Source organism: Anoplopoma fimbria, chromosome 3 (assembly GCF_027596085.1).
Source record: "Anoplopoma fimbria isolate UVic2021 breed Golden Eagle Sablefish chromosome 3, Afim_UVic_2022, whole genome shotgun sequence".
In the NCBI taxonomy this organism is placed as follows: Eukaryota; Metazoa; Chordata; class Actinopteri; order Perciformes; family Anoplopomatidae; genus Anoplopoma; species Anoplopoma fimbria.
Genome location: NC_072451.1, coordinates 19,071,673 through 19,194,253, shown reverse-complemented (window position 1 = coordinate 19,194,253; position 122,581 = coordinate 19,071,673). Strand labels below are relative to the sequence as shown.

The following is a 122,581-nucleotide window of genomic DNA, read 5'->3' as shown; positions in this document are numbered from 1 at the left end:
AACTGAACTAAAGTGTGTTGTGCTAAAGTTAGCAGACCAATAAAGAAGTAAAACATGAATGAATACAATTGTGTTGCCCTAAAGTGAGTATAATGTTATGGAAAATTGACCATTGGAGAAGTTAGTTGTTTGGTGGGTGATGGTTCATTGAGCGATAGCCAGAAGGAGCTTTAACGGTTTGTACTGGATTCATTTCCCTGTCTGGATTTAACTGAACCCTGACATCTTACTGCACAGCTGACATGCTGTACAAGACTTTAAGTTAGTACTCATTCAATTATGCAATCCAGATTGAATGCCTCCAAATGCTTTAGGAAGCACATGAGTTAATACATGGGGAGGTCTTTGACACTGGTGCACTCCAGGAGTCAATATCTCAGGAGATCCATACTGTGTTTCCAAAGGCCTGGAGGTACTGTGTCTGCTTCTCTGACCTTTAAGGTGCTTCCTGTCTGGCTGACCTGCATTGATCTGGCCTGGAGGAGAGTTGCAGCACCGAGCCCGTCAGAGATTGAGCTGTGGGTGGTCAATGTGTCCGTATAAGTGTGTGAATGCATGCATACTTCTGTGTTCTGTATGTGTGCGCAGTGTGGAGACACTTGGTCCAATGCTGACAGTTACCTTTGGGCATGTAGCAGCCAGTGAGTGGCTAAAAAAGTATTTAAGGTCATGACATTAACACACGCAGTATGCAATCACACTTTCTCGCAATAGCAAGGCTCCCTAATGAATCAACAGACTGCAAGAGGTGTAAATCTGAACACGCTAAGAATAGTCTGTATTGAGCAGTAAAACACTGATCATTACAGGAGATTTCAGTTGTTTTGAATGTCATCTCCCTTGTTTACATTTGTCAGTAATCTTATTATCCACATCCCCTGCCTCAATACATCTTTCACAAAATTGTAAAGCAAATTTTAAATCAAATTTATTTCAGGAGTTACTACTGCATTCAATTTCTTGGAATTTTGCAAATGTTTTACACTGGAAAAAGATCTGCAGACTTCATTAAACTTGCAAGAATGCTTGTGTCAAATCTGGCTTATGGAGAATTGCATTACATTCATAATTAACTTCTATTCTTGGATTTGAGAAGTCTCATTGTTCACCACATTATTGGTATCTAGATCTTATCTTAGTATCTTTTCATTTTACGGGATGGATGGATGGATGGATTAATTATCATGTTTATTTTAGAACAGACAGAACAAGGGATGGCCACAGATAATTTCACTTGTCTGCACAGCACATGAACTCGTTTGATTTGACTTGAGCATCTTTAGAATCAAGTGAGAAACTAATGTTGTTTTTTTGTTCAAATTTCCATTTGGGAGTCAAGAGGTTAGTCAGCCACCAATTTAGTTTTTACCGCACTATTTAGCGAATTTCTCCTTCCTTCTTAGCACTTACGAAAGGAGCCAACATCAACAGCTGCTTACTTTACTTTATTTACTGCTATATACATAGCAGTATATAAAGTAATCATAAATGACTCCACCTTTTACCAGCTTCTAAATTAAGATGATTTATACATTTATAAATCAATGATATATTATACATTGTACCATTTAAATGGGCCATTCTGCCTTATGAGTCATTTTACTTTTGGTACTTTAGGTAGCTTTAAATAGTTGATGCTAATCATTTCTTTGACTTAATATTTTGAATGCACTATTTTTATTTGTAACAGTATTTGTACATAATGGTACTTCTTCTGCCGTGGTCTGAAGGTAACCAAGTGAACAATATCTATTTATGTGATTAAAGCTCTGACAAAGAGTTACAGTGAATTAAAATAAGTACGGTAGTGCAGGAAATGAGAAATAACCTCAGCCATATAGTCCTTTTTAGAGGACAATGAAAAAACATTTTTTGGCAGAAAAGCCTTGTTGCACTCAAGTCTATAATTTAAAGTGACGTCAGTTTAAATCATAGTGCCGTGCTACTTCATGTTAGATGCCATTCAGTATTCCCTTTTGGTTGCAGAGAAGTCTCTTGAGCAAATTTACAAAGCTGTTATCCTGAGAACACAAATACGTACAACACTGACTTAATGAAAACAATATTTTTATTTAGATTATGTATAACTTCTTATTTACACAAATTAATGTTTATTAAAGTTTTCTACTGCTGTCTGTATAAATGGACCATTTATACAGACTAGAGAAAAGGAGAATGGGATGTTGTGCAGATACAAAATACACAGTTATACAGTTACAGTACAGTAAATAAATACTATTAGGATAGCCAACATTCATGCACGAGAGCTGTTATCCTTAGGTTTACAGAACGTACTGCACTGAATAAGGCATACAAACTGTTGCTGAAGTTACAAAAAAAGCTAATATCTCAAAGTACTAAGTTAAAGGCAACCAGTTTTGCTGTTTGCTGAAATTCTTTGACCTAGTACTTTAAGACATCCTATGACCTGGATGACTGAGAATCTTCATAGACACAAGAAAGCCAAGTACAGTTACTATACAGGTGTGTTATGGTTCACCACATTTGTCATTGTCTTGTACAAGGTCAAGTGCAAAATCTTTTGAAAGGAAACGTACAATGATAAATTGGAAACTAAATGAAGGAAATAAAAGGCAGGAATAAATTAGCAGATGATGATGAATAAATGGCAAGGAAAGAATGGAAACAAAACGAACAATTAGTGAACACGGTCAAAATATGACTACATTAGGGCCATCAATAATTCTAATACTGAATGAGAAAACCATTATTAATATGAAGCTTTCATTTTAGAGAGAAAAGGAACTGTAAAATGTAAAATTCAGTTGCTCAGTGTTTCTAAAATTGCTAAGTAAAAGTGCTATTATTAAATTGAAAATGTGTTACCTGCAATATGTTTCATAATGAACATTTAAATGTGTTTCCATTTTGTGCGTCCATTTATTAATCTCTGCCAGGAGGATCATGTGATTGGTAGCATAGACGCACATGCTACCAATGGCTAATCTTGCATTTTGCCCATTCGTGTCTCGACGGCAAATTGTGAGTTTTATTCATTCAACACTGGTTGTTACAGACACATCTGGCAGAATGCATTCTACTTAATAAAGTTTTTTTTTAGCGAAACTGGTATTATTCCACATGGAGAAGATCAAAATGAGTTACCTTTTCATAAGACAGTAGCAAATTGCAAGATGTCGGTAAATAAATGAGTAATAAATGCTCGAAACTAATAGGGGAAGTGACATAAATAAATAAATAAATAAATAAATAAATAAATAAATAAATAAATAAATACATTAATTAGAACATTCAGATGCAACCATCTTTTTTTCCATGTTTTCATATTTTCACTTGTACAGTATGTTCCACGGCTTATGAGTCGTCCTCAGTTTTGATGATGTGGAAAAGTGTAACATTAAAAAGGACCTGGTGGCCGTTGTTCCAGCCGTAGAGCGCGCGGTCCCTGGCATTGTAGTCCAACATAGACATGTGGAAGTACTGGTTATGAAAGGGAATGTCTGTATACTCGTATGTGGAGGTTTTAGTGGAGTAAGCATAGTACACCTTGGCACCGGTCAGGTGGGAGTTGGTGATGTAGAGCGTCCCACAGATCATAAAAGATTCGCCAGCATTCCTCTTTGAGTATTCTGTGTTCCATGTGTTGAGGATCTGGAGCGTGTCGGGGTTCAGCTGGCTGATGACTATGTTCCCAGCGTTTTGGTTGGTGGCGTACACCGCCCACAGGCCCAGCTCGTCCGCCATCAGGTCGATGTCAGAGAAGCCTCCCCACGTGTAGGGGTAAACGTTATGGAAGCCTGCTGACTCTAGAGCCCTCTGGGTGACCACGCGGCCCGTCTCGAAGCTGTACCTCACTATGATGTTGCTCTGCATCTTGTTGTAGTACAGAGAGCCGTTGTACACCACATGGTCGGTTCCAGCCCATTTGAAAGGCAGGTTGTAGGTTCTTGACTCGACTCCTGCCACAAAATCAGCTATGGATTTATACTCTTTTACTATCTTGTTGTTGGTGTAGCTGTCCATGTACCACACCTGAGGACAAACAAGTACAGACAATGTTCCTGTAAAAATAATAACCACCTGTAAAACAAAAAAGTACAGGCAATGGGGCTTTTACTAAAAAAAGATTAAAGAACACAGGAGCTCCATAAAAGTGGAAATAAAAAGACCCAGATATTCGTTGTAGGCCAGGAGTTCACTGACTTAGTTTGGTATTGATATGGTCGAATTGGGACCAAGGGAGAGCAATTTAGCTATCCTAGGAAACCGAAAGAGGCTCTTTGGATTTATAATCTCAGAATACTGCATGCGAATGAAGTTTTTATAGTTGTTCTATAACAGATAGTTTTGTATTTTTTATTTCTTTAATTTTGTAGTTGTTTTAATATTTGCTAAGTGGTTTAAGATCTGCTGTGGAGTTTTTGACCATTAGTCAATAAGTTTGATCGAGCAATGTTTCGAAAAACAACTGTTCTGTTTATGTGTGTCTAATTGTGGATATTTTTTCTCTGTATATGTTCACGTTCAAACCGTCAGGTGCATAAGTCACATTCCTGCTTCATGCCATTACACTGAACGACAAGTGTCAGCAAAGGCAGAAGAAGACAGCTAGTTAGAGTTGGTGAGAAACCAGAGATATCGACAAATAATAAAAAAAAAACATAAAAAATGTTCTAAGCAAGGAAAACAGTTAAGAACCTTTACTTTGTAGAGCAGACTGTAAGCAATGTTATACCTTACCAATTAAAGGCTTTTCCCTTTGTGTTTAACTTGAAGAGCAACATGACCCTGATTACCAGAGTAAACATTCCGCCTCTCTGTCTTTTGCATTAAGAAAATGGTTTTGCAAATGAGGAGGGAAATGCATTGACATGTTGGTTTAAGTCTCAGGGATACACACAATTTAGGTTGGCAAGTAACACTGAGTTATTTCTTTTCATGAAACCTCCACAGGGTAATGCTCTCTCCTCTTTCTCTGAATATATTCTGCTTGCGTGGTGTTTTTTTATTTTTAAATATCTAGATTTAAGGTGCAGCATCCTTCAAAACCTGGCCATTAATGTGTCTAGTACTCAGTAGATAATTGACAAAGTACGTAAAGGCTGTACTTTTACCCCTTCTGGTAAACAAGCTGATGAATGCCCTGTGCCAAAGCGCATATAGAGAATGAAGTGTTGAGTTAGTTTCCACATTAATTTAAAAGAATGCCCAAAATGTCCAGAGAGAGACATCAACATTTATGTTTGATCCCAGCAGTTAAAGTGTACAAAAAAGTTTTAGTGAGTATGATATTGCAATTCAACAATGTCTCTCCCCAGTGAACAACAGGAGGGAAGCAGTTGTATGTAAATAATTAAATCGCCCCTGCAATCCTTCAAAGGCTCGCAACATACAGCAAAGACCATTAACTGGGCTCACCCTGTTGTTTTTGGGAGACGCCTCTGGGTCAGTCATCCAGGCTCCAAATCTGGTCCCTGAAGTTTTCACAGTCAGCGGCCCAGTGATCTTCATTAGCTTGCCACATGCTGTGGACACATCACAGAGCTTTGGTCACATATAGCACAAACTGCTACGGCTCCACATGACAAAACTACAGGCAATGTTATGATGGTTATACTGGAATAAATACAATCTGTGGCTAACAGATAAACAAAAATGTTCCAGATCTGGACTGTTTGTGCTCAGCATATCGACTCTGCCACACCGCTTTTCTCTGCTAAAAAGCTGCCAAAAAACAACAACTAGAAAAGAAACGTGTCAGAGCTGGGTGACCATTTATCCCACATAGTTAAATATTTTAAGTAGCTGCACTTAATTCATATTGCCAGACACTTTCATTGTACTAAATGACAGTAGGCTATCAAGTTCCCTATTAAGTATTTAACCGCTATTTTACCAATCAATCAAAGTGTCACGCCCTTTGAATGCTGAGGTAATCATCTCGAGCTCAAGCAGATTTCCAGCCACATCCCATTATCATTCACATGTTTGCTATTCTCGTTGACACTTTGACAGGCTTCATCAGTGTTGATAACATTGGAGTGTAGCTGCTCTGAAGGCAGAATTGGATGAGGACACACTGTGCTTTAGGGCTGTCAAAATTGGCCAAAGAAAAAAACATTTGAATATTCATTCTTAAACACACATGGGGGTTATAAATAATATTGTTTGCGCATTATGTCCATGGCATCGTGTCCTAACTGGACTCAAGCGACGCAACACCTTTTCTGGGCGCCATGCCGCTTTAATCTGAACTTTTGGTCGGACCTCCTCTTCCTATTTACTCCTGTTGCTCGCTTTGAAAGTGCCACAATGGACGAAGAACAGCTGATTGGTGAAGTTAAAATGAGGAGTTATCTGTATAATATCCCTTATTTTCGGTGGAAGGGAAATCAAATAAATTAAATTAATTGATCAATACATCGACCTGCAAACACTGTTGATTTGAGAACTATATGGGTTCAGTAAATGTCTGCCTTGGGGAGGCAGGTTTAGCCAGTCGCTGTCCACTCATCTCCCGTGGAGCTGCGGCTGACAGACAGGCAGAGACGTTTACCAGAAACTGAGTTAGTGTGGATTGTATGACAGAACGCTTACGTGCTGCTCACATCTCGCTTCCAGTGGGGATTCCCAGTAAAACGTTACGTTACATGTCCTTTTAAAATAATGAAAGTGACGTTGTTTGTCTCCTGTCATGCGGTACATTTAGTGTTCGTGAGCCAGACAGTTACAATAGTGCTGATGTTGAGGTTTTTTTTTCACAATTGTTTATTCGTTTTCAGAATTGAATATCCGTTTTTTGGCTCAGCAGCACTGCCCGCTATTATCAATCAAATGTATGTACTTAGGGTTATATTTCCTCAACACTCGCCTTGGTGCTTTTACTGTCGCAGGGTTTCCACCCTCAGGCACTTTTTCGTTTCAAAACCCGATCCATTTTGTGTCACTGAATCCCAAGCAACATTAGTTAACGGTGGAAAAACACATTTGTCTCTACCTGATGATGTGTCATGAGTGGCCAAGGGATACTCAGATGTAACTGGTCATTGAAGTTATGGATTTTAATGTAGTTGTAAAAAAAAAAAATCCAAGCTTTGTAAATTACCAAATAATTCAATTTTTGATTTAATGAAAACATTTGGCATTACCTTTGCGGCCAATTAGATGGCCCATGAGTGAGTAAAGTTAAAGTGAAGCAAAGGAACTACAGCTTCAGTTCCAAACTAATCTTAGCAATCAGGATTTTGTACTGAATAAGCCTGGATTGCACTAGATTTATTTAGCAGCACAAAGCTTCCTGATGCGACCACGTTTTACTTCTAGCATGGGAATTTGTTCTTTGAGGAATTCTCAACATGATTTCTGCCTCAGTAGCAGTTCTACTGTCCCCTGCTCTGTATCTAAAATGCCTATCTGCTGATAGCTGCAAGAAATGTGCTTATGATTCCTCTGCCATCAAATAATCTGGGCTCACCATGTTTGATTCTGCTTGTTCTGGTATGGACTTACTGAGTTTGCTCATGCAGTTGCGGAGCCGATTTTCCAGGTTTAAGACCCTTTGTTGCAGCTCCTCGTAGTCGTAGGCTCCCATTTCCTCCTGGATGCCCATCAACACGCCAGACAGGTTCCTGATCTCCTCTTTGAACTGGGAGATGAGCTTGGCATCTGTCTTGTATTGCTCCAGGACAGGGATCAGCGGTTGCAGGGTCTCCATCTTTCCCTTTAGCTCCTAGAAAACAGCAAAAATAAACCACTGCAAAGTACCTGTTTTAGCAAATTTCTCAATACAGAAAGACAGTTCAGTTTGTTTGCAACGCAGCTGTTTCAGGGGAGTTTTACGGTACAAGGTTCAACATCTTTAACCAAGGCAGAACATATGATTCAAGAAAACTGAAGCACATTTTCTCCTCCCTTTTGTTTCGCTTGTTTTCACTTGTTTAAGAAATTATGATTCTGAGACTCGATAGCTAGACATGGGCAGATTATTTGGAACTGTGATATTCTACTGAGTCTCTGTATAGTAGTGGGTAAATCCTCTGTTTTTCACAAAATGCAGAGTCTTCTTACTGATTTGTTATTCCAAAAAACATTGCTGATTCAGAGAGCACTGTAAAATTAGATTTTTTGGCACATAAATTAAAAATTAAAACTAATTTGTAATAATTTGAGAAAGATTGTCTGTATCAAAAGTTTATCTTGAGAGATAAAAAAGATGGAGAAACTCTAGTAAGACCCAAGCAAATTTCACTGATGAATGATAATAATCATTATAGTAATTACTCTATTATTGTATTAAATGTCAGGGGCAATTATGCAATGTCAAATTAAATTGTAATCCTCTCTCTTTTCTAAAAAAATACAAAGTTCTTCTCCATGAGAAGTATCAGTTTGGGCGATTCATGCCTTGGTATTATTTGGTGTCGGATTCAAAACTTGATGTATTGACCATTTTTTCTAACTTTTTATTTTACAGTGGTGTTCAGAAGTTCACAGAAAGAGGCAGCAGCATGTAAAACATAATGCAACAGATGAGTTTATGTAAGTGAAAAGTAAAAAGTAAATTACTCTAATTTCTATATGCTGTTTTTTAAGTTTAAAACAAATTGTTAAAGAACATGCTTCATTTAACCATCGGGATCTTGTAACTCTCTCTGATAAGAGTTTTAGGAAGCCATGCTGAATGTTTTCCTCACAGCCTGTCTAACTTTTAAGACCATTTTGTCCTTTTCCGGGCAGTGGTAGACATGTATTGATCTAGTCCAGTATTAAAGTTAATTTATTCAGATGCTTATGAGGTATCTTTAGAGGATATCTTTTCACAGCCTCTCCTGTGATGTTTCTCACAAAGTTAGACCTCAAACAGAAATATACCTGAAAGTTTTTGTTGACGAGCGTCTTCCTGTCCGATTCGATCTGTCGAAACTTTGACCGCAGTCCTTTGATCTGGCTCTCCATCCTCATGATATACTGAAAGTCCCTCTGCGTCCGCAGGTTCAGCACCTCGATTGACTGTGACATGTTCTGCACCTTTTGAAAAGAATGAGACAGTGCAGCATTGATTTTTCCATCCACTGCAAGATTAAAATGTCCTCCATGTTCAGCTGTTCAGTAGCCTGCCATGCTCTAACTTCCCAAGGAACAAATCAACATTTTAACCTCCAACGGGATTGTCTTTGAACCATCCATGTGTGAACTGAATAGAGCTCTGAAAGGATTTTACATGGACACATAACTGTTACAACTGTTTTCTCTCAGTTTTCAAACATATATTCCACTTTATCAGTTAAAATTGCCTGTTTTTAAAGCATCATGTAAAAACTATTGAATCTGCTGGGTTGATAACACGTTTCAGAGTAGATATTTGACACAGAAACTTAAAAGTGTCTCCTTTGTTAGACAAAAGCTCAGTGGGTTTTTGGGGCATGTGAACAAGAAGAAATGTGGTCCTGTCTCTCTTTTCTCTTTGGCTCTAATTTTAACCAGCCAACATTGCTGGAGCACATCGCTAGCAAAGTGGTACAACACACTCATACATTGTGCTCTGCATACTTTTCTGGCTCTGGTAGAGGGATCCTGAAATGGCCTCACTGAAGCCCTGAGGCAGCTTAGTACATTAGTATCAAAGGCCCCGGTGAATGACAGAAAACACCCTTTGGCATACAACATTAAAATGTAGGCTAGACCATTGTTTCCTTATACTGCATAGTGGTTGAGGAACGTGCAATTTGTGTGTTTGTACATAACGGATAAAAAACACTATTTAATCTTGAATTAAAAGTCGTGTTTCTACTTCAATTCACAATGTTGGTTATTCAGAGCTACATTTGTGTTATAAATTCAAAATGCAGATTTAAAAAAAGGAAATTCTGCTGGATAGGAAAGAATAATAAAAACTCGCTAAAGGCTGATTTTTCTGATGAAGGTCCACTCTCTGTCAGAAATAAAGTTCCAAATCAAAAGCTTAAAGTCTGATAATAATCAACCAATAGCCTTCAATGGATGTTTGCGAAGAAATGGGAACATTCCCGTTCTGTTTGGGGGGGATGGAGAGCAGCCATTCAGCTGATGTCCTCCATTTAATATATGCAGAAGTGGAATACAGTGTTATGGACCTGGCTGGAGCAATATCTCTGAGGATTAGGGCAACAAAGAAGCATGAAAAAACGATTGAAATAAATGTGATGTGTCATATGAATTTAGGTGTGCTGGATGCTTACAGTTAATGTGTGTTTTTAAAGAGTGTGTGTGCATTGTCGCAGAAACAGAAATGTTTGTGGCCATGTGCACATACCTTCTCCAGGAGCTGGCGGAGCTGTCTGCCTTTGGCATCTCTGGAGCACAGATTCTGTTCAGGTGCCACCACTGTGCAGATACAACGCCCATCTGCATCTTGAGCTGAGCTGTACACCTGCCACCCCTCTTTTGGCCTGATGGTCTGCATGCAGAAACACAGGTACAGTTGTAAATGCACAGCATATACATCTACAGGCAGACACACTAAAGAACCCTTATGCTACAACTATCAAGAAATGACGGCACACAGCTGTAAAGTTTTCTTATTTTTCCTCATGGGTCATCCATTCTTCTGCCTTATGCCCACAAAGCTTTAACAACAACCGATTCCACTCACTTATAAGAAGTCTGGGCTTTGTAGGAATACATTGCTTTTGTTTTAATAAATCCCTCCACAGTATATGGTCGCCAGTGACTTTCCTATTCAACAATAAACAGCGTTTCCTGGCCTTGATTAATAACCCAAGTGTGGAAATTCCTCTGTTTCTCCTTACTAGGCCTTAACTGAAAGTCCTGCTGGGAGACTCAGATAAACCTGATTTGTGGGAGCTATTCCCACTCTTTATTACATTCAATATGTTCCAAAGCACTAGAGTAAAAAAAGCCTTAAGAAAATAAAGTTATGCATCATCAGCCAATGCAGCATTATTTTTTTAATGCAGCACCATCGACAAATGTGTACACAGTAAAAACTAGTTCCCTTTCAAATATTGATCAAAGTGTCCCGAAGTGCTGGAAAAGTTGATAGCTATCAAACACATAAACAGCATCAGTATTATTTGAGCAATATTGTTAGCATGGGAAATTAACACTGCCTCCAGCCAAATATTGGCACCCTTTGACTGCGGATTGTAAATTTGTCTGCACTACCAGCGTCTTTGGCAGACGACCAACCATTATTTGGATTTTGTTCCGCATTCTAAAATTCAATCTGGCTGGAGAATAACATGTGAAACTCGAACTTTGGCCTCAGCGAGCCTTTGAAGCTTGTGGATAGAAAAAGAGGAGTGCCTTGTTTTCATAGTGCAGGCTTCCTTTTCCTTCTCACATCCATCCTTACCTGTCAACCTGAGTAGTTTAAAGAGGGTTTGGTCTCAGCCATGAAACATCATGGCCCCTCTGAGCAGGCAAAGATGTCACGCCAAGGAGAAAAGCTATGACTTTGAATCATTTTCACTTCGTAGTTATACTGTACTACTGCCATAGAAAAGTCCTGTGTTTTAAGAATGAAATGGCTGATCAAACCTTGGATTGGTCATTTGCATTGTGTGTTATTAATATTTTATACAAATTTTGGTTTAAACAACAATAGATGTGCCACATCTTTTTTGCTTTCTTATCTTGAAGTCAGAAAATAATACAAAAATACCTCCTGTACTATTAATCTCCCGAGTTTTCATTCTTTCTACCTGCGCAATTCTCTTATGTTACCATTATCAGATTGTAAGAAAATTGTTTCAGGTATTATCAAAACACTACAGGCCCCATCTTTGTACCCCTTGCTATTGGTTGCTAATAAAGTTTATGATCTTGGGAGTTAAAGCTCATTCTACTGATACCCTAATGCTATATTGGACCTTATATGATTGTTGGATAAAAGGCACGAAGGTAGAATATCACAGTCTCATCATTACAGTCTTATTTTTGACATTATGTGCCACCTCTGAACTCATGCTCAACAATAGTGATATTGCATTGAAATATCTGGAGGTCATGCGTGGTAAATTGAAGTAGTGTGAGAGAAACTGGATTGCTTGGTGCACCATGACTGTAGCTGCAATCTGCATGTCATAGCATCATAGCTGGATGGAATAAAAGAGGGGGAAAAGAGATCACCCTAAGCTCTTCTTTTTTTTTCTTACTTTGCTTTGAAAGGCTCCTAAAAAGAAGCCAGTTTCCCTATTATGTTAGAACAGTCTTTCTGCACTGTCTCTTGAATGACGCACATCTTTCCCCCCCTCTTCTCATGCTCACATTTCCTCATATCAAAATTAATCTGTAGCTCAGCCAAGCCAGATGCGCTCTCCAACTCTGCACAAAGAGTTTTTTCTCTCATAATTCAGACAGCTGGTTCTTCTTTATTTTTTCCGTTCATTTAGACTTCCTGACAGATCTCTATTCAGTTGTCAGTAACCTGTTATCGTTTCCTGTTTTAGTCAACAAATGAGAAACATACATTTTGCACACCACTTACAATCATGGCAAGTTGATATAGTATGCGAGGACACTGCTTTGCAATCAAGACACTGGCACAGGGATTGTACTCTGCATGGGTGGGAAGAACCTAATAGACCATTGTTCTCGTCCAAATGGCTTGGTGATCTACAAGCTGCTCTTTCTAATGTGTTATGATGTTCCCAAATGCATTCCCATTTTGTAAAGTAATGGGTACATTTCTCTATAAAGCCTTGCATTTAAAAAAAATAAAATAGGGAAAGGTAGCACAAAGAAATACATGACATGAGACGACAAACAACATTTCAGTTAAAGTAAGTCGATGCCTGTATCAAGATGTTTAGTGCAGCTTCCTCTGTCTGGGAGGGGATTTAGATATAATTCACAGCAGCAATATGTTTTATTTATTTATTTATTTAGTGTTTACAATAATTGAACTCTCCCTTAAAAGTGAGTTATATGCCTGGCAGCACTCCAGGGTCAATATCAATGCTATTTGGTTGATGTAGGCAATAAACATCAGTGCTTTTCCTCTACCACCACTTTATTTCAATCTTCATTATTTCAGATAATTTTTTTTATCCCAAACATGTTTGGCATTTTACTGTAAATCGTTGCAAATGGAATCCATACAGGCTACAACGAAGCATGCCAAACATGCCAAAAATGCCAGGATCCTGAAATGACTCATTTTCTCTGCTGTTGGTCATTCCCCAACCACTGTGTAATGCTCCACCCTAATTATTCAACGGAACTTTAAAACAAGGAGTTTCCACGGCCATTATCAGCTCGTGTTGAAGTTCTTTTTTTCTTTTTTTGAGAGAGAGAAAAACGTGAAGGCAGTGAACTCACCACTGAAGGGCAGTATCCGATCAGCAGCAGAAACAGGAGCGGGTTCAGGACCACGGACAGCGACCGCATTCTGTCGGGTGCGTCGATGGGTTTTTTCCGCCTAAACCTTCCTCCGCGACGGGCACTAGAGTTTACGCGCAGGTTTTCCGCCCGTAGGCTTACGCCACCTCGTCCACTACGCGCTGGTGGAAAAACACTGCTTCCTAGGGAGGAGGAGGAGACATCCAAACACTCGTCCCCGTTACGCGTGCCATGTGGGCAGCGGGGAGAAACCTCAATACTGCAAGAAAGGGAAAAAGTTTGTGGGCATGCATGCAGCGAAAATCCCCAGCAGCGTTTAGGTCACAGGGACCTTTCTTCACGGATATGACATCATCCAGCTGCCTCTCTCTTGACTTTTAATGAATCCAGCGTGTGTTTGTGTGTGTGTGTGTGTGTGTGTGTGTGTGTGTGTGTGTGTGTGTGTGCGTGTGTGTGTGTGTGTGTGCGTGAGGAGGAACCACTGGCAGCTGTGCGGTGACAAAAGTTGCAGCTGGCAGTATTCACCAGACAAGAGGAGAGAGAGTGTGTGTGAGAGAGAGAGAGAGAGAGAGAGATAGAGAGACGGAGAGAAAGAGCGCGAGAGGATAATATGATAGCAATGCGCAAAATAGCAGAATTAACTTTTATATGGTAAGGATTACTATTGTTTCATTTTAGTGAACTACTTTCAGTTCGCAGAAATGACCCCAACATTTTTTTTCAAGCCTACTACATGTAATGGTAGGCCTAATTGGAAGCCCATTTATGCCAAAAAAATGAATGAATGAACATTTTTTAAATATGATGGACCAAAAAACATGGAGTCAAATTAAGATAATAAGTCACTCAAACCAATTGAAGTTGAACCCACCAAGCAACAGGAGCTCTGATTGGATATGTGTTAATAAGAGTCTGGCCAATCAGAGATCCTACTTCTTCTTTGTGGGTAAGACTTCATTTCTGACTTTTAGGCAGCAGGCTGATCTTAAAATTGAAACAATCATGAAATGGCGGGCAGACAAAAGTCAATGAAATAACAAAAATAGGTACAATTTTAAATTAACTTTGTGATCTCATTATTTATTTATTTTATTAATAGACAACTTTTGGAAACTCTATTTTTCTAATATAAGTAGAAAATTAGCTTTTTGTATATCTGGCCCCCCAAAGACCTTGTTGCTTTAGTGGAACTGCTCTATTACAGTAAGGTCTCCGGATAATCCAGGGTAAGAGGGGGATTGTGTCTGGAAATAATGAGTTTGCGGTTCATTTTTTAAATTAGAATTTTCAATGCTGTGACCACAAAATCCTTTTTGTATTTTGAATGAACCAACCATTTAAACAGGGGAAACACTCCTCGTCACTAAGACCTCATTTCCTGATAGGAATTTAAAATCTGTCATAGGACTGAAACAAATGACATCAAGGTTTCTGTGGCATAGTGCTGTTATTATGTTCCTCTCCAGCCAAAGCCATTAGTCACATACTCTCATATGTCACAATATTTTCAGTGCTTAAAATAATTGAGACAAGGTATTAAATAATGCGTGAAATGCTCATTATGCATGCAAATAGAGTTCACAGTTTATGGAGTGGGAAAATTCACAGCTGTTTATTCAGCTTTGGTGCTCGAGCTATTTTAATTCAGTGAAGATCTACAATAAGAGACCAATGGCAATTTTTTGACTGAACATAAACTTTCAGACGTTTTCCTGTTTTTGAAGTAAATTCAAATTGAAAAGTGCTTCAAGCTGCTTTTGTTTGACATGTATCTTATTTCTCACAGTTTTCCCACAGGTGTTCGAGAATGTTTTCTGCAGCATTTGAAGAAATGGCTTTGATTATACTGGGGACTAAACATCAGTGTCCTATAGGTTTATATTTCATGATGATGAGATGACCCCATCTATAAAAACAATATCATTGCAACAACTAATATTCTTAAAAGCATTCATAATTACTTTAGACATTATGCTAAAATAATCAAGAAATTGCAGATATAGCCTTTTTCATAAGGATATTCATTTTGTTTACAACAGTCTTGATTAGCATAGATAGCTTTAATCTTGTCTTTAATACACGCCGGAACATTCTTCACTTTAAAAGCTCTTGACTTGAGCTCGATCCATGGCTTCTATACTTTGATTGCCATTCAGACCTTCCCCTAGAGGATGTGCTCACAGACTGCAGCAAGAACATGTCCTTGACACCACGAGTCACCTTCAACCTGATTGGAAGCCTTTTCACTTCGCTCTGCCAATCAATTTTTCCCCTTTTCCAAGGAAATGGACACATGGTTCATCTTGTCTTTGTTTAGACAAGAAAGGCAGCAAATGAGACCGGAGGATGCAAAGCTCTGTCAGGTTAGGGGCACACATTCTGTTTCAGACATTTTAGCCTTCTCTTGGCATGGCAACGCTAATGTGAGTACAGGCAGTATAAGAGATCCTGAGGAGTGAGGGTGTCTCCAGGCCCTCTCCAAATAGGAAGTCAGCAGCAGGTTGGGGCGAGGTGATGGTCTGGGCAATGACTCACAGTTCTGTTGGAGTGTTTCCCAGAGAAACTGTTTGAACAGGGAATACTTGAACTCAAAAAGTGTCTCTGACAGGAAGAGACAGAAGTTTCTTGGCGCACTTGAACAAAGGGTTTTTTTCATAAGCCAGGGCCTGCATTCCTGATGAGATTCTCTCCATCAATAACAGTGGATGCTGCTTGCTTTGTGGCTCAATCCAATTCAAATTTGTCAATACAGGCTTTTTATGGTGTTCCTCTCCAAATTGCGGAAACTTACATGGTTTTGACAATTCTGAACAATTCATCTTTCTTTATCCAGGAAAATGTCTGCTTGATCTTTCTGTTCGTTTGCTTCTGTTGCATACAACTGAACAACAACAGAAGTTTCTATTCCTAATCATTAAGCAGTTCAGGTGCTGAAGTCGTTGGAGGGAAAATGCTTTGCTCAGTAGCAGCTTGGTGTTATTTGGCCTCCTAGATTTTGGCCTCATCTGTCCAGGCATTTAGACCAACAGTCTATTTCCCATAACAAGGGGAAATTATTATCTTACCCCTACTGACAACTAAGAGAAATATGTTGATCAGTAATATCACTGCCATACAACCTCAATCTTGTCTTTTCCCTCTGTGTCACTATTGCGCTGGTTTTAGTTAATGTTAAATTTGTAATTACTAAATTGCCTTTTTTCCTCTGTTCTTGTAACCAAGACCAATATTCCACTATATATTGCCATATCCACCACAGATGATTTTGGAATTTGTTTTGGTGCGCTTCACAAAACATATAATCACATAGCCGACACAGCAGAATCCCTCTGCCACACACTTTCACAATTACAATACTGTAACCATAAAATACATAAAGTAGGGCAACCAGATGGCTAATGCCCCTTAAAGGGACAATTTAAAGTTCATGTGCTTGTTTATACAATCAGAGAAGCGTTTAAGATGCTGATTGCTTAAGAATAAGTGTGTGTGGAAGTTAGATGTTCTGTCTTAATACTGTCTTTAACCTGGAGGCAGTGGACTGAATAGAGGGCTTTCAGGGTGTGAGGAGTTGTCATACCTTTTCGATAAATTGGGAATGTGGTATGATCCAGAAATGGTGGGGAGTAACCAGCCAATTATTCTAGAAGCTGTGCCATCGTCTCTGAACATCAGTTTTTTCACGTGGAATGTAGAATTGCCATACAATACAGTTATTGAGAACACACTTTATTATAAGTTGACCAGAGAGAAATCAGTCCCACCAGAGTTGTATTATCAGCAAACTTGGTCATCTTTACAGTTTCAGTGTGAAATACAGTCATTGATGTAAAATGTAGAGCAGTGGACAGAGGACACACCCCTGACAACACCTGTGCTGATGGTCAATGAGTTTGAAAATCAATTGTTGTTCTACCCAGTACAAAGTCCAAGACCCAGATACGAATGTATACAAATTAGTTTATATCAAATAGCCAACTTTCTAGATTAGCTATACTGATGGATAAGTCCTGACACATGCCATCCTAACTATTTTACTCAAAGAGATAATCACCACTCCACATTTGATTACATTTTTATTACATGCTTTGTCAAGCATCACCACTAGCCAACATTAGCTTGATATTTGGAATTTGATATGTTATGAAACAAAACCAGCCAGACTGAAAAATGATATTAAGATTTACTAAAATACTGCTTGTGAGGCACTTAAGAGGTTCTTTACCATGCAATGCATTCATGTGAACATAATGAAAATTAGGTATTCAAGATAGCACAGGAAAATTATAGTTGTTTTTTATTTATTTTTAGGGAGATTAAGTAAGAACACTATGTACAATAATGACAAATTAAGTGTGCTGTGGTTGGTCAGTCTTTCTATTGTTTGTTTGTTGTTTTGTATTGCGGGCTTATTTTGGTGTTTCTTTCGATATAACTAAGATGAAACAAAAAGTCTGAATTTGCATTGCATTAAATGTTACTGTTTGTCTCTCCATGTTAGTCCTCAGACAGATGGAATTTTCCAGGGCGTTTCTTTTTACTTGATATGGTAATATTGGGTAGAGAAAATGTGAATAGTGGAATAAAGATTTAACAGATCCACTTCTCCTGGATCTGTTTCTTTGGAACCTGCCTCTCATCAGATGTGACACAGATCTGGAAATTTAAGTAATTTAGGCATGTTGACTAAACTGGGTGTCCCAACTGATTGGTTTGGGCAGGAGTTTGGAGTGGATAGGTTTAGAGTTAGCAAGCAGCCTCTTGCCGAAGCAAACATCCTCTCATTGAATGGCAGCATTATTTTTCTTTCCCTGTGTTGATTCTGCATCCATTTTCACCTAACAACAAACCATCATTATGCCTTCAGAGATGATAAGAAGGTGCACCTGTATTAATTCATAGTTTTTCACCACTATTATTGAGAGCACAATATAGCTTTTGTAATGCTGTAGTGTGAGTCAGCTACAACCAAGGTGAATTGAAGGTCAAAGATTGATCCAAAGTGTAATAATCCATGTTGTTATACTGCATAAATGAACACAATTTAAAGATTTTGTATGATTATGATGTCAGAGTGCATTTGCTTCCAAAATGCTTTGTTTGAAAATGGTTGTAAGGCTTTCTGTTCTAACAAATTCACATTAGCCAAGGGGACATAAATATTGAATGGCTGGCAGCAGCATTTTGTTACGTTCGACACTGTAATTACACTTTATTACTGAAGCCTGCCTTGACGTGTTTATGGAGCTGTTGTGAGCGTAATTATGAGATTTCTAGAGGAGTGTCCATGACATTGTTAATTCAATAAACATTTAAAAGTTGTTCGGGCATGAGAACAAGCCTTTTAACATCAGAGGTTTTTGTGTTGTCATTTTTGTTGGCAAAGGTCCGTGTTGAAAGCCATGATAATGATGCTACTGCTCATTTGGAATATTTTCCAATCAACCAAGACTTAAATGAGTAAAGAGTAAGATTTGGTTGTTTATTTTGATTTAACACTGAAACCTAACCTAAACTTAAAAAAATCAAACCCTTCACATATTATATTGCATTCACCCTCAGTACAGGTAGACACACGTAATAATTAAACCAGATATTTTATTTGTTACTGTTTTTGGAAGAAACTCATCTATTTTGTAAAATCTATTCAATTCAAGTTAAATCTGTTACTTCATACTCTCAACTGCTGAAATGACAAATACACAAAGAAAAAGCTAATTACTGTCAACTTGCTTTGGCTGTAGGTTCTTCAGGAGCACAGACATACACTTCTGTTAAATCAACATTATATTGTAATGTTGATATGCCATGTGATGCAGCAACTCATTTGAATGTAAAGAATAGGAATCGAGATATATCAAGTACTGATACATATCTACTGTATCAGTACTAATCAGCCTTGTTTTTGTCATTCTGTATTGGCACATATGATCTCAGCATGCAATGTGTGACTATTGAGATTGTCATGATACAGTGGTTCCATGGAATCAATTTGCTTTAAATAAATAAAGGATAATCTGTTAGTGAAGGCAAAGGATTGCAGTGTGCATTTAACAAAGCACCAAATATTTATTTCATCTGTGCATAGGTTATCAACATTTTGTAATTACACAGGTTTGAAAGCGGCTCTGAAGTCTATAGCTTTAAGCCAAAGAAGTGGAGATGCCAACAGATCTTGATAAAAGAGTCAGAGAAGTAAAGTGGAAGAGATCACAGCATCTGAGCTCAGCAGAATCATTCGCATGAACGCTTTGAGCCTCTAATACGCCAAATATTTAATTATCATGGTGAGAGAAATTAATATATATAGGCAGCGATGAATCACAATTTTAATGAAGAATTCAAGGCACATGGAAACATTTTGTTCATTGTTACAAATAAGAATATCAAGACAAATATGTCCACATTTAAAAAAACAATTTAGGTACAATATAAAATCTGATTCAATAAAGTTTGGAAAAAAGCCCTTTCTTAAAATATTTATATTACTACTTAATTTTATTATGGCTTAATATCCTGATGTGCATACCAACTGGTATGACATAAAAAAAATGAGTTATGAGTTAGTTTATGAGTTAGGTGTTATGTACCAGTTGAGTAAGCTCTCATAAAAAAACAAATATTGAAAGTTATCTTACACACAAAAAATGTTTTTGTACTTACATGTTCTTTGTAAATTAATCAAATATATTCATTATATTTATTTCTATATATTTAACACATACATAGTTGATCCACTCTCTATTGCTGAAAGTGTGCAACTGTACACCACCACATCAAATGTCCTTTTCCTGATGTCACTCCCATTGCTAGGTGTAAGTTAAAGTCCTGTGATTCTGGCCCTACTAGGGCGAGGAGTAGTTTCCCTTGGAGTAGTGCCTCTAGGGAGTATTAGTTTGGATGTTGGATCTCAGCATGTGGGTGTTAATATATACCCCCTGACCCTGTCCTTCAGCGGGGAGTAGGAGTGTGTCCTGCAAAGAAATAGACAGTTCTGACCTCAAAGTCTAACCTCTGGTTGGAATCCCCAATGTATGTCATTCAGTATGAGGTTGACGATTGGCTACTCCACAATACAGGGAGTGTTGATCTCCATCAGTGTGTTCGATAGCCTAGCTTCAGCTGTGGACACAAAGGACATAGTTATCTAGTCAGGTGGTGCAGTACTGTTCACAAATCTTTTAGGTGACATTTCTAATAATCAATCAAAAAATCATGTTTGTTTAAAACTTTAAAACCCTAGAATTACTGCTTCTGCCAAACAGTTGCAGTTTATATCCATGTCTTTCCAGACTCATATGATATCTGTAGTAAAGGCTTTGTATTATTTTGCAAGAATGGAAGTTATCACTATATTGACATATGTGAGTCCAGTAAATAATTTCCACTGAGAAACTTGCTGCTTTTGGTTAGAAACTATTTTACAGAGGACTGATAGAGGGCCTCATCACATGGGTCAACTACGATCACATGAAGCTCAAAATCAGCAAAACTAAATTCTAAATTGTGGATGATGCACTATACCACCAAGACAGATTTCAGATGGGATATGGGCACCCTTGATTAGTTTCACAAATACAGTATCCTACCAAATGCGATAATCGTCACAATCTCTCCTTCGGTTCCTGAGTTAAGGCGTGGTATAATTGCCAGAAAAGTGTTTTGCAGAACATTATGGTGTCACAGTGAAGTTGATCAATGAGATTTTTTAGAGAGAAGTCACCACTATCGGTATACTACTTGCATACTATACTATAGTATATACTAAACTATAGTATAGTAAAAGATAAAATGTGACGAAAAAAGTTGTATGTTGAAAAAGTTCAAAGTATAGTCATGAAAAATGTCATAGTATAGTATGTCAAAAAATGTCATGAAAAAAGTCATAATATAGAATGTCGAAAAATGTCATGAAAATAGTCTTGGTATATATAGCATGTCAAAAAATGTCATGAAAAAAGTCATAGTATTGCATTTTGAAAAAAGTCATGAAAAAAGTCATAGAACAGTATGTCAGAGTTTCATCAAAAAAATCATGGTACAGTATGTCGAAAAATTTCATGCAAAAAAAGTCATAATATAGAATGTCGAAACATTTCATGAAAAAAGTCATGGGATAGCATAATGAAAATTGTCATGAAAATAGTCATAGTATAGCATGTCGAAAAATGTCATGAAAAGAGTCATAGTAAAGTATGTCGAAAAATTTCATTAAAAAGTCATAGTTTAGTATGTCGAAAAAAGTCATGGTATAGTCTAACTCATTATTGTCTCCACTGTCAGAGTTTGTTGACTTCTTTATTAAACCTTATGTCCATTCCTTACCAGCATACATCAGAGATTCTACTGATTTTATAAATAATGTTTCATGTCTTGCTGATTTATCTGTTGATGCTCTACTAGTGACATTTGATGTAGCCAGCCTTTACACTAATATACCACATGATGGTGGTTTGGAGGCTCTAAACTTCTATCTCCAGAATCGGGGTGACACAGCTAATCCACCTAATCAATTGATCACCGATTTAGCTTCTTTTATCATGCATAAGAACTATTTTATCTTCAATGGAGATTTTTATTTACAAGTCTCTGGTACCAGCATGGGCTCTATTTGTGCACCCAATTACGCCAATTTATTTATGGGTTTTTTCGAGAGAAATTTTGTCTTGAACCCTGAAAAGAATATACACTTGCCCAAAATTTTGAAATGGCACAGATATATTGATGATGTGTTCTGTGTATATCAAGGTGACACTGGTGAACTGCAGGAGTTCCTTACACTTTTGAATAGTTTTAACACTAATCTGCAATTCACAATGGAATATAGTGATGAAAAGGTTCATTTTCTAGATATGTGGGTAATAAAGAATAATGGCACCCTATCAACCTCTTTATACCGGAAAGAAACTGACAAAAACACTCTTCTATTGGCAAACAGTTTTCATCCCACCCCACTCAAGAGGGGTCTCCCAAAAAGCCAATTTTTTAGACTTAGAAGAGTTTGCAGCACCACTGACGACTTCATGGACAAAGCTGAAGAAATGAAAGCCAGATTTGTCCAGCGAGGGTACCCTGTGGAATGGATTCAGAGGGCATATGAGTCTGCACTGAGCAAACCCCGCTTGGAATTACTGAAATAATCTAAAAAAAAAGGAGAAAAGATTTTCTGTTACTTGTATTACTTCCCATTCCCCCCACTCACATGCCATTAAATACATTTTTAGAAATCACTGGCATATTTTAAAATCAGACCCTGAACTAGCCCCACGTTTTAATGATATGCCTCTTTTTGTGTATAAATGAGGAAAAAACTTGAAGGACCTACTGGTTCATGCAGATTCTGTACATTACAAGCCCCCTCTACTTACACAACAGAGACTGCTAAGCCCCCTACCCAATGGCAACTACCGTTGTGGTAGCTGTGCACAGTGCAATAATACATAAAAAACCTACAGTTTTCATCACCCTCACACCAACAAAGTGTTTCACATAAAGAGTATTATCACTTGTGCCTCCACACATGTTGTGTACATGCTATATTGTCCATGTGGACTTGTGTATGTAGGCAAAACTACCAGAAAGCTCAAGCTGCGTATTAGTGAACGCAAAAGTTCTATACGCAGAAATGACAGAGACTATCCTGTAGCGGTACACTTTAATGATGAAAGACACGACATATCCACTTTAAGGTTTTTATGGCATTGAAAAAGTCAGACTACCACCTAGAGGTGGCGACTTTGACTTGTTTTTAAAACAACGTGAGGCGTTCTGGATATCCACCCTACAAACCTTGTCTCCAAAAGGTTTGAATGATGAATTATTATTAAACATAATGTTGTGAAATAATTTTTCAGATTTTTCCGATGCTCTATTCGATTTCATTTAATTTTATTTGTACTTATTTCAAACGTATAACACTCGCTCTTTATAATGTGACATATTTTGTCCTTTCTTTTCTTTTCTTTTCTTTTCTTTTCTTTTCTTTTCTTTTCTTTTCTAGGGACAGACTTTAGAAGATAACCTATGCAAACTCCTAAAAATCCTGTCCTACAAAAGAAATAGGAAAGTATTGATCTTGGCATTATAGCCTTTCTACAATTTCTATATTTATCTTTATGTGGTTTTTGAAGACATACCTCATATATATTATGTATTATGTGTATGTTTTCATGTTTGTAGGCTTTTAGTGCCACATATGATGTAAATTGATTGTTTATTTGTCGATGGTTCTGATTTGTGGATGTCATGTGATTGGGGCAATCGGATTGGTCTACCAACCCATTTACGAACCCCAAATGCTATTTAAATGCATGCATCCTCACTTCCATGTAAAATAACCTGATGAAGGTCTACGCACCGAAACGTCGTGACTAAAATACATTTATACGCAAGTGAAGAAGCCAGTGTGCGGGAGTTTTTGTTCTATGGTATAGTCTGTTGAAAAATTTCATGAAAAAAGTAATAGTTTAATATAATGAAAAATGTCATGAAAAAAGTCACAGTATAGCATGTCGAAAAATGTCATGAAAAAAGTCATGGAATAGTATGTTGAAAAATGTCATGTAAAAGTCCTAATTTAGTATAATGAAAAAAGTCAAGAAAAAAGTCATAGTTTAGTACAATGAAAAATGTCATGAAAAAAGTCATAGTAAAGTATGTCGAAAAATGTCATAAAAAAGTCATGGTATAGTCTGTCGAAAAATTTGATGAAAAAAGTCATAGAACAGTATGTCAAAGAGTTTCATCAAAAGGGTCATGGTATAGTCTGTCGAAAGATTTCATGAAAAAAGTCATGGTACAGTATTTCGAAATAGTATAGTATGTCAGAAATTTTCATGAAAAAGTCATAGTTTAGTATGTCTAAAAAAGTCATATTATAAAATGTCGAAAAATGTAATGAATAAAGTCATGGTACAGTATTTCGAAAAATTTTATGAAAAAAGTAGAAAAAGTCTTAGAATAGTATGTTGAAAAATGTCATGTAAAAGTCATAGTTTAGTACAATGAAAAATATCAAGAAAAAAATCATAGTATAGCATGTCAGAAAAATTGTCAGAAAAAAAATCATATTATAATATGTCAAAGAAATGTCAGGAAAAAAGTCATAATATAGTATGTCGAAAATTGTCAGGAAAAAAGTCATATTATAGCATGTCAAAAACATGTCATGAAAAAAGTCATATTAGAATATGTCGAAAAATGTCATGAAAAAAGTAATAGTAAAGTATGTCGAAAAAAGTCATAGTATTGTATGTTGAAAAATGTCATGAAAAAAGTCATAGTATGTTGAAAAATTTCATTAAAAAGTAATAGTTTAGTATAATGAAAAATGTGATGAAAAAAGTCATAGTATAGTATGTCGAAAAATGTGATGAAAAAAGTCATAGTATAGTATGTCAAAGAGTTTCATCAAAAGGGTCGTGGTATAGTCTGTCGAAAGATTTCATGAAAAAAGTCATGGTACAAGAATTTCGAAAAATTTCATGAAAAAAGTAATAGTTTAATATAATGAAAAATGTCATGAAAACAGTCACAGTATAGTCTGTCAAAAAATGTCAGGAAAAAAATCATAGTATAGCATGTCAGAAAAATTGTCAGAAAAAAAGTCATATTATAATATGTCAAAGAAATGTCAGGAAAAAAGTCATAATATAGTATGTCGAAAATTGTCAGGAAAAAAGTCATTATATCAAAAAATGTCATGAAAAAAGTCATAGTATAGCATGTCCAAAAATGTCATGAAAAAAGTCATAGTAGAGTTTGTTGAAAAATGTCATTTGTCTTTTAGAAAGTCATAGTATAGTATGACAATTAAATATTCATAATGTTGAAAAAAGGTCCTTAAAAGGTCATAGCAAAGTGTGTCAAAAAATGTCATGTATATAGTCATAGTATAGTATGTGGAGAAAAGTCATAAAAGGTCAGATCTTGTATGTCAATAAATGTCATGAAAATAGTCATGTCATAGTATGTCAAAAAAATGAAGTATGTCGTAAAAAGTCATAGTATATTAAGCCGAAAAATGTAATGAAAAAAGTAATCGTATAGTATGTGGAAAAAATTTGATGAAAAGTGACAGCGTATCATGTCATAGAAAGTCAGAGAACAGTATGTTGGAATAAATCCATGTGGTGTTATGTCATACAATGACACCTATAAGTATCTCATTTCAACTTGAAGAATAGGAATCAAGATATAACAAAACGTATCTACTATATGTCTGTAAGTGGATAAATGGAAGTGAACAGTTCCCTCTGGCATGACACAGTATGTTGGTCATTTGATCAGTACTGTCTCAGAAAAGTGAATGTTTTAGTGGTTGTTGTACTTTGAATTGACCAATATGCTGACAGTGTTGCTCATAATCACAGGTAGTTTTTTGTCATAACTCAAAAGCCCTGAACGAGTATCAACATTAAATATTAAACTGGGCTGAAAAAAACAAAAAAGATTTTGTCTTTCATGTGCATTTTCTACAAAGCCAGTAGTGCGTTTTGAAGCCTTATCAGCCTGTGAAGTGTTTCCATCATCCAGTGGTGGCATATATTATCTCAGCATGCTTTGCGTGACCATGCATTTAGTCTTGATACAGTGTTTTTATATACAAAATGTGCTAAAAATAAATATAGGATAATCTGTAAGTGAATGCAAAAGATTGCAATGCCCATTTGGCCAAGCACCAAATATTTATTTCCATTGTACATAGTTTGTAAACATACTTTAATTACACAGGTTTGAAAGCGACTCTGAAGTCTATGCTAATATAGCTTTAAGCTAAAGAGGTGGAGATGCAAACAGATCTTGATCAAAGTCAAATCTGAGTCAGAAAAAGAAAGTGGAAAAGATCACAGCATGCCGCAGCCACACAAACCCAAACACTTGAACCACTAATCCACCTAATCTTAAATTATAATGGGGAACGAAGGTAATATGTTATAGGCAGGGCAGAATCACAAAAAGAGCACCAATTATTTCCGAACTCAAATACAAACATTCAACCCAACATTTTTCAGAATCCAGTTTTAATTTTTTTGAAAGAACAACTCAAGGCACATGAAAACATTTGTTCATTTTAACAAATAAGAAAAACGACAAGGCCTTTTTGGGGTATTTTGAAATACAAGCAAACAGTTGGACAAATGAACCTTGTTAATTTAGCCACCACAAATGATGTTCAAACTTGATTGTGTTATCAAGATTCAAGATCAGTTGGAGACGAGCCAAATATGTCCACATTTTTTTAAACAGAAACTGAAGTACAATATGACATCTCGGTGAGTGAATTTTGGAAGAATAAGCCCTTTCTTACAATATTTATATTAATATTTCATTTTATTATGGCTTTATATCCTGATCCCAACTGGTATGTCATGAAAAAGACAAAATGCTTTGAATTTTAAATGTTATGTTCAGTTTCTCTCATACAAATCAAATGAAGGTCATATTATTTACACAAGAATTATTTTGTACTTACAAATTTGAATGTTTCAAAAGACATATTTCTTGGCAAATTATTTTTTAACACACATCCAATATATTCATTGGATTTATTTCTATATAGTTTACCAAATATTTATTTAAACTCTAAGAGCTGGGGCACATGCAAGTTTTAAGAGTGGATTCGGAAAGAACAATATTATACACAATAATAATAATAATTACAGTTTTATCAAAAAGCACTTTTTGTAGCACCTTGAGTGTTTTGTGAATCTGCACAAAAGCACCTCTGTGGTTGTATTCAGAGCAGCACCTAGAGCATCCAGAGAGGGAGGCATGGTGGGAGGCGAAGGACGAGGGAGGATAGGGCTTGGGTTTAGTGGATCCTCTCTCTGTTGCTGAAAGTGCGCCACTGTCCGCCACGGCATCAAATGTCCTTTTCCTGATGTCACTCCCATTACTGCATGTAAGTTAAAGTCATGTGATTCTGGCCCTACAAGGGCGAGGAGTAGTTTCCCCTGGTCAGCGCCTTCATGACAGGGCCTAGAGGCACTCTTCTTCTCCGGGCTTGAGTGGATCTTCTCGGCAACAAAAGAAAACACAGGTTTTTTTGCTTCGCAGGGAGAGAAGTTAGGATGTTGGATCTCAGCATGTGGGTGGTAATATTTACCCTCTGACCCTGTCCTTCAGCGGGGAGTAGGTGTGTGTCTAGCCTAGGAAACAGACAGGGCCAACCTCAAAGCCAAACCTCTGGTTGGATTCCCCAAAGTCATTCAGCATGACGTCAATGATGGGCAACTGGTCGATGCGGGGAGTGTTGATCTCCATCACCGTCTTTGAATAGCCCTGCTTCAGCTGAGAACACAAAGGACGGACAGTTATTTAGCAAGGTGGTACAGTATGATTCACACTTTTTTAGGGGACTTTTATAATAATCTTTCAAAGAAAAAAAACAACCTTTGTTTTAAGATATTTCTGTAAAAAACAAAAAACAAAACCAGGAGGTAGTTATCATCTTGAAAATGGATACATTTTTTGGGGAGATAATATTGATTTTACAGACAATTAACCAATTAACAGTTTTGATAACAAGCTTCTGAAATAGAAAAAAAGTATTAGTCATTAAAAGCCCTTAGAAAAGTCATAGTATAGGATGTAATAAGTTTGTCAAGAAAAAGAAAGTATGGTATGTCAAGAAAAAAAAAAGAAAAGTCATAAAACGTATTTTAAAAAGTCATAGTATAGTGTCAAGTATAGTACTAGGACATAATAACAACAAAAGGCATATTATAGAATGTCGTAAAAAGTAAAAAAAAAAAGCATAGGATAGTATGTCATAAATAGGTAATACAAATGTATTGTTTAGTTTGCCATAAAAAGTCAATGAGTATGTGGTAAAAAACTCAAAGGCATAGCATGGTATGTCATAAAAATTCATATTATAAAAGCCATACAAAAGCCAGGATATTGGCATGATAAGTTGTAGTATGTCAACAAAAAGTCAATAAGACAAAGTATAGTACTTCATAAATCATAGGATAGCATATCATAAAAAAGTCATTTAAAAAGGTTATAGTATAGAATGCCATACAAAAGTCGAAAAGGCATAATATGGTATTTCATAAAAAGACTTAATGTTGCAACTGGTGGAGCTCATCTTAAATACTTTATAAACTGCTGGGTAGTTTAATGTATTATAATACATCATAACATCATAATACATCTAGCATTTTTGCTAGCATAAATAGTTACTCACCTGATCCTTTAAGTTACATACATAGAAGAACTACATATGGAACTTCATGTTTTCTTAACCAATATCAGACTCTACACTGTACAAACATTGCTGTCTGACAGTCAGTCTGTTTGTGAGGATAGGTGGGATTTCATGGGATTCAGAAAGAAAGTTTAATGAGTATTTACCGAGCAGCCGTCAATCAGAGGCTTGATGAAGGGATTATTGTCGTAAGACATCTCCTCGTCGTTTGAGCCCAGGAAGCGCAGTGCCTTGTCATAGTTGTCACCCTTGGCGTCGTACCAGGCCACAGACTGATGGCAAATGTAGGTGAAGTTCTGCCGGGCCGAGGAGCTCAGCAGCTTCAGGAAGGTCATCTGCACTGTGTTGATGGTGTTTTCTGCCTTGTCAACGTAGTTCAACTGGGGACAGAGAAGGAGAAAAGGGAGGGAAGAAGGAACAGGAAAAAAAAATGTGGAGTGAGGAGGGGTAGGGGATGGTTTGAAAGAAAAGTTGGAAAGGAGGTAGAGGAAGGTAAGGTAGGGAGATGTATGACAAGAAGGCAGGGTGTTAAGGCAAGAGAATGGTGGGGAAGAGATACAGTAATTGAGACAAAGTGATACAGAAGTAACATTGAAAAAAGTATCTAAAACGGATGGGAACATCACCAGGTAGGTAATAGAAAATAACATAAGAAATGTAAAAGTTATGTGGGGTTACTCACAATTTTGCCACGTTTAAATTCACTGAACCATGAACCTGGTAATTCCTTGGGCCAGTTGGATATTCTAACCTATAATAAAAGAAAAAGTTAAATGACAATTAGACTTTTGCAGTAGCTGTACACAGATATTATTTAAAATAGATCCTACATGTTTTTTACTTAACACACCATTTGTTTCAGGTCTCATACAGTATTTAACAGATGCTAACATTTGCCTGTTACTTACTCCTGCAGATTTCTTATCTGGGTGGATGCAGGTTTCTCCGCCTGCTGTGAAGTTACAGAACACTTTAATGGAGTCTCCGATACAGCCCTGGTTTGGATCAATCCAGTATTCACCTGAGAGAGAGAAAGAGAGAGAGAGAGAGAGAGAGAGAGAGGGGAGAGAGAGGGAGAGAGAAAGAAAAAGAAACACAGCCATGAGAGAGCGCCAAGCCATAGAGAGTAAATACTACTGCTGTTATTTAAAGTCATCACAGCTCAACTATTTCAAAATACACTGATGTTTCATGTGTGGGAGGTTTTGCAATTTTCTTTACAAGGAGGTTAAAAACTGTTATTTATAAGTTCCAAAGTTAATTTCCAAAGTTAAATTAAATTATTCAATCGGCAAGAGGTAATTATTCAGTCAAAAATGCCAAACATTGACTTCTTTTTAGATCTTAAATTGAATATTTACAATAAATATTCAATATTGGATGTGTTGCCATATCAGTTGCTTCAAAAACTAGAGAGAGAGTTGACCAAATCATATCATAATAACATAAGCCTACCTGGCACAAAAACAAATTGCGATCTGGTAACGCAGTCATGCAGCATTACTTGGGTTGATACTGTAATATAATAACTATTTTGGAAATCCCTCACTCTACCCCTTACTGGGGTAAGTAATAATATAATCATTCTGGCCAACACTGACTGGGCAATATGAATATTGTGAAGGGAACATTTAAAAATGTTCTTTTGGCTAACCACACAGAAATAAAGGATATGCTAATTTCTGCATTCACTCAAGCAAATAACATGATGAAATTCTTTGCTAAAACAAAACATTTGACACACATTTAAATCCTGTATTATTACAGAATTAGTACTTACTATATTTAGTTTCTCTAACCTAATTTAATTAATTCCTTTTTTTATATTTACTACAAAGAGCTCTATCTGCTACTGTCTTATCTTTGATTTATGCTAATGTGTTTTAAGAGAAAATTAATACAAATGAAGCAAATTAAAATACATTGACAAGAATGTGTTTTTTCAACCCTAGGTAGTGCCTGCAGTTTTCCTTTCATACATCCTCAACAACCTCTAGAATTAAGTACCCTGAGGGGTGTCACCGAGGACACAAAATAACTTTCAAAATAACTTGCAGCTGCTTATTAAGGTGAAAAAGATAAGTATCGCTACAATTCATCAACTCCTCTCTCTTCAGGAGTTTGGAGGCTGCACAGTAAGAGGATGTTTAAAGAGATTCAAGTGACTAAATTAAACTCAAACTGTTGAAGTAAAGTATAGAGTAAATGTTGTCACACTTTTCACTACAACTATAGACCAAGTTCTACTATTGATGGATTTTGTATAATGGTTGATACTATTATAAAAACTGTCTCTGTCCTACCATCTGGATAGTCCGGCTGGCTGAGGTGCAGGTCGTTGCAGGTCCTGGCAGGATTGTCTTGGGTGCCCATGGGGAACTTCATGCGCTCAATGTCCTGTTTGAGGTTGTTGAGGGATCCGAAGACATCCTCCATTCCCTCCATACCAACGCCTTCTACGCCGTAGTCGGCCAACGCCTCGTCTCCCTGCATCTCAGCCTGACGCCTGGTCTTTCTGGAAGCCTGCTGGATGGGCAGCGGCTGGATGAAGTCTCCAGGTGGACCCTGAAACATGGAGGTTAAGGTCAAGCATGTTATTGTTATTGATATGTATTTGTCAAGGGGTTGGTTTCCAAACCATGTGCAGCCTTTTTCGACTTAAACATTGGCTGTTTAATTCAAAATAGTGAAAATGCCTTCAAATTTCCCAAAGGCGATTGATACAACTAATTGTTTCTACTCTAGGGAGTTCAGTGTTTAATCATAATGCTATAGTTAATGCACATTTAGAGCATTTTTGGAGTATAATGTGCATAATAATAATGCCCGGTTGGATCTATCTAAAGACAATAAACAAGTTACTTACAGGTGGTCCAGGTGGTCCAATCAGTCCAGTGTCTCCCTTCTGACCTGCTGTACCCTGACAGAAGACAAAGTACCATGGACATTATTAAAAAGAAGACCATAACAGGCAATGGAAGGCTTAAAACCCTTAAAAGAATGAAAACACAACTTACATATGATCCCTTTGAACCTTTCTGTCCTTGAGGGCCCTGTTGAAAATAAAACATTAAGAGATGAACAACAGCCATGATGTAAAAAATTCTGGAAAATTTTTGATCATTGAAAAAAAATGGAACTTACAGAAATACCAGGAGGACCAGGAGGGCCGAGAGGACCATGGGAACCACCAGTACCCTTATAACAGATAAAAGATCACATTAGTCCGAATGCAATATACAGATGTCTCATTGAAGTTACAATAGTTGATGAATGTATTTGTCCAAATGTCTTCCAGTTAGGGCAGAGAGATAGTATTATTTGATTATATTAACAAAAATACAAAACATTATATGACAAATGCATTCAAAATTACAAAAAAACTTGGTAAAGATTCAAGGCAAAAGGGTTCTACTGTTATGCCTTAAAGGACAAAACCATTCACACATGTATTAAGAACTTAGTTTTAGTTTAAATGATCTCAGAATCATTCATTTTGACACCATGAATTTGTAAAACAACAATATTCTAATGCGTTCCCAATATGATTTTAATGAATGTCAATTAAAAGTCACACTCGCCCTAATTACAGTGCATTGTCTTTATATATGTGATAAAATAATCTTAATGCAAGATTTGTTTTTGTTCTTTATCCCTTTTTGCTATATAGTGGTAATGTGGGAATATAACCTCCAAGTATCAGAAAGTCACGACTTTATTAGATTCACATTCCAGTGGATACGATGAAGGGTATATTTTAATAAAGCATACTCTGCCTGCCACTTACAGCATCACCCTTGCCACCGCCAGTACCCTGAGGTCCAGGCAATCCTCGGTCTCCCTTCTCTCCAGACTCACCAGGTGGTCCAATTAGACCGATAAGACCCGGATGACCCTGAAGCAAGCAGAGATGAAAATATCAAACAAAAAGGGAGACAAAAGCATAGAAATAAATTATGAGAACAAAACAACATTTTTACTTATTAGGTCATATTAGGTCACGTATATAAAGCAACCTGATACATTAGCCATTCACAATTTATTTCAGTATATTTGCACTCTCCAACTACTGTATAATTGTTTACAGAAACACTCTGACCTATAGACATTGCATGTTCTTTTTCCATATGTATCGTCTTGAATGTACATTATAGCTAAATGTTAAAGTTTAATTTCTGTTCATTCCTCATCTGTAGAAAATGAAAGCATTTTTTCCAAACAAAACCAAAATGCAAATTCACCTTAAAGTTCATGATCACTGTCTGGCCAGATGACTACAGTTCTACTCTTATTTCTGCCTATAAATAATTAGTGTGTTTTATAGTGGTCATTATATTTAGCAATGGTGGTCTGTCTCGGCACCTGCTGTTGGGCAGAGTTTTGGTCATCTGCATCCGACTACTGCATGCTGGCATTTAAGCAATGAATATTACAGCGATAATATTATTGGAATTATACATATTCATTCACTGCATTCAATCACTGTGTGAAAGCACAAGCTTTCTTTATCCTTACAGGGAGAGACTCGACAAAGAGATAGAGGCAATAGGCCCGGCCGTTTGCTTACTTTGGAAGCTGCAGATATGAGAAATACACAATAAAGCAATTTGAGATTAGCATCGTAATAATATCTTACCTTCTCTCCCTTCCATCCAGAGTCACCTTTCATACCAGGAAGTCCAGGGGGGCCCTGTGGAGGGAAAGAGTTAGTTTGTGAGGCCAAACTAGCAGTGAAATGAATACACATAATTTAACAGTGACAGCCATCACAAATCTCTGCAATGATGGTGAGTCTTGTCTATTCATCCTGCAGAGGTACTGCAATACTTTAAGAGCGCAACCAATGATTATTTCCACAATTAAATCAATTTTATTGTCTTAATAAGATGTCAGATAATAGTTAAAATTTACTGCATAACTTCAAATCTAATGTCTTGTCTAACCAACAGTCAAGTAATCCAAAGCCATTCAGCTGACTTTCATGTATGACAAAAAAACATCGGATTATTACGTTAAAAAAGCTGGATACATCTAAAGTTAAGCATTTTTGTTAAAAAATAAAAGTAATCATTCAATTATTAAAATAGTTGGTGATTATTTTTCTCTGAATCGACCAAATGATACAACGGCTGCAGCTCTACAATACTGTAATGTTTTGACACCAAAACCTGGTATATAGTACCATTAAAACATTTTATTTTCCCAGGTGACCAATGTCCTTTAACGGCTAAATAGTAATATAAGACATTTTAAATAAGGAGTGAGCAGGTGGGAGAACATGTCTTACTAAAGGTCCAGGAGGGCCGTCTTGACCAGAAGCACCAGGCAGTCCTTGCTCACCCTGAAAATAAAGACAAATGAATTACAGTATTTGGCTAATAACATGAACATAATCTAAATACTAGATTGAAAAGATATATACTATATTTTAAGAAGCAATACATGGTCAAAAAGTATCCATGATACCAACATAAATGTTCAACCATTTCATTTACTACATACACATGCATTCAATAAACTCCATGTGTCACAGGTTTTAATGTGTGAAAAAAAGTTGCAGATCTTTGGCGAAATGTACTCACAACAGGACCTGGAATTCCACGCAGTCCCTCAGCACCAGACTTTCCAGCAGGCCCCTGAGGTCCCACAGGTCCAGTTTTCCCAACAGGCCCCTCGGCACCAGCTTCTCCCTGTAAAACATCAGCACAAAATAACAATTGGTCTGGGCACTTAGAGGTAATCTTTTGTAACAATTACAGTTATAACTAACAAACAAGGTGAATGCATTTCTCTAAAAACACTAAGAAAAATCCGTCCTTGTGCAGGAGATACAAACAAAAGCAGGACTCTCTCTTAAAAACTTTGCTGCAAAGTGAAACTAGTGCTCAAAAACTCCACACAGTATTTTGAAGGCTCTTCTTTGCCGTGTGTATGGTCAAATGTCTCTTCACTGATGACAACAAGAACTTTATCCAACTTGATAATTAAAGTAATCCTGCAAACAGAAGCCACATTGTTCAATATTTTGCAATGTTTTCCTTCCACATACAAAAAAAAACTCAGATTGGAAGGATTCGAAGATTTGAAACATCCCAACAGATCAATTGTTACCAATTCTCGTCTGTTTTCTCTGAGCAGAAGCAGTTAGTTTCTATGTGTTGAAGTTACAGAGATGTCATATTGACTTGTGTGCTGGGAGAAAGGGATTAAGTTGTTCTGACAACCAATTAGGCCTGGATTTGGAACTCTAGGATCACCACACAGGCTTTGTCTTGTCTCCGTCAAATCAACTCTAATCCTGTACCTCGATGTGGACAGAAAGTTCACATTGTATACGCGTTTGCCTTGTAAGGGATTGAGGACGACAAAGAACAAAAATAACTAAAAAGGCTACGTCTGAGATTTATCAGGTTTTCTGTCAGTGCTTTTCTTTGAACCAACTGATATACAGACAAACAATTTATTTTAGACGTACAAAGACATTTTCTATTTGATGCTATTCAACAGAGCAAACACAAGCAAACACAAAGTTATGGATTTTAACAAAGCAATCAAATCTGCTAATAGCCTCAAGAAACCCCATTGCTTCTTCAGTGAAACAGGTTTTACATTTTTTTCATAACTTTTTATATTACTATGCAGGATCTGCAGTGAACACATAAGTACACATAAGCTGGATATTATTGGTAAGGTTTTGAAGTGATGTTACAATGCCCTTTATAATCATCGATTGGACATCTATCTTTTCAGGCATTTCATTGGAGGAAAGAAAGGGAACTTAAAGGTTCCCTGTGGAGTTTTAAACCTCTACTAGCATTATGGAGTGTTTAAAAAAAATAAATGGGTCCCCTTTCATTGATCTCATCTACAACGATACACAAACACAATAAACTGCAAGCTAGTTAAATGGATTTATAGAACGCTTGATTTAAAGTAGGGACACTCCACAGTGTCCCTTTGAGTATTCATTAGTGGTAAAATGTCACAATTTGGTATTCATGTTGAAATGTAAATACAGATACATTTATAGCATTGATATATTTTACTTAACACTTTCTTCTACCGGTTCATCATTTCTTAGGATTTTTCCTGGAAATAAATGTTGCACTTTGGTACTGCTTATTGAGACAATAGCAATGACCTTGATAGAAAAGCGCCATTTAAACGCACATAATGCTAGCAAGTAATTACAAATATGAATTGAACAATTTGTCGTGTACCAATCTTTCTTGTTTTATTTTTAGTACAGTTAATTCCAGGAAATGTAATGCTGAATAGATTATTAAATGTATTAGGAAATAAGAAAAAGTGAACCTGTAAAAATAAGCATTACCTTCAAGTTTGGAAAACAACTTTATTTTATGTGGTTTGAATTTCCCTCTTTGACATTTCCAGAGTCATTTTAAACTTTGCTATTTTTTATTTTCATTGTAATTTTTTCTCTTCTATATTTATGTTTCTTGTCCGTGCAAAATTACTTGTACGTGCAAACATACTTACCTACTAAACATGTTTATTAATTTGATTCAAATACCTAATAAATAATAAATTGATATAGACCATTCAAGTGTCTGTTATACCCAATCAATGAGCTTAACTTTTGTTTCTTGGATCACATGACATGACAGTGAATTTGAGCAGAACCTCTTCCTATCGGGTAACATTCTGAGGCTTGATTGATTATCGTTGCTAGTTAAAAAGTGTTAATTTAAAATCTTTTTGACTGAATTCTACCGATACAATTTGATCATTGAAATGTTATGATTTGAATTTGTAAAAGTTAAGCTGCTGTCAGACGGTTGACATCTTACCTTTGATCCCTTTTCTCCTTGTCTGCCCTCCTGACCTGCTGATCCAACAGGACCCTGAGGAAAACAACAATAAAATCATATAATAAATTGAACGTTAAAAACATGAAAAAACAAATATCCAACTAAATGATTGGATTAAAAACAAAAAAAATTACTTAATAAGTATACACTCTCATGTCAAAACCTTATACATTAACATATTAAAAAAAACACATTAGATAATTATTCTCTTAAAGGGAAATTTTCCAACATTTGCTCACAAGCAGTTGTTTCATGTACATACTAATTTTTCCGCTGATGCATGCTCTGACCTTGAATCTTTTTAAAGAGAGAGGGTTATGCAGGACATGGCAACATCAGTGCCAGCGAATTGCCCTACATTCCAAACATACTGGGCTAAAAGCACATCAGTATTTTCACCAAACAGCCTGTGGTAAAAAACCTTGTAAGTGGGCTGTCATTTGTCATTAGAAACCATAATCGAATGGACCAAACAAAGCCACTGGTCTTCAATGTAGGTTATGAGCAATGGCAACTGTGTATGTGCATTAGTGAAAGTGCATATGTGTGTGTATGGAGTCATGTGTGTGTGTGTGCGCCCGTGCGCGCATGTGTGCTAATGTAGTCTAGCAGCCACATGCATCAATGAGCACCAAACCCGAGTCAATTTCGAAGAGATATTGGGAAAGAGACTAACTCCGAATTACCTTGGGGAAAGATGAAAAATAATATCGCAAAGTCCATTAATATGTTCTGTAGCCTCTGTCACCTGGACAGAATCCCTTGGAATACAAATTGGGGGTCCTGGATGTCACAGCATAAAACTGAGAGGTGGTGCGATTATTAAAGAGGAAAAAAACAAAGTCCCAATCTTTGCTTTTTGTTAAATATATATGATAATCGGACCACTTTGGAACTACTTTTTTTTTTTTTTTTTTTTTTTTTTTTTTTTTTTTTACAGCAAAACCATCTGAAAGGTTTAGGAGGGAAATCTTTCATTGATGGGACAGCTGACAATTGTTGAAATAGTTTTTTTTGTTAAAGGCCATAGACCAAAAAAGTTGTGAATCACTGGTTTAATCTTTAGCAATTAAAGTTGTGTGTTCTATAAGCTTATTTTTTAATGTAAAATCTTAAGTAACAAGTAACTACAGCTGTCAATTAAATGTATGGGGTAAAACGAAGCATATTTACTTAATGAAATGTAGTGGAGTAGATGTATAAAGTAGCATAAAATGGAAATATTTCAGTAAAGAACCTCGGATTATGCGCAGCGCTTGACAACATATTCTGTTATTTTCTATCAATGCTTTTTTAGGATGTTTGTTTATGATACATAGATTTTTTTTTTTGTGCAAGACCTGTATTGTATTTGTACCGTGTACTGTACAATGAAATGGCAGCTGGTTGATACGGATGCTTTGGAGGACACATTTACTGAGCATCATCTCTGCTAAAGTAAAACAAACTAAATTAATTTACTTTAAATAACAAAGTTTCTATTCTCTCATTCCATATTGTGCCAGCCTTTCATACACTCCATTAATGGCATGTTTTATTGCTAATTGCAAAACATTATTACAGTAAATGGATTGCATCGTAAAAAAACGCCATGCTAGAGAAATTAAATAATGTCGGCTCAAGTCTGATGTGACAGAAAGGGCATCGAGTGCCAGAAATTAAAGTGCCAAGTTAATTTCCTGACGTTAGCAGCAGCGGCCGTCTTACTGCTTTCACATTACTGCAAGTCAAACTCACAATACATCAATATTTTCTTACAGTATGATCTCTGTCTGCAATTACTGGCTATTCCAACCAGTCTCAGAAGTTTATATAATGGGCTTAATTTCCTATCAAACTAAAACTTAAAATCCAAACATACAATATAATGCTATCATAAATGATAATCACCCTACATTCAGTAGAGTGTAGCAGAAGTTTTGTCTCATGCATCATTTTGGAAATGTACTTACCCTTTTGCCAGGAGGTCCTGGTACTCCAGCTTCACCAGATGGACCTGCAGGGCCCTAAAGTAGAGTAGATAGAAGATTTAAATCCACTTCACAAAAACTGAAAGGTCTCGTTTCACAACGAGATATCTCAAATTTTGTAAAAACGGATTTTCACAGAATTTATGTCATTTTTGTGTATTTTTCACTTGCGTTTCACCATATTTTTGCTACATGTGCTTCTCTATAAGCGTGAAAAAGTGCATTTCAACATAACTGAATTTTTAAATATACACTGCAACATGATATCAAATGGGGCTGCTAGTTTTATTTCCATAATTTTCCTTAATGTAAACATTTTTTAGATACTCAGAATGCGGCCAATTAAAGCTCCTCTGCATTCTCAGGTTACGTCACACATTAAAGAATTCATCTTACTGCATTCTTGCACATCATTGTGTACATAGGAAATTCATTTTAGTGTTTGAATGAGACTAACTGGATCATTTTCATTTTACTTGGCAAGTTTTCACAATTTCAGATCAGGCAAGACTTACAGGTTGCCCAGCCTCTCCATCGTCTCCTTTGTCACCTGATAGACCATCAAGACCCTAAAACAAAATACACAAATGACAACATTAGTCAGCTCTTGTACTGTACTGTATGTACTGTACTGAATGCTATTTCACATCACAGCTGGGTCTACATTAATAGCATTTTTAACAAAAACGTCTTGCACAAGACGGGAAAATTAGGGATGTCACATTCGAACAAGAGAAATATAAAAACTTATCGGTAAAAAAAGTTATTTATTGCCACTCACTAAATGGTACAAAAAAATAAATATTACATTGACTTAGGGATAAATGTAACACTTACAGCAGCACCAGGCTCTCCAGGGGGACCAGGGTCTCCTGGGAAGCCGACAGGACCCTGCAGACAGATTGAGACACTGAGAAGACTGAGCTTGACTCAACAACATGTCTGACAGCAGGCAGCTTGACTGACTAATATGACAGTTATTCTGCAGCTGACCGCTTTAATAATGCATCACTCATGGCTGTGTGTTTGTGACAGTGGAGGTGACATACAGGGTTGCCCTTGGGACCGTCATCTCCGGGGGGTCCGCGGGCACCGGCGGGTCCAGCAGCTCCTGATGGGCCAGTTTCTCCCTTCTCACCAGTCTCTCCTCTGGTTCCCTGATGGAAAATGCATCACGAGCTTGTCACCATGAAGACCACATAGGGGCCACTCACACTTCTTTGACAATAGCATAATGAATAATTCCCAAGACATGTGTTATCGAATCCGTCACTCCATTGCGCATTAAAACAAAGAACTCAAAGTATTGTTCTTTGAGCTGAAAAAAAGAAACCAAATAGTCTGCAAACAGTAAACACTAAATAGACGTATCAATCTTTTGTTTTGCTCTAGTAATGGCAGCAACAGTGTCTTTAAGTGTTGGCTCCAACTAAGAGCTGCAAATGGAGCATAATTACAAAGCCACAATCGTTAGTTGGCCCATTTAAGCAGAGAGCTTCTCAAGTCGATGCCAGCATGGCACCTTTGAAATTGACCTCCATGTGAAATGCAACACTGGCTCTATCTGTCACCGTAAACAGATACGCGGCAGCAGGAGGATACGTCAATACAACCTGATGGACTAAGACTCTGGGAGAGTGATTGGTCCATAGCTATAACTAAGGTGAGGCCTCTGTGGTCTACACAATCAGTGCTTAGCCTTGATCAATGGCACTGCTCGGAAAACCGTATCATGATTTATAAATCTGGAAAGTTAAAAGCAGAGGCACTTTTGCAGCCAACACAGTATTCAGCATTATGAAATTTATGTTGTGCATTTTATGTGGACTGATGCAGAGATGCCATTATAAATCAATGTTAAATGAATTATGAGAAAGTGGACTTCATTTCATTGTGCACAAATTTTGTTGACATGAAACAACAAACCGTTATTCTGAAAAAGTCCAAGCTATTGTGACGCTTTTGTCACAAAAAATAACTCCTAGCGTATTCTGATTTTTGCATCTAATAAAAGCCTCAAACAGGAGGTTAGATTCGTGACAACTCCAACAATGGAGGTGTTCAAATCTTGCAGAGCTAAATATTAACAGTAAAGCTTTTTTGCCTGCATAAATATGGGGTAAGATAGTTAGGTAGAACAGCCCCCATAACTGAAGTGTCAAATAATAAACAAAACATAATTAGCTGAACTCACAGGTATTCTTTTCACAGACAGATTGTTTAAACACAATTACACACCGTATGGGATGGTTTGTATACAAGATCAATCTGCTGGATTGAGTGTGGTGCTCCTTGCCATGCATTATGAACGCTGTTTTCACATGTATAAATGATCAGATATCTTTTTTTTTTTTTAATAAAAAAATCTGCTATCTGGAAATATATCACAATTATTTTAGCATGATGTACTTACTCCGATACCAGGCTCTCCAGGTGTTCCTGGGTTTCCAGCTTCACCGGTTTCTCCCTATAACATGACAGTGAAAATGTTGATTATCACACCTGTTAACAGACGGCTAACTTTTGGTTTGTATTGTCTACTTTAATGTCAGACACACAAACTGTGCATGGTATTTAAAATGGCTGCTTCCTTCAGGAGCACAAAGAGAAACAACTTATTTCTGGCCAAGACATACCAAAGGAAATTAAAGCAATGTACTTTAAGGAGGGGAAAAGTACTTAACAAGTACTTCCAGAATCAGCTGCTCTTACCTTCTCACCAACACCTCCCATTGCACCAATACCACCAGGAAGACCTTGAGCACCCTGTGAATAAAATACAAAAATATATATATATTAAATTATAAGTATGACTTTCAAAGAAAAAAATAGAAAAAAACAAACAATCAAACTTACATTGGCTCCGCTTGAACCCTGAGGACCTCTGGGGCCAGGAGGACCGGGTGGACCCTGTCAGCAAAATTAGAAGTTATGCAAAGTATAGTAGAATTGCAAATAATTGTTTTCTTTATGTTGCAGAAGGCAAGCTCAACATATGCTTGACATGACACTTTAAAAAAATCAATCCAAAAGAATCAACTAATGCTAAAGTATAAGTGTTTTTTTTTAATTCGGTATCAGAACCTCAAACCAATTACTTGTGTCCAAGGAATTTGTGTAAAACAAATACATAAATACATAGAAAATTATGATCGATTTACAAATATACAAAAGCAATATATACTACTAAGTTTACAGGGAATTAAGAAATGTTTGCTTTGATTTATGGCAAAACAAAACAGCACAGAATACAACTAAACATATGGGAAACATGCATCCCCCAAACCAAATCAGTACATGATACTTGCACCATTGAGTGCTATTTTGAGAGTATCTTTACTGTAGTCTATCTGTGCTAAAAAAATATATAAATGCTGGTCGATAACAAAACATCCTGCATGGAAACAAAGCAAGCAAAGTTTTCAGCAGTAGAAATGTTTGTATCAGTCCATCTTCCGCAAACTTCAAAAAATCTGCCAAGTGGCTCGAGGAGTTGCCAAACTCAGCCACGAGCCAAAACTTCAGAACAATCAGCACAATTTTCCATCCTCTCCGTGTTGTACGTGAATACAATGTGAATCACTGCAACAGAGAAAAGTCACTGACAGAGCTACACTCACCATTGCTCCAACGTCTCCATTCTCTCCTTTGTCACCAGGAGGGCCGGGTAGTCCCTGCAAAGAAGACAAATATTCTTCAGAACACAGAGAAGGATCATGTGAGGCAGCAGAAAAATATTATTTTGCTGTTCATTAACAGGTACTTACAGATGGTGTGTATTGAAAAGTGAGCTTAAGGATGCAATGTGATGGAAAATGCATTAATACAAGCAGAAGAACGCCTGAGTGTAAACACACAATTAGTCAAAAAAGACACCTATTGTAATTAAAGGGTATGGGAAGCTTGGGTATAATCAGCCTGTGTAAATTGCAGGGGGGGAGCTCCATCCATCTATGTCCGATGGAAAGTGGAAACAAAGAGGACGGTGCAGGTGGTATGTATTATCCAGTTTTGGGATTCAATCACGTTTGACTAAATCGGTTTGAATACAACTTGAGAAGGAGCTCTCATTTGCTATTGTGGCTTATTGTTTATCTGCATAATTGCAGGTATTATTTTTTGTGTTGGTTAAGCTGCGATGATGGAGCACACAAAATCAATAGGTGGGTGGAACGCAGCGGTTATGATAAGTTACTGTGAAACTAAAATGACATGGATATCGATCAACGAGATCACATATGTGTAGTTTCAGCCCATTTAGTTTGATTTAATGTACCTCTGAAATGGTAGAGAAGGCTAATCTATAACAGATTCTGACTGGGAATTTAGTCACATTATAAAGTAAGGTAGTAAAAATGGACAAATTAAGCATCAAACTAATTTATGCATTATGTTTGGATGTGATGAGCTATTGATCAATTCTCAAATTGTTACGCTCCTTTTTAAAATATATGTACTAATGGATTAGCAGGCCAGAGAGAAGAAGTGTATTGTGAGTTAAATAAACACACACATGTACACACCATGATTTGGCATTTCCTAACCATGAATTATAAGGACACACTGGTGTAATCAAATCTGATATTAACCCTCTTCTTCATCCACGTCTTAACCTCTTTATCTGAAGAATTCATCCGCTCAGACTCCCAATATTCCACAGCAAACACAAACTCTAAATGATGGAAGCCTTTCAAAGCAAAGCCATTCATTCCCCATAGTCAAAAATCATTAATGCTACAGATAATTGAATTGAAGAGCTGAGCTCGCAGTGGCTGCTGCCATCTATTGAAGGGCAGCTTAGCCAAACATAATTAAAAGAGTGGAGATGGAGTGCATTATGCCCAATTAGAAGCCAATTGCACTTAATAACAACGCTATCTGGCCCTATTGACCAGCAGGGCTTCGCTCTAATTTCATCCTCTACAAGTCCTTGGATAATTGACTTTTAGATATTTTAAAATGGGCCGTTTCTATATTCATTACCACCAATGCAAGTTTCTTCAAACTCAGCTCATTGGCTTAAATGAGCCAATGCTTTGCCCTCCTGCTCTTCTTTCCCTCTGTTGCAGTTTTGAGGAAAAGAGAGCTGAACAGAGCAAAGTAGAGTGGAGCAGCAGTCGCGTTAAGCTTTGTCTTCATCTCAGTATGACATCTTATGGGACAATTTAAAAGTAAACACAGAATATACTGTATACTGTTAAGTTAATTTCCTAAAGTGAGACTATCACTGTGTTCTAAGTTACTCTTTTCTTTGCAGGGGGGTACATTTTAATTGTTATTGTTTTTACTTTTTGCAATTTGGAAGAGTAAGAATGTAATATTTCTTCTCTCAAAAGTAACATACCGGTAGTATCATTTTAATACCGAAAATGGCTGCCAAATATTTTTTTACGAGAAAAACACTTTCCACAAATCAATGAACTAGTACCATTAAAAATAAGATAAATCCCCACAGATCAATGTTTGTTGCAGTTGGAAAAAAAACTGTGGATCATTTATTGATAAAAGCCCTCAAATATCATTCTTCTGAAAAGCATTTAATATGCATAGTTCATGGGTGTGTTGGCAGGTAGGAATGGTGGCTAGACAGACATTTTGTAGGGTCACAGGTTTGATCCCTGACAAAGCAAATGTGTCCATCCTAGTATTCAAAGCATCCTGACCGCAAACCTGCTTCCGAGTTGCTGCTTCTTTTCTCTAAATCCTCTAGGAAATGAATACTGTATGAGTATTGTAATCTATCTATCACGAGACATATTTTCAAAAGATAAATTAATTCATACTAAATATGATTAAAATATCTAATTGAATACAGGCTACCACAGAGGATGGTCTCATATTTGTCCTGGCTGGGAGGAGGACTGCAAGGAAGTGGTTTACTGCATGATAATGTGATGTAGTCTGAGTAGAAAACCAACGACAGCCTCCCCTCCACCATTAATGGAGCGGCAAAATGCCAAATGCAAAAATGTTAGCAGTGGTGATGGATTTTGAGCACTGACTGTGCTATCCTTGAGTCTGGAAAAACATTGTTTGCCCAGGAGCAATGCAAAGTGTTATTAGGAGCCGAGGCTACATTAATAAATTATGCTCTGTTTTGATGTAATGTAAATGATGTAAGGAGAGGTGAAATGTTGTCAGTTTAAGGGGTGTGGAGGGACTCATTCTGCTCCACTTGGCTCGGAAAGAGGGAAAGCAATGTGCTAGGCAATCAACATGTGTGTGTCTGTATGTGTTTGGGTGTTTGTGTGAAAAATATGTCGACTTACCTGCAGTCCGATGGGTCCTGGTAGTCCGGGGAATCCTCTGGGTCCCTCGTCTCCTTTCTGGCCAAACATTCCCTGCTGTCCCCTCGGTCCAGACTCACCATCGCTGCCCTGTGGGAGGTCATAGCTCATTAAATCTAAACATCTTTATTCTGATCTTCCATTAGCCAAAGCTTTGGCAAATGCAATTCCACAAATACTGGTATCTATGTGGAATTTCTCTTATGGGATTTCTTTGCCCTTTTAATCCTTTTCAAGGTTATGGAGCATATCCAAGCTCACATGGTGGAGGGTGGGTCGATGCCCGTATTCAAACACAGATTAGGACAGACAGTTTACCTTAATGCCTTTTCTGAAGGTCATTTATGGCAATTTCACCCATCCATCAATTCTCTATACACACATATTCTTGCTCGGGGTCATGAGGGAGTTGGAGCTTTCCCCAGCATGCACCCTGGACAGGACAGTGCACACTTCAGGGCTTAAGCATTGCCAGGCATTCTACACTCACAGTTCATTTAGAGTTCCAGTTATCCTGCATCCTTTGAGCAGGGAAGGCTATATTTGAGCATTTGGAGGACATGCAAACTCAAAACAATAAGGATAAGAATGAGGCAACAGTTCTAGCCACTGATCCACTATGGTGCCGGGCTACCTAAATTAACATCAGTCAGATTACCAAAGCTCTTCATCAGAGAAGGAATGACACAGTAGACTATAGCCACAGGGTTATGGTAAACAGCGTATGTTAAAGATGCTGTCTTCATCTGTGTAGTCAGTTTGCAAAGGGCTACAGAGGATAGAAGGGGAGACTACAGGGAAGGAGCGAGGTGCTGACAAACTGGGAGTTTTCAGTTCAAACGCCAGTCAGCACTTTAAAGTGCTTGTGGAGCTCTCACTGAGCCCTGGGACATGTAGGCAGCCTCAGGCACTGGTACTGAATGCAGAGCAGTTTAGAAGGAAATGTTAGGTGATTACAGGTAGCGAGGGTACAGCTTTGAACTGAAGAGTCAGAGACAAGGTGGACTAAAGTTTAGAGAGACTTTACCAAAAAAAAATGTCAAAAATCTGCCCTGACAACTCCTTAGGGAGATCTGAATCCGAAATGAGTGTGCCTGTAGAGTGTTTGAATTTAAATGCTGCATAATTTGTCATTCATTGAAGCAACTTTCACCACTATTTTTGTTGAAGCAGCGGAGCTCTTTGATTGATGCAATTGGATAGAACTGCCAAAACAACATGGAAGAAAGCCCCAAGCAGTTATCATGACCAAAATACAAAGCTTGGTTTGCGTATCTTGCTTCTATTACTTCTAATGGGAAGGAAGAGTACATTCTCCAGGACTGACAAATTATATTCTGAAAAACTGGCTCACTGTTTTTCTGAATTACAGCTGTGAAGGAGTAGGAACGGGAGAAGTATGTGCATTCAGCACACACTGAAGTTCTAATTGGGAAATGCTTTTTTTAGGGACTTTAATCATCATAAGTCAATGTATAATAACGCACTAAAACTGCGAATGTTCCATTTTCTGGACTCTGTAGTCATTTTCATATGAATCTATCTAAAATTTGAAGTGTAGCTGTAATTGAATGAGATACCTGTGGGTATAAGGGATACCTAGGCCAGGAGGCATCACACACATGCTAAGGCAGGTTTAATTTATGACTCACCTAAAGTGCATCAGACATATTTTTGTGTTTAGATTGCCCCTGAAAAAAAATCTAAGTGGCTATTTAAGAGTTTTTGTTTGCCTCATGTTAAGTTAGAAACAACCATTTACATCACAAAATTGTGTTTTTTCACTGCCAAGTGACATTTCAAAACATTTTCTTTTACATTTATGTATTTTTATTAGACACTGTTGAATGCAAAAACATAATTGATTTATGTGTGTTTAATGTGTGTTTAATTCCCCCTGCTTGACCTAAGTTGTATCTTAAAGACAATACCGGTGAATAAGCTGTTGTACATCTCTTTAAGTCTTAGTTGAAAATAAAATTGGATCATTTATTTTCCCTGCAAACACCAACATTAGTTCCAGGATTGAGAGGTGGGGTAGATAGTGTAGTCACAATTGATAACAGCATCAGGACTTGCAATAATAAAAAGAAGGCAGATAATGGTGAAATTACACAGCACGAGTCAGGTCTCAGTTATGAAGGCATGAATACACATGAGCAGACTGACTCACCAGGATAAACAACTGTTAAATAATTTGTTATTCAGCTTGGGTGCACTACCTGCTTGCGGCAATCCGTCTCACCCGGTCTATTCTAGCCCCCACAGAGCCCTGCAGATGCTGAATTTTTGCTAGAATGGTTGTTAAGGCCTGATAATTTATAGCAATGAGATCTCAGTTGCCCTCAGGCCATCAACTATTGTAGAAACAGGACTTTTTCCTGTTGTGTTAATGAGATAGATGAGTAGAGGATGTTCTGCAGCATACAAGGCAGCATTCTCAGCTAAAGCGGGGCACCATATGAGGCGATACAGAGAAAAAAGATGTACCGCAAACAATACAAATTCAAAATTCAAAACTGCAGGGAAATTGATTACTGGGCGCTGAAACTCTCTAAAGGACAAGCTGTTAATGACTGGGATGACAAAAATATATGCGGGGGACCCAGCTGCAAGCAATAGTCCTGATTTGAATAAATTTGTGCAACATCACAATAATAAAAGGATGGGAATTCTTAAATAATTGGGGACTGAAGCCAGAGCGTTTTGGACTGCAGAGGTGACAGTAGAAAGCAATGCTGCTTACGTAATGTATCCCTGACATGGATGGAACAGAACTCCAAGGAATACTATACCTACAAAATGACCATTGGTATATAAATTACTCCCCCCTTGTTACCTTAAATTATTGAAGAAAACTTTGAATGTGGAGGCATACAAGAAAAGAAAAGAATCAGATAACCGAGAAAAGTCTTGAGGAATTGGAAGTTAATGGGGGCCAGATTTAACAATAGCTAAATAATTTCAAAGCAACTTTTTACAAACAGAGAGAGAGAGACACCAGTGTCTACCTTTACGATGTATTTAAAAACTGTTACAGCTCATTTAGGGAACGGGATTTACGACTACGACTATATATATATATATATATCAGATGATGAAGTTTTTGTTTTGACTAAACTACGACTTATATATATATATATATAAATCGTAGTTTAGTCAAAACAAAAAACTTCATCATCTGAAATTTTGGAAACAAAGGAATTTAAAAAAACCTCACAAAAACTCAATGTCTGTCAGGAAAAGGTTTGGAAACCTTTTGAAAAGCGAAAATGATTTTTAAAGTAAATATTGGTGTGCATGAATTACTAGAAGGTCATTTGCTGCTCTCTTTTCATTTCATTAATTTTTTTCCCGAATATGACCTCTATTAATAAAAGTGAACCAAGAGTGTGTAGTAATATTTCACAGGGGAAAAGTTGACATTAGATGGCTGGAGGAAGCCATACTCACAGCTGGACCAGGAGCTCCGATCACACCCTGAAGACCGCTTGGGCCTGGTGGACCCTAAAAACATAAAGAGCAATGAAAAGTTGTTCATCAGTTACTGGGATCCCCTACTACTTGTTTGGGGTCACATTTTATACAGTAAGCAATACATTTACAACATTATTACTGCATTCAACAATAAAATCACATCATAACCATACATATAGAAAACATTAAAACAATTGCAGTCTGACTATTGGTATACACAAGATATATCTGCTGTTTTCTTTTACACTAGAGAACAATGGATGTTAATGAAAACATAGTATGCTCAAGCTATTTCTTCTCATACAGACCGTCTACCTAAATTAAAATATATAACAACATTACATTTATTTGAAATGATGCTTGTGATGATAAGAACCAAGTCAATTGAAAAACACAATGAGAACCAAGCACACTGGTATCTGTATTGGAAACTAAGTACACATTAAGGAAACACAGCAGCAACTCAGATAATATTTTATATGCTGCAGATTGTTAACGGCAAATAACCTCAGATGAGGTCATCGTAAAGTAACCTGTGTTCTTTGAATTATTCAACTCAATTCAACAACTACAATGAGTGTCCTTTGTTAAATTAGCAACGATTTTCATTCAGAACTCATTGCCTTTCAAAAAACAAACAAAAAAGAAAATAGAGAGAGAAAATAAAGACTCACAAGTTCACCCGAGTCTCCTTTGCTTCCCTTCTGTCCAGGTCCACCAACTTCTCCCTGAGGGGAAAAACAAACATCAGAGCTCACATCTCTCTCATCCATCTTAAAAGCCTCTTGCCACCCATGTTTAGTTAAAGTCCAATATCTTAAAGTGTCACCTCTACCACGAGTGGGTAGTAAATATTTCTCAAGAGATTCTAATTTGATTGGCCCACAAAGGCCTTTGGCGAGTGTTTGCAATTAATTGATTGGCTCGCTGTCTAACCCCATTGGCACTTTGATTGAAAAAATGGTGTGATGGAAGACGTGACTGGGATTGGAGAGGCCTGCTGGTTACAAATGCAAAGATAGAGATCTGTCGTTCAGTGTGGATGCGGAATTTGCTGGTCTGAGGGTAAACTGGGTATGTATACTGTTGGTTTTCTCAGTACATGTTTGTCTGATTTTGTTCATAAATGTTTTAATACATCCGGTGAGAGCCTTATTCTGTTTACTGAATGCAAAGATCTGAAAATATTTTCTGTCAATTTAGGCTTGAGGCCAAACTGAGTGACTGAACTTTTTTTTGTTTTTATGCAGTATGTGTGTTTTATATATATATATAAATATTTATGCACTGTATATTAAGACGTCTGTGGTATTGGAATACATGTTTATTGAGGCAAGAGTGCAGCAGCCTTTGTGTAATAACAAGGTGGTTTCATTGGAACAATTTGTAGATACTGACAGTAGACATGCGTTGTATTCTTTGATGTTATCATTGTGTTTTTCTCTTTGTCGTTGAACTAAATTGTTCTGATCTCATTAGGAAAGAGCTGCTGGTTACACACGTTGAAATGTTTGAATCAAGGATTACGACAGCAGAACATCTTTACTCCACCTTGTCACCGTCCTCCCCAGGAGGACCCTGAGGACCGGCAGGACCAGGGAGACCAACAGGACCTTGAATGCCATCACGGCCAGCAGGACCCATGGGACCTTTCTCTCCCTAAACACATTTCAATCATTGAGAAGTGTCACATTATCATACGTCAAATCAAAAATGTTCCCCAAACTTTGAAGAGTTAAATTAAAAAAGTGAGGTGCTTGACCGAGCGAGAGTTAGATAGAAATACTCACAGGGCCTCCTTTTTCTCCGGCAGGGCCAGGCGGTCCTTGTGGGCCATTGCGTCCTGTCAGACCAATGGGACCTCCGGGGCCGGCAGCACCTCTCTCTCCAGGAGAACCCTGTCACCAAAGAACAGAGACCCATCAGTCACTGCTGCATCATGTGGCCGCTAACTAGAGAATAGTCCATTTCCAGCAGAAAAAGTTATGAAACAGCTGAATGTCACAAAAAGAGTTGAAAGCATGAAAACTCTGACATTATTATGAAGGCTGCCCTAATTTGACATTATCTAAGTCATTAATATATTTGAATGAAAAAAAATGTTTTTGTCCGATAATAATATTACACAATCAAAAATGTTGCCCTCTAGACAAGGTCGCTAAAGTTGAAAGTTGCTTTCGCAATGGGCACAAATTAGAATATGTACAATGTAACCTTTTCATTAAATTTCTTTTAAAAAGCAATAATAATAATTTAACCTGTCACTGAAATAAAACAAAATCAATACAAAGAAAACTTTAATAAAAGTATATTGACCCTACTGTCAGCCTCAGACCTTCACAAGGACGAGAGCTGTGCTGATGAACAAAATCTTTTCTAACTAATAGGATTCAGCCGCCCTCCTCTGCCAAGGCCTTGTGGAAGGTCTTTCCATTCTTTCCCACATCAGCGTGTCTTATTACCCCACTTTTCACCGTGCTCAGGTTGGTGCTCATCACTGTCTAGGTGACCCAAATCACATAAAGTGTGACTACATCTCTGATCTGCAGTTTATTACGGCATTCTCCTTCCTGGGGAAGGTCTCAGGCGGCTTAAAAATAAAACTCTCATGTGTACAAGCCAAAGATTCACCCCGATGCACGAGCATGCACACACACACACACACACACACACACACACACACACACTAACACAGTGATTCAGCTGCTGATGGGAGCTGCCACCTGGTACTTATATGCTGGCCCAATTCTTGACAGACATTGCCGGTGACAAACATACACACACACCCACAGCAACAAACTGTCACCTCCAGCCTGCCAACCTGCCCGCCAGGACACACATACAGCCGCTCACACAAATTTATTTGACTCGTATAACTTCACATTCTTTCTTTCTGCTTCCGTCCTGCTTATTTCAATAATGTTTTTCTCCCACACATGTGATTCTCTGGCTTGAAATCACGACTGCAACAGAAAAACTTTGTGTTTGTGACTTAACTTGTTGTATTCAGGCTTTCGTTTCTTTTTTTTCTGTGCAGTTTCTTGGTGTGTCTCTTTCAAACACATACACACACACACACACACACACACACACACACACACACACACACACACACACACACACACACACACACACACACACACACACACACACACACACACACACACACAACCCTCTGAAAAGACTATGAAATAGCAACACGCAGCACGCAGCATTCACAGACTTTCCCACAGCACAACAGCAGCTCACTCTCTGGCAGGAAATCAATGGCGGAAAATATCAGATCTCTTGTGTGCGTGGGCATTGCACAAAGTTCTCCTTTTCAAGGAGTTTTTTTTTGTCAAACACTATCAAAACAGTCTATCACATGTTTTCATCCAATGGCTCACTTTCAAGCCAATTTAAGAAAACCATCTAATTTCGCAGTGTAAATGGTTTTCACTCATTCAGAGGACGCTCCTCTTCTACGCTTTCATCATCTTTTCATCCGTGCTCTGCATATCCGCTGTCATCTAATCTGGTGGTGCTCTGTCGCTGGTGAGCAGGGGCAATTATCGGGAGGCTGCGTTTAACGCTTGAACAAAATGTCAGACAGTTCAAAGCTGCCTGTCAGTCAGCTTTCTGTGCAGCTTCACCACCGAAGCTCCCGAAGGCTTTTCATTACATATATCACTAACTGCTCGGAGACAAAAGGCAGGAAAAAGAGTGCCCTCCCTATTTATTGGCTGCAGTGCCACTCCTGCTCCTTTTCACAGTCCTAAGCTATGTAACAGCAACAGCACAGTTTATGAATGCATCAACAGCATCTAATAGGATGTCTCTTACTTCAATTAAGGGTATATCAGTGATGAGGCAAACAAATACCCACAAATCATGGATAAAAACACCCTAACTGTATTCAGTGTGATGATAACTGAGTGAAAGGTTTCTCTAAAAGTAGTGGTCATATGAAAATGAAAAACAAAACACTTTCTCCGTAACTACTAAATGTGAGAGAAACTAATACACTTCAAGTGACTGTTATGAAACTACTATCGTTGTTAAATTGGGCCATTAAGCAATGATTAGGCCATGCATCAAGGCGATGTTGATGATAACTCTTGTTAATTTAATACCTATAAGAATATCTGTTAGCTGTCCTTAAAACACTATAAATCAAACCATAGTACACAAATTTATAGCCCTCTGATTTTGAACTGTTTATCTTCTCCTGTGCAATATAACAGTAGAGAAGTGTAAATCATGTGTTTCAACTAACTCAACAAAGAAAACAAATTCAAAAATGACATTTCATATCATATTGCATTGTAATTTTATACAACATCATTTAAACTATTTTGGTATTCATTTCAGCCTCTACACTGCAGTTTACATAATGCTGGCTGCTGAATGACTTGAGAGCGGAGCTGCTCACAGCATGTGCAACTCAATTCTCCAAAAGCACAAGTCACTTTTCACTGTAATCTCTATGGCAAGAAAGATGAGGTAACCATAGTGACGGGCTACTTACGATGGGGCCGGGGGGACCCTGAGGTCCTTCTCCTCCCTTTAAGCCACCTGGACCCTGAAAGCAGAGGACAGGAGAGGGTTAGATCTTGTTCACTGCAGACTGCCCATCAATGCCATTCATAGAGCAGTGATCACAGCTGTCAAATGGGCATTTAAATGTTACTGTGTGCATGTATGTGTGCACACGTGTGAAGATATGTGTAAACATTTGTATGTGCATGTGTGTGTGGAGGGCTTAGATCCAGAAAGTCTTATAAGAACTAGCAATTTGTGTCCTATATACAGAAATAAAACGTGTTCTTGTTTTGACTCTAAAGTAAAGTTTTCTAACAGTATGCCTTCCAGATTATATGTACGTAAAAGAAAAGGGCAAAACAAATCCCTGTTCAGGGATCAGCTCCCAATTTACTGAGTCAGGAGTTGTTCACCAAACTTAGAAAATAAATAATATAATAACAAATAAAAATGTTGTTCCACTAAAATCCTTACAAGATTATACAACATTTATAGACTGCTGTTCAATTGCAATAGAACAAAAAGGCTATTACTTAATAAATGATGATATATCCTAATCTGTGGGCATATTTAAATGATCAATGCAAAAGGAGTCCTAAAATTAGCTTCAAAGGAAATGAAAAAGGGAACTCAAGGTTCTAACCCTAGCCTGCAGTGGGCCACAAGTTCAAGTATAGTCCATCTATCTCTGGACCCCTGTCATCTCCTCGGGAACCCAACCTTTGAATGGCAGTGCCTGTGCTGCTGAATAATAGCACCAGGAGGCTGAGATTGCATATGGAAAACACAATTCACCAGAGGCGGTAAAGACTTTCATTATAATAACTAATTTACAGGCTCCGACTGAGCCAGGGGGGTGCAGACGCTGCCAAACAGGCTTTCAGTCTCCACCTCCCCGGGATCCACATTTCAGCGTGGTGCATTAGAAGACTGGAAAGATATTTCTTTGCCACACACACAAAAAAAGTTTTTTATTGGCTTGTATATTGCTACTGTGCCTTTACTCAAGAGTGAGTCATGGCATGAAGAGTGTGTATGTGTGTGTGTATGTGTGTGTGTATGTGTGTGTGTGTACGCATGCGTGTATTAATCTGTTTTCTTCTGTTTTGGATAGGTAATAACTTGTGTGTGTGCTTGCACATTGTGTGTGTTTGCACCTGCACTCTCTCAGCAAACAGAAATGGATTAACTTTTTACGTTCTTGCTCATACAACAGGTGTACATGTTTAATTAAGTTTGGGTCTGTGTGTGTCTGGACTTTAAGAGAGAGTGGGAGGCTGTGTTTGCTCGTGTAGAGTTTGTCTTTGTGTGTGTGCTGCCTTTATGAAGAAAAAGCCATCCCTCTGCACACATGGCACCAACATAACGGCGGAAATAAGTCTGGGATGTGTTGTCGTGTACTCTCTTAATGGTTGGCCTTGAAATGAGCTTCAGCCTCAGCCCTTCAAGCTGATCCGCAGTCAGCCTTTAACAGCCATCCACCTCACCTTGAACTTTTTCTCACCCAGACCCACTTCTTTTGGAAATTAATTCGAGGTTACTCAGCAGGCTATAGGGTTCATGTGATGCACTCACAAAGTAGTGGGTGTGAATCAGAATCAGAGGGCTTTGACTCATTCTTCGATTGCACAAAAGACAGGAATTCCTGAAAGAAAAGGATCTGCAACTAGTGCAGCTCTAAACTCCTCTAAAATGCACAGACAACAGCAAATCAAAACCCTTTTACTGGTTAAAATGCTTTGCCAAAGCCGCATTTACAACAAACTACAACCTACTTCAACCTTGCTGAGATTGATGATGGTAAAAGTTGTGATGACACAATATTGTGTCTTGCTCTGTCCTCTCTTATTACTTCTATGTGAGCGTGTTCTGCACCTTTTTATCAGGTCTACAGCCAAGCTTGACATGTGGTTTAACAGCAGGTAGTTAGCCTGGTAATTAGGGTTTGGAGCTACATCCAACCGGATGTGCGCTCCAAATGGGATGGCTAACTTCTATTTTGACATGTGTATGTTTGCATGCATGTGTTAATGGGAGCATCTGTTTGTTACCATGGCCCCTGGAAGACCTCTAGTCCCTTGGAAACCCCTCAAGCCAGCAGGTCCGGCCTTGCCACCAGGACCCTGAGAACCTGGATCACCCTACATAGGGAGAAAAAAATAGCAACAACTTTACTGACATACTGATATATGGTTATTATTTAGAAAAGTTGCTTTAGGTGAAAACAATGAGCAGAGCTGAATCTTTGAGAGTGGCAGAGGAAATGCTTGGAAAAACAATTAAAGTGATTGATCTGTTTGATAAAAGTTGAAATTATACATTATTATGTGGGAACAACAGCCAGTGATTAAGAAGTGAAAGATGGAGAAATGATGTGCCAGTTTTTAACAAACAACCATCAAAGGAATTTTTAATCCTTTGCACCCATCAATTTTCAACAATAAGTGTACTTGTGTTAGAACAGCATACCATTTTAAAAACAATTTCCTATTCTTATGAGAGTTGTTAAAAAGAACAATAACCAAAATTACATCTCAATAAACACATTGCTCTACATACCTTAAGAATCTTCAACTACAAGACCATTTACACAAATTTGGCCTAAACTTAAAGTTGTTTGTTTTCCGAGAATATCTATATTAGTTGGAGTGTAGGAATTAAAGAGGAAAAAATGACTACATTACAAATAACCTCCAAGGATGAAAATAAAGAAGCCAAGAATTAATGTCCACAGTGGTCCTCTTCCATACAAACAACACTTGGCACAATACATGTAACTATTTCCTACTGGTGCTCGTTGCTTTGTAGATTAGAAAATACATCATGCATTTACCTTTCCACCCTCTTTTCCAGCAGCTCCAGGTAGACCTTGCTCACCAGGTGGACCAGGAGAGCCTGGATGTCCCCGCTCTCCGCTGGGTCCTGTCTCTCCTGTTGGGCCCTGTCAGGTACAACAGAGAGACATTTTAAGGTCAATGAGCTACAATAATGTGTCCTAACTTGTGTCCTAAAGGAGATATGGTATTGAAACATTAATTGTACAGTTCATAAGATACTTAGGATATCTCACAATCAAATCATACTTTTATTGCCCAAAACATTTTCTGTGTTAAATGAAAGTCTTAATGAGATTGAAGAAATTTATTTTAGGCCCATGCATCATTACTTTCGAAAGACAACAAATCTCATAGAAGGCATCAAAAATTAATCTCAATGCACCTCTTTTTACAGCTACATACATCCAAACATTTTGTTGTTTCATAATTTTCCAACAACAAGACAAAGAATAGAGTGAGGAGGTGAAACTGAAGCGGAGTACTGTGCTGTATATTTACCTGTGGTCCAACCACCCCTCCAGGTCCTGGAGGTCCTGTCTTTCCGTTGAAGCCCTGAAGGGGAAAACGGAGATATTGTTGGCTGTACATATGCAGAGTTATACAGTACGCACTGTCTACTTTGTGCTGCAGAGGATTTCAAGTATCGAGCCAAACAGAAAATCAGTATGCGCTATGTGTCAGTGTTGTTAATATGTTACTGGTGCCTAAAATGTATGTACCTTGTTTTTGGTCATGAACAAACTGAGTCTGATCACTTCCTTTAAAGCAGAAATACTACAATACAAAATACTCCATTACAAGTCCTGCAAAAGTATCAGGTAAAAATACTAATTATGTAACTGAATGGTCCATCCAGAGTGTTGTATTATTATGTACGTATATTACATATAATTACTGATGAATTCATGTGTATAACATTTCAGTCTGACAGGTCGAAGTGGAGCTAATTTGAACTAATTGAATCAAGAGTTTATTTTTCTTGATTAAATATTATCCATATACTTATACATCTAAATGTATGTAATGAAGTTAGGAATACTAAAATAAAGTACATCATTGTACTAGCATAAATAAAAATACACTGGAACATACACTTTTTATTTTAAGAACCATCAAGTTGACAGTATTCCCACCCTATTGGCTAATACTTATTACAGAGATGAGAAATAGACAAAATATTATGTTTGGGTGGAACAGTTTGCAGTCAACAAGTCCTTATAAAAGCACATTAAACACAGTGTATTACTTAGCCTAGGCCACTTTAATTCACTCTAACTTAACTCTCATTGAAATAAAGTACATGTAGAACAAACTATGGGAATTGCTTGCTCTCAGAATGAATTAAGTTTTGGGCAAATGTTCAAAGACCTAAAAAAACATATTACGATATTAACTTCTATGGCTTCTAAAACTAATTAGATAGTATAGAACTGTATATATGGAGTGAGAGGATATCCTCAAAGGTAGCAATGGTGTCACGATCAGTGATCCAATACTCTTTGTTGAAAAAAGTGTTGTTATGATATTGTGAAACAAGCTTTCTAATACTGGTCCGCTTTACTTTCACCCAAAGAACATAATTTGTATGCCGTCTCAGTTATCTTCTTCCTTGCTACATTTTTTGTACAACCTCTCTGAGAGAGTGAAAGACCAAGTTGGGAGTGAGTGGGTGCTGATGCATGATGGTCAGGGTCAAATGGCACAGCACAAAGAATTCATGGGCGAAAACTACCCACTCACCGTCTCTCCTCGCTGTCCAGGATGACCGGGGAGTCCATCTTTTCCTGGTGGACCCTGGGGGTGAACGGGTAGACAGTTCCAAAAAATGAAGTCATCAGGTCATAAGTGCGTATTAATATTTGAAAAGCCAATATGAAAAGTGTCAACATGGGCTTGTGTTTGCAAACTCAGACAGTTTGACAGCAGTTTCTTACATTGGGTCCTTTAGGTCCGGGGAAACCGACGGGTCCTTGTGGTCCTTGAGGTCCCTTAAATGAAAAGAAAATGAATCGAGTGAGTAGAGAGAAGAATAGATAACACACACATTACAAATTTAAATTGTTCTTCATATATACATAAAATAAGATCTCAGTTGCTAAATCCAGCTTAATTACCATGATTACAGGGAAATCATTTATTCATCTTTTTATTACAAGTGTTAATCATATTATGTCATTGTTTCAGCTTGATGCCGTGTGAAGGTCACAACATACATTTATAATTTGAGGTTGGTAGTCAGCAGCTACTGAAGAGCACACACACTTTATTTTATTTTATTTTATTTGACAAATAGTTGTCAAATAAGCAACTATTTCACTTTGAGTTAAGATTCAAGCATGAAGCACCTGTTGTACTTTTGAATCTAATTCAAGTGCACAAAACTTCAGGCATTGATCAAAAAGATATCTCATACTAACCCTCTCTCCGGGCGGACCCCCTGCTCCATCATTGCCTGAGGTGCCCTGAGAAGAAAGAAAAGGCAAAGAGAAACATTGTTAAAGTATGAAGTGTGAAAGAAACAAATCATGCTACGCATTGACACTGTTTGCTCATTTATATTTCTACCTGAGTTGGTACTCAGAATTGTGATCAACTTAACCTGTTCGTTGCCATTATTTACTTTTTCTATTGCAGGTCAGTTACATTCTGCATTTGATCATGTTGTTCACTTTTATGTTCTTTCTCTATATAATCTTAAACATGCAGACACATTCATTATCATTGGCCCCAACATTATGAATTCTCAAATGTTCCTGGCTCTCACCTTTGCACCTGGCTTTCCCGTTGGTCCTCTAGCACCACGGCCACCACGAGGACCCTACACACATAGCATATAAAACAATAAGGTAATCATAAGGGGAAAATGGTATTTTCAGTATTTTGCTCACTATTAAAACACCTAAAAAAACAATAAATACTAAAACACAGAAAGTAATAGTAGAAATGGCAGGTCATCAGTGCCTTCCCTGCCAATCCTTACAATTCCCCACCCAGTGCATATCCCCTTCAAAGGACAACAAAATAAAGCCCATTCACAACTACACTAAAGGATGATATTAACACTTGAACACAATAAATCATTTATGTGGAGGGCTCAAGCTGACTTGGCAGACAGATGAATTGCCTACCGTTGGGCCACGTTGCCCTCTAGGGCCTGCTTTGCCGGCGATTCCCTGAGAAAGAAAAACAAAAGCTTTGATTAAAGACAAAATCATTCCTTGTACCAGCAGCGAATATAAGTTACTTTTTAATCTCTCTCTTTCTTTTTTTTGTTTAATCTAAAGCATCTACAAATACACTAAAACATTGGAGAGAAACAAATGCTGAGGAGATTGAAGTCAGGGATCAAATAAAAAAAACATCTGAGCATCTTTGGACAAAACTATATAATCAAATTGCTGAGGAAAGTGGTTACCCACAGGCACTTGACAGCTTGAACTACCTGTCAGTTCTAGCACGGCCGGGCCATGGGTGTCTGCGTCTCATTGTCTGTCTGAGGGCAGAGACAAGCTTGTCTCTTCAATAATAACCCTTTCCACCAATCTGCAACCCGCCATCTCATCCCTTCATCTGTGACGCTTTTCAACCGTTCTGCGCGTTCACAGCTGAATACAGTAGTCAGTCCTCCCTAGAGTGCTAAATCCTGATTTAAAAAAAAAGTATGTGGACACCACTGTTCTCCCCCGTCAGTCAGCTTGTCTGGGACTGATTGTCCTGGTTTGGGCTCCACTCTTTTGTCCCAATCAAGGGAACTCTTTATGTGCCAACACAAGGCGATAATTTGGGCAATAGAGTGCTTCCAACTTTGTCTGCGAAAAATGTGAAGAGATGGTTTTCAGAGTTTCAGACTTTGATTTTGAAGAACTTCACTGTATTTCACAGAGCCCTGACCTCAACCCATCCAACACCTTTTGGATGAACTGCAAGGTCTGGCCTTATCGACTAAAATCATTCAATGACCTCAGTAATACTCTGGTGGCTGAATCGGAGCAAATGCCTGCTGCCAGATTCCAAAATCTCCTTAACGAGCAGGGGCTGTTTGCAGCATAATAATGCCAGTGCTTTTGGAATAAGATGTTCAGCAATCACATGTTGTAGACATACTTTTGTTTGGCTGTTTGCATATTTTGTAGTGCAGTTCTTACATTATTTGCTTATAAAAACAGTGAAATACACTTTTTTACATCCAAATGGGCATGTTAGAATATTATTAACAAACCTGACCTGACCGATTGATTCTTAAACTATTATACCGTACACGCAACATCTATTAGTTGTCTGTTAGTTCTAGAAGAGGGATCCTCTTGCTCTTTTTTAGTCATTAAAAGCCTTTTTGGGGGAGTTTCTCATTTATTTTGAGAGATAGAGGGTGTTGTATGCTGTACAGACTGTAAAGGACCTTGAGGCTAATTTGGGATTTGTAGTTTTGGGTTATATAAATCAAAACTGACTTGACTTGATGTTGATTTTGTATAATTAAGTACAACATATGCAAACCATGCATACAAGTCATTTTGCAGTTCAGATGAATCACACTAAGTAGATTTAAAGTTGAAACCTAATTATATTTTTTGCCTTTCTTAGTCAGACACGAACCAAACACATCATAGTTGCATTTTGTGCATCTTGGGACTGTAAGCCTTAGTGACATTGTGGTCAAAGACACATTGACCATCCTGTTTCAGTGTTCTAACCTATCTACTCTAAATCCATCTGCTACACAGAAAAAAAGTATATACATATGTAATAGAGAATGATGAATTCTGTGGCTCACCCTTGCTCCCTTCTCGCCATTTGCCCCGGGGAATCCAGGGAAGCCGTTGGAGCCCTGCAAGACAAGTACAGAAAAAGAAAGAAAGAAGTGACAGAGAGGGTAAATACATTAGATAATTGTAGGGTATAAAATAAGGGATAGCATAGTCTGTGTCCAGTAAAAATGTGACAGAGGCTGAAGAGGAAGCAGCACTATTTCTTCATGCTTCACTGACCAGGCTAATTAATAAAGAAACTGTGAGGTCCAAACATAAGTACTCCCACACAAGCCAGTATAATTCCATCATAGGACTACGGTTAATAGGTTGTGATTTCCCATAGATAAATGCGGACCTTATTTTAATGCTCAAGAGGAGCCCGAAAGGGAAAGTCTCCTCTTCACCACTTTGACACTTTCTGTGCGTATAGGTTGTTAGCAAAGCAAAATAGGAAGATAAAAAAGGCGTAGGAGCAAATATAGACAAAGGAAGGGGAAACAGCAGAAACCCCTTGATACCCATCAGCAATTTAGTTATTGGAATTTCGCAGGCTTTGCCCTCTGATAGCAGCGATTGTGCCAGTCAAACAAATACTAGGAGGGCAATCACTGTGGGATGAATAAAAGGAGTACCAAGCAGCTTACCAATACGACCGTGCTTTATGCAGCATTAGGTAGCAAAAATATGTATTCAACCAATTTAAGTAAAAGAAACAAAACAAAAAAAAAGTGTTTTGAGTTAAAACCATACTTTGATGCAATGCACATCTATAGTGCCAATTAATGTCCACATGCATATGTATATGAGGCATAATACTGTTCAGTATAAGCAAGGGCACTACACCAAGGCAGCGTGGGCAGAATTGCAAGAGGTAAACAGCCCCAACATTGTGGAGACAGCAAGAAGGGAGATCTATGCTGCTTAATTTGTTTTTCACAGAGGTGCAGTTATGGTAAACTGAGAGGAGAGCTGGTGCTGGACAAGCCTGACTTGCGCCACAGAGATAAGACATTCCACTGAAGCTATTGCAAATGGCATCCAGAATTAACGGTGGGGGAAAGCTGTTAACAGAGAGTGATGGGGTGCAGCAGCTAAAAACACAGCCAGTGGAGGGATTCATGCACAGGCTGATCGAGGGGGATAAAGGCTGCAAACGGACCAAGACTTTGACCCTGAACTTACTCTTGAGGACGATTTGACATTTTATAACATTGACGATACTGTGCAATGGGAAAGTGAGAGATGTTAGTGTGTTTCTCAAACAGCAAACAGCACTGGATCTCTTAAATCCAATGAATCAATTTAAGGAAAGAGTTCCAAGAAGTGATTTTTATTGTTATTGTGAAAGTTACTTTCAAATATAAAGTAAAGTATTTTTTAAATGATAGAAGATTTGATTTTTAAAAGAATCCTCATTTAAAATTCTTAAAGACAGCTTTATATTTTGTTTTAAGTAAGAGTGGCTGTCACAATCTTCAATGCTCCTCTAGAAGAATAAAACTCTTCAATTGAGGACTGAGGGAAAACAAAGACATTGCTTATACCATGCCAATGCAGGGTTGCCTTTATTGTCCCTCCTGAAACCTTTTTTTGAAGCATAGAGTCTAAAAAGAACATCTGATCCTTGGTTCCACTGGGAACCTTTGTGGGCAGCCTTTGTTAAAAAACGTTTATTGATACAAACAAAGAAATATCTTTGGTGTTTTGCCATTATTGTATAAAATATCCAGTTATTAAAAGAACCTATACAATTCTTTGCAAATTACTCAAGAGAATGCCCTACTCTGGAATATTAACTCATATTTTCTCCGTGTCTCTCCTACTTTGTGTAATTTGTCAAGCTCTCCTATTCATTTGTGTGCCACGCTCAGCTCAGATCCCGCTGACATTAACAGACAGGATGTTGTGAGAGTAGGTGTATCTGACCCATCATATCAGTGCCAAGCTGTCAGTGCTGACAACAGCAGAAGGGAAGCAGCTGCAGCAGCACATCTTGATAGTGGAGCAGTGACACAGTGGTCAGCGCTACAGTTCAAGGAATGCCAGACTGTTAGATAATGCCTGGAAGAGTTTAAGGAGGGAGGACAGCTCTGATGACTCCGGCAGGTGACCATGCCACTTAGGCTTCCTGTAGGTTTTGTGGCAAAAGCACAGTAGGTGTCTGCTTGTGTTTGTGGTGTTTGTGTTTGTGTGAGAAAAGGTTAGTCAGCAAGTCTTTAGAAAGGCATATGAGTGGATGTTGAACAGACAGACATCGTAGAAGGTGATGCAGTCACTGAGAGAATCAATACACATGTACAGTTAACATTCACATATGTATACACATGCACACAATCACATTATGTGCCTAGAAAAGCATCATAGCTTCACACAGGTTCCTCTCTGCTGCTGTCGGCACTGACAGCTTGGTACTGTTAAATGGTCTTTTCACAGGGCTTACTAAAATGACCATCAAACTGCTTCAGCCTGCACAAAATGCAGCTGTAACATTTCTTACAAACACCAAAAGAACTGACCACATGACTCCCACATTCAAGTCCTGACGTTGGCTTCTGGTAAGCAGAGAATTGATTGTTTATAAATCACTAAATGGAGCAAGGTGTTTCAGCAGTACGCTCTCAGATCACTGGAGATGAATCTGTTAGTAATAGCTACTGTCAGAAAAAACCCATTTTGAAGCAGCTTTTAGCTGTTATGCTGCTCAGCTCTGGAACAAACTTCCTGATTGTATTAAGATGCACCAACTGCCCCCAGCTTCATGCTCATGCTCTACATTTTAAGTTCTATTAGCTGATCGAGGCATTTTCTTTTAATCTTTTTAATCCTTTTTTTGATGTGTACTTCTTCAACCGTTCACATTCCAAATATCTCTTCTGTTGACTTGCCCTTGACCAAGACAATAAACACTACAGCCGGTCTTGATCTCTGACCTCCCAGTGGAGTGGAGACATGTAAAGGAAGAATTCCTCTGGATTGATTAGTAAAGAGCATTAATACTCTCATCACTCACCTTGGAGCCTTGTCGACCAGGGTACCCAGGCAATCCAGGGACTCCAAGTTTTCCCTAAAAAGGAGCGAAGTAAAAACAAAACAAAGATGATGAATTCTCATTGTGTCACCAGAGACATTGTTGGGAGACTGCAGTAAAGTTTACTGAAGCATTGCGAAAAGCAATAAACTTATACCCATAAAGTTTTACTTCTAGTGTGGGAAAGATTTAATAGGCTTTTCACCCAAATGTTAATTTACTTTGGTTCATATAAGACTTAGATGGAATCTGATGTAACTATCCTGTGTTACGAAGTTCAATTATTTTTATTTTTATTTTTTATTATGAATCCATTACTTCTGACTTTGATGCTGCTTATTCCTACTTTTACTGCACTGTTGCTTTCATTTTAAGCACATCAGTATGAGGATGTCAGCAAAATGAATTATCCACTATTGATATAGAAGTATCATTGCAAAGGCAGTCATCTGTGTGGCAAATTGTGATTTAAAGTTTAGTAAGATGACTGGAAAAACTTACTTATGAAGATTAGAGAAACAGTTCTCCTTTTTTTCTATTTCTTTTTTTTTTACATAATTTCTAATTATTTTCAATCATAAATTATCTTTGTGGGTTTGAATCACAATTACTCCTGTCTGAGATCCTTACGTTTTTTTATGATGTAATTAAGATCACTAAGTCAATCTAAGCCTATTTATTGTATAAGAATACAATTAATTGATCAGAACTCTTAATCATTTATAAGCTATTATTTATCTTCAAATTCTCAATTATATTTTAATCCTTTGATCTAAACTGCAAACAGCTTGTTGTAACCTTTGATACAGTAGTTATTTGTCATAAAAAGTATAAATACTGCAGCACCATGAAGCAAAATACAGCAAGATCAAAGCTCCATGGGAAATGTTGGCAACATAAGCCAATTAAATGGGACTGTTTTAGAGCTGAAGGGAGGGGGAGAAAACTATAATATGATAAACAAAAACTATAGTAAACCACTCTCTTTAGACTGCGTTATTTCCAGTTCATTAAATACATCTGTATTAAGCTGCTGTAAATGTCAGAGCAAACTTGACTCTGGTCTGCCTGGACTACTGCAACTCACAATCGCCCCAAGTTCTCCCACACAACTTCCCTTCTCCGTTCTCTACACTGGCTCCCTGTAAGAGCTCGCATCCAGTTTAAGACTCTGGTGCTAGCCTACAGGGCAGTGAAAGGAACAGCTCCTTCCTATCTCCAGGCCATGGTCAAGCCCTACACCCCCGCCCGACCACTTCGCTCTGCTGCCTCGGGGCAACTGGTTGCCCCGTCGCTCAGAGGTCCCTGCGGCCGATCCACCCGGTCACAGCTTTTTTCTGTCCTGGCCCCTCAGTGGTGGAATGAACTCCCCACCGACGTCAGGACAGCAGAGTCGCTGCCCATCTTTCGGCGCAGGCTGAAAACTCACCTCTTCAAGAAGTACTACCCTGAGTCTTCCTCGTAGTACTTATTGCATTCGTATTAGTTTGTTGCACTTATTGTATTCGTATCAGCTCGCTGCACTTATTGTATTCGTATTAGTTTGTTGCAATTATTGTTTTCGTAGTAATTTGCCTCTGCACTGTACTTTTGCTCTGGTTTATGCTTTTAGATGCTTGTTTAAGAAAGGAGATGCTCTTATGACTTCTGGTGACTAGTAGTTCTCTTGAATACCTATGTTGAATACACTTCCTGTAAGTCGCTTTGGATAAAAGCGTCTGCTAAATGACTGTAATGTAATGTAATGTAATGTCTGGATTTTGACTCAGAACAGCTCTGAAACAGACTTTGTATTCCTACATCTATTCATATATGACGATTTATACATGTATGTTTTCCCTTTTTATCACTCTGTAAAGCATTTGATTTCCATTTGTATGTAATTATCCTATGCGATTAAACTTGAACTTACAATCAAAACAATCGAAATGAAAATCCACAGTTTTACAATTGAGTTTTTGCAGGTATTGAATATTTACCTTCTCTCCAGCTGATCCCAGAGGACCAGCTTCCCCATTGGGTCCCGACTTGCCCTTGGGGCCCTCGGGGCCGTCCTCTCCTCTGGATCCCAATACACCATTCTCACCCTTGATGCAAAGAAAACAAATACACAGTGTTACTATCTTTAATAACCATTTCACTCCATGCAACTGCAAACATCAGTATTCTCTTCAGGGATGATGATTCACCTTGTCGCCCTTGAGACCCATGTCACCTTTGAAGCCAGGGAATCCATCCTCTCCCTGAAGATGAAAGAGATAAAAAGCTGTTAAGAGCTGAGTGTTTTATTAAGTATCACAGAGCTAAAACTGATACAGTCCACTTACATAGTTCACATGGGAGATACTTTAAATAGCAAAACAGACTGAACCACTTAAGTGATGAAATCATAGTGCAATTGTATGATGGCATTCCTACTGGTATGTAGTATTATTGGTAAAAGTATAAAGGTGCCTAAGCATAGTTTAATACTGACACCTAGTGGTCACTTTAATAAAGCATTCACAAATGCTGTTTTTAAGCCACAGTCTAGATTTCTCTCTGTTGCTCTACTGACATCTGCTGGTTAAAATTCAGAATGCCGTTTTCCATCTCTTCCAAGTCACTGCAATCACAGGTACGACATATCTGACATATTTTCACTCACAAAACCACTAATATTATGAATAGTAACATAATAAAACATGAAAAGCAAATAACCTTATGTGCGATTTGGGATTTGTAGAATACTTGTCCCATGGGATTTTATGCTAGAGTATCAGAGTAGAAGAGCTTTTTCACAACATTCTTATGTAAACTCTGAAGAGCTTCAATTTCCTGATAGTTGAGTGGAAAATCTATCCAGTGGCACTGAGGTTGCAACAGGCTATGATCAACCGCAGCAACCCAAGAAAACAATGGCAACAGATCAGTCTCCACTGAAACTGCCCTACAAACAGCCTCATTCTACTTTAATGTTCCACACTCCATTTCAGCTCAGTGGCATGAGGACTTAACTGCCAACCTGATGGGCTCTCAAGAATGTTTTATTTTTTCCAATTGCTGGATTGTGAAGAAGCCTTATTTAAAAAAGAAGGGAATGGCAAATGTGGATCCATTTGTAGAGGAGTGACATCTGTCAATCATGCTGAGGAAGGAGACGACACTGGAGGGACGTTTACCTTTTCTCCTTTGCCACCTTTAAGGCCCCTAATTCCCTCAGCACCCTGGGGAGAGAGGACAACACAGTCAGGTTAACACTCAGGGAAAATGGAAATGAATCATGGCAGGGTGGTATAGCATAACTAAGAGAGCTTACTTTCACACCGCGAGGCCCAGGGTAGCCGATGGACCCCATAGGACCAGTATGACCCTGAAAGATTGCAAAGAGTGATTGGTGAGGCAACATTGCATTAGTAGGCATCAGATTGTACTGTAATATGTTTTTCCATGGATTTTCAATGATTTTCCATTTCAACACTGAACCATCAAGAACCTATAAGACAAAGTTATGCACATGACAATAATAATAATAAAAAAAAAGCATATCATCAACTAATATCCAGTAGTGAAATATAATTGAACTAAAATAAAGAAGTGCACTTTGCTAAAAGCCCAATGACTTGAATCTAGCCATAGTTAATTTTAAAAACTAAAATGAATTAACTCTTTGACACATCTGGTATTGAGCAGTTTTTTTTTCATCAACTGACTTGTTCTAAGCCTGTAGTGTGCATCTTTTATGTCACATAATAGGGAAGATTAGATAAACTAATAGATGGATTACTGACTTGACAGACTTTTCTAAATAAATAGTATGAATAACTTTATGATAACAATGTCTTAACATGACCTAATTTTTTTTTCACCATGGTTTTCCCTTTTTTGGTGCCAGCTTAATTGCAGTTTACCACATAAAGGCAATTACAGAAACTCACAAGATTAGCCAATCAAATAAAAGTATGAATAGGGCAATTTATTGTATTCTATTTTTGAGCCATTTTAGCAGATATCATCTGAATTGTGTGGTTATATAGTAATAATAATAATAATTTGCAAAAACTGCTTTTCCCTGTGCAGCAACACATTTGATGAATCCTTGAGAATAACTATAATTGCACACTTTCCTGTAAAACCCAACTTAACAGCTTGACTACATTATACTTACAGCTGCTCCTTTCTCGCCTGCAGGACCTTCTTTTCCTGGGTGACCCTATAAAAGAAGTCCAAGAGATTGAGTTTATCAACAGTTGATCACTTTGTCAGGTGGTATTTTGACAGAATGATGTCAAAATGAAAAAAAGGAGTCAGGTGTGTTACTTACAGGAGGGCCATCAGCACCAGGAAGGCCGCCCAGACCTTGCTTCCCTTGAGGTCCCTATAAATAGAAAGCAATAAATGGGAAGTTCACAGACCGATAGCAGACAGCTGAGTGCACACCTCGCCACCTCCGACAGTATTGTGGAGACTGGCAATCTCATTAAATATCCACAAAACCACTAATAATAATAATACTTTGAGTTACTAAGTGCTTATGCAGGAGTCCTATGGTTATATGTATGTTGTGTGTGTGTCCGTTCTGGTGTGTGTTTTGGCCTTCAGAGAAGTCAATAAAGGCCTATAGCGCAAACAGCAGCGTGTCTGCAGAATCACTTATGATGGCTTGACTGAAACATTAACTTATCGGGTCAGCAGAGTTGTGGTGGGAGGACTGAAGGGGTGGCTGCGTTCCCTCTTTACTTACCTTTTCACCAGGAGGCCCGATCGGACCTTGAGGACCAACAAGACCCTGAAAGACAATCGAGATAGGTCTGTTATTACAACAGTCAGAAACAAAGTTTGGTTCACACATCTTGGAAACATAAGAATTCACTGATAAAATTAATTTTAAAAAGTTATTAAGTTAAAATAAGTGAGCTGTGTTATCTTCCTACGGGCCAATGCCTTCCCTAAAAGGCCTTAATCTGTCTCTAGCCAGGTTTTACTACAATGAAGTTATTTATTCAACCTGTGTACCATCAGGATAGGTCCCTACTAATACTTTCCAGGGTAGTGACGCCATACTGTCCAGGATGTGGGCGTCAGCAGGACTGAAAATCTTACCTGGCAGTGCTCATTTAGCCCTGGCTACAACTTTGGTTACACTGTTTTGTATTAAAGATGACTCCAAAATGGAATATTTTTCACTCTGCAACCAACTGGACAATTTAAAGGAGTTAGGTGCTATCAAATGAATACAATATGTCTCATCTCAGCAGCATAGAGAGGATGTTTATCAGAAAAACAATTATGTTTTAGCTTTATTTTGGTGTCAGTTGCAACTTGAGTAGAGCTAAAGAAAATAATGTGTGAATGAATGTTTGATTAACAAAACAGGAGTGCAAATGATCCTCTGAGTTCATTGCACTCCCTGTTGCACAATAGATATGGCAATGACGATGGAGCATGAAAAAGGACAGACTGAGGCAGAGAGCACTGGGAAGAAGACAGATGAAGAAAATAGGAATGAAGAAATTGAGCAATAGAGGAGAGATGGGATACAACACAGGAGAGATGAAGTGATCAGAGTAGATTATAAATAAAAGACAAACCGAGAGGAAAGATAAGACACTTACATGTGGACCAGGGATACCCTGTTGCCCTGGAGGCCCCGTCTCTCCTTGTGGACCCTGTGCATGAAAAGCAAAACAGTCTGCATTAATATTTCCATTCACAACTATTGAAACAATACTGCCAATAATTTCAGAAAATTTAAATAAATAAAGTCAAAGACTAATATATTTAGTATATAAGAGGGGCAAAACTTAAAGTAATTTGGTGCCATGTGTCTTTTGTATTTTTCCCACATCAAAATGGTTGAATTTATTGAATATATGAGAATGTGAAACAAAAAGGTGAAATGGCCTGGAGAAATATGATACACTGGCTCTAGCCAGTATTCAATACTTATCAAAAGTTATCTTTAGTTTCTATCAAAGCCAGCACTAAAATCTGGTGGCTGCTCAGCATCTGAGTCTGGCTGTAAAATACAGCTTTCTTTAAATACTCGCTGTGGGGTTACAGAGCAATCTGGCTATGATTTAAGGCTAATGAGACAAACTGGAATGGTCTGTTGTTTTGTTTCCCTGCTGAGAATTGGTGTGTCACAAACCAAACATATACAAAAACAGACAAAACCTTTGTGGAGCAGTCTTCTCCAGCTGTTACAACAAACACTTCACACAAAAGCTGGATTCAGAGAAGTTTAGGTTGCCTGACTTAGATTGTTAGCAGGGCTTTGATTGCAAAATGCAACGCTGGGCATTTGTCTAAGCCTCAAATGTAGTTAGCAAAAAAGCATTTCAGTTCTTCACTTGTAGAGGATGTCTTTAACAGATCCATGTGTTAGAGGCTGGGGTATCATAGGGTTTATAAACCCTTTGGGAAGCTTTACTACTCTGGATGCTTACAAGGGTTCTGTTTTGATTTTTTTTAGAATGTATCAAGATCAATACTAACTTTGACAACTTTAATGAAAAGCACACCATATTCCCATTGTTTTTGTGTCCTTTTAACAGCTGCTTATGTCTTCAGCTTAGTGATTCAGTGAACACAGACATTGTGTGGGTTTATCCAGCTGTCCTGACCAATGATATGTTACCATCCCACTGAGAGCCTCCAGGAAGCTGAACGCATGATGGGACCACGCACAGACAGGCTTTTCTGTTTCATCCCTTACTAGAGCTTCATCACGGCCTATTAAGTCAGCAGACAGCATAGTTCATTGAAAGCGTCTGACAACTATAATAAGACAGCCTCTCTTCTCCATCTACCATCTATAATCAGCAAATTACCAATGACCCCTCTTACAGAGGAGTTAAAGGTCACTGACCTGCAACTGGCCACAAGCAACCTAAATTCAAACTGATTGCTTAGGTGGTCTTTACACATATGAGCAGTAAACTTACCTTTCTAACAATCAGATTTTAAACTCTCACAGGTTAATATTAGAAAATAGTAAAACATATATATTTCTCACCGTGTTTCCTTTGGGACCAGCTTGCCCATCAAGTCCAGGAAGACCCTAGCGAGATCAGAAATTTGTCAATGAAAGTTGACATACCGCAGAGCTAGAAAACAAATGATGAGCGGTCTGAGAACTAGGTGATATAGCAGATGTACTTACACGCTGTCCTCCAGCACCTTGAGACCCTCTGGGGCCGAGCAAACCTCGGGGACCCTGTACATCGAAAACAAAACAAACACAGGTTCAAGAAAATAAAGAAAAACTATATTTAAACATGTAGTTATTCATGGTAATTTGCCTGAAACTATATGTTGGAAAACTGGCATTTTATACCGAACATCTGAAACGGATTTGACTGTGAAGTGTGTAAAATACTGACCCCTTGTGGTCATATATGTTAACTGCATGTATATTTGGAGGAGGGAGCATGAACGTTTCTAAGCTCAACATCTTAAGTAATGCACTTAAAATGATTGCACTTACTGTGCTCTTTTAACAAATGGACAGTGTGTGTGGGATGAAATGCCGTGCAACTATTGCTTTAAAAGGGCAACGGGTATGTTTCGAGTATGACAGCTAGCAACCATTTTCATGCAACTGTTACTAATGCAACTCAACCTATGGTGAATTTGAACTGAACCAGACAAAATGTGGCAGTTTATCATAATGACAGAACAACTCATTTCCTAGTTCTATTTTCTGATCTGTTATTCAGAGCCATTCTGTCTCGCCAAGGTTGAGATTACAAACGAAATTGCCCTTGCAGACAGGAATGTCATTACCGTTGCAAGAGGAGAGGAGGGCGAGGCTGTATGTTTAAATAATTGCCAAAATGAATGTAGAGGAAGGAATGAGGGGACCTGTGGTAGCAAAGGAATAGGCCCTATATTCTTCACTCTATTTTTTAAAGTATGGTGGAGTTTTACAATCCTGTCCAAATGTGTCATCAGATAATAACAGATACACTTACACTTTCTCCAGCCACACCTCTCTGTCCAACCTGGCCATCTTCGCCCTTTGGATGGAAAGAGACAGAGTGTGTCACCAAGGAATGCAGAGTAAATTTGAGAACAAGCTTATGTTATGTGGTGATTGATGCACTACTTACTCTTGGGCCATCCTCTCCTGGAGGTCCTGGAGGACCTGTCGAACCGTGTTCTCCCTGGAGAGAAAAGGAATATCAACTAAGAGCAGAAGGTAACAAGAGAGTCCACAAGCTTGGTCCCTGCAGCTAAGATAGAAAAAAATCTCCTTCATTTTACAGAAAACATAAGAGAAACGATGTTAAAAAGAGAGCAGCAAAAAAAAGGCAACACAACTGCCTATAATCTACAGTACACCACAATTGGCATGGAGCTATATGGTTTCTACTATTCATAGTGCGCTATAAGGATTTGCCTACCTCTGGTGGCCCTGTAATTAAAGTATAGGATAAGGCATGAAAGCCTGTCTAGAAATAACCCTCTGTGATCTCCGTCCTCTCTCTTAAGTTTCTCTATGTAAGCCCAAATTCCACAAACACCAAACTCAGTAATCTTCATCGGACTCCAGGCCTGGTTAAATGCAGCCCAAGTGGTTCTGGAGTGGGTTCCCCCTCTTATATAAGTGGGTCAAAAATGCTTTTGAGTTCCACTGGTTCAGAATTCACATCTGTCAACACTGGACTGTACATGAGAAGGATGGGAGGTGGCCTTTGAGCTACCAATCAGCCCTGATTCTACTGTAAGGACAGGGTACGGAGCGGCAATGACTGTGATCAATGCTGGCTTTTTTTGGGTCTAGAAATAAGAGACTGCAGGATCGTATTTTTGGAGACAGATAGAAGTCTTTAATGTTGGTTGTCCTCTGACCTTGTTCACTCACCAAAGCATACATTCTCTCTACTCTACTCTACTATACTTACTCGATGCCCTTTTTCTCCAGGAAGACCAGGGAGGCCGTCAAAACCTCTGTCACCCTGAAACAGCACATTGACAAATGGTTAGCTCTATCAATCACTTCTCAAATGCATCCCACAGACACTCACTTTATTTGATAACCTGGTGTGCAGTTTACCTTGGACCCTGACTCTCCTGGCATTCCTCGAGCACCATCGGCTCCATTACGACCCTGGAGGACACGCAAATGTCATGTCACATACATGGAAATCACATCAGAGAAATATCTAACTATCTTTAATGGTTCTGAAGAACAGACAGGAAAGATGCCATCATATTCTCTTACTCTCTTAAGAACTTACCCTCTTTCCTGCTTTCCCTGGGAGACCAGTTTGACCCTGAAGACCTCTGGGTCCCTAGATGGTAAACATATGAATGTTTTCAATACAACTTTAACATTTAAAACATTATTTATGTTACAATAACTTTATATTGAGATGTATAAAGTTGAAAAAAAGCTTAAAAATGAACTTGCTGTACAAAACAAGGAGTTTATCAAAATGATAATAGGTTCCTTGTTTTAAAAAGGTACTCATCTCACCTGTGGTCCGGAGTCGCCACTGTCACCTTTAAGTCCAGAACCACCAGGACCTCCCTGTTAACATAGACACACAAATGGAATTAACAAATATTTCTGCACTGCAGCCAAATATTTTTCATCCCATCATTTTGCTATAAAACCACAACAATCTAGGTTGGACTTGAACCAAACGCAAATCCAAAATAACATAACGTTTGATTTCAAATTTGGATTGTGGATATACAACAGAAAGACTTCCTGGAGCATCTTTGGTTGTAAACAAAGTCCCTCTGGAATTCAAGAGTTACATTCATGTGTTTGCATTGTTTTTTAACATGAAGGCACTGGTCGCATGGATGACACACAGAAAACCATAGAAAGGCTTTGGCTATTATCAGTTTTCAAGAAATGCTTGATAGATGATCCTGTAGATATCAGACATAATTAAGTACAAGTAAAGAAAACAGTTGGAATGAATAAATGGAATAAATCAAATCTGCTCACAGACAGATAGGGATGAGGGTGTATGAGTATGTGCTTATGCATGTTAGGACATAAATATTGATTGGAACTCTCTAGGTAAAAGAGCTTATCAACTTATGTGTTGCTCATAAATTGTGAAATTAATGGAACTTAATCGATCACTCTATCAATGGTGTGAATGTGTTTTTGCTTTTTCAAAGTTTTCAAAAGTTGACACTCACCACAGGACCAGATCTTCCGGTCATGCCCGCTGGCCCTGGAGGACCTCTCATGGCCAGCTGTGGATCAGACAGAAACAAACCATAAACCACGGGTCGACTAACAATGTCGACACATTTGCATTTATACGTGTCTACACCAATTGAACGTACAAAGAGCAATATTTTCTCTTCTACAAAAAGGAGAAAGGATTATGTTTGTTTTGCATTAGAAGTGCAGCCATGTCTACATAGTGTAAGAATGTAAATTCTTGTTTGTTTATGGGATTATTCTAATATTGCAAAATTAATGCGGAATTGATGTTAAAATGCCAAATGTAGTCCCTGTATTAAAGAGGGAATTTGTTATATTGAAATTGGCGCAACATTAATTCAACTAACCGAGCATGACACCAAAAGCAATAAAGAATAAAGAAAACAAAACACTAATCAAGAGCAAATTTAGCCCCTGTAGAGCATGTGCAAACTTTACTTTGTTCTTGTTCAGGGTTTACCACTCTGGTCTTTGTTCGTGTTTATGGTTGACCACAGTCTTGGACTGCCAAATACGTTGTCCGGGATTAATTTGCAACCTGATTACTGAATTAGCAAATTTGCTAATTCAATTAGAAAATTTGCTAATTTAAAGAAAAGCCATTTATGTCCTACTCTACACTAAAGACCGACTAACACATATGAGTTAGCATATTTGCGTTGTGGCAAGTGTAAGGTATGTTTTTCCTTGCAAATAGGTCAGAGAGAATTCAACAAATTCAACAATTTGTTTCTCCTAATCTCTCAACATTTGAAGAACTAACAACTCCTGCCATGTTTTTTCTGGTTTCTGCCTTGGGCAAAACCTCTGGCATAAAAGACAAATATATGAAGGCGACAAGTGCCTTACGAAATACTGTTTCCCCAGTTTTGGCAGCCCTCCCGCTCCATAGAGTGTTGTGAATGTGTGAATATTCAGTGTTTGTGCAACATTTAATGATCTCCATGTGTTCTCCTATAGATCACACCTTGCTTACAGCCACATATTCCAGCCTGTTTTTCAACAGTGCTATGGTTATCAGGACCCCCGAGGGAGTGTGAACATCTGGTGTGGCTTTATATACTACCTAACCTGACACAGGTCCAAATTTGAATTTGGAAAATTTATAGTATGAGGGGAACTTGTGAATAGTGACTCCTTCTTTCATTATTTAAGACACATTCTGGGCCATTTAAAATGTTTCTTTTATAAGCTTTTTTTAAAAATAATTTGGACCACTGTATTTCATTCGACTGAAGTTAAATGGCAGCTAATGAGAGTAAATTGAGGCACAGAAAGTCTAAGTAGATTGACCTCTAAACTGAGAAGGAGGCACTGGTTCATATTAACCGCTAATACTCACCCTAGCCTGAGAAAGGATGGCCTGAGCCTGAGCTTCCTGGGCTGAAACCACAGGTCCTTTGTGTGCCTCACCGCCAGCACGGAACTGTCAACCACAAAACAAAAAAGAAACACAATTAAAAACAAATAGACTTGTCTCTTTTTACAAAGTGAGCCGTCTAATGGTCTCCCCTGGTGATCAAATCAATTATTTTGTTAAACCAGGCTGTAAAGCTGTCACCATGCCACACACGCACAAACACACATGCATATTCTGGCATACAAGCACAGGCAGCTCACACACACATGCACACAAATATGTGTCGCCAAGCCGTTCAAAGGCTCAGTCACTGGTTCCACTCCATTGCACTTGCTGACATTTACAAGGTAAGTGATTTGTAACCCAAAGAAAATAAGGTTGCGATCCTTTGGCCTACTGGTGATGCTATGAGGTAAACTTACTAAATTAAGTGAGTTCACGGGCTAGTGCCTGAGATGAAGGGTGTACAGTATGTGAAGGTAATAAGACAGAAAGCCCAGTGGGCATGTGAAAAACGGCAGGACTTACTGGAAGCATCAGAATTGTACCTGGAGGACCAGGGACACCGTCTGAACCAGGAATACCAGGACGCCCTGGAGGACCCTGGAGAGCGAGAGGAGGGAGAGAGATTTAGGCTATTGTGTCTCATTGTGAATGTGTAATGCTATTGTTACTGCAATACTGCTTTTTAAATCTATTGTTGTTACACACCCTGAAAGTATTGAATTTAAAACATCAGCTATTATTTTGAGGCTTGTATACCAGTGTGTAACGTTGCTAGGAATAGTTAATTATCTGGGATATTAAGAAAGCCATATATTTTGCAATAAGATAAGATGATTATTTTTGCTATTTATAATCCCCTGAAGGTGCTTGCAAATTGAAAAGAAGAAGAAATATTATCAGTACTAAAAAACAACAGTAAGAGTGCAGAGACTGAATAACTAATCTGTTCACAGCACACCCCTTCTTTATCTACAACAATTGCGTAAAGGTACTTTGTTGCAGTCTGCATTGTTGTTGCTTATTCCAAATAGATAATTCACTAATCCTACAGAGAGGAGTAAGACAGGGGATTCAATCACGGGTAAAGTAGAAGAATGTGTTTTCATTAAGCCGGCCTATGGATATTGCCTGCAGGGGAGCACAGACTTTATAACAAGACTAGAAATCCGCAGCCATGGCTCAGTGGGGTTATTATGCTCATTGCATATAAACATCTTAAAATTTTAGAAATGGAAAGTGTAGACTAAGGCTGAGACTGAAGCTTAAGACAATCTTGTAATAAAAAAAAAATTCGGGACAGTTGAAATAGCGTCTTTGGCGCCAGATGAAAAGTCCTGGGGTCACCAAAGTATTCAGGATATATCTTCTGCGGCACATGAAAGTCTGTGCCAAATGATATGGCAATCTGTTCGAAAGCGAAATAATTGTATAAAAGTAGCTCATCCTGAAAAATGAAAGCACGAATAAACAGTTAAATAATACTGGAGAGCAGATTTTGATTTAATAAAAACAAAAACTCATTTTTAAGGATCAAGGCTAAGCAGTACCCAATGTTTCAAAAGAGACCACAATCTATTTAGCAGTCTTGTCATGTGCAGCAATCTCAGACTTTTCAAATTGATGCCATGTGTTCCCATCTGCCTTTTCCCTGAGGTGGTAAATACTCTCCTTCCATTGCTGTTATAGTAAGCATAGTGGCTAGCGTTAATGGCGGTCCCACACGGCTGGGAAAGTGGTGTTTGGGTGGAAAGGTGGGAGAAGGTGATCATGAAAGAAATTAGCCGACCAAACGTTGAGTCCAGGCAGATACTGCGCAAAGGAAAACCATAAGACTTCAGAAACGAGTCACTTTTAATGCCCACGTCAATCCTCAGCATGACTCTGAGACTCTTTCTCATGGGAGGAAATGAAGGGAGGGGGAGAGACTTTTTGGACCAACAAAATATTTTCTGATCACTTTGACCCTGTGGAACAATAAGCCTTTTGTACAGGCAATGTCTGCTGGTCATACTGGAGGAGGCGTGTTGGGGTATTTTTTTGGCGGGGGTTGGCAATTAAAGGGTTAACCACCAGACAAAGAATAGACTTGCTAAAAGGGCGATGAAAGAGGGGTGTGGGGCAATCATCACATTTGTGAAAAAGAGATTCAGCCCTGTGGAGGGGACAGGCACTTATTCTGTGTCGTCCAATCAATCAAACAAATGAGTGGAATGTCACGGTGCTGGGAAAGTTTAAGCTTCTACACATTTCAAAGCAAACTTCTTGAGGTTCTCACAAGTCCTGCTGCATTCAGACACAGCTGTTTCTGCCTTTTATTTGTTGGTATATTGACAGTTTATGGGCAACTCATACTCCCTGTGTGACTCCTTGCTAATCCCACCTACTGCGTAAACTGTGTCCAATTGTTCATTCCATGTCATGGAGATTTTACTTCACAGCAAGACAAATGAAGGGGTGTTTAAATATATAAATAAATATATTCATGCTGACTCTCACAATTCAACCATGAAGTTGAATGGCTAAGGTTAAAGTTGTTATTTCAGCAGATTTTATATCAATTATAGAACATTTTTACAATTTATATCAAATCTAAATTTAATTTGTGCACGTTTTATTCTTCTTTTAGAAATGTTTTATTAGTTATTTATTTAAATGTAAATGTTCATGATGTGTAGAGGATGGGTGAAGGAGCTTCTCAGAAACATCTGTAACTAACTGTAAAATAAGGCCAGTCTTTACTCACCCTCTCACCGTGATCTCCTGCGGGACCTGGAGGACCCTGCAATCCTGGGGTACCAGGAAGACCCTGAGACCACACACACAGACACACATTCACTTAAGCATATTATATCCAACTGCTGCTAACCAGCATTCCCACCACAGTCAGTTTATCCAGTGCTTCACATGCATAGGCCAACAAAGACAGAGGCAAAGACATGAGTTTCAGAAAGAAATAAGCCTAAGAAATGAAATACCCTCAAACCCCCCCTTCTTTCTCTCTCTTGTCCTCACTCACACAGAGACACACGTGTACACACATTCGTGTGCAAATACACATTTTGACTGTCTCTCCCAACTCAAGCTTCACTGGGCTGATGCTCTTTCCATAAAGACATTTTTTCCCTCTTTAGCTGTTCTCCATCTGTGGAAGGCAGACAGGAGTGTGGGAGAACGTGATACTCACTCCTTGGCCGGGGGCTCCTTGGGGTCCTTCTATAAGCATCCCCTGAAAAAGGAAAAAGTGGATACAGTAGCATTATAGGGCAGCCTGTAAATCCACAGGCAATGGAGAATGGGGGGGGAATTAGAACCAGAGGGTGCTTTGGGTTCGAGGTTGAGGAGTTTACTTTGAGCTGCAAACTCAAGGCGTTAACAAAACTTTAGCTATTTGAAGCTATCTATTTTATAATGTGCGTTTGCGTGGTCAAAGATTTGGATGGGAGCCTGTGGTGGTACAGATGGCATGGGAGGAGAGATGTTAACTGCTGCTGCTATTTCAGTCAATGTTTAGCCTATAGTGGTTAATTGTACAGGATGGTTCTATAATGAAGGCATGTACTTTGGCATTTTGCATGGAAAGCGGTTTATATTGGTCTGCGACCAAAGATGAATGCTAAATCTCATCAGGACATTAGACTTCGTTTTAAGTGCTTTAGGGAAATAAACTTGAAACTGCATTGAAACTGAAATAAATAAATAAACAAACATATATATGGATGTAAACCAGATCCCCAGAAAATATGCAGAGATTCTGATATAGAACTTTTATGGACGTATGAATCATTGTGTGCAACTGTTGGAAAGTCTGGTCAACGCTCATTTTGAAATATGCCACTCATCTGAACATTTTGTTGGCTAGAATACGTACCAACCAAGCAAAAGACAGAGTTCTGCTAGTTAGATAGCAAATATAAGCTTTCTTGCTAGATATTTAGAAACTAGCTCTGTAGCTAGGTAGACAAAGACTAAAAAGTTAGCTGTCACTTCCAGAATAAAATATTAAATAACAGTTTGGTGGCTAGCTATTTAGCAGAGTTAACATGTTATTGTTATAGCAGGCCAAACAAATACATTATCTTAAAGGCTGAACATTTTGTCTCAAAAAATGTACCTTTTTAGTTTGTGAATGTGACTTTCAACATTTGATGTTAGCTATTTAACGTGGGACACAAAAGTGCAGTTTATTATATGAATTAAAACACAGCAGTGTAATACTTCACTTACAGGCTCAATGACGGCAGGTTCACCCTTCTCTCCTTTTTCTCCGAGGTAACTTTGACCTCCACCCACCTACAGACATGAGACAGAACAGGTGAGCTTTTTACAAGGTAACATGCCAGACATTCAAATGTAAGGGTAGGGCACCAATGGTATGAAAGCCAAAAATAGAAATACTGCATCAGCAGCGGATGCCCTGTCCTGTTGGGTATTTCCTCTTTTATAGAAGTTACTTAAAATACCAACAAAACTGCTAAGAAAAGCTCATTAAAGTGTTCTGCATGCTTCAAAGGATTTGGGGAGTTCTCAAGGCCAAAAGCACATTTATTCTCCCTCTTTTTTCTTCCTCCTGCTAAAAAAAATACTTCTCAAGAGTTATTTTTGCAAGAAGCTATAATTTAGACTATGGTCTGACTCCTATTTATTAAGCTACCTTAAAGCCAGGAACTGCCAGAAGACCCCAACTGTGCACAAATGCAGAGGTCGATACCCGACACTATCCATACAATGACTTCATATGAGAAGAATTCCCAAACCACCTCCAGCAGTGTGTCCAAAAACCACTAGACTGTACAGTTTCGCCTGAAGAGGAGATTCTTTTGGAGAAAGTCATAGACTAGGGCTGCGGTGTGCTGAGATTGTAGAGTGGAAAGCTCTAATAGCGCGGTTCAGATTAACCCAAGGCAGACAGATCTCAAGCCAACATACAGACAGGGACCATGCCACTTCCGGCCTCTGACTATCCAGATCCTGAGAGAAGGAAGGGGGCTGGAATCAAGCCATGAGACACTAGCTCAGCAATTTCTTTCTTGTTTTGAATATTGGACCTAAATGGATTTCAAGAATAAACATGTGCAAAGACTTAGTTTGTCATCAGGTAATCCCAGCAGATCATTGGTATGATAACCAGGGAAGAGCATGTCTTTGATAAACAGCAAAGGGCACTGAGGCCAAAGGTCATGGAGGGCATGTCTGTGCTGACAGCTGGGTCGACATCTGTTTATCTGTAGGAACCTTAGATAGACAGGGTGTGTGTTTGTGCTTGCCGGTGTATTTGTGTTTGGTGCATGTGCATGCAGAATGCTGCAAGCTATAACCCGATACCATTAAAAACAACAAACAAAAAGGGCACTGCGAACACCCTATCAAAACAAATGCCACCAGCATCTTCTCCATCTTTCCACATTCCTGAACACCACCAACGTCTTTCCCCCATCCCACCATTACTTTTAATTAGCACTTACATTGCTCTCTCTGATTTCTGTCTCCGCTGGAACACCAGGACCAAACTCGTCCTCGTATGTTGCAGTAGGCTTGGCATCAGTGGGGCCATAATCGCCATAATCACCATATTCGTATGGCTTCTCTACAATCTCTTTGTGGTCATATTCCTTTAGGTCGTATTCCTTAAACTCATACACGTCAGTGGCAGGGTCCGTCTTCTCATAGGGGTCCACTGGGGCAGCTTTTTCCACAGCAGTGGTGGGATCCACCCCGACCTGTTCCACACCGGTGATGTAATCATCCACAATTTCCTCTTCATAGTTCTGGGATCGATCCGGGAAATCGCAAGGGGTTGATAAGAACATGGAGATTTGGTTAGTGAAATGAAACCTTGCAAACAGCTTCAATGATTCACATGTTTTTTATAAAATGATTCATAGTCTAGGCATTAGTCATTAGCACTTTACTAAATTATTGAATACCAACTAAGTGGAACTCCTCTAAAGAATTTTCCACTTAGTTGTGCACGCATCCATGTATCTTATTTGGGACAGCACCCAAATTGCTTCTGCAAAGCAACAGGAATGTGAGATGTCCTAAACTATTCAAACATTGATGTAAAATTTATACAAAATGATAAAGAAATGTACATTCATGCTGTAAAATACCAGCACAGTATGACACAGTAGTGAAGTCATTTAGATAGCATAATCTTCAATACAATCTTAGTCAAAAAGGTCCAATGCAAATGTTTTAGATGTTTATATGTTTAAGAATCTGTGTTGGCCCCAGATCGGGGGCACTAATATTACAGGAACAACTTTACTTTTTAAAAGCTTTGCCCTGTAAATCATACTGGGCTCAGCTTGTTGATAGTTGATCACTGTAACAATCGAATGCATCATTAGACATTAAATATTGACTGTTGTCTTGAGTGAGAATGTAGAGAAAATGTCCAACCCTCTAATCCAAATTTGTGTGTGTGATCTATGTAAAACAACTTACATTTGGAGACATTGCAAAAACTCACTTCATGGGATCTAATCATTATCCAACATTTCGTAGGCTGAATCATAAGAGGTTAATCATCCTTAACGGTGCTTCCATGTTCTAATGTTTTGAGGATTTGCATACACACGGCCTAAACCACCACATTTGATTCAGCAGTCCAATTGCGTGTATTGTAGGCTACAATAACTTGCAAAAGAATCTCTGATCATATCCATTACACAGTGCATGTATTGTATATCATTACCAAAAGTTAAATCAAATAACTGGGCATCTAACAACATCCATGGCTTGATCTAGGTGAGAATTAAGCAGTAATACCGAAACCCAGTGAAAGAATGTCCCAAAAGAAGGCACAAATGCATGTGCAGACTGTGCCATGTTAAGAGCTTCAGCCATCCCCTGAAAACTCAATCCTGCAACACACTTATATTAAAAGCATCCAACAATAGTCTGTTTTTTATTGTGTTCGGTCTATAGGCAATGTGACTCTATGACATTGATTAAAAGTTGTCCAGTCACAGTCCTCAGTAATCAGACAAGTGTTCCAACATGGGACAGTATATGTTTAGTTTCCTTGGTGAGCCCCCTTCCCTGTCATTTCCAATGAATGTATTCTCGAGCTGACTGAGGCTGCTCTATCCACCTCAAGGTGCATCACAATGCAATCGGCAGACATTTGGCTGGCGGAGCACACAGCCGTATTGTTTGAGTTTAACCCCCAAATGTTCCTCATTATGTTGTGCTTTATGTGATGGTTTAGCACAAATTAAGAGAAGATCGGCCAAATTCAGGATATGGCAGAAACATAGGGGATGCGTCTGTCTACTGATTTTCCATTGGTTACGGTTCATTAAATGACAAAGTTTTCCTGCTTCGGCCTTTATCCAGACTCTGTTTGATGGATGCTGTTTCTCATGGAATCAAGGAGTAGAGTGAGCAGTTTGATCTTAACGAGGCCTTGTTGGTTTCAACCTCCAGAGTCCATAATAAAAATTATACTTTGTTGTTTGTGATACCAAAGCAGTTTTATTGAAATTTCATTTCAAACCAGTAATTATATGAATAAGAATGTGGATTTTAATTGGATTGATGAATGATAAGACAGTGACGCACAGAGAATTTTCCACCGTGATGGTGGTCCAACCTTTCCAATTTCATGAATATCAAGAATACAAATATATTTTCTACATTATAATACCAAAATGAGGTTGTGAAAAAATACCTGGCCTTGTCCCGCGGTATCAGTTGGAGTTTCAGGCTGACTTCCGTCCACTGTGGAGTAGTCATACTCGCCCGGGTAGTAATCTCCACCCACATTTGTCTAAAATTAGGCAAGAACAGCACACAGACAAAAAGCATAACATATCAGAGATTGGTAAATACAATTTTAGGGCATATTCAAGAGCTTTTGTTAATGCACATAACTATTTTGTGTACACATATTACCCAAGAATAAAAAATTCATGATCATTATCCTCAATACATTTGGGGATCAAAACAAGTGATATATAAATTGTGATATATCTGAAAGGTGTGGAATATATTCAGCTTTAAGTAGGGTAAAGAAAGTTAAATAATCCAATAAAACTTGCAAGCATCGAGACATGCTGATAAAGCATAAAGTGGGGGAGGAAAAGAGAAAGAGAGGTTGAGAGAGAGAATTAAATATTGTAAATGAGAGACAACAGGACAGGGTTGACATTAACAGATCAAGTGCTTGTACAGTGTATATGTGATATTCATGGTAACAGCCATGATAACTTTATTAGTATTAAATGTTACCTCAGTCTTGGCTCCTTCAGTTGGGGGAGGGTCAGTAGTTACGGCTCCTTCATTGTAGTCATAGAACTCACCATAGTCATAGTTAGTGTACTGTAAGGAAAAAGGGATGAGGGTTCAATCAATTAATTAGTGCAATGATGTAAATAAGGCAGCACCATGTCTCAGAGGCATGTTGCACATTATTTACATGACATATAAGAGCTTATCATTTTTTAAACATCAGTTTGTTTAAACCATTAAATTATCAAAATGGAAAATAACATGTTCAAATGTAGTTAAAGAAATATCACATCCATTTTAGAAAACTGAACAGTTTTCCATATGGATGACAGCAGGATTCCTTGCCTCCATTTCCAACCAAACCCCACGAGATTCGCATGAAGCTATTGAAAGGTTCATGTCTGTTACCAAGCAAACAGCAATAAAGATTCTTGCTTGCTTCCAACAGGATGTGAGAGGCTAATGTGATGCCAGCAGAAAAAAGCATCTGCTTCTACCACTTAATTCTGTATGCCAACAATGGCCCTGGGGTTTCATTAATGGGCTTTTTAAAACATAAACCGTAAGCTGTCCTGACTCACCGCATGTAGGTAAATTATGGGGAACATACAGAATACAGATACAGGGCGTAAAACCACAGTTAAACCAGTCTCTGTGACAACATCATGTGTTCAGAGAAAAATGTTTGGTTCACCAAAGTATTCCATATTGAAATTTGAGAATTACTTCAAGCTAGGTGGCTTACTTTAAAATATTAGTTCAACATTTGGGGAAACACCCTCATTCACTTTCTTCACAAGGATTAGAGTAAAAGATTGATACCACTTTAATATCTGGCCGTTAATTATGAAAATGGAGCCAGGAAACAGTTAGAATATATATTTATGATGATGAATGATAAATGCTAAGCTTCGCTAATTTACTCCTGGCTCAAGTTTCATTTAGCCATACAGACAAATGAATGGTATTGATATTCTCATCAAACGCTAATAAGCAGATTACCCAAAATGTCAGACCATTACTCTGAGTGACTGATGTTGATGAGCATTTATTGGTACACTGCCCACAACCAATAAAATATTATGCAATTTAGTCATATTAGCCCAAGAGTCAAAGTTTCCTCCTTACCTGCCATATTCTTTTTTAATTCTACAAAAATGATGTAGATTTAGTTAACAGACCAGCCCCTGATATGCATCGCTCTATCAGCACAGGGATAAATATGAGTCCCTGGACGACTGCTGAGCTCATAAAAATAATACAAGATCCACGGCCTGCTGCAATGTTGGTCTGGCTTCAATTCAGCAGCCCAGAGAGCGAGAGGGGTCACACTAGAGAAAAGCCTTGGCCAGACCAACTAAACTGATTGAGAGGAGAGAAGGAGAGGGTCAGGGAGAAAGAAATATAGAGAAAGATAGAGAACGGAGGAAGGATTTATAAAGATTTATGATGTTGAAGTGCTTGGCTAAGCTGAAGGCCTTCACCACAGGCTTGGATGAAAGACATAAATACTTAAGTGGGCTCATAAAGAAAAGCTCCCCCTTCCTCTTTTTGCATCACTCCCTCTTCCCTTTTTTTAACCCAGCAGCAGACATGTGGCTGACGACTGCAAAGGCGGTGTGCCTCAGGAGCGTCTTCAGAGGCTAAGGTCAAAGCTATTGCTCTGTGCTTTTGTAGAAGTGTAGAGGTTCAGTTTAAGTTGTGAGTTTTGAAATTCTACAAAAGTGACTTCCTCTCGATGAAATATTTTTCAGTTGTGCAGGAATTGAGGGGGAATGTAGGAAAAACATACCTGTTATAGCTGCACATAAATCAACAATGAATAAACCACATTTACAGTGTTCTTAAAGCAAAACTAATCCCTGTTGTCTATTAAGAATTGACAAGCTCCTTGTCTTGGCGTTGAAGAGTAACTTAATGATGAAGGATATATTTTCCAGGACACGGTACCCACTGTACAGCCAATATTTTCAAATAGAGAACTGGTTCCTGATATTTATTTTTTCATGAACCAGGGATCTAAAGACTACTTTTCCAGGTACTGGGAGTCTGGCTGGGGAAGGAAAAGCTTAAATTTCCCTGGGAGTCTGGGCAGAGCCTGCAGAACTCGTTAGTGATATAAATCACGGGGCCACTCCAAAGTGGGCTCAGACTTCGTGGCAGGGAAGAAGGAAAAGTTTCCAGAGTGATCTCATCAGTTATTTAGTGAAATGCTAAAGGAAAATGTCAGCCGACAAAAAGGCTTGAACCAGCAAAATAAATGTAGATGAAAAGAAAGAGAATGCCCTGACACAAAGCATTGTATTTTAATTAAGAGATTTGGCTGATAAGACTACAAGTAATGTTTTGGAGCCGGTGGAAATAACATTATAATTGTAGAAGATGAGCTCAAACTCAACAGAGTATTTTGATATGTCAGCATGTTTTCACAGACACTAAAGAAAGTCATATCAAAGAAGACATAGAAACTCTTACAGGTCTGTCTTGGTCAAAGTACTTTTGCCTGAAGGAATGTTTGTCAAAATCTTTTAAGTTCCCATAATTTGCAGAAGAAATGCACCTGCATGAACCGCGGTAAATGTTATCTACTATTGGGGTCTTGATGTGTCGTGGAGGATCTCAAATTAGCATCCCAACCCTGAATCATTCCTTTTGTGCCTCGAAAATTCATGTTTCTACTTATCTCATCCTCTAAATCATTCTTTTTAAAGTTAATCTGAAATGTTATTTAATTTTACAAATAATAAATCAGAAGATATGGTGTTTGTTTTCACTTCTCGTCTACCAAAAATTGAGAATTACGTTTTTTATTATTTTGGCTAACACTACGTCACGATTGCTACAGTATGTGGGCGGGGAAAATGGAAAATACATTGTATCAGTGTTTGTTAGTTATACAGGGCTATGGCGGTCTTCAGTCAGTAGCACGTCTCCTAGCAACAATGGCCCTCAAATGTCAGTGTACCGTTGCCATGGGAAACAGCCACCTGCAGGCTTAAAGCAAAGACTTTTCTTCGACAATTATGTCCAAAGACAGTTTTATCCTCTTTTAAGTAATGCAAAAATATGCACAACAGTTATTGTATCATTTTAGTTTTTATTTCCTCACACAAAAAGTGAGGAAACTCAAATTTGAGTTTGACTTTAAGTCATCCCACCTTTCAAATTAATCTACCTCATTTTCATGCTTCTAAGCTTCCTAATTTATTCTCTTACTTCATCTTTTACTAACAACACCCTAGTTTGAAGTCCCTTTTCCAAATCCCTGTTATCATCCTTAATAAATCTCAACTTCAGCTCCCCTATTTTATTCCTCCGGGATTCCCTCCTTCCTTTCCTCCCTCCCTCCCTCCCTAGTTCCCTCCCCCTGCCTACTCTCTTTTCCCTCTTTCCTCCCTCCGGCCAACTAGTCCTCCCACCCAATCTTTAAATCCATCTCGCACAGTTTTTCCCTTTCCTTAGAAACTGACCTCGTCCTCAGGTTGCTGAGCCTGGGGGGTGTCGTGGTGGTTGGGGGTTTCACAGTCAGGGCTGTAGTGTTCACAGTAATCATGGGCTGCTCTGGGGTCTGCCACTATCAGCAGCTGCTGGATGTCACCCTGGAAGAGAAGAAGAAGAAAAGAAACATGTCAGCAGCAGAAGCATGTTGGCAAATTTGGCAAGTCTAATTGTAAATTCCCATGTCGGTTTTCTTTTATCCTCAGTGTTTCTAAACATAAAACTACTATAGGTTTATGTTATGGCCATCAATTTCTCAACTTTTTTTAAAGTTTCCAGTGTGGTTTGGCAAATGGCTCCAAATACCTCAATACAGAGGAGCCTTAGGCACTGTTGCTATTGAGGAGAAGCCAGTCAGAAGCACGATATAGAGCTGTAGCCATTACAGAACAATTTGTCATTGCCTTTGGAAAAAAACAATGCACAGTAGTTGCTGAGCAAATTTCATCCAAACTTGATCCAGAATCCAAAAGTGAATGGGTTAACACATCTGAATGTAATATAAGGTTTCTACAAGCGGCACGTTTTTAAACTCTGTTATGTTATTGTAGTTTCTACGTAGAGATTGTAGTTTACTGCTCTACTTACACTTTTAAAAGGGTTTGGCTTTGACTTTTTTGATCAAACATATTTTCTGACATGGTTGTTAATCTTTTGCACGAAAAATTTAACTTGAATTTAATGCCCATCCCATCTTTGGAAGAGCTTCAACTGCCAATCAACTAACATTGTATGTGCCAAAAATAAACGTGACTTTCCTAAGCTCCATATAACTAAAAATTCTTTCACGGTTACAAATACAAACCAAATGTTAATGTCCATAAAGTATGCACCTATTCCTCCCTGCTTGTTTGCCTCAGCTATGTACCAATGTGGTGATAATAAAATGTGGCAATTAAACAACAAGGCAGATGTTGTGCAGTACCAGAGGAAGTGGTGTCTTGACTGTTAATGAGATTAGTCATATTACATATAACATCATGGAATTAATCAAGGCTGTAAAGGGATTCTGTGAGCATTTAAAAAAGAACTATTGTACAGTCCCCCCATTCAGCCATTAGGGACAGCAAGTCCCCTTACACAGCAGATAAATAACAAAGGTCTGTACTTATCTGAGGCTGTCTGTTTTTCATGAGCTTTTGGAAAAGGAAATTAGATCCCCGCTCCTAACCCTTCCATCAGCCAAAGGCCCTTTTTCCATGATCGTCTCCTAAGGAATTTCTGAAACCAGGAACTGCTATGCCACGGATGTGTTGAATGTTATCCATACCCATCAACCATATGGGCAACTTAGCTGACCTTTCTCAGAATCCAACCGGAGTAAGTAACAAAGAGGACCAAAACAACGGAGCAAAGATAATGCCGTGTTAAGGTGGATGAAGGCCGCAGTCAGGGTGGCCTCCAAAGAGGAAGCACATACATGCAGATTGCATTAAATTACAGGAGGCAACATCTGTAGAAGCTTAGACCTCTGGAACACATTAGATATTCACCGCCCCGCGCTCGCATCATACATGATCAGTCAATATACGCAGAAGATATACGCAAGTTTAAATTCCACACATGGACTGATGCCAACTGTTGTCCCCTGTTGTGCCTTAAATGCTTATCTTTGGTTATCATTCAATTGCAGATCCCACTTATGAGAAAACACATTATACACGTAATTAGGGGCAGAGAATGTCTACAGTTTCAGGATCTTGATTAAATTATAGCTTTTGTCTCATTAGGGTAGAAAAGATTAATACAAAGTGTCAAAATGACACCCTTGTTTTAAACAGCACAGGATCTCAACATTTCAACCCTTGTCTGTACTAGATATGTAGCTGGGAAGTTATCCAGAAGAACTGTAAAAAGAAGAATTGTAATTGTAAAATATTAAATGTTCTTAAAGCAAACAGAGAGGTACTGCAAATTGATTTCAAATGGTTTCCCTTTCACTGCTCCACATTCACAGCACCTTAGAATAACAGTGGGCAGCAGTGGCCCAAAGCAAACACATGTGGCCAAAGGTTGTCAGTTTGATTCCCAGGGAGCAGAATAAATCAGCCGCCCTCCTTTGAGCAAGGTATTCAATGCCCAAATGTGGCCAGCAGATTAAACTGACGTTGTACTCGTGTACAGCTTCCAGGTGTGAATATGTGCAACTGAGTGTAGAGCAGGGAATTTCTACTAAAAAGACAATTTGTGCTTTATGAATCCACCCTCGGTGAAAAAATGGAAACATACCCTGCTCAAGAGTTCAGCCTGCACCTTCTGAACCTCCACAACTAAAACTACAGACAAGCAGAAAGTTGCACACTAATAATAGTCATTCAGCCACTACACAGTGAATGTCCATGTTATAATTTACCATTATATGTGGTAAAAATCTCCAGAAGAGACAAAAAAAAGGTCATCCGTGGCTCATCAAGAGACCACACACACTTGGCAAATTTAAAAAGACAGTCCACGACCTGCTTCTCCTTCACTGTTCCCCCTCTCTGCTTTTACCCTCTGTGTCTCTTTTGACTGCATATCGTTGCTTTTTTTGACTCTACTGTCTTACACATTGTCTTGCACATCTCTCTGGCATCTGTTGAGGTTACTCCTAAGAATTCCAGGAATTATCTACAGCAATGCCCTGGCTCAGAACTAAGAGCTCAGAGCTGGCACCGAAACAATGGGATAAATCATCTGTCTAGGCTACACTACAGTCGATCTATTAATGGGTCTGTGTATAATGTGCATGTGGGTGTAAATACAACACGCCTTGACACATTTTAACCTTCACTGCGCACTGTAACAACAACCATGCGACAGGGAAAAGTACATAAAAGGACAAAGGGTGAGACCTACTGATCAAAGTCAAGAGAAGAGACTTGAATCATCATTGAATCCCCCCTCTTCCTGTCTACATTTCAACCCAGCCATCAGAGTATGGCTGGGTTTTTCCTCAAGCATACACATTTCACATCTGATGTTGAGCGAAGAGATGTAAAACAGCAAACAGACACCACTTGATTCTCCCTGGAGTAGGTGACCTTGGTCATGAAGAGTATCCCTCCCAACACACAGCCTACAAGTCAATCAAGGAAAACAACCGGGAGATTGATAATTGCCTAATAGAGGGCGGTATTAAAGCCCTCGGCACACCATGAAATCTGTCCTTGTTCTTAATAGGCAACAGGTATGAGCTTCTGAATGATGGATAGAGATGTAGGGGGATTGTGATCAAGATAGTAGTTTACATCTGGTCTCATCCATAAGCATAAATCACACGAACATAAATAATCCAACGCCTCTTGTTTCCCTTTCTTCCTGCCCTCGCTTTGTCTCACTCTGTGGACACCCCACATACAAAGTGTTTTTTGTAATTGTTCTCATACGCTTTTGTACAGTTATGTTTATAGACTTTCTTTCCACCTTCCAACGCTTGTATTTGAGTGTGATTAATTGGCAAAAAGAAAAGGACAAAACTCAATATAAACAAAGTTAAAGAATAATTTTAAGTAACAGAACTTTCAATTTCCAGATTTTGTATAGATATTGATTAATGCTTTCTTAATCATGACTTTTTGTTTGCCAGGATATCACATGTTGTGAAAATCTGATATCGCGGCAGCTCTAAATGCAGAAATAGTTTTGCATTTGGAACAAATTTGAGGGAAATATCTGCAGTCTCCTGAATAAATTCCGACATCTGTGCTTGTACCTAAAGTAAACACACGAAAATCAGGACAATCTGTGAATACAATGGCTTGGATGTGGACAAATAAAACAATAAGTAGATTAGATGAGAAATCTTTCACACAAAAAAATATGTTTTATTCTCTGTTCTCTTTTATATGATGTAAATTGAATATCTTCAGGTTTTGAACTTTTAATTTGTCAACACATGACATTTGAAGAAATCGTCTTGGGCTTTGGAACATTCAACTATAACTATTTTTCTACATTTTATAGCCAAAATAATTTGGAAAGTAATTGGCAAATAGATAAACATAAATAATCCCACTTTGCACGCCCTACCCTACACTATTCAAACAATGACAAGTAGTTGGTACTAACGCCAACAGAACAACATGTAAGTACGTAATTAGGTGGTTCGAAGATTGTTGTCTCCGTCCAGGTGCGACAGGTCAATTTGCCTGCAAGGAACAGCTGGGGGATATAAATGCATCTGGAGGACACATTTGCAAATATGCCCAAAGCATCTGCATTCTGAGTAAAACAAATGCATACAGGCAGAGGCTTGGGAAAAAGCTGTGACTGCAAATTATACATGTGTATGATCAATTTCTATTTTACAGACTTTCTACGATTTAAGAGACAGCACCCTTACAAGGCTCCAAGATTTTACCTGGTGCTTTCAACATGAATGAAGGAATGAAAGGACAGTCCTCACTATTGCAACTTTGTTTGAGATTTAAGATGACATCACAGGCCATTATTTATCTTATTTTTCCAGAAGTAATGTCCCAACTCAGGCCTTTTACTGGAACTACTTTCTGTCAGAGAAATAGTTCAAAGTAAAACCTATACAGGTGTGACTGTAACCTGCTTGAGACTCTGAACCCTTATCGCCAGTTCAGAGGTCATGCAGAATACAACTGCTAATGATCAGTCTCTTGCAGATGTTTCTGCTTTTAAAATGCATATTGCGCAAACTTGCAGTATCTTTTGTGACCATAACTTTCTTCTGTGTTTTCTTTTATTTATCATCTAAAAAGCCTGCTTTTGCAGACTCTGGGAGGGGAACAGATCTTGAAAGAACAAATAGACAGATGGAATTTCAAAACTGTACAAGGACAACAATTAACCAAGAAACAGAGAAGAGGGAAAATGTTTAATAGTGTCCTGATCCCTCCCAGTGTTTTATCAAATGCAGCCTTTGCGGTCGGCACACGGATGGAGTTTCTTTTTCAAGCACTTGAGGCATTCAATGTCCTGCACCCTACAAATATTAAAACATTTTGTCTGCCAGTAGCTCACAAAACTGCTGAACTGTTGAAACCATCTGCTTGCTTGTCTGCCTGCCTTTTCTTCACTTCCCTCAATTCTCTTTTTCCTCACTCTGCTCCTTTCCATCAGCAAACGTTTTTAAGAAGCACCTTGGGTCCATTACCTCCTGGCTGTTCTGGGACCAGTTAGGGAGGGTTACAGACAAGTGACAAGGAGGTCAGATACAGCTACACTTTGACAACGACACTTCACAGTCTTCTGTTTCTTCATATAAATACATGTTGAAAATATCAGACTGATGACCCTCTCAGTAACAGTGACACTCATACAAATATGAATCAATTACTGTATTCTGTTACACAACCCTAACCAAAACATTTTGTGACAAGTACTGGAGGGTGAAAAGTGACAGAGGCAGATGAGAAACAGTCAGACCGTTTCTCATTCTGCCAACTCAACCATAAACAATGATTCACTTTAAGGCTTGGAGCCCATCAGAGCCTTGCTAGATTCCTTTGCCAAAGACTGTGCTGCTTGAGGGACAGCGTTTTGGAACAATCTACTATGCAGAAATGACAGACACATAAACAAACCATTTTCGCCTCCTCACAGACAAACACACACACATTTTTATGAATGCATGCATGCTCATATGAAGCAACGCACGCGTAAACACACTCTGACAGAAGGCACAAAAAAATATTCCGCCCTATCCTATAAAGTCTGAAAAGTGGATTTACATAAAAATGAGAGCTAGTTCAAATATGTGGCTTTTATTTAAAAGACAGAAAAGCAAGAGGGAAAAAAAGTCATTTGGAGACCTGGTCAGTGAGCATATCTTTTAAACAGCTGTGCAATCTGAGCCAAGACCAAGCACACTGATCATATTTTCCCCAAGCCTTCACTTTCCCATGTGCGGCCAACTTTGACACCTGGTTATGCAATCTTCTGCAGTAAGGTAGCCATGTGCTCACAGCTCAAAGCAGAAAGCTCCCAGTTAACCTAAAATAGTATTATTAAAATTTTGTAAAAGTAATTTTTTCCCTTATTCGGGGCACCCCATGAATGGATGGCGCACGTAGTATTTGCATGTGCCACCTGTAAACATTATACAGCAGAGCTTCATTATCCAACATTTACACAACGAAGCTGGATTCGAATTCCAAGAATCCCAATGAATTTTACATTTTAGATTAAGCCATAATTTAGCATGTATCTCTGTAAGATTTAAATAAATACATTACATTCAAGACCTTGGAAGAACTGGACTCCATGGATGCCAAAGTATAATCCAAGCCTCAAATCCAACTCAAAAACATGGTTTACAACAACTTTACAAACCTGTTTTTATCTATAGGAAAAAACAGGCCACTATGAATTTTTGACATTATCAGTGCAGTGTGTCTACAAGTAGCCAGTTTGGAATAAACAAATCTAGGGTTATCAAACTTGGAAGAAATTACAGTTTAAGATATGACTGTATTTCTAGTTTAGCCACCAAAACATTGCTATTGTGTGATGCACTGATTTAAACCACCTGGAACACGCAAAAAAACAAATCCTTGGAACAAAAGGAATCGCTTCCTCTTTAAAAAGTGAAAAAAACTAATTACTCTGTAATGCAAAACCATTTACTGTAATATATGATCAAACAAAGAGCACTCACAAAGGCCAAATGGCTTGCCTTTAAATCAGCATTAAAAGTTGGTGAAAGTGCCAGGCCACTTTAATCCTCTCCAATCAACTCTCAATTACCTTAACTACAACCAAAACTCTAATCGCTGTGGCTTTCTGGCTCTCTTTTGTTCAAATTTACTACAGTTGTGCTCATTGTACTTTAATACAATAGCAAATGTCGATTGTACAAAAATATTGCTGTAAATTGTATTGCCTTTTCTTATCATGGCCTAAACCTGTCTGTACGTGTAACCTCTATATCTAGCAATGTGAACTGCTTGCCAAAACCCCATCGCTGAAAAAGGGTGGAATCCAAGTGGCTCCCCTGTGGAAAGTCCTGTTTGACCTGGAGGCAAACATTACGCCAGCTGCTCTACTTAGCAAGCATTCCACATGCAGACATCAAAGAGAGTCTATTGTCTTTGGAGCTAGCATTCAGCTCACATTTTCCACTCAACTCACAGCTACCTGTGCTTAACCTGGTAGCTAGGACCTCCTTTTCCCAATTGCCGCCTCAGTAACCATACATTCATTCTGTTATTGAGGGAAATATGTAAAATCTTCTCACAACTTTCTTTTAACAAGTAAACTATTCAAACAAATCCAAACTAGTTGTGATGAAAAAAGCTCTTTGGACAACACAGTGTGCAAGTAGCCTTTCCACAGACATTGCCCACTAAGACTCTTGCAAAGTATACAAAGCCAATATTGTTGTTCTGGCCAATAAAATTCACCATTTACTGAATTAACAAGTAAAAGAAAGACAAATAAAAAAGTATTATACAAAAAAAAGCAATTGCATTTCCAAAAATGTCAAAACTTTCCTTTAAACACATTCACACCATAGCCGTCACAATACAGCTACCTTGATCTGGGTAAATAGGGATACAATATGGCCGCCTTACCTCAAAGACTTCTTCATCCAGAATTCTGGTACCAAAGACAGTGATGCCTTCTGTGTTGATGACGGCCTGGTCGCTTCTGCCGAGGGGCCTGGTCACCTTCTTCTTACAGTCCACGATGATGGTGACACTTTTCTTTTCCACGCTGATAGCTACACGATGCCATCTGTGCAGCAGGGGAGCAAAGTAGGTCAGAAATACAGCCAGAATGCTCCAAAATGTGACATTTGCAAAAAATACTTTTTGCAGAGTTAGATGAAAAGATTCACTCCAGTCTTGATATTTGTGTGTTAAATATACAACTGTAGCCACATAAGCCTAGCTTGGTCTAACATAAAGACTGGAAGGAGCTGGAAACAGCCAGCCAAGCTTTGTTCCAAAGTAACACAAGCTGCATACCAATGGCTCTAAGGCTAGGAAATGAACACAATATACCGCATTATACTTCTCATTTTCTAGCCAACTGCTTTTTCTGTTTTCCCACATGTTCAACTATTCCTTTGAATGTTAACAGGTTCCTTTGATTACGCAGGGGAAAATATTAAGATTTGGTGATAAAGTATGTCAGAGAGAATCAATAAAGCCTTTGCAAACTCAATGAATCTAAAATTTTATCAAAATTGTCAAAATTGTTATATTTTTGTTTTATGATCAGACAAACAGCCACGCACTAAATCTACTGTGCAAATGATTGATGGCAACTTTAACAGTGATTTGTATCAGCGTCATTGGGCAGTGATCCAATTCATGAAGATCCTGCCTGTTACTACGATTCAGTATACAAAGGCTCCAAATAATCTTGAAAAGAAAAGCTTGCAGCAATTTATTTTCCATTGCTGTCTGACTTGTTCCATATGGCTTTAATGACTGAACAAACATAAGTTGACAATAAATCCTCAGAGCTGATTAGCAGCTAGAGGAGTCAACTACGTTTTGAGTGCGTGAGAAAATATTTTAAGCAGATTGGTTTTGTTTACCATAAAATATAACCTATAAATTTTGTTAAAGTGCTCAAGATGAGCATGAAATTGTGCTGCTTTGCTCTTGAGCCAATCACACGAGCTGCACAACAAACTTGATATTTTCCATTCAACACTGAAAATGGGACACAAACCAGCAAAAGATCCAGGGAGCATAAAAATCTACCACCCGCATATGACCTAACATGTTCAAGCCCTCTTGAGAAGCAGTCAGTCACTTACTTGCCGTCAGCAAGGTTGATGGAGCGGAATAGGGGGTACTCTTCCGGGGCAGGCTTGCCATGCTGGTCCTCATACAGGAAGACTGGGGCACGGCCCACCTCCACGCCGAGCTGCTGGATACCTTGCTGGTTGTACACGGACAGCAGGAAGGACTGGAGGCCAGTCTTTGGCTTGATGGTAAACAGGATGGAGAAATCTTCTGGGAAAACTCCTCCTGAAGGTTGAACAAGCAGCAGGCATGTGGGTTGGTATGTTAAAGACAGAAGGATACTTAGTTACAAAATCTCGGTGACTGCACATCAGCATTTTTACCAGCATTGCTCCGTTTCAGATCGATACAATCACACATATGGGAACTTCCCAGGTAAACCTCACTGTAACATTAAAAAAAAAAATACAATTACATAGCTCTTGTGGAGATGTTGGGTCTGGAGTGTTTAATTAATTTCTTAGGATGTTGCAGAGAAGGTTTATTGACTACCTTCCTTCTTTCAGGTTGAATTATACTGAAATCCTTTGAAAGAATAGTACGGCATTAAGGGTAAAATCTATCTTCTTTCTGAGATTAAATGAGTAGATAATACAACTCTTTCAGCGTACAGTAAATTCGAAGCTAGAAATGGAATGCAGACTCCATTTCACCTTTATGTCATTCCATTTACTCATCTGTCTTCTACTGACGGGCAATTGTAATGTCATGAAAAAATTGAATAATGGGAAGTTTATTAGCTCATATTAAACCCAAATGTCTAGACAGCTGGACCTTGAGCAGTGTTTATAAAGGAAGCTGAAAGAGACCTTGGCATCCCCTGAAAGGACTCAACAGTGCTGATGTAGTCAAAATTATTTTACAAGGGTAGTAAACACCTAACCTAACAAATGCCATATTTTTTTTTCAAACCAAGGTAGCTGTGTTCCATGAAAAAAAGACTAACCCTGATTAAATAAAAGTCAAATTATTCTGACTGAGGACATTCTGACACTTTGCTTTCATAGCACCTCCAACGTCTCACCTCTCAAGCTTAAATATATTCTTCAAATTTCCATTACTGGGCATAAAGAGTGTCAGCTTATGACAAGAATCACAGACATTTTGTTAATACCTCACACTATTTTGAACATTTTTTTTATTCTTCTACATCAAGCCCAAAAAATAAATAAGACATACTGCACAGACTAGGGAGAATATATTAAACAGCAGTTAGCTAATAAAATTGTATTCACTTTCTAGCCAAGTATAATAATGTGTTGTATTTATGCTTAAATGCAGCATGGTTCATATTACAGCTGCAAAAAAAGCATTTAGCAAGGTAGGAAGTTGACAAATAGGAAAATGACATCTTTCACCAGCATATTGTTTTTTTTACAGCCATCAGTAATAACAGAAGTCTGTCCCCTACAGTGCATTATTCAATTTTCTGATTAGCTTATGAGTAGCATTGAGTCCAAGAAAGAAGCAAACCAAATGGTTACACACACAAATGACTTTTTGTTTCTCAGAGTGGACTTTTTTCTTATAAAATAAATATGGCTTTACTTCTCACAAATAGCCGGGCAGCAGACTTTGCGTCAGGCAATACACGCTAAGTATGAAAACCCTGCTATATTTCACTACATCAGCCAAACAAAGTCCACTGGAGCCTGCCAGCAATCAAACTAAAGGACAGATACTTTATTGACAAGATGAGTGCACAAAGCATCAAAAGAAATGTCCCTCCCTTTATTGAGTTGCTGTAATACATTGTTGGGTTTGTTTCCCCAAAACATCCAATAACAAAAATCTGGTGCTGCTCCTCATACTTGAATCATATGCTTACATGACATTTCATCCACCATGTGCTGAGTGACTCTCATCACCTTTGGGCTCTTTTGGCTCTTTTGGCTCTCTTGATAGGGATGGCAGTGTTCTTTGGCCGTTACAATACTTTGGTCGTGACTGATATACCTACACCTCTCAAAATTTAAATATATTTAACACTTTACAAGATTACAATTCCTTAAAACTCATGTCATTCCCATCATCCTCAGGGGTACTTTTTGTTTAGTTTAGTGCTAATTAACTAAGGATAGCGTGCTAAAATGCTAAACTAAGATGGTTAATATAGTTAAAATTATTAGTATATATATATATAGTCCCTGTTTAAAAGGATGGATAGCCCGTTTTACACTGAGATTGTGCAAGTGACCCTTAGTCAAAGCTGCTTTTGCAAGGTTTTATGCAAAAACATACCGTTCATATCAAAAAATATGTGATGTGATGTTTATTTTGCTAACCCCTGAACAGTTGGGAAGTGATCATAAAGATCCTCAAATGCTGCTTACAGTTTACATCTTAGCTAATTATTGAATCCTGTCTTTTGGGAGATCCATTTTCTTCTGTCTGGAGCAACCAGGCAAAGTTGACTGGTTCAGCATCAGTGTAAATGTATGTAATCGGTGGGAGGTAAAGAGTGGTGTTACCTGGGAAGAGCTGTTTGGTAGGAGCGCTGATCTGAGCCTGTTTCCCCACTCTGTAAGCGACGTCGGGTTTGGATCCTCTCCGGACTGTGCAGAAGCCTGTTGTTTTCCGTACTCCTTCAGGAGAACTCTGGAAGTCTAGAGCCTTCAGAACATCTACCGGTTCAACTGAGGAGGCAGAACAAAGAAATTATTACATTACCCAATTATACTTTAACAGTAAACATTGCAGAACATTTGCATATCAATAAGCTATTTGGGGGAATGCATTTGTCCAAAGTGCTGAGACAGTGTTCCCTATCTGGCTGGGATACTTTTTATTTTTGTATATATGCAGGTGTACATTGTTTGAAAAGTGTGATATAATGATGCATTCATGGTAAGTAGTTTAGATTGGAAAATATGACTTTCCTAAACATAAATCAGCTTGTAAATATGCTGTCTTTTCACATCAATTCTCAGTCTTCTGAAAACACAGGCTGAGTGAATCATTTGCCCAGAAAATTAACATTTACCTGACTGCTAAAGGCTCACTCACCAAATATGCTGCAACAATATGAATTAAACTAATTCAATTTAGTAAAAATCTTCTCTAATGAGTAAGTGTACATGTTTTAAAAGTTGCATGTGATTTTGCAGTATACTGTTGTACACTGTGTACTCTACATGATAAATCAACATTTACACCGTTACACCCCTTGCTTGTTGGCCAAATATGTCTGTTCTACCAGTTGTTTGTTAATGAGCTACTTTAGTCAGAGGAGCAGTACAAATGTTGGTATACCTTCAGAAGACATAATTGCCCTCCCCTCCACTGTTACCCCCACACAGCCAAAAGCAACTGCATCTATGGAATGATAAAACTCATTGCTGCTGATCACTGGGTCCTTGGAATAAGGAGAGCGCAGAGGGGGGGCCGCTTTACAAGCTTCTTAACACTACTAGACTGTTTTCTGTGGACCTGGTGCTCAGGGTTCAGACTACTGTCAGTCATAAACACTGTTGGTCAGTAATTGTCTAACTCATTACTCTCAGTGTCTCTCTCTGTCCAATTCTGTAAATGTTTTTCTCTCCCATTCTCAAAGGCTGGTTATCAGTTACAGTGGGACTTTGGGGAAATGAAAGGGCCTAATAAGGTATTTTTCAAGTCTACTGTATAAACAGTAGTGTTGACGTACAGCACAACGTCATTCCAGATTTAACGCACGTCTGACTGAGGTTAAGTTTAAATAAAAACATACAGAACGAGGATGCTGTTAATTAAAGGTTCTAACAAATTGTTTCAATCTGGCTTGTGTTTTGTGACTGTTACAGTGTAGCTCTAACAGTAAGTTATTAATTAAGAGATCCATACACTGTAAAATGCACACATGCATACAGTATTGCAACATAGCATCTGTCTCCACGAAAACAGTAGAAGTGATGTGTTAATTCTGGGCCAACCAAAACTGATTTTTTTTAGACAGATATAGCAAAATGCAGGGGGAAAAAAACGATCAAAATGTATCACCAGATGTGTTTGTTAGTTTCTTTACATAAAAATGAAAAAAAATTGATACAACTCCTTCCATTTTTTCACCTTTTAATTAGTTTTTTTGGTGATGTGACCAATATGCAAACCTAGCGGGACATTTTACAGCTGAAAAATCTACTTGTCCGTTCTAACTGGCAGACAAAGGCAGACACTCTTTCTAAAAGTCCTCAAACTAAATAGTTTGGCAACCATAAACTCATGAATAAAACTATGATTTATGACTTCATAATCATGTTGCCGAGGGGTCTCTGAATTAAAGTTAGTGTAATAATTCCTAATAATATGTTGGCATTCACTTAAAACAGATTACAAATCAAGCACTTTCTTACCATATCTATTGCAACATTTGTTACCTTGTAGTTTAGTGAGATTCACTCTATGTAATAACACCCTGTGCTGGGAATATTAAAGCTAACAGAGGAAAAATGAAGAGAATAAAATGACTAGCAGTCCAATTTCCACTCCAAACCAAAGTTTGTGCAACCCAAGTATTAAATACTTGTTTTACTGTGGAAAGCCACAGCAGTCTAAACCAGCTAAGACATCACTTCGGTCATGTTTCTTTTCAGTGAGTCAAGAGGCAGGATGTGTTCTTTTCAAAAGGACCAGCAATGATAAACAATGTCTGAATGGTCAGCTCAAAATCTCACTGGAAGATAAGGCCTTTAAGGAATGGCAGATAACAGGCTTAATGTGAAATCTCCCTTCCTTGGAAAAAAATGTGTGATTCATGTGTTTGATATTGGCTTGAGAGCATTGTGGGAAAATCATTTAAAGGGATCAGAGAAAAGACTTTCTTGAAATTTACATTGGAGGAAATCTCCTCATCCGCCTTATAATACTCCATAAAACTGGATAAAGCAGAAAGAATGTTTGGTCAAGAAACACAGATTAACAAAAACGGGCTACACTGGTGGTGGGAATATTATCTAAAGGACTAAAATGTGACAGAACAGAGCGTTAAAAAATATATGCTTATTTACATTTTCTTTTTTTTGTAAGTCATGTGGCACGTGAAGCCAGGAAGTGCTGATTATGCAGTTCCTGTTCACTTTTAGTGACAGGGAGGGGGTCTGATGGGTGGAGCTACAAGTCCACATGTTGAACCCATTATGGAGCTGGCACCACTCCCTATACCTCCTCAACTAAAACATACATGAGACTAAAAGGAGGAGGCCCCAACCCTGTAGCTACTTCTCCTGTGACCAGAAAAATAACAGCTTGAGTGGTGAATCAAACTTGCTTGATTCGAGCATATGCTCAGGGATGGTGTCTTGAGTTTTAGCTCATTTGAAGATCTGCTCTTTAAGAGATGGAAACCACTGGAGTTATTTATGCTGATGTGGGTCTAGATAATCTGAGGTTAAATTGTTTAGAGCCTACGCATCAGGAAAACTGCACTTTTGCGAAATCAAGCAAAACAGAATTCCTTTTCTTTTGGTTTCTAACTAATTCAATCCCACAGAAATGTTTATCAACTAAGAAGGAGAGAAAGAGTAAAACAGGCTTTATGACTGACACTGCACATAAAGCAAGTTAACAGACACAGGGTTCGTTTTGTCCCAAGAAGAATAACAGACTGACTTCTGACTTGGAAACAGACAGAATAAAATATGTGTAACAAATGCCAAGTTTAAAACCTCACACCAAATGCATCATAAAAAAGAAAATAGTCTGTGGCTCTTCTGAATATTGTCCCAAATACAGAGCTACTGGTTCTTGAAAAAAAAGAAAGAAAGCTTGGACTAAAGGTCTCTTTGTGAGTTTCAGATGCCTTTCTGCATTACTGCATACCTCAAGGCCTCATATATTCCAGATGTGCTGAATTGGCCAGGAACCCCCCCCCCCCCCACCCACCCACCCACCCACCCACACACACACACACACACACACACACACACACACACACACACACACACACACACACACACACACACACACACACACACACACACACACACACGCCATCCAGCACCACTGACTCTTCATCCTCTCTCCTTCCACAACCATCGCTTCACAGAAGTTCTAAAAAACAGGCAATATCCCAAAACCATTTAAGACCCCAAATGAATAAGTATAGCTTTTTAAATGCTTTTGAGCTTCGCAGGAGCCAGCTTGCAATATACTCAGAGCACATCCTTAGAAAAGGCACAAACCCTTAAGAAGGAATAAACCATATTCTAATGAAAAGGATGAAAACCACAAGAGAGAGAAGACAGTTCTCTCATGGTAAAGGTACTAAAGCAGCTTCAGACTAGCCACAGTCTTGTCTGAGGGGTAATCGCCAGTCTCAGATTTTTAATGACACATCTTCCTGACTGCTGTCGGGTACTTGTGATATATTATCTGCCATGTTAACAAGCTACTAACATGACAAAGAAGTGTGATTTCCCCTGAGGCAGTGAGGCATGTAGTGACAGGAGAAACCCGATAAAATCATTTAAGCACTTTCACCAGCAGACCCTCACACATTAAAATACCATTTTCAGCAGTTTAGTCAAAATTTCCAGCACTCTTCATCTCATAACTCATTCGAGTCATACAGTTTGACGTTGAAGGTTAGACTTGTGATTAACTTCTCAATCCATGACATTCTGACTTAGTGTCTCTGCGGTCATACAGCAGCATCTTGGGATGTCTTGTTGGTATTTTTTGTGTCACTGGCTTCTATTGAGAATTGGCAGCAATAGGCAGCAATTAAAGTACATTGGAAAGCCTGTGAATGTTTGCTAGCACATCATGCAATTATGGTTAGTTTAAATATCAGTCAGAGTGAGGAAAGATGGGCAATGGGCAAGCCATGCCAATGGTGTGTTTCCTTTTATGATCTTTTCATTTTTCGGGCACTCTGTTGACTGATTATTTATGTATCATACGACTTGTACAGTAAAAGCAATGGTTGAAATCAGGGTGGGACTTAGGACAGGAAATGTCTAGACAGGATGAAATACATCACACATATCACTAACCATTGTATAAAAGCCTCTTTTTGTAAATCCATATGCATTTTTACTTTTTAAATAACTATTTCTGCCAGTACTATGACGACTGAAGAAGGCATTATTTTGAAAGGTTCCATAATAACTGATCTGATTTCCAAACCACAAATATTAAAAGGCAACATGCATCCAACTTTGACACAAATAAATGTATCCTGGGTAAACTAAGCCCCAGTAAAGTATGGATGTCTCTCAGGCTTCACACACAAAGGGAATATAAAAGAAGAAGTTAATGTGACCCACATATGTGTTTTAAAGCAAAGAAAATTCTCCAGATTTTTTTTCTTTTTTTCCATCAACGCCCCTTCTTGGACTTAGTGGGAGCCCAGATAATGTGGAAAGATGGTGATCCTTCAGGCCAGAATGTTAATTTCACTCCCAGAATTCCACAGTGTTGTTCCAAGTGTATTGTATTAACTTTTTGAACATTCATCACAAAACCTATATGTTTGAAGTTTCACTGTGCAACAATAACCTTAGAATGGCAGGTGACACCTAACTAGACAAAATAAACATTTTGTGCCAATTAAATGACTTTTGTGAATTTTGATTCAATTTTTTAAGCTCTTACCTCACTAATATTTTGGAAACACTAAATGCACTATATGTGGGTTATTAGTCATCACCAAACGTCGTGCGTAAAAGTCTTGCGTAAAACCATAAGGGTTTCCAGTAGTACTGCCAAGTGGTGAAGTGGAACACAACGACACAAAGATTGTTTTCTCTCTGTAATCACGTAAACTTCCTAAAGTACACAGTATAATGAAAATTACAGTATCTTCACCGCTAATAGGCACGACAATTGCTCACTTGCAATTTTAGGCGCACTTTTTTACCACCACCAGAGTATTTGACACCGTCAGCCTCTCCTCACTGACCACACCTGGATGGCAGACTTTGCTTTCCTAGATACTCAGAGGAAACTAAGAGAGAGCAGCATCTCCGTTTATGCAAACCTTACGTCACAAACAATCCAACGAGAATCTCGACACATAAAAACCTATAGAGTTCAAGTTTACGCTATGTCTAACTTTAAAGCCATCAGCAAAGCTTAGAGACAGCTGTGATACAGCAGACCCCTTTTTAAAGTTACTGGAAACTTGGATGCAGGTGTCGTGCGATGTGGGCACAGTTCGGAGTCACTCAAAACAAACAAACAAACAAACATCAGTCATCATCATAAGATAAATTTCCTCGAATATATAACTCTCTCTCACACACACGTACACACACACACACACACACACACACACACACACACACACACACACACACACACACACACACACCAAAAAAAAGTATGATCTGTTCTGTTGGATAAGTTGGAAAGGTCTAATTGGCAGATGTTAAGGTTTGTAAACTGATAAAATGTGACCCTCCTGGCAGACTATTAAATTAAAGTTGGTGGCTGATTGCTGGTTGCCCCCTAAGCCCACTATCACCTATGGGCTGGCCGCCAGCCTATTGGACGCCCTGAAGCTCTCCGGGATGCCCTGGAGTTGGCACAGTGACTGGTGGAATAACAAACGGAGTCTTACCTGCTCTGACACTGGCAGCTTGTAGAATTAAAATTAACGTGACCACAGCGATTAGCGTTGAATCCCATAGCCACCTTTTCGTTTTCCACCTGGTGGTCCACCTTTGCATTTCCATGATGAGCGCCCGGAGCTGTACAGAAAACGGGCGACTTTTTGATCAAATTCGGTCCCTTTCCAAAATCCACAAAAAAGTGTGCTTATACTACAGCGCCATGTGTGCAAGTCTCAGGGTGTTTTTTTCTAACAGCCAGACTGGGCCCTTCAGATCCGCTCCACCTTAATGCCCAGCTCTCAGACTGATGGTAAAGGGCTTTCATGAAAAAAAACGCAAACCCATTCGGTCCCTGAGAGTTGCGCACAGTCAGGAGGCTGGACAAACGCCGCAACACTGAACCCGAGCCGACTGCAAGATACTGACACTGGAAAATCCTCCTTTCATCAAATCACCAGTCGGGAAAGTTATGTGGGGACCCGCCCCCCAGTGCAACAGAATCAAGCGGAGCATCATCTAATTACAGGGCACAGTACAGTACCCAAGAGACATACTATCCTAGAGGTGCTCCTGATCATGTTCCTTTTACAATCTTTTACAAAGATGTAAATGATAATATAAAAAATAAATAAAGGAAATTAGCTTAACTTTCCAGTCAATGAATAAGCTTATAATAATGGGCATGGAGCAGTGCAGCAGTAGAGGTAATGAACTAAATGCTAATTAATTGCTGGGGTGGAGCTGTGAAAAGCATCCACGGGCCAATGGCTAATATGAAAGCACCAATGGACAAAAATAAATGTTTCCAGACTAGGAGTCTCCTTGTGGAGCCCTTAGATTTGTTCCTTTTATTGGGACAGAAGGGCTCTTGAGGCCTGCAAATAATTAATGAGATGGCTGGAACAAAGAATGGAAGCACAGGTGGTAGCTATAGAGTCCACTCCTTGATTTGGTTTTACTTGTCTACCGATGAAAGACAGATTTAAAAGTGCGATGGCAGCCATTGTCTGACAAACCCAAACCACATTTTGAAAAAAAAAGTCTGTGTTTACTCATTTTATCACAAGGCAGAAATTAGAACCATACACTGGCTTAGCAGATATTTAATATGCCAAGGTAAACAGTACTACGCAGGTGTTGCTGATTCAATACTAACGTTTGGACAATGAATAATGATTAAGTATTAAAAAAATGCAGATTAAAGGATAGATTTCTGCACTTTCTTTTAAAATGAGGTCAAATGCTGTTGTGGGTGTAAGTGTGGCTTTAATTAGTTGTTTTAGACTCCAGGGTGTGCAGGGTTGTGGTCTGATTTATTAAGGTCAAGGACATCTTGAACAATTGTTTAACTAGGGAAATTTCCTGAGCACATTCAAAATTCAAACACATGCACATCTGGTTGCAACTTTGTTTAACCAAAGTTTTCTACTGTTGGCCACTGTGCTGCTCTACTGGAAAAAAAGAGGACACCCTGCTCATGGGCACTTTAATTATATTATTATTGGTGGCAGCTTTGGTGGCAGCTGGTAACTTTCATTTTCATAGCTGACGGCTCTCTCTGCACCTGAGAAGAGATTAGAATAAAAATATGTGATCAAGACAAACATACAATATCATTGGTTCGAAAATTGACTGCTAGTGTTGAGCAAGATTAAAGGTCTGTAGCCATGCTAGCAGCTCTGTGAGGCTGAACAGATCAACAGCGGTTCATTGAGCTAAATGCTAATGTTTATGATAACGCTGACAATCTGTTTGGTAGGTAAAATGCTCATTCTGTTCATCACAGAATGTTAGCATGATAACATTTTGTTTATTAGCACTAAACACAAAGTACAGCTGAGGCATAGGCTGATTAGCTTTGCAGGTGTGTATTCATAATCCAAAAAACAATAAAAACATACAAACAAGACCTGATGATGATGCTAGAGGAAAAGTAAAGTTTAATAACCAACATTATTACATTTCATCCTGAAGGCGAACAGAAATGCTTTTGCCAAATTTCATTGCAATCCATCCAACCGTTTTCCAAGAGGAAAGTCAGAGAATAACCGAAGTCATAAGGATACTTTGTATCCTATCTTTACAAAATTATGTGGCAATCGATCTCGCGATAATTCTCACAATAGGTAAAAAAATGTATCTGCTCGTGACGCCGGAGAAAAAGTCAGGGGATGTTAAGATATTCTGGTCTTGAACCGAAATCCATTCATTGTGTGTCTAAAAATGCAGAAAGTGTGGGTTAAAACATGATTAAGACTAAACACACAGTGTCAATGGATTGAAAATGGACTGCTAGCATAAAAAAAGGTTTGATTCTCTCTTTGGGAAAAAATGCATTTAAGGAAATAACTGACTAAAGAGTAAGCACTTATTTTCCAATTCCACTCAAAAAGGAAATAGCAGCAATAAGGCGTCCTGTTCAAAATGTTAGGTGTAATTGAATGAGCTCTGTGGCTAATTTTGTGTTGGTGGACTGACTGAACTGCAATATTTGCATTTATCTCTGATGAGCTTGTGCTTGCTCAGCAGAAAACAAAATGAAGCCATTCATGAACAGAGCCTGTTTGTGATCATTGTTTTTCTGGCAGGTGGTTGGCCATATTTTGTCATTTGGTTCAAAGTTGTTTGGCAGAAATTGTCAGAACCTCTTGTTCATGTTGCTTCCTGGGACTGTGGTCCAAAATGTTTGGTTTGAGTTGACAAGCCAGCCTGTATTGGCAGAGAGCAACAACTGTAACTAAAGTTCTTAGTTTTTCTTTCAAACAGGACTTGGAGAGCCAACAGGCATCCAGCAGCTCCTTATAGATTCTTGTCTCCTGGGACAGTCTACACTTTTCAGGATGACATGACTTTAGAACTGCCCTCTCTGTAGTTGGAAGCATATGATTACAACCGATGCATATATTGCGAATGTATTCAGAGATGACATTGTATAATTATTCTAAAATAAGTCTCTACTCCCTGCATGGTTCAGCCCAGAGCAGCTATAAAAACAAAAATGTCTTGAAAATGGTGCCCAGCGGCTGTGTTTTTCTATTGGAGGCAGCTTGTAATTCCAGTGCTTTCAAGTTTCAGAATAAAATTATTTTCGCTGCTTTTCAGAAACAGCAGACTGACACACCTCGCTGCAGATGTATAATCACTTGAGTTCAGGAGTTCTCTCAAATGGACGACAGACGCATTTTCTCTATGTCTATACATTTATTGTGATTTGTGATGCTTATGGAACACCATACATTGTACAGGAAACAACTTTCAATTCAATGTACACCTTAATGTCAGTAAGGTGCTCAAAGTTACTTGACCTGAATGAATGTTAGCCCTTACACCCATGCCCCAAGTTGAGTAATTCCCTTCATCAATATACCGAAACAGCTGCAGTTAGAACAAAGTTAAACCGAATTCCTCTGATCTCAGATGTCCTCTACCAGATCACAAGTAGATGTAACCTCAAGAGCTCCTCGGTACTATGAATTAGAAAGCTAAAAGGCAGTGTGGCTTGGGGGTTGAGAGGGATGCATACTAGACACTGCAGACCGCATAACCACTGAGTGGAATGTATGTTTGTCTGGGCACGCTTGTTATAGGTGCATGTGGTACCCAGACAGCCTCACCTAGTTTGGGTTTGCGAAGACGTGGGAAGGTGTTCTTTCACTTCTTAAATTTTGTAAGGTCTCCTGGTTTTCTCTTACAACGAGATCTCTTGCTGTTCTACACATTGACATGGTGCACAGAGGAGAAAAGAAACAGCTGACGCAACACCAGAGGAGACTGCATTATTGGCACCTGTGTCAATCCAACCACATTGCAGAATAAGCAAATTCATTAAACAATCAGCCCAAATCGTCCATGACTTTAGGGTTCATTCCACTTTACAATACAGGTCTCAACACAGTAACACACTGCCTTTGATTTCCTTCTATTACTGTAAACACAGACACTGACAGTGCAATTAAAATAAAATAAATCCTCTGAAGTAGATACAGACTACTAGACTACTTTAGAACACTCCAAAGACACGCTTTTCTGGCTAATCGGAACCACAACCCTCTGCACAGTGTGAGATAAGTCGCATCAACTAGATGATAGCACAGACACATGACAGCCTGATGACAGCTCATTGAAATTTTGCATCTCGTAGCGTGACAGATTTATGAGCAAGAGGGTAAAAGTCCAATGCGCATTGTTACGACGAAGTAGTTTGTCCCAACTGTTTGCTTACTGCACGAAACAGCACAAACTTTGTAAGGGCAGCTCCAGTACGTTTTAGAAGTAAAAATAAAAAGTATGCGATTAGGGAAAGCAGAGTTTCAACCATGCCACCAACTTTATTAGGCTGTGCTTCTGCACAGCAGCCCTTTCTAGCTATGGTGAGATGACATCAGCATGGTATCCTGCTCACAAAGCTAACATACTCATTTTAGCAGGTATAATGTTTACAATGTTCACCATCTTAGTTTAGTGTGTTAGCATACCATCAACTGCTAATTAGCACTAAACATAAAGGTACAGCTCAGGCTGACTAGAATGCCATCTGAGTGGGGCATGAATGCCTGTACAATACCAAATTTAATTGTACTACATCCAGTAATTGTTTACACATTTTATTGAAACCCTAATGTCAACCTTATGGTGACACTACAGGAAAAGTCAAGGAATCTCCAGTCATTGAGATTTATCCTCTAGGGACAATGTCCATCTGTTCTTTGGCTATCCATGCAGTAGTTGAGATGTTGAGATATTTCAGTTGAGATCAAAATGGTAGACTGACTGACAGACCAACATCGCCATCACTAGAGCCATGCCACTAGTATAGCAAAAAACAAATCACAAATAATACTGGCACATGAGAGATTCTAACTTTGATTTGAATGTTTTTGGCACCTAAGGACCGAACAAATAAGAATAATCTATATTATAATAAACAAAACTGCATGATGAAGGTGCAATGTGCTGATATAGAGGTATGTGTGTGTAGTTCAAGAAGTAGATATCAGATATCACAGCCTTCAACCTCCAAGTGTACTAGAGGAGTGACATAGATGAAGAGAGGCCATCCTATTTTCATGTTTCTTGTCAAGTCAGTGTGATGAATGCCTTTCCTCTCAGCAGAGTGTTATGGAGAGTTAAGTGGAGAGGTCTGTGATAATCTAAACATGCCCCGAGGATCTCGTATTTCATGAGCCAAAGTCTCCCTGAACCCTGTCTCCAGCCGTCAGCAGTAAAAACTGATAGCGGTGAGGGACTGGCTGACACTGGAAGCTTACAAACACAGCTAGGCCCAGACAAAACCTATCGCTTAGTCATGTCCTGTTATCATACTTGGGGGAAAATAATTAAGGATGTGAAACAACCCAGTTTAGTTACTGACTTTGGGTCTTTTAATCTAGAACAACAAATAAGTGAGATAAGGTCTAAAAGATACAGGAAATATATTGCAAAGATGGGAGAACAAAAGCATAACACAAAGACAAAGCTGAGAACTTGGCAGGTGAAGACACATGGCTTATTCTCTGAAGATATTTGAACTCATGAACCTTATTGGTTGTACAGTGATGTGGGATTTGCTGTTTTTATAGGCCATGAATGTTAATCATTACTCTTGTTTGTTGCGGTGAAGCATAAATCATAAGTCATCTTTGAAGCTCTGCATAAAAACTTATATTCAGAGAATTCAGTTTCACTCTTCCATTTTATAGAATAGCAATTGTTTTGAATGAGAGTATTCTCACAAACAGTCCTGTGTGTGCAGATGAAGATCAATCTTTAAAGGGTGACGGGGTCTGGGAATTAGGCAAAGTTTGAGGCAGGGTAAACTGCAAATCAAAAAAATCTGTGAAATCACCACATGTGAATGCAGCTCAGCATCATTGAGTGTTCCCTAAACCTGCATTAATAATGATTTCTTGTATTCAATCAAAACAACTACTATGATTTATCTCTTTGGTCTTTTAGCATATTGTTTGGGTTTTCATAACCTGCCAGCTCTGATAAACCCACTGTACTCTAATAGCAGACAATGAAAGACAGCAATGAAAAATAGACAGCAGCTATTGTTAGCAAGTGGCTGGTGAAGTTAATCAAACACCTAGCTAGTTAAAGATATGTTTTTCAGAAGTTGGTGGAGACCAAGAGACTGAGTATTGGTCATTACATCTGTCAGTGGCCAGAAAAAAGACATTGTTTGCTAACATGTAAGCAACAGGTGATAAGATGTCAAGGCTTTCTCAAAATCGATGAATATAGCAGCAAAGGATAGGTTCAGAAGTCAAATCATAAAACATATTCACAAACCCAAATGTACATTGAAAGAATTCATGGTCGCTGTAACTAATCCTCCTTTCGATACTGTTACATAAGCGATCCCTTCCTAACCGGACTACAGTGAAGAGATGGGGGACAAAATCTGAAGTACTTATTCTGAGCAAACATGCTCTTTGAAGTTCAGTTAACCCCAAAAAAATTCTAAAGTTGCAATAATTTCATCAGCTCAGGAAGCAATTTTCTCGTAGCCTTAAAATATATACATGCTACTGGTTTCAGGCACAAAATACGAACATAACTGGGACCTACTCATCAATGCGCACTTAACAGGGAACCTTAAAGGTAAGCTTGTAAAAAAATAAAATAGAAAGCGCCCTGTAATGTTGTTCAAGGTTGGTGGGAATGTTTTGACTTTCTGACAGAGGTTAATTATTTCCACTGTTTTTATAAGGGCTGTCCATATACTCAGGCAGGAGTGAGAGTTTATTCTGGAGTTAAAAGCCATTGCTCACAATTTAGTGACTAGGCAAAGGTCTGCTGCTTAACTTTTTACTGCAACAGGTATTCCTTCTGACAGCTTAATGAGTGGGTATGCAGGCGGGGTTTCCAGTCATAAAAGCAGCCACTTGGGAGACTCGTCTTCCAACCTGCCATCAACCTTTTAAGATAACGGTTTTACACAAATACATGTAGACATATTTTCTAAACCCAATAGTGTGCTGAGCGGCATTTTTGTATTTAGCTGATTGACTTGTTTTTAGCAGTCCTTGAAGCAGTTTGGACTGGTTTGGACACATACTCTGACGAGCTAGTAACAATGCGAGTTCAAGGTGTCTTCTCAAATCAGCCTGAAAACCTGCCTTGGCTCATTATTTTCATGAATGGATAGATTTGTATTATATGAATGAATAAGAGGAAAGTATGTAAGTGAATTTAACTAAGAGTACCAACTCAGCTTCAACAAATATATCAACATCTGAATCATCAGTAAAACTGGCACAATGTGGACTATTATGGAAGCCATTTTTGCCTCTAAACATTTTGAAAATACAGTATGCTGAATTAAATAGAATATTAAAATAGGCCTTTAAGTAGGCGTTTTAAGAATTTAAATCTTTTTTTTTTCAAAATCATTCTTTGAGTGCCGTCCCACTCCAACTGTGCAAGGAAAAAGTTGCAGATTATGGATCAAAAATCTGAAATAATACTTTCATTTTTTACAATCCTGGCTCTAAGATGTTCCACAAATCTTACAGTCGCTGTAATCAGTTGATTAGTGTTTATTTATATTCCCTTATTTGAATGCTGCCTGTCGTACATGAATTTGGCTAATAAAGACTAGCCAATAAAAAGTTGTACAATCAAGGCAAAAATATTCTGCTTTGTAGCACTGAAAGAGATCTGTAGCCAACAGACTATGTCACCATACTTCGATACCTCAAAGCAAAAAGTGGCTAAAATACAAACCGCACATTGGCTGAATTCCTTGATTATGCTTGTGTGTGCTGCAATGGAAGACCAGAGACACAACTGTGGCTGGACTGGAGATATGGAAAAACAGATGAATCAAATTATAGAGTACTGCACTCATATCACCCGCAACACTGAAAATATGAATGGGCCATTTTGTTCCACTTGCAATGAGGCCCTGACTATATCTTCCATTGATGGCACTGTAACAATGCTTTGCTTGAGTAAAGTACCATGAAATGTTGGTCAAAGAGTAGATACCCTACAGTGAGCTGAGTCATCTCTGTGGCCAGGAGCTTTTATACAGTGGGTACGGAAAGTATTCAGACCCTTTGCTGTGACACTCATATTTAACTCACATGCTGTCCATTTCTTCTGATCCTCCTTGAGATGGTTCTACTCCTTCATTGGAGTCCAGCTGTGTTTAATTAAACTGATTGGACTTGATTAGGAAAGGCACACACCTGTCTATATAAGACCTTACAGCTCACGGTGCATGTCAGAACAAATGAGAATCATGAGGTCGAAGGAACTGCCCAAGGAGCTCAGAGACAGAATTGTGGCAAGGCACAGATCTGGCCAAGGTTACAAAAGAATTTCTGCAGCACTCAAGGTTCCTAAGAGCACAGTGGCCTCCATAATCCTTAAATGGAAGAAGTATGGGATGACCAGAACTCTTCCTAGACCTGGCCGTCCAGCCAAACTGAGCAATCGTGGGAGAAGAGCCTTGGTGAGAGAGGTAAAGAAGAACCCAAAGATCACTGTGGCTGAGCTCCAGAGATGCAGTAGGGAGATGGGAGAAAGTTCCACAAAGTCAACTATCACTGCAGCCCTCCACCAGTCGGGGCTTTATGGCAGAGTGGCCCGACGGAAGCCTCTCCTCAGTGCAAGACATATGAAAGCCCGCATAGAGTTTGCCAAAAAACACATGGAGGACTCCCAAACTATGAGAAATAAGATTCTCTGGTCTGATGAGACCAAGATTGAACTTTTTGGCGTTAATTCTAAGCGGTATGTGTGGAGAAAACCAGGCACTGCTCATCACCTGCCCAATACAATCCCAACAGTGAAACATGGTGGTGGCAGCATCATGCTATGGGGGTGTTTTTCAGCTGCAGGGACAGGACGACTGGTTGCAATTGAAGGAAAGATGAATGCGGCCAAGTACAGAGATATCCTGGAAGAAAACCTCCTCCAGAGTGCTCAGGACCTCAGACTGGGCCGAAGGTTCACCTTCCAACAAGACAATGACCCGAAGCACACAGCTAAAATAACAAAGGAGTGGCTTCGGAACAAGTCTGTGACCATTCTTGACTGGCCCAGCCAGAGCCCTGACCTAAACCCAATTGAGCATCTCTGGAGAGACCAGAAAATGGCTGTCCACCAACGTTCACCATCCAACCTGACAGAACTGGAGAGGATCTGCAAGGAAGAATGGCAGAGGATCCCCAAATCCAGGTGTGAGAAACTTGTTGCATCATTCCCAAGAAGACTCATGGCTGTACTAGCTCAAAAGGGTGCTTCTACTCAATACTGAGCAAAGGGTCTGAATACTTATGACCATGTGATATTTCAGTTTTTCTTTTTTAATAAATTTGCAAAAATTTCTACATTTCTGTTTTTTTCTGCCAAGATGGGTTGCTGAGTGTACATTAATGCGAAAAAAATGAACTTTTTCGATTTTAGCAAATGGCTGCAATGAAACAAAGGGTGAAACATTTAAAGGGGTCTGAATACTTTACGTACCCACTGTATATTCCCTCCATCTTGATTGTTAGCAGTATGTTTTACTAACAGTAACAGTGGAAAAGGTAAAAGTGGTAGCAGCAGCATATGACTATTTTCCATGTTCATCACCTCCCACATTGTATAGTTTGGGTGTTTTCCAACATCGTGGTTTGGCTTCCAGTAACCTCCAGCTGGATGGAGCGTCATTTCCACGGTGCCTGTGCGTCCCTCCACAAGGCTCTGCAACAAGCCAATCAAAAGCAATCATTCCTAAACACTGGACTGGTGAATGGGGGTTGAAGGAACCATATGAGTTTTCCATTAATATATTCAAAGTATTTATCTTTCTTTCCCCTGAAAAATGAACAGTTGCTGAACTTTTTTATATGGAATCAAAGTATCTTTAACAACAATAAATCTTGATCTGTCAACTTAGCATAAAACATGCAATGACTGATTTTAGCTACTTTGTGGTGCTGAATCAAGTAGTGAACAAAAAACTGACATATCACCTTTAAAGCTGATATGGTGTAGGCCTACTAGTTAGCAAACAATTGGCTATTTACACACACAGGCAATAGTTTATTTTCACCATGTTTTGGAAGATTCACTCTACTTTAAGTTCTTTTAACACTTAAAAGTAGCTTGTATTATTAATACTGTTTGTTGATTTGGGGGATAATGATGCTATAAGTTTTGGAATCACAGTTCACATATTTTGGGGTCTTTGGAGGATGTAAACATGAAGTACACTGTTGCCACTGAGTCAACAGTATACTGTGGATTACAACTTCTGTTTTCTTTGCCCATATTTGCTTATATTTATTGACAACTTTTCTCCGTTAAAGGATGCCGAATTAAATATTATCTGTTTCTGTTTGAAATGTACCAATGGAAGTAGAACAACTATCACTGAATTACTTCAACACTGAAGAAAACTTAAATGTGTGTTTTCTCAGGCAGGTTCTGCGGTTAGAAAGAGCGTCTTTTTGTTTTTCTAAGCGGTGATAGTGGTATCATCAGAATTTTGTAAGCCGTGCTGAATCTTAAAAAACATGTGTGTGTCAGGTCTTTGTAGTCAGATTTTAAGTGGTTTATAACTCCGGGAGAGTGTAGGCAACGTATTTGACGCAAATTGCGACAATCGCGAAATAGGGTTTTAAAGAAGTTGACCTCAATTGCCTTCATACGCCATGTGTCACAGCTACTATAGGTTACTGATGCCACTCCAACTTCTGACTGTGTCTGGTGAAACTGTTTTCATAACAGGCCATTCACCTGTCCCTTTCACCTCACGCAGTTTCTGTTTCTTCTTCGTGCAGACCCTTCAACTCTCCGGCGGCCCCTAGGGGAAGCGCACCGGTTTGAAAGCGTATGCGCAATGCGAAATGTCTGGCTCTTTAGCTCTTTCATGGCCCACTATGTTCATCAGCTTGTCACTAGTTCATCTGTGTGCCTTCACGTGCCGGGGCAGATGGTGTTCAGTTTATTAGACAAAGCTTTTTTTGCTGAGAAAAGTTGCTGGGACTGAACCAAAAATTAAAATTAAATTAAAGACTAAAAAGACAAGGAGAACAACAGAGTAGTAGGCCAATACATGACTTTATTTTAATCCATCTCAGCTAGTGTAACTCCTTAAATTCTGCTCTTAATAAAAAGGGTTGGCACCATCCAATTCTTTTTTCTAGGTCCAACATCTGGCTGTCAAAGAATGCCTATTCCTGACTGTAAGGAAAGGAAGCTGCTGGGTGGACCTGCAATAACATAAAAAGAGTATTTTGAACATTTTTGAGTGACGTTGATCTATTGCCTTTTCTAGTGGAGGTCTTTCTTTTGGTTAATACTCAGAAACGGAGTCGGCAAAGCAGCTGAATTTACATTTGCAGTTATTTGTTTGGTCTCAGACGCATAATGCCATAACAAGTCACTGTCAAGTCCGGCAAAACCTCATGCTACAGATCAGTGGAGCCCCAACTGCAAAGCTATTCAAGTGCTAAGTGTGTGATGGGTGGAAGGTGCTGAGGGTGGGGGTGTGTAAGCATGTGTGCATTTTTGAGCTTATAGGCCTACTCGTGCATGCTGGTTGCCCCGCGTGCACATGCGTAAAGCCGATAGGGAGAGCAGCAGGTCTGGAATCATTTAAACAGAGTGAGAACACATTCTCGCATGTGGAAATATTCCTCCCAATAGGAGTGTCATTGTTTCCAAAGACAGCTTTGCTTTCACCATGAATCAGGTAGAATTTCTTCCTAAATATTAAATTTTTCCTGTCAGCTATACAGGTCTTCACAAAAATGCTGGGAATGAATCCATGCAAAATGATGTTATGACTGTACTCATCTAAGAGTCGTGGGAGATTGAGAATGAAGATGTACAAAAATGTAATGGCTTTATACGTTAGGGATAGATATTTTCATGACCCTTTCTGTGAAGATCATGCAGAGTGAGGGACATAACAGAACATCAGCACGACTTAATCAACAAAGCAGATACAGGGTGAATTAAGGGTTATTGGACCTTTTTTTTGAATTTCCACCTTGAGTAAGCTTGAGTGTCACAAATAAAAAAAATGGAAAAAAGGCTGCATGATACATCTGTCATACTGAAGATGTTCCATTTGAGGTGGAAAGAAGGTTATATCATATTCCAAGGAGGCGTGGCTACCCTTTTGTGTAAACTGACCCTAAAACGTTTTTGGGTGAATCGGAGAGGACCTTTGGATTATTGGGGCAACACATCTTTTTCATTGATTTAGGCTAGTGCAAGCACATTTATCGCACCATTTAATTCACACTATGATATCATTTCACATTTAATATTCCTGTTGGTCAATATGAATTAAGAAGCTTTACTACTGAAGGTTTAAAAAAATAGCTTCAATGTTTGTATTGTTCTGTTAATTGTAGCCTACTTTTCATTGAATCATACATAAAAAGTTGGCGTAAATTCTGTTTGTTTTGATGATAAGAGGAAATGAAAATGAATGAGATACCCTGTTAACTCTCCCTAACATGTGCATATGGCTGGTTTACCTATTCAAAATAATATAAGGTGATGCGGAAATGGCAGCGAAAATGCTCAGGACTGTTCATTTACCCACAAATTTGCTCTTCTGATGATGTATAGATACGGTCTATTGTGAATTGGGTCTTAATGTTTTTTTCATTTTTTTAAAGTGGGCCCAGACTACAAAAGTTTGGGAAACACTGGTTTATAAGACACCACAGTGTACCCTAGTGTGTCCTCAATGAATCCCATGATGGTCCGACATGTCATCATATAGCAATCATTTATTATAAAATCTGAATTTTATTTAAAACGCCACATATAATTTTATCCTGAAACTCAAAACTACTTTGAAGCCTAAGAACTTGATGCACCACTTCATGGCCCTGTGTGTGAGAGCTGTAGTAAACGGTGACTCATACCAGTCTCAAATGTATGGCTCCTCCTGTGGTGGCACGGGCGGGCAGCCACATAGTTGCCTGTGGTGAAGGCCACTGCACAGGCAGCACTGGAATAGAAGTTTATTACTGGCCACCAAGTCAAGCCCTGCTCACCAAATTGATACCTTGGAACAAATATAACGTAGAAAATCACATATACGCATAAACTGTGAACTCCAATGCACGGATACACTCATGGATGGAGATGTGCACGCACAACACACACATACACACTTAGTCAAAGGCTATACTTTGAAAGTTCCTGTTTAGGTGTAAGTGGGTGAGAAATGTGGGCACATCGTTCAGTGTCTAAGAAAAAGTGGCAATAGTTCAAGCCTAAAATAAGATGTGAGATTGAAGGTTTTCCTAAAGATTGAGAAAAATAAGACAAAGGGATAAGAATAAGGGAGAAAAAGAATTCAAGGGTTTCTTTGAAAGCTTTTTCTCCTTTAAAAAATGTGTCAAGTGTCCCCGTCTGGCTGCGTTCATCAGTGTAATTGACGACATGATGTCACATCAAGGCCCAAGAGCAGCGTTGTCACAGACACCACTGTTACCCACATTTGCCAATACTGGGTGGTTTTGTCAGACAAGCTCCAGATATGTGCTACACACACACTTAATAACGGTCTGGGCTTAGGTTTGGCTCCAGACGTTTGGCTGAAGCCTGATCACACTCAATAAAGAAGCAAAAACAACTGACTGACAGACCGCTTTTATTGCACCATTCAGCACTTCAGACAGCACGGAAGTTCGAAAAATTAGAAATCTGATTTGTGATAGAGAGTCCGTAAAGTTTGGCGCAACACATCACTGAAAACAACCTCAGTTGTAAATGTTGGGCAATGACTTGCCTCATAAAAATGTTTCAGTTAAGTTATTTTGTGTTTTGGCTTGACCCATTGTAGTGTTGATGAGGCTATATTATTTATGGCTATGTTATTTGCTATAAGGACTGCATTGGTAGAAGTATTTAGATCTTTACTTAAGGAAGTCATGAAATCAAAAAGCTACTCAAGTAAAGGTTTTATCAGCAGCATGGACTTAAAGTATTACCAGTAGAAATACAAAGACTAGAATGTGCACTATTCTAAATATTATATCATAGACTACTGTATGTATCATAATTACTTTGTTGGTCCCCTGAGTTTTCCTCTGGCACCACCATGAGGTTGATGTGTTTTAGAGTGACAAATATAATAACATTTTCTGTGACATTTTGTACAGACTTGTAATACCTTTGTGATCCCGTGACTATCCATCTAGCGCCATCATCAGGTCATATTTTTAATGTGTCCAATCCTCTGGTTTTTATCCAAACTAATTGTTCCCATCAGCCTCAGCTGTTTATGCTTAGTAAGCAAATGTCAGTATGCTAATCCACTAAACTTAGATGGTGCAAATGTTAAAGTTATGTCCGAGCAGAACGGCAAAGGCTTTAAAACCATTTAAACCATTTAGAGGGACAAAATATGAATTAAATATAACTGAACTTCTCAATGAATGATTGAATAAAAATATTATGGCCCAGCAGTTGTTTGTAAAGGTTCTTTGTGTCAGTGTTTTATTATTAGACATGATGTTTCTGGAATAAAGTTATTTCTGCATTAATGTGTATGTTGCATTTTACTGCTGTAGATGTTTAAGGTTTAATCTACATCAATGCACCATATTTGAACTGTATTGTACCCAATGAGCCACAGCCACCCCAAATAAAGGAAAACACCATCCTTCACTTTATCAGAAACATTCAAAGTCAACACATCGGGAGGTACATGGTTTTCACCGGACAGCAAGGGGAAAAAACTGTAATCTGAAAATTAACTAAAGCTGTCAGACAAATGCAGTGCAGTAAAAAGTACAATTAGCAGAAGTATAAAGCAGCAATAAATATAAATAATCATAGCACAAGTACCTAGAATTTTGTGGTACCTTAGTAAAGTACCTTTACATTCCACCACTGAAATCTTTACATCTTTTTCATAAGCCTAAGCAGATGTTTTCTATATAAAATATGAATAACATTCAACATTTCCCTGAGTAGACGTGGCACAAAATTGAAGTCCTTCAAAATTGTACTCAATAAAAGTAGTTTAGGAAACATACTTCAACACCCTTCAGGGCTCTGTGCGAGAAAAACAAGAAATTTAAATTATGAAACCAAAATTTGTCGACGGAAGTACAAAAATGTATTTGGATTGATAGAGAAAAGCTATTCAAATCCCAAATGCTGTTTTTTCTTTCCTTTTCCTTCCCCGACTGTGTTTCTTTACTATATGCTTTGGCAGCATATTTCAGATTTCATGCTAACAAAGAAAACTGAAATTGCAACTGACATTGAAAGTGTGACAGAGAAAGAGAAATCTCAGGTGAATGCTCTCTCCTCTGGAAGCTTTAAGAGTCCATACACTTGCTGCCCACTTCCAGGCTGCACTGATGGAGTCACTGGGCACAAGATTACTTACTTGCCCTCCCCCTTCTCAATGAGGTGAGCTTAATTTGGAACCAAGGGGGTTCTAATTGTGGGTTTGTTTGCTGGGCAATTTGGCTTAGACTCAGCAAGTCCTTAGAGAGACCCCTAGTGTTGGAATCTTAGAATTACACACACAGGTCATAGAGTGGTGTTAATGGTCTGTGAAGGTCCTCTGTGACTGCAGTGTGTTTTGGGATGAGCAGATAATAGACAGAAAATAGCCAGCCAGGGACATGTTGGACGGGTTGAATCTCATTCAGCTGCGAAACTCTCACAACTCTGTCGGTTTTAATTTCATTTGGCTGGAAGGGGATTTTTCCAGAATGCCTCGTGGAAGCCCTCCAAAATTAACTTCCTGGATATTCTACAGGGCCTCTATGTCTACATTCATTCTCATACCCAAATGCTCTGGCCAACTTCATGGTGATGGTGTGTTTTTGTCAGGGTATAATAGAAATATAGAAATCCATATAGAAAGTAAGGGAGAGAAAAGGTGTGTTAAGAAACAGCAGAGATAGATTGAGGAAAATACTAACAACAAAAACCGTGAGTCACAATGATTAGATATTAGATGACAGTATTAGTGCTAAACACTGGGAGGAGAAACACATGCAATTATTGGCTTATAGCTGTGGTTCCCAAATCAATGGGTCACAAGATTAATGTAAGGTGTCGTGTGATGATTAACAGCAGAGGGAAGACAAATAAATGTATCAGCTAATTTAGGCAAATTTTTCCTCTTTTCCTTTTTATTTATTTGTCATTATTTTGTACACCGAAAAAAATAACCTAACTTGCAGGCATACTTTTTTTCTCATGAAAAACTGGGTTAAATGTTATACAGCATGGAAAGGGGATGAACTTTATTACCCAACCTCCTTCTCTTGTCTCTCCCTTAGTCTCTTTTTCTCCCTCTGTCTCCCTCTGAAAGAGGCCATTGTCTCTTAGTTAATTCACCATGTGTTTGTAGCACACATGATTTAAGGAGGTGCAATGTATGAAAGATTAATAGCACACAACATACCCTACATAGGCCATCAATTAGGAGTTACACAGTGACAAGTATCTACACTTTGAACACTTCCTGTGGTCTTCTGTCTGAAGTCAATAGCGGGTTGCTAATATTCACTTTTGAAGTTGTGTGCTTGGTTTTTATGACTAAGACGTGGGCTGAAAGTAATTTAAGAGGTAAAATAATCTAAGATGTAGCAACTTTCTGTGGCTTAAATTCATAAATTTAGCCCGATTTGAAACAAATTACAATGTACCATATTTTTTATTTATTTTGGATTTGTTTTTACACCTCACAACCCCATAAATGTATTAAATGTATTAAAGCATGTCAAGATTGATTAATTCCGTCGAAAGTGAGACTTACTTTATCTATTGACCCAACTGCTCAGTCCACTACATATGTGTGTGTGTGTGTGTGTGTGTGTGTGTGTGTGTGTGTGTGTGTGTGTGTGTGTGTGTGTGTGTGTGTGTGTGTGTGTGTGTGTGTGTGTGTGTGTGTGTGTGTGTGTGTGTGTGTCTATGCCAGTGCCTCCAATGAGGTAGCTCTTGACTACTGTTATGGCAGCGAGTAAAGAGTAGCAGCCAGTTGAAGACAGGAACTTGGACAGATCTGGCAACCTTGGGCTACACAGTTAACAACTGAAAACAAATAAAGTCAGCAGAGAACAAACAGCGGGGTGCTCGCCGCATTTATACAAAAGCTCATTAGTGCGAGATCAAGTCGAGGTTTACAGGCATCCTCTGCCCACTGCGTGCCAAATATACAACCTGTGATTATTCCTCTTTAAGTATAAGCCTGCAGACCTACAGGGCTGCCTCTTTGCCTTTAAAGACTTGTTGCTATTTTTTCTCGCGGGAGAGGATAGGAGTGATTAAAGAAATGATTTCAGTGCTGTAACGCTACCTCCTGTGCCACGGACAGACATCTGCCCTGCACATTGCTGCAGCTTGGCAAGTATTTTTCTTCATCTGGTTCATCAGTTAAATCCATTATATTTCCATTCACCAAAAATATTCGATGCTCTAACAGCAGTAGACCCTCACACTCACTTTGTGTTTAGTGAACCATGGTGTCTGTTGCAATGACCAATCAAAGACTAACGAGAGATGACCAGCAGAGTGAGACTGATGTGATAATGGAAGACATGTTTGGGCCGATGTGGCCGGTGAGTTGGGGCAGGACTCCAGCACGTGTTTGATAAAAGCAACCGTGGTTTTGTGTTATTTGAAGGATTCCTGCCTGCTCTACCCCCCCTCGCCACGGCGCCTCACATCTTCCTCCCTTCTCACTCTGGAGGAGCAGAGCACTGCAAAACAAAGAAAGCTCTCTATATCTCAAAGCCAGCAGTGATATCATGGAAAAGGCTGACAGTCAGTCAGGTGTGGGAGAGAGTCAAAGGGATTTCTGCTGCTCTCTCAAGATTCACAGATCTTTAGCACACGTGATGTATCTTAAGCTTGCATTCATATGGAATTCATTCTGAGCTTTCCACTTCTAGATGTTATATAAATAGTTCATGAAATCAATAATGTAGTTTCATCATAACTTATTTCCCAGTGATTGCATTTCTGAGGAACATCATGAAATACTTATCGAAAGAAATCGCAGAAAACAAAACAAAGGTGGATTCAAGTGTTTCCCAAAGGCCATGCTGCTGAAACTCTGCACCCAGCAATTCTCTGTTATTGTAGCACAAAGCAAATGTCTTAGGAAGACAAACATTTCAAAAGCAGTCAGCACAGGGGAGCTCGGGGAACTTTCCTCACAGTAAAACTGTTGCTCAGCTTATGATCATGTAAGCAAAGCTCTCATTTCCTGCTGACTACTGTGAAAGAGGATCATAAAATTGACTCCATCTGTAATTCTATGGTAAACTTTCCAGTCACCAGCAGCACAATGGCATTCCTTCTATTAAGTTCTGTTAAAAATCTGCTTTAAAGCATGTCCATTTGTAGCACTGGTCTTGGGGATACATTCGGCTTTTTGGGAATGTTTCATATAGGTGTCTATGTTTGTGGTCATATTTGTTCGTGAAGAGAGATTTTTGCAAAGTCATGGCATGGGTTGGATTTGAACACGCATTATATGACTTGACCGTATGTTTCTGAAACTTCAAGACACCTCTTTTAGTATCATTGTGATGATAATAATGATGATGTCATCAGAGTTATCTAGACTTGAGCTTTGAGACCCTACATTTATAACAGAATGGATGTGGTATTTAAAATACGGGGGTGTTTATTAGGGACTGTCTAAGGTTGTATTTTAGGAAATGTAAGATCCATTACTTAAAATGAAAAGTCAGTCAATCTCAGATTCTGCTGTTTGACCATTTTCTGTCCAACCATCTTCTTGAAGGCCAATACTAACTCTGTATATTACTCCTGAGCGGCTACAATCAATCAAGCATAGAGTTTGGTA

The 122,581-nt window shown here is 38.5% G+C and overlaps 2 protein-coding genes across 2 annotated transcripts; both read right to left on the bottom strand.

Moving 5' to 3' along the window:
• Nucleotides 1-3,335: 3,335 nt before the first annotated feature.
• On the bottom strand, nt 3,336-13,635 carry LOC129088850 (noelin-3-like). Its single transcript, XM_054596094.1, has 6 exons — nt 13,303-13,635; nt 10,274-10,417; nt 8,854-9,009; nt 7,492-7,711; nt 5,401-5,507; nt 3,336-4,014 (listed from the first exon to the last, which is right to left on the bottom strand). The coding sequence occupies exons 1-6, from the start codon at nt 13,369-13,371 to the stop codon at nt 3,337-3,339; spliced, it is 1,374 nt and encodes a 457-aa protein (XP_054452069.1). The 5' UTR covers nt 13,372-13,635; the 3' UTR covers nt 3,336.
• A 13,833-nt stretch (nt 13,636-27,468) lies between these two features.
• LOC129111304 (collagen alpha-1(XI) chain-like) lies at nt 27,469-103,887 on the bottom strand. Its single transcript, XM_054623435.1, has 67 exons — nt 103,773-103,887; nt 97,705-97,869; nt 95,245-95,458; nt 94,046-94,208; nt 86,492-86,620; nt 83,022-83,111; nt 82,462-82,560; nt 80,249-80,551; nt 79,011-79,076; nt 77,971-78,012; nt 77,530-77,592; nt 75,309-75,383; nt 74,763-74,846; nt 73,390-73,446; nt 72,707-72,760; nt 72,468-72,521; nt 72,284-72,337; nt 72,132-72,185; nt 71,337-71,390; nt 71,199-71,243; nt 70,388-70,441; nt 70,241-70,285; nt 68,838-68,891; nt 67,967-68,011; nt 67,547-67,600; nt 67,391-67,435; nt 66,542-66,595; nt 66,405-66,449; nt 65,433-65,486; nt 65,223-65,330; nt 63,226-63,279; nt 60,239-60,292; nt 58,593-58,637; nt 58,229-58,282; nt 57,882-57,926; nt 57,399-57,452; nt 57,205-57,258; nt 55,963-56,016; nt 55,461-55,568; nt 54,679-54,768; nt 52,614-52,667; nt 49,894-50,001; nt 49,655-49,762; nt 48,778-48,831; nt 48,080-48,133; nt 44,609-44,716; nt 41,960-42,013; nt 41,196-41,249; nt 41,052-41,105; nt 40,753-40,806; nt 39,389-39,496; nt 39,177-39,230; nt 38,855-38,908; nt 38,322-38,375; nt 36,349-36,402; nt 34,120-34,227; nt 33,825-33,878; nt 33,174-33,227; nt 32,325-32,432; nt 31,682-31,735; nt 31,555-31,590; nt 31,404-31,457; nt 30,841-31,102; nt 29,446-29,558; nt 29,220-29,288; nt 28,684-28,917; nt 27,469-27,615 (listed from the first exon to the last, which is right to left on the bottom strand). The coding sequence occupies exons 1-67, from the start codon at nt 103,885-103,887 to the stop codon at nt 27,469-27,471; spliced, it is 5,469 nt and encodes a 1,822-aa protein (XP_054479410.1).
• Between the last annotated feature and the right edge of the window lie 18,694 nt (nt 103,888-122,581).

Excerpts from the sequence above, each read along its gene's own strand:
- LOC129088850 (XM_054596094.1), bottom strand. The coding sequence starts at position 13,371 with ATGCGGTCGCTGTCCGTGGTCCTGAACCCGCTCCTGTTTCTGCTGCTG. Across the intron at positions 7,712-8,853 it reads TCGTCAACAAAAACTTTCAG|GAGCTAAAGGGAAAGATGGA; the intron begins GTATATTTCTGT and ends GCTGTTTTCTAG. Across the intron at positions 4,015-5,400 it reads CGTCTCCCAAAAACAACAGG|GTGTGGTACATGGACAGCTA; the intron begins GTGAGCCCAGTT and ends GTTTGTCCTCAG.
- LOC129111304 (XM_054623435.1), bottom strand. The coding sequence starts at position 103,887 with ATGGAAATGCAAAGGTGGACCACCAGGTGGAAAACGAAAAGGTGGCTA. Across the intron at positions 80,552-82,461 it reads ATACCGCGGGACAAGGCCAG|AACTATGAAGAGGAAATTGT; the intron begins GTATTTTTTCAC and ends GATCGATCCCAG. Across the intron at positions 38,376-38,854 it reads ATGGAGAGGCTGGGCAACCT|GGCCCTGCAGGTCCATCTGG; the intron begins GTAAGTCTTGCC and ends ACTCTACTTTAG.